General features: G+C 44.5%; 2 protein-coding genes and 1 long non-coding RNA gene across 10 annotated transcripts; 1 reads left to right on the top strand and 2 right to left on the bottom strand.

The window, feature by feature from the left end:
- Positions 1 to 17700: 17700 nt before the first annotated feature.
- Positions 17701 to 32985, bottom strand: LOC123576501. Its single transcript, XR_006701445.1, has 3 exons — positions 32864 to 32985; positions 32584 to 32710; positions 17701 to 17740 (listed from the first exon to the last, which is right to left on the bottom strand). It is a non-coding gene; the product is annotated as an uncharacterized LOC123576501 (long non-coding RNA).
- A 23901-nt stretch (positions 32986 to 56886) lies between these two features.
- On the bottom strand, positions 56887 to 84936 carry URB2 (URB2 ribosome biogenesis homolog). Of its 3 annotated transcripts, XM_045437412.1 has the most exons (11): positions 84821 to 84930; positions 84096 to 84165; positions 82948 to 83092; positions 80795 to 80971; positions 76314 to 79635; positions 71942 to 72102; positions 69963 to 70073; positions 68218 to 68460; positions 64764 to 64851; positions 61340 to 61479; positions 56887 to 57354 (listed from the first exon to the last, which is right to left on the bottom strand). In XM_045437412.1, exons 3-11 carry the CDS (start codon positions 83071 to 83073, stop codon positions 57157 to 57159), a joined length of 4566 nt encoding a protein of 1521 aa, XP_045293368.1. In that variant the 5' UTR covers positions 83074 to 83092; positions 84096 to 84165; positions 84821 to 84930; the 3' UTR covers positions 56887 to 57156. The 3 variants fall into 3 exon arrangements, with proteins under 3 accessions (XP_045293368.1, XP_045293369.1, XP_045293370.1); XM_045437413.1 differs by lacking the exon at positions 84096 to 84165 and having other exon boundaries at positions 84821 to 84936; XM_045437414.1 differs by lacking the exons at positions 56887 to 57354; positions 64764 to 64851.
- Positions 84937 to 85023: 87 nt separating this feature from the next.
- On the top strand, positions 85024 to 118254 carry TAF5L (TATA-box binding protein associated factor 5 like). Of its 6 annotated transcripts, none has more exons than XM_045437415.1 (5): positions 85025 to 85254; positions 95253 to 95397; positions 99517 to 99621; positions 107947 to 108671; positions 116167 to 118254. In XM_045437415.1, the coding sequence occupies exons 2-5, from the start codon at positions 95256 to 95258 to the stop codon at positions 116962 to 116964; spliced, it is 1770 nt and encodes a 589-aa protein (XP_045293371.1). In that variant the 5' UTR covers positions 85025 to 85254; positions 95253 to 95255; the 3' UTR covers positions 116965 to 118254. The 6 variants fall into 6 exon arrangements, with proteins under 6 accessions (XP_045293377.1, XP_045293371.1, XP_045293376.1 ...); XM_045437420.1 differs by having other exon boundaries at positions 85061 to 85254; positions 95142 to 95397; XM_045437418.1 differs by lacking the exon at positions 85025 to 85254 and adding an exon at positions 85476 to 85564.
- The last annotated feature ends 25379 nt before the right edge of the window (positions 118255 to 143633 follow it).

Here is a 143633-nt window from a genome sequence, read left to right on the forward strand (position 1 = left end):
AATTCCTCTTCTGGGTATTTATCCAAAGGAAACGAAACGACTACCTTGAAGAGATAGCTACGCCCCCGTGCACTACAGCGCTATTCGTAACAGCTAAGACCTGCAAACAACCTAAGTGGATAAAGAAAATGTGATTATATATTATGATTTTATATATATGATTTTTTTATAAAAACGTGGTTTTGTATATGTATATACACATATATATGTATACACATAGGTAGGCACCCACACAACCATCATAAAGAATGCAATTCTTGGGGCGCCTGGGTGGCTCAGTCGGTTAAGCGTCCGACTTCAGCTCAGGTCACGATCTCACGGTCCATGAGTTCGAGCCCTGTGTCAGGCTCTGGGCTGATGGCTCAGAGCCTGGAGCCTGCTTCCGATTCTGTGTCTCCCTCTCTCTGTCTCTCCCCCGTTCATGCTCTGTCTCTCTCTGTCCCAAAAATAAATAAACGTTAAAAAAAAAAAATTAAAAAAAAAAAAAAAAGAATGCAATTCTGCCACTTGCAACAACATGGACGGACCTTGAGGGCATTAGGCTAAGTGAAATACATCAGACCAAGAAACGCAGATACTATATGATCCCACTCATACGTGGAATCTAAAAAAAGCTGAACTCACAGAAGCAGAGAGTAGCCTGGGGCTTGCCAGGGACTAGGGGCTGGGGGAAAAGGGGAGAGTCTGGCCAAGGGCACAGACTTCCACTTCGAAGATAAATGGCCTTGGAGAGCTAATGTATGGCCTGGTGACCACATTAACAATGCTAGATTGTATATCTGAATAGATCTTAAGTGTTCCAACCCCCCCCAACACACACACACACAAAGGTCATTATGTGAGATGGCTAAAAAAAAAAAAATAAGAATAACCATTAGAATCTCTGCTTTATTACGTTAACCAGAACCATTTTCTAAACTCTGCTCTACACAGAAAGCTAGCAGTCAGTGAGGTGGTAAATAAACACCCACACTGATCCTGTCTTGTTCACGTAGAGGAGGCAACCGCCCTGTGATGGAGGCCACGGGTCCCCAGGTGCTGCCTCAGCACCCAGGCTGCAGGAGGCTGGCCACGAGCCCCACCTGAGGTCCTCTTTGAGAACTGCCCCTTCTTGAAGACAGTGCCAAGGCACCCAGGTTACACTTTCCCCCTCGGGGACAGCCTCATTGTGTGGGAGTCCAAGGGCCCAGTCCCCTGGCCTCAACGGAGGACAATTCAGAGGACCGCCCCAGCTGCAGAGTCCCGGTGAGACTCATGAGGCCTTTGGTAGGATTCCGTCGCTGTCCAGCTTGCTCCTCTGTTTCCCTTCCTCCCCTCACTGGGGCTGTTCCCCCGGCACGCACCCCCCCCCCGTTACCCTCCCCTCGACCCCCCGCGTGCTGTCTCCACCTCCCAGTCTGTCTCTCGGCAAAGGATCTTAGACAGCTACCCACCCACACCCACACCCACACCCAGCCCTGCCTTAAGCAAAACTTGGTTCAGACATTTTAGAGTGACAGACAACAGGCACCCTTCAGCCCACAGCTTTCAATGAAAGGATGACTAACCACTTTCTATGTTCAGGTTAGGGTGTGTGTGTGTGTGTGTGTGTGTGTGTGTGTGTGTGTTTTAATCCATTCCAGAAGAACCAGAACAAACTGGGTGATGTCCTATATGTAATTGACTATGGGATTAGGTCAGCTTGGCTAATTAAGACTCACTCACTGCCATCTCCTGAGATGAAAGCTACCGTGGGGCTGGCATAGAAAACAATTAGCCCCTGCTAGAGTTCAAACAGCTTCTGTGCGCCCAGAGAGCCCATGTTCCCTTCTGGAGCCCTTAATTAGTGAGTCGACTGCTTTCCCCCATCCCTTATTCTTGTCATAACTTCTTTCACTGGTGGCCTCAATTGTCATTCTGCGCAATTCCCCAACTGACAGCACAAATGCAAATTTGGGGAGAATATCACAGGAAGAGGGCACACTGTGCCCGGGGACGTGAACATCTGTTTCTGTGGAGATGCTCCTTTTGCTCGGGAGCATATCACAGCCTAGCTAATGCGAGGAGCTGTGGTCTTGAAAGACACCAGCAAGAAACCCAGAGGCACTGAAAATCCTCACTAATATAAATGAGTGTGGCTCACATTCGGCAGGGGTAGGAAAACAGTGTGTTTTTAACTGAGAAGAACTGAAGCACTGTAGGTAAAATGAGAGGCCTCCCCTCACAGGTAGGGATGTGTACCCCTCAGATCCTGGTGATGAATGCTAGAGGCTTGTAATTACCCGCCCCAGCAGCTCTTTTGAATTGACCTGGTTATTTGCAAACAAGGTTACACTGGCTGTCGCTTTCATTTGCACTATTGCCAAAAGAGATGCACGGCTTTCTAAGGGTGCCTTTTTTTCCTCTGTGCCTGGGGTCGTGACGTGAGGTTTCTCCAAAGCTGTAATGGAGAACAAAGAGAGAAGTTGGAAGGCTAGTTCAGCTGGAGATTTCTAGGGAGTCTGCAGATATCAGATCAGTCTCGAGGGGAACTAAGTCACGCCAGCCAAGGCCGTGGGAGACCGAGCTGTAAAGTAGACGCCTGATGGACAGCTAGGGAGTGAGAGTGAGGTGGGAGGAAGGAGAGACACATTTGTATGGACTGGAGCATTCAGAGGAAGCTGACACTTCCTCATCGAGCAAGTTATCTGGAATAGTAATTGGGAGATTAAGCAGAGAATCAGAGCAAAGGGAGTTTTGTAGGTTATTTTATCCAGTCTAGGGAAGGCTGTGAAGAACGATCTCAATGCTCCCCTAGAGGTTACTGTTGTAACTATAATTTTAATCTCTTCTAAGTTCAGAGTCCCTTTCTCTCCCCCATTAGACAGTGCTAAACACAAATGCTTTGCTTCTGAGCTCTTCTTTTTTTTTTTTTTATGCTCCATAGAAACTACCACCCTAGAGTTGGCATTTACCATAAAAATGTTGCAATTACTAAGATGACTATTTATCATCTACAGTTGACCTTTGAATAACATGGATTTTGAACTGCATGGGTCCACTTATACATAGATTGTTTTTTCAATGACTATAGGGCAGTACTGTAAACGTATTTTCTCTTCCTTATGACTTTCTCAATAACCTTTTCTTTTCTCTAGCTTACTTTATAATAAGAATATAATATGTAACATATGTAACATACAAAATAAGTGTTAATCAACTGTTTATGTTACCAGTAAGTTCTCCAGTCAACAGTTGGCTCTTAGTAGTTACGTTTTGGGGGAGTCAAAAGTTACATACGGATTTTCAACTGCACAGAGGATTGGTGCCTTGAACCCCTGCATTGTTCAAGGATCAGCTGGAATAACTAATACACTGACTTTGAATGGTGACAATATCTGTCCTTGTTCTTCAGTTATAAGAGTTTACCTGTGTGACGTCTCTCCATGAAACCAAACACACCCAGATTCTTTTTCTAAATTGTACCATTGGGACCCACGTGGTAGTCTTTAAAATTAGAGAGTACTATTAAAATTATCAGAACGCAAGAAGGGACAGCATAGCAAAAACGGATGGTGGAGGAAGGAAGAATGGACAGATCAGTGGATATATGGTTGAGGAAGTGAGCCAAGACTTACACTCGCATGTAAAAGGGATTTGAAAGACAGAATGAAGAGTGAAGAGTGAGGAAATCCTTGGGGTGGCCAACCTGGTAGCTGTAATTACTAAGCCCAAGGCCCCTTACCCCCGAATTCCATCTATTATCACAGTAGATTCCCACACGTTTCTTAGAATGGAGTTTAGACCCATGCACACTTTTGCCCCAAATCCCTATCTTATTTCCTATACTAGAGAACTAGGCTGTGAAAACCCCTGTAGCCTCCCTAGATTAAGAGCCAATTACTGGTTCCACATTTCCTTTCTCCAAGGAAGAGTCCTTGTTTCCACGTGGCTTTCTAAGATGATGGGAAAAGAGGAAGCACTTCTGGACTGGCAAAGTTAAGGACTTCCAAAATCCTGCCCCTTTATAAAACAACTAGAAGAGTGTCAAAGCAACGATAACAACAACAAAACAAAACAAACAAACCCACACGGATCAATGTTTTAAACCTCTGGAAAATAACTAAAGACTTGAAACAATCCAATGACTATTTATTCAAGAAAAACACCTGAATATTAGGAGGAAGAATAAGCTTTGTAGCACTTTAACTTATCCTAATTCCACTATCATCTTCTGAGATCCACAATAATGTCCTTGAACACCAACAGCCTAACAATACAGTAGCTGTGATAAATCAGCAGCCTAACAGTCACTGGAGGGGGCAGAATGGAATTGGAGCACCGTCAAAGCCCTATCCCCAGAGAATTATCACTATGTAAAGAGACTGATGGCTCAAAAGCCCCATTCTCAGGATTTGTCTTTACTTGACCTGACTCAGAGCTCACTCAGTGCAGGCAGCTTTATTCCCAGGGTATTCGTCAAAAACCATCAGCAGCAATTGTTTAATATCTTAGCTGCCTGAGTCAGCATTGACAGTTGGAACTGACAGTAGGCTGACCAAAATACTTAAAAGGAAAAACGGGAGAATGAAATATTTGTAAGGGGCACTGAAGTTTTCTAATATAATACTGGGAATCTAGAAGGCCACACACATATGCAGGGTTATATGCATGCCCAGTAAATATTGGGAGTGCCCTAATTTCTTTCCTCTGGCTAATTTCAGGCTTAGCACAAGCAAGAAGTGAAGACTAAGGAAGAGTTGTAAACTGCTTCATAGTACCATTGATGGCATACCTCAACACACACACACACACACACACACACAGCCACACGGCAAAGTCTGGGAGTCATATTAGATCAAAGCTTTTAAAGAAATCTCTGTCCAATCATTAGCTGACCACTAAGCTAACCAAACACAGACCTCAATGGTTTCACATAACAAAGAATACAGATTTTACAGATTTAGTCTAGAAAAATCAATAAACAAATAGCAATAACAACAAACAGAAACAATAAACGCTGGGAAATAGAAAGAATATTATTTCCAGAGTTACCACATTATATTATTTAATGTCCAGTTTCAAAGAAAAAAAATTATAAGACATGTAGAGAAACAGGCGAGTATGGCTTGTATACAGTTAAAATAAACAATATCTATAAATTTGGACTTACTAGAAAAAGCTTAAATATTGGACTTACTAGAAAAAGATCTTAGAAGAGATATTATTAATATGTTGAAAGAACAAAAGGAAACTATGCCTTAGAATTTTTAAAAATCATGAGAATAATGTCTCACCAAATAGAGATTATTTATAAATAGATAGAAATTATTGTTTAAAGGACCGAAAAGTTCTTGAGTTGAAATGTTCAAAAATTGAAATGAAAATTCACTAGAGAGGTTCAACAGAAGATTTGACCTGGCAGAATAAAGAATCAGTGAACTTGAAGTCAGGCCGATCGAGATCATCTAGTCTGTGGATGAGAAAGATAAAAGAATGAAGAAAAATGAATACAGCCTGTTAGACATCATCAAGCATACTAACATACACATGAGAGAGAAGAGAGAAAAAGAAGAGAAAGAATATTGGAAGAAATAATGGCTAAATACTCAAACTTGATTAAAACAACTAATTGGCATATCTAAAATCTCAAACTCCAAGTAAGAAATATCAAGAGTTTCACACTGAGATACACTACAGTCAAACTGTGAAAAGACAAGATAAAGAGAGAATCTTAAAAGCAGCAACAGAAGCAAGCAACTCATCACATACAAGGGATCTCCAATAAGATTAACATCTGAATTCTCACCAGGAAACATGGAAGCCAGAAGATAGTAGGATGACATATTCAAAGTGCTGAAATAAAAAAGACAATGAAGAATTTCACATCCAGAAAAACTACCCTTTGAAAAACAAAGAAGAAATTTGGCTATTTCCAGAAAATCAAAAACTGGGAGAATTCATCACTAGCAGACTGGCCCTATAAAAAATTCTAAAGGAAATTCTTCAGGATAAAATGAAAGACACTAGACAATAACTTAAATTCACATGAAAAAATAAAGAGCACTAATAATAATAACTACACAGGTAAATATGATAATATGAATGTATTTTGTTTGTAACTGTTTTCTTCTCCTATCTGATTTAAAAGTCAGCAGCACAAAGCAGCAATAATAAAACTGTATTGATGGGCTAACAATGAATAAGGACGTAATTTGTATTACAATAAGAGTACAAAGGAATGGGGGACACAGACCTATACTGGAACAAAGTTTTTGTATATTATTGAAATTGAGCAAATTTTAATCTGAACCATATTGTTTCAAATTAAGATGTTAATTGTAATCCCCAGAACACCACGAAAAAAATAACTAAAAAATAGAAAGAAAGAATAGAAGGAAATAGAAATAACATATTAGAAAATACCTAACTAAAAAGAAGGCAGTAATGAAGGAATATAAAAACAAAAAATACATAAGACATACCAAAAAATATAAAAACAAAAAATACATAAGACATACCAAAAACAAATAACAAAATAGGAGATGTCAATTCTACCTCATCAGTGATTATATTAAAAGCAAATGGACTAAGCACTTCAATCAAAAACAGAGATGATTGTCAGCATGGTTTAACAAGAAGCCAAAACTATGGTCCAACTATATATGCTGTGTGCAAAAGATACACTTTAGATGTAAGACACAATACATTGAAAGGTTGAAACTAAATAGATGGAAAAAGATATACCATACAACTAGTACCCGAAAGAGCACCAGAATGGCTATACAGACGAAATAGTATAAGGCAAAAATTGTTACTAGAAGCAAAGAAGGACATTTTATAACCCTAAGAGGGGCAATGCATCAGGCAAACATAACAATTATGGACTCATATGCACCTAACAAGGAAGCCCAAAATACATAAAGGAAAACTGACAGAACTGGAAGGAGAAATAAACAATTCAACAATAATAGTTGAAGACTTTAATACACTACATGCAGCAATGGGTAGAACAACTTCTAGCAAAAAGTCAACAAAGAAATAGAGGATTAGAGCTACTTCTTCCCTGGTTGGAAGACATTCTAAGTATACCTTATCACCCATGTCTTATGAGAGGGAAGAGAAAAGAGTGGTCCAAAGCAAAAAGGGGATCTGGAGCCTCAAAAGGGAGATATTCCCAAAAGAGCACCTCCCTTTGAAGGAACAAAAGCTTTTACCCTTTTTGTTTCTCCTGGAAAAGTCTCTCTACCCCCAGAAATTTACTCAGTTGCTGGTCCTTGATCCATATCAATACTTTTCATTATGGGGAGGAGAAAGCTGGGTTAGAAGTGAGGATCTTGACTTCCCCTTAAAAACTAGAGAGTACCCTGTCCTCATCTTTCTACACAAGATTGGCTAACTATTATTTAGAGAGATTGGGGCACAAAAGAATGATAACAGCCTCCCAGAACTTGTGCAAATGTTAGGCAGAATCATTTACCTAGACAGACAGGAAATACCTGGAAATGGTCATCAGCCTACCAACTTTAATTTAGAACCTTAGTCTGATATCTATGTTGGAAAAATATATGAAAGAAGGGAGGGTATGCAAAATGTAATTAGACACCAATAGAAGAAAACACTTAATTTAAAATTAATTTAAATTATAATAAATATTTTATTTTTATTAATACAAATGAAATAATTTTCCCTCATTTGAAGAGGATTATTTTTTTCTATCCATAAATACCTGAACAAAAGTTACTGCTTTTTTCTCTCCTCAAATATTGCAAACATTTTGCTATGTCACTGGGCAAAGAATGATGGATTGATTTAAGTTCAACACTCCACTGGGGAATGCATTACTGCATAAATTAAAGCTGAGCTTCTGTTACCTTGTAATTTATTGACCAATTCCTTCAATCAAGTCCACTTAACGGCTTTAATAGATTTCCAATGTAGTTTAATGGCTTTTTGTGTTGCCCTCCTAAAATAGTACTTTTTAGCATTCTTTAAACACCTTTATAATCTTTAATTAGTTAATCTTCATAATATCCAATGAAGTTATGTGAGATTTGTTCCATTTTTACAGAAGACTCAGTGGAGTGATTCCTGTATAAGAAGAGTGCACATCAAAATCATCAAGGTCACTTGTTAAAAGAGAAGGTTTGTGGACTCTACCCCCCAAAAACCTTTTTGTCAATAGGTCTGATGGAGACTTACAACCCTGTACTTTAACCAGTCCTGATGAGGATAGCAGAGAACCACATCTTGGGAAACAATATCTTAATCCACAAATGTCTAGACAGAGAAATCTTTAGTTTTAAAAAATATAGCAGACTATCTACCTTGACTTCCAAGTAATCTTGCTTTCATGTTACATTGTAAAATATCTTCAGGGCTGGATAATGCATAAGACAACTTTTACACACAATAAATCTAGAGGGAAATTAAGTGACACCTCAAGAAAGTGACAACTGAAGGGGTAGGTGAGGAATTAGGGCCAACTTTCACCTTGAAAGCATTTGCTAGACCAGTGAATTTTAGTGTCAGTTTTTATGCTCTGAAAGGACCACAAAACACAAAAGAAAAAGACCAGGGCCTGCCCAGGTGGTAAATTTATTAGGAGACGTCCCCATTATGCTAGGATCCCAAAGGGCTGTAGTCTCAATGCAAGGGTGAATCAGAAGTAAATCTGTCCTCATTCATAGCAGACTATAAAGAAAACTGCTAACTCACATTGGCTGTTGATGAACAAGGGGAAAGAACTACCTAAGGATTTATACCTTCATAATACTTCTCACATAGATGCAGCTCCAAATCATACCACCTGTACAGTTTGAAAAACCTCAAACTAAACATTTTTAAAAACCACGTCCTGGGGTCAATCCAACAAGAGGGTATAACACTTCTAAGTAGTTATACAACGAATATACAAAGCAAATATTAACAGGCCTAGGCAAAGAAAGAAATAGGAATACAATAATAGTAGGGGACTTAATACCCCACTTTCAACAATGGGTAAATCTGACAGAAAATCAACCAAAAACATGGGCCTTAAAATACTTCATTTAACATATGACTTAACAGACACATACATAACATACCATCCAAAATCAACAGAATACACATTTTTCTCAAGCACACACGGAGCATTCTCCAGGACAAAACGAATCTTAATAAATTTAAGAAGATTTAAATCATATCAAGTCTCTTTTCTAATCTCAATGGTGTGAAACTAGAAATCAACTACAAGAAGAAAAAATTGGAAACTGTGCAGATATGTAGAGATTAGACAACATGCTACTGAACAAACAATGAGCCAAAGAAAAATTCAAAAGAGAGATAAGAAAAAATACCTTGAGACTAATGAAAATGGAAACACAACTAAAACTTATTGGATGCAAGTCCAGGACCAGATAGACTCACAGGTGAAGTCTACCAAACATTTAAAGAAAATTAGTATCCATTATCCTCAAACTATTTCAAAAAATAGAAGGGGAAGGAAAGCTTCCAAATACATTCCATGAGGCCAGAATTACCCTGATACCAAAACCAAAGACACCACACACACACACACACACACACAGATTAAAAAGAAGAAGAAAGCTATAGACCAATATCCCCAATGAACACAGATGCAAATATCATCAACAAAATATCAGTAAACCACCTTCAACAATACATTAAAAGGACCATTCACCTGATCAAGTGGGACTGATTCTGGATGCAAAGATGATTCAATAATCGCAAATCAATCAATGTAATAACATCACATTAACAAAACAAAGGGTAAAAAATAATTTTATCTCAGTAGATGCAGAAAAAAGCATTTGACAAAATTCAAGATTCATTCATGATCAAAACTTTCAATAAAGTGAGTTTAGAGAGTATATGCCTCAACCCAATAAAGCCCACATATAAAAAAAAAAAAAAAAAAAAAAAAAACCTCACAGCTAACATCATAGTCAATGGTAAGAAGCTGAAAGCTTTTCCTGTAAGATCAGGAACAAGACAAGAATGTCCACTCTCATCACTTTTATTCAACATAGAACTGGAAGTCCTAGCTACAGAATCAAACACACACATACATGCAAAGGGAAAGAAAGAAAGAAAGAAAGAAAGAAAGAAAGAAAGAAAGAAAGAAAGAAAGAAAGAAAAGACATCCAAATTGGTAAACACAATTTGCAGATGACATGATACTATATATAGAAAATCCTAAAGACTCCCACCAAAAAAACTACTAGAACTGATAAATGAATTCAGTGAAATTTCAGGATACAAAATTAACATACAGAAATCATTTGCTTTTCTATAGACTAATAATGAGGTAGCAGAAAGAGAAATTCAGAAAACAATTTGATTTATAATTGCACCCAAAAGAGTAAGATACCTAGAAGTAAACTTAACTAAGAAGGTGAAAGGCCTGTACTCCGAAAACTGTAAAACACAGATAAAAGAAATTGAAGACAACACAAATGGAAAGCTATTCCATGCTCATGGATTGGAAAAACCAATACTGTTAAAATGTCCATATTACTCAAAGCAGTCTACAGAGTCAAAACAAATCCCAATCAAAATACCAATAGCATTTTTCACAGAACTAGAACGAATAATCCTAAAATTTATATGAGAGAACAAAAGGCCCAAATAGCCAAACCAATATGAGGAAAGAAGAACAAATGGTGATATCATACTCCAAATTTCAAAACATACTACAAAGCTAAAGTCATCAAATTACTATAGTAATTATAACCACTACTTACCATAGTAAATATAACCACAAAAACAGACCTAGAGATCAATGGAACAGAATAGAGAGCTCAGAAATAGGCCCATACATATATGGTCAATTAATCTATAACAAAGGAGGCAAGAGTATACAATGGAGAAAAGACAGTCTCTTCAATAAATGGTGCTAAGAAAATTGGACAGCTACATGCAAAAACATGAAACTAGACCACTTTCTTACACCACACACAAAAATGAAATGGATTAAACACCTCTGGGGTGCCTGGGTGGTCCAGTCGGTTAAGTGTCCAACTCTTGATTTCAGCTCAGGTTTCGTGAGATCAATCTCCGCATTGGGCTCCGTGTGGGGTGTGAAGCCTGCCTGAAATTCTCTCTCTCCCTCTGTCCCTCCCTTGTTAGCTCATGTGTGTGCGCGCACATGCTTGCCCGTTCTCTGTCTCTCAAAAATAAATACATAGAGAGATAAGTAAAATAAAATATAAAATAAAATAAAATAAAATAAAATAAAATAAAATAGATTAAACAACCAGCATGTGAGACCTGAAACCATAAAACTCCTAGAAGAAAACAAAGATAGTCATTTCTTTGACATCAGCTATGGCAACATTTTTCTAGATATGTCTCCTAAGACAAGAGAAACAAAAGTATAATTAAACTGTTGGGATGACACCAAAATAAAAAGATTTTACACAGTGAAGGAACTATTAACAAAACAAAAAGGCAACCCACTGAATGGATAAAGGAACTTGTAAATGGTATAGCCAATAAGCGGTTAATAGCCATATAAAAAACTTACACGGGGCGCCTGGGTGGTGCAGTCGGTTAAGCGTCCGACTTCAGCCAGGTCACGATCTCGCGGTCCGTGAGTTCGAGCCCCGCGTCGGGCTCTGGGCTGATGGCTCAGAGCCTGGAGCCTGCTTCCGATTCTGTGTCTCCCTCTCTCTCTGACCCTCCCCCGTTCATGCTCTGTCTCTCTCTGTCTCAAAAATAAATAAAAACATTAAAAAACTTACACAACTCGGGGCGCCTGGTTGGCTCCATCGATTAAGTGTCCAACTTCGCTCAGGTCATGGTCTCACGATTTGTGGGTTCAAGCCCCGCGTCGGGCTCTGTGCTGACATCTCAGAGCCTGGAGCCTGCTTCGGATTCTGTGTCTCCCTGTCTCTCTGTCCCTCCCCTGCTTACTCTCTGTCTCTCAAAGGTGAATGTTTAAAAAAAAATTAACAAAAAAAACTTACACAACTCAACACCAAAAAACACAAATAATCTGAATAAAAATGAGCACATCATCTGAACAGACATTTTTCCAAAGAAGACATGCAGATGGCAAACAGATACAAGATGCTCAACATCACTAATCATCAGGGAAATGCAAATTAAAAAGCACAATGAGATATCACTTTACACTTGTCAGAATGGCTGGAATCAAAAAGACAAGAAATAGGGGTGCCTCGGTGGCTCAGTCGGTCAAGTGTCTGACTCCTGATTTTCGTTCAGGTCACAATCCCAGGGTCATGGGATTGAGCCCATCGTTGGGCTCTGAGCTGAGAGTGGAACCTCTCCCCTCTTGCTCTCTCTAAAATTAAAAAAAAAATTTTTTTTAAGACAAGAAATAACAAATGTTGGCAAGGATATTGAAAACAGGAATCTTCATATAGTTCCAGTAGGAATGTAAATTGGTGCAGCCACTCTGGAAAATGGTGTGGACGTTCCTCAAAAAGTTAAAAATAGAAATACCATATGATTCAGCAATTCCACTACTGGGGTATTTACCCAAAGAAAACAAAAACATTAATTCAAAAAGATATATGCACCCTATGTTTATTGCAGCAGTATTTACAATAGCCAAGATATGAAAGCAACCCAAGTATGCATCAACAGATGAATGGGTAAAGAAAATGTGGTGGAAAATGGATAAAGAAAATACGTACACACACACACACACACACACACACACACACACACACAGTGGAGTATTACTCGGCCATAGAAAAGGTGAGATGTTGCCATTTGCAACAACATGGATGGTCCTAAGGGATATTATGCTAAGTAAGTTAGAAAAAGATAAATACTATGTGATTTTACTTATATGTGGAATCTACAAAACCAAAATAAGAAAATAAATAAACAAAAAACAGAAGCAGACCCATAAATAAAGAGAAATAAACTGATGGTAACCAGAGGGGAGGGGAATGGGAAAAATGGATGAAAGGGAGTAGGAGATATAGGATTTCAGTTATGGAATGAATAAGCCATGAGAATGAAAGGCACAGCATCGGGACTATAATCAATGGTATTTTAATAGCATCATATGGTAACAGACAGTAGCTACACTTGTGAACATAGCATAACATACAGAGTTTTTGAATCACTATGTTGTACACCTGAAACTAATGTAACATTGTGTATCAACTATACTTCAAAATTTAAAAAAATAAAACTTATGGGATGGATGCAGCAAGAGCAGTTTTAAGAGGAAAGTTCATAGTAATAAATGCCTACACCAAGAACAATCTCAAATGAAGAACCTAACTTTAGACCTCAAGAAACTACTAAAATATCAAGAGTAGTAATAAACAAAAGACTTAAAAAGACAACAGAAAAGATCAATGAAGCTAAGAGCTGGGTTTTTTTTTTTTTTTCAAATTATTTTATTTTATATTCAAACCCAATATTTTTTTTATTTTTTATTTATTTCTTAAATTTATTGTCAAGTTAGCTAACATACAGTGTATACAGTGTGCTCTTGGTTTTGGAGGTAGATTCCTATGATTCATTGGTTACATACAATACCCAGTGAAAAGCTGGTTTTTTAAAAGATAAACAAAATTGACAAACTTTTAGCTTGACTCACCAAGAAAAAAAAAGAGGATTCAAATAAATGAAATAAAGAGTGCATATATCTTTTTGAGTTAATGTTTTTGTTTTCTTTGAGTAAATACCCCAGTAGTGGAATTACTCAATCATATGGTATTTCTATTTTTAACTTTTTGAGGAACCTCCACATGCTTTCCAGAGTGGCTGCACCAATTTACGTTCCTACCAGAAGCACATGAAGATTCCTGTTTTAAATATCCTTGCCAACATTTGTTATTTCTTGTCTTAAAAAAAATTTTTTTTTAATTTTAGAGAGAGCAAGAGGGGGGAGGTTCCACTCTCAGCTCAGAGCCCAACGATGGGCTCAATCCCATGACCCTGGGATTATGACCTGAACGAAAATCAGGAGTCAGACACTTGACCGACTGAGCCACCGAGGGACCCCTATTTCGTGTCTTTTTGATTCCAGCCATTCTGACAAGTGTAAAGTGATATCTCATTGTGCTTTTTAATTTGCATTTCCCTGATGATTAGTGATGTTGAGCATCTTGTATTTGTTTGCCATCTGCATGTCTTCTTTGGAAAAATGAATCACAATACTTAGAATACTAGCAGGGGTTGGAGAAAAGCATAGAATCCCTTTCTGCAGAGATAAAAGAAGCAAAATCCAGTCAGGACAAAATTAAAAATGCTATAACCGACATGCAATCTCAAATGGATGCCATGGAGGCAAGGATGGACAAAGCAAAGCAGTAAATCAGCAATATGGAAGACAAAATTATGGAGAATGATGAAGCAGAAAAAAAGAAGGAAACTAAGGCATAAGAACATGATACGAGAATTAGAGAACTCAGTGACTTATGTAAAAGGAACAACATCTCAATCATAGGAGTCCCAGAAGATGAAGAGAGAGAAAAAGGAGCAGAAGGTTTATGTATGCAAATTACAGCAGAAAACTTTCCTAATCTGGGGAAAGACATAGACATCAAAATCCAAAAAGCACAAAGAACTCCCATTAGATTCAACAACAACAAAAAAGACTATCAACAAGGCATATCATAGTCAAATTCACAAAATACACAGACAAGGAAAGAATTGTGAAAGCGGCAAGGGAACAAAAGTCCTTAACCTATAAGAGAAGACAGATCAGGTTTGCTGCAGAACTATCCACAGAAACTTGGCAGACCAGAAAAGAGTGGCAGAATATATTCAACGTGCTGAATAGGAAAAATATGCAAGCAAGAATTCTTTATCCAGCAAGGCTGTCATTCAAAATATAAAGAAAGATAAAGAGTTTCCCAAACAAAAACTAAAGGAGTTTGTGACCACTAAACCAGCCCTGCAAGAAATCTTAATGGGGACTCTCTGAGGGTAGAAAAGATGAAACAAAACAAAAAAGACCAAAAGCAACAAAGACTAGAAAGGACCAGAGGACACCACCAGGAACTCCAAACTCTATAGGCAACACAATGGTAATAAATTCATATCTGTCAGTACTCACAGAACTCATGTCCCAATCAAAAGACATAGGGTATCAGAATGGATAAGAAAACAAGATCCATCTATATGCTGTTTACAAGAGACCCATTTTAGACCTAAAGACATCCTCAGATTGAAAGTAAGGGGATGGAGAACCATCTATCATGCTAATGGGCACCAAAAGAAAGCTGGAGTAGCCATACTTATATCAGACAAACTAGATTTTAAAATAAAGACTGTAACAAGAGATGAAGAAGGGCATTATATCATAATTATGGGGTCTATCCACCAAGAAGAGCTAAGTTATAAATATTTATGCCCCCAACATAAAACACCCAAATATATAAATCATTCATCACAAACATAACAGAAACTCATTGATAATAATACCATAATAGTAAGGACTTCAACACCCCACTTACAGCAATGGACAGATCATCTAAGCAGAAAATCAACAAGGAAACAGTGGCTTTGAATGACACACTGGACCGGATGGATTTAACAGATATATTCAGAACATTTCATCCTAAAGTAGCAGAACGCACATTCTTCTTGAGGACACATGGAAAATTCTCCAGAATAGATACATGGTGGAACACAAATTAGCCCTCAACAAGTGCAAAAAGATCGAGATCACACCATACATATTTTCAGACCACGGTACTTTGAAACTCAAAATCAATCTCAAGAAAAAAATGGGAAAAACCATGAATATTTGGAGATTAAAGAACATCCTACTAAATGAATGTTAACCAAGAATGAATGAATGGGTTAACCAAGAAATTAAGGAAGAAATCTAAAAGTACATGGAAGCCAATGAAAATGATAATGATAATACTGTATTGTATATTTGAAAGTTGCTAAGAGAATAGATCTTAAAAGTTCTTATAAGAAAAAGAATTTATAACTGTTTTGTGTTGATAGATGTTAGCTAAATTAGACGTACTATTGTGATCATTTTGCAATATATACAAATATCAAACTATTATGTTGTATACTTAAATCAAGTAATATAATGTTAATGTCAAGTAGTGATAATGTAATAACAAATAATATAATGTTATATGTCAATTATATCTTTAAAAAAACAGGTTCTGAGTTAATAGTGCCCCAGGCAACTGACATATACAAACCTTTCCTGGAGAAAACAACTTTCAATGGAGGACCCAAAGAATTTCCACAGGTACAATCTCAACAATCAAGAGCTCACAAAGAAAAATATCATTTAATACCCAGGAAACAAGTCTCCATGAGCTAGAGCCAGAAAAAAAACAACAAAACAACAGAATCAGACCCACCAAGAATTCTAAAATTGGAATTATTAAACATATAAAAGCATATATGTAAAATATTTAAAGAATAAAAATTTTAGGGGCGCCTGGGTGGCGCAGTCGGTTAAGCGTCCGACTTCAGCCAGGTCACGATCTCGCGGTCCGTGAGTTCGAGCCCCGTGTCAGGCTCTGGGCTGATGGCTCGGAGCCTGGAGCCTGCTTCCGATTCTGTGTCTCCCTCTCTCTCTGACCCTCCCCCGTTCACGCTCTGTCTCTCTCTGTCCCAAAAATAAATAAACGTTGAAAAAAAAAAATTAAAAAATAAAATAAAATAAAAATTTTATAGGACCGAGGTTTGGAAAATTAAAAAATACAAGAATTGAAATGTAAAGAATTACGTTGGGTTTAACTGCAGATGAGACATATGAAGAGAGATTTATAGAATGAAAAATAAATCTGAAGGAATTACACAGAATGAGGTGTGAAGAACAAGAACAAGTAAATCTGAAAGATCAAAAGAAAAGATAGTAAAGTCTAACAAATGTCTAGTTGGGATTTCAAAAGAAGAAATAAAGAAACAGAGTCAGAGATAGTATTTAAAGTGAGAGTAGATTAAAATTCTCTAAAACTCATAGGATAAAAAGCTTCACATTCAAGAATCTCAAAGAATCCCAAGCAAAATAAATCGAAAGACACCCGTGGGAGGTACCTGGGTGGCTCAGTCAGTATAGAGACTGACTCTTGGTTTTATCTCAGGTCATGACCTCAGGGTTACGGGATTAAGCCCTGTGTCAGGCTCTGTGCTTAGCATAGAGCCTGTTTTAAGATTCTCTCCCTCTGCCCCTCCCTCCTGCTCACACTGGTTCTCTCTAAAACATTAATGAATTAATTTAATTTTAAAAGATACATCATAGTCAAGTTGCAAAACACCACAGACCAACAGCAAGCAACCTTCTCCTGAATAGGGTTAGTTAGTAACAATTTTAGTTTTTTGGGTGAGAGGTGGTGTGTGGGCTAGTTTGCTGACTCCTGACACAGGCAAAAATAAATTAAACACAACTAGAGAGGAAAGACAGATTACCTATAAAGAAATGACATTTAGTTTGGTATCTGACTTCTCAATAGCAAAAATTAAGACAGTGGAACCAGGTCCTCAACATGTTAACAGAAAAAAACACCAACCTAAAATTCTATCAGTCAAAATAACTTTCATAGATGGAAAGAAGAAAAAAAAGTTATTTCAGTCCAAATAACTTTCATAGATGGAAAGAAGTAAAAAGTCATCTATTAAAAGCAAAAACTGTGGGAATTGCCAGGGCGGCTCAGTAGGTTAAGCGTTCGACTTTGGTTCAGATTGTGATCTCACTGTTCATGAGTTTGAGCCCCGCATCAGGCTCTGTGCTGACAGCTCAGAGACTGGAACCTACTTCGGCTTCTGTGTCTCCCTCTCTCTCTGCCCCTCCTCCACTTGTACTCTCTCTCTCCTTCAAAAAGAAATAAACATTTAAAAAAATTTTTTTTTAAACAAACAAACAAAAACCAAAACTGTGGGCGTCTGGGTAGCTCCGTTGGTTGAGTGTCTTACTCTTGACTTCAGCTCAGGTCATGATCCCAGGGCTGTGGGATCAAGTCCTGCATCCAGCTCCACACTCAGCCCAGAGTTTAAGATTCTCTCTTGAAAAAAAAAAAAAAAAAAAAAGAAAGAAAGAAAAAGAAAAGAAAGAAAATTAATAAACAAAGAAATGCTTCAAAAAAAGATCCTCTCTCTCTCTCCCTCTCTGTCTCTCTTTCTCTCCCCCTGCCCTCTCCTCTGCTTGTGCTCTGTCTGTAAAATAATTTTTTTTAGAAATGAAAGAAAAACAAAAACTGAAATTAGCTGCAAACATACTCTTACTTAAGAAACAAATTCCAAAGGATATATTTCAAGCACCAGGAAAGTGATCCCAGATGAAAGGTCTTAAAAAAAAAAAAAAAGAAAGAAAGAAAGAAATCATGAGAATTAAACTATAAGAAAATGATTGGAAATACGACAAAATTTGTCTTATGGCCCAGAATATAATCTATCTTAATGAAATTTGTTTGGACTATTGAAAAGAATATGAATATGTACTGTGCTCGTCTGGGTGGAGTATTCAATAATTGTCAATTAGGTCAAATCTTTGGTCACTGTATTATCTATTGCTGCATGAAAATTACCCTAAAAGAATTAACATTTATTATTTCACAAAGTTTCTAAAGGAATCTAGAAGTGGCTTAGCTAGGTAGTTCTGGCTCAGTGTCCCTCATGGAGTTGTCTTTCAAGCTGTTGCCCAGAGCTGCAGTCTCTGAAGACTTGCCTGGACCTAAGGATCCATTCCCAAGCTCTGTCACATGACTATTGGCAGGAGGCCATAGTCCCTTAGTTCCAGGCCCTCCATAGGGCTGTTCACATGATGGCTTCCCCCACAGTGAACAATCCAAGAAAGAGAGAACATAGGTGTGCAGGGTAGAAAATATAGTCTTAAATACAGAGAACAAATTGAAGATTGTTGGGGGAGGGGAGAAAGTGGGGGAGAGGGGGAAATGGGTGATGGGCATTGAGGAGGGCACTTGTTGGGATGGGCACCGGGTATTGTATGTAACTGATGAATCATGGGAATCTACTCCCAAAGTCAAGAGCACAATGTATACACTGTATGTTAACTAATTCAACAATAAATTATGGAAAGAGAAAGAAAGAAAGAAAGAAAGAGAGAAAGAAAGAAAGAAAGAAAGAAAGAAAGAAAGAAAGAGAAAGAAAGAAAGGCTGTCTTTAGCAACCTAATCTTAAAAGTGACATGCCATCACCTCTGCTATATGATATAGGGCTCTCAGATCAACACTCGTATAATGTGAAGGGGACCACACATAGGTATGAATACCAGAAGGCGGGACCAGACCCTGCAACTGAGTTGTTCCAGTTTCTATATCCTTACTGATTTTGTTTGGTCTGCTTGTTCTACCGATTACTGAAAGAAGAATGTTGACATTTCCAACTATAATTACGATTATGTCTATTTCTCCTTTTGGTTCTATCATTTTTTGCTTTATGTATTTTGGAGCCATGTTTTTAAGTGCATACACATTTGGGATTGTTACATCTTCTTAAGCTACTGTACCCTTTATCATTATAGGAAGTCCTTCCTTATCACTGGGTTAGAAATTGACTTTGTCTGATACTAATATAACCAGCCTTGATTTCTTTTATATACTCTTCTCATCCATTTACTTTGATCCTATATATGTCTTGACATTTACAATGGGGTCTCCCACATTCCCTGGCTTGTGATTCCCCTCCTCCATTTTCAAAGCAATGGTGGGCAGAGCCTTTCTTGTGCTGCCATTTCGCCACTTCTCTGCAACCAGAAAAGCTTCTCCACTTTTAAGGACTCATGTGATTATATTCGGCCCACCTTGATAATCCAGAATAAATCCCATCTCAAGGCCCTTAATTTGAGGACCTTCATCTCTCCAAAGAGCTTTTTGTGTGACTGATACTCCTACCTTCTGATCTCTCTAAGGTATGGGCAAAAGGTTGTGCAGCCACACCCTCAGTTTACCTGCAGTATTCAACAATGTCAGCTTTATGAAGAAGGCCTTTAAAAAGTTATAATTTTGCAGGTTATCTGGAATTTTCTCCTCAAGGTAAGAGCAGTATCCTTTTGCAGCTTTCTACATTTTAATTAATGGTGGAAACTCTACTTAATATTTAATAATAAAAAAAAAAACCTTTTTTAAAGAAATAGGAAAAAAAAATGAAACTATTGAGTGTGAGGTGAGCCAGAGTAGGTGCTAATCACATAACTGAGAAGTTGGCTACAAGACATACAAGTACATTTTTTTTAAAAAAGATAAGACTCTGGTAGTTTACTTTTGATTCATTTTTTTTTTTTAAAGCTAAATACAAAGATATGATTCCTGGTTGAACCATCACAAAGACTGGCATATTTGGAGAAGGGGCCAAGATGGAGGAACAGCATGGAAGTTTTCTTGCGTCTCTCATCCCTGAAATGCAGCCAGACCAACACGAAACCATCCTGCACACCTAGAAAACTGATTGGAGGATTAACACAACAATCCGCACAACCTGAACCACAGAATTCAGCAGGCACGCGGCGCGGAGAGGTGAACTGGGGGAGAGAGAAGCCGCAGAGGGCAGGGAGCTGTTTTTGCTTGCAGAGAGAGGACAGAGATGCGGGGGTGGCAGGGCTGAGGGGGGGGATGGAGTTCGGGAAAAGAACCCCCCCATAAAAGCAGCTGGAAAGAAAGTGAAAAACTGGAAGCAGCTACGGTCGACACCACAGTCCCTCAGAAGTGAGGGGTTGGAGAGAGGAGCAAACATGGCAGAGAAGTAGGGGGACCCAAAGTTCTCTCCTCTCTCAAACAAAGCAGTGTTGAGTCCAAAGGCCTTTGAACTCCAAGAATCCAGGAGGCAAAGAAATAGAGTCACTTCCAGGGACTCATTGGGACAACCTGATGGGCCATATGTAGGACTTCAGGGAATAGACAGCAGGCCCACGGTGCAGGCGGGACATACCTACACCAAACCACGCCCCTCCATGCTTGGTGGCTGAGTATCGACTAGAGTGCGATTGACACTGAAGAACCAGACAGCCCCTCCTCCAGACCAGTGTTGTTGGATTGCCTGATTTAATTCTCCGACAATTCTTATTATATAGATATATTCTTCCATCCTTCTTATCGCTTCCCTCCTCTAATCTTATTATTCTGGTTGTTGGTTTGTTTGAGCGGACACATTATTTAATCCATTCTGTTGATATATGTTCTACACCTCCTTCTTTATTTTCCTTTCTCTCTCTCTCTGGATTAAGCCAAATAGTTTCTCTGTCTGGTCAATTTTTATTTTTCCCCCACCCCTGTCATTTCTCTCTTTGTATGGGGTAAGGTCTCTGCCACCAGCTTCGCCTCGACCCTGTTGTTTACTTGTAGCTGGTGTTTCTGGTTTTTTTGTTTTGGGGGATTTTTTTTGTTTTTGTGTGTGTTTACATGTTTTTGTTTTCTATTTGTATTTTGTTTGTTTTCCTTTCTGGGGCTACTTCAATGAACAAATCAAAGTACACCTGGTAGAGGGTCCAAAACATCACTAAGAGTAGGGAGATAAAGTACCCAAAGTCACAACAACAGTGAGCAAGTAACATTCTTCAAACAAAAACAAAAACAAAAACAAAAACAAAAACCTCCTGAAGGGCCAGGCCCTGGACAATGTATGACCCTCTTTAATATAGTAATGCTATCATAAGGGGCACATAACAAGCTTTTAAAACACATAAGGGACAGAAAACTAGCCAAAATGACAAAATGGAAGAATTCTCCTCAAAAGAAATTCCAGGAAGAAATGACAGCTAAAGCATTGATCCAAACAGATATAAACAATATAGCTGAACAAGAATTTAGAATAATCATCATAAGATAAATCACTGGGCTTGAAAAAAGCACAGGAGACAGCAGAGAATCTATTGCTGCAGAATTCAAGGAACTAAAAAATAGTCATGATGAATTAAAAAATGCTATAAATGAGGTACAAAATAAATTGGAGGCAGCAACAGGGAAGATTGAAGAGGCAGAGGGGAGATTAAGTGAAATAGAAGATAAAATTATGGAAAAAGATGAAACTGAAAAAAAGAGAAAAAAATTCTGGACCATGGGTGGAGAATTAGAGAACTAAGTGACTCAATGAAGCAGAACAATATCAGTATCATAGGAGTTCCAGAAGAAGAAGAGAGAAAGGGGCCAAAGGTGTACTTGAACAAATCATAACTGAGAACTTCCCCAATCTGGGGAAGGAAACAGACATTGAACTCAGGAGGCACAAAGAACTTCCTTCAGATGTAACAGGAATTTATCTTCTGCATGACATATCATAGTGAAACTGGCAAAATACAAAGATAAAGAGAATTCTGAAAGCAGCTAGGGACAAACGGGCCTTAACCTACAAGGGTAGACACATAAGGGTGGTAACAGACCTAACTACTGAAACTTGGCAGGCCAGAAAGGAATGGCAGGAAATCTTCAATGTGATGAACAGAAAAAATATGCAGCCGAGAATCCTTTATCCAGCAAGCCTGTCATTCAGAATTGACAGAGAGATAAAGGTTTTCCCAAACAAACAAAAACTGAAGGAATTCATTACCACTAAACCAGCCCTACAAGAGATCCTAAGGGGGATCCTGTGAGACAAAACACCAGAGACATCACTACCAGCATGAAACCTACAGATAACATAAGGACTCTAAACCCATGTCTTTCAATAATAACACTGGATGTATATGGACTAAATGCTCCAATCGAGACATAGGGTATCAGAATGGATAAAAAACCAAGACCCATCTATTTACTGTCTACAAGAGACCCATTTTAGACCTGAGGATACCTTCAGATTGAAAATGAGGGGATGGAGAATTATCTATCATGCTACTGGAAGTCAAAAGAAAGCTGGAGTAGCCATACTTATATCAGACAAGCTAGATTTTAAACTAAAGGCTGTAACAAGAGATGAAGAAGGGCATTATATAATATTTACAGGGTCTATCCATCAAGAAGGGCTAAGAATTATAGATGATTATGCACCGAATTAGAAAGCACCCAAATATATAAAACAATTAATCACAAACATAACCAATCTTATTGGTAAGAATACAGTAATTACAGGGGACTTTAATACTCCACTTACAACAATGAATAGATCATCTAGGCAGAAAATCAATAAAGAAATAATGGCCCTGAATGACACACTGGACCAGATGGACTTGACAGATGTATTTAGAACTATCCTAAAGCAGCAGAATACACATTCTTCTCGAGTGCACATGGAACATTCTCCAAGACAGATCACATACTGTGTCACAAAACAGCCCTCAATAAACATAAAAGAATTGAGATCATACCATGCACATTTTCAGATCACAAGGCTATGAAACTTGAAATCAACTGCAGGAAAACGTTTGGAAAACCTCCAAATGCATGGAGGTTAAAGAATATCCTACTAAAGAATGAATGAGTCAATCAGGCAATTAAAGAAGAAATCTAGAAATAGATGGAAACAAATGAAAATGAAAACACAACAATCCAAACCCTTTGGGATGCAGCAAAGGCAGTCCTAAGAGGAAAATACATTGCAATCCAGGCCTATCTCAAGAAGCAAGAAAAATCCCAAATACAAAATCTTACAACACACCTAAAGGAACAAGAAGCAGAACAGCAAAGAAACCCCAAGTCCAGCAGAAGAGAAACAATAAAGATCGGAGCAGAAATAAACAATACAGAATCCAAAACAACAAACAAAGAACAAAAAACAGTAGTACAAATCAATGAAACTAAGAGCTGGGTTTTTGAAAAAAAAAAAAAAAAAATTGATAAACCCCTAGCCAGACTTCTCAAAAAGAGAGATGATCCAAATAGATAAAACCACGAATGAAAATGGATTTATCACAACCAATCCCTCAGAAATACAGGAAATTATCAGAGAATACTATGAAAAATTATATGCCAACAAACCAGACAGCCTGGAAGAAATGGACAAATTCCTAGACACCCACACACTACCAAAACTCAAACGGGAAGAAATAGAAAATTTGAACAGACTCATAACTGGTGAAGAAACTGAATCAGTTAACAAAAATCTCTGAACAAGCAAGAGTCCTGGGCCACATAGCTTCCCGGGGGAATTCTACCAGACATTTAAAGCAGAGATAATACCTATCCTTCTCAAGTTGTTCCAAAAAATAGAAAGGGAAGGATAACTTCTGGACTTATTCTATGAAGCCAGCATTACCTTGATTCCCAAACCAGACAGAGACCCCACAAAAAAGAAGAACTACAGACCAATATAATATCCCTGATGAACACAGATGTAAAAATTCTCAACAAGATACTAGCAAATCGAATTCAACAGCATATAAAAAGAATTATTCACCACGATCAAGTGGGATTCATTCCTGGGCTGCAGGGCTGGTTCGATGTTTGCAAATTAATCAATGTGATTCATCGCATTAATAAAAGAAAGGATAAGAACCATATGATCCTATCAATAGATACAGAAAAAGCATTTGACAAAATACAGCATCCTTTCTTAATAAAAACCCTCAAGAATGTCGGGATAGAAGGAACATACTTAAACATCATAAAAGCCATATATGGAAAGCCCACAGCTAATAGCATCCTCAATGGAGAAAAACTGAGAGCTTTCCCCCTGAGATCAGGAACACGACAGGGATGTCCACTCTCACCGTTGTTGTCTAACATAGTGTTGGAAGTCCTAGCATCAACAATCAGACAACAAAATGAAATAAAAGGCATCAAAATAGGCAAAGAACAAGTCAAACTTTCACTTTTTACAGACGACATGATACTCTACATGGAAAACCTGAAAGACTCCACCAACAGTCTGCTAGAACTGATACATGAATTAAGCAAAGTCGCAGGGTACAAAAATCAATGTACATAAATCAGTTGCATTTTTATACACCAGTAATGAAGCAACAGAAGGAGAAATAATGATGCTGATCCCATTTACAATTGTAACAAGGACCAAAAAATACCTAGGAATAAACCTAACCAAGGATGCAAAAGATCTATATGCTGAAAACTATAGGAAGCTTATGAAGGAAATTGAAGAAGACACAAAGAAATGGAAAAACATCCCATGCTCATGGATTGGAAGAATAAATATTGTTAAAATGTCAATACTACTCAAAGCAATCTACACATTCAATGCAATCCCAATCAAAATTGCACTAGCATTGTTCTCAAAGCTAGAAAAAGGAATCCTAAAATTTGTATGGAATCACAGAAGACCCCAAATAACCAAAGCAATATTGAAGAAGAAAACCATAGCGGGAGGCATCACAATCCCAGACTTTAGCCTCTACTACAAAGCTGTAATCATCAAGACAGTATGGTGTTGGCACAAAAACAGACACATAGACCAATGGAATAGAATAGAGAATCCAGAGTCAGACCCACAAAAGATGGCCAACTCATCTTTAACAAAGCAGGAAAGAGTATCCAATGGAAAAGACAGTCTCTTTAACAAATGGTGCTGGGAGAACTGGACAGCAACATGCAGAAGAATGAAACTAGACCACTTTCTTACACCATACACAAAAATAACTCAAAATGGATGAAAGACCTAAATGTGAGACAGGAAACCATCAAAACCCTAGAGGAGAAAGCAGGCAACAACCTCTTTGACCTCAGCTGCAGCAATTTCTTACTGGACACATCTCCAAAGGCAAGGGAATGAAAAGCAAAAATGAACTACTGGGACCTCATCAAGATAAAAGGCTTCTGCACTGCAAAGGAAACAATCAAAAAACCTAAAGGTAACTGATGGAATGGGAAACAATATTTGCAAATGACATATCAGAGGAAGGGTTAGTGTCCAAAATCTATAAAGAACTTACCAAACTCAACATCTGAAAAACAAATAATCCAGTGACAAAATGGGCAAAAGACATGAATAGACACTTTTCCAAAGAAGACATCCAGATGGCCAACAGACACATGAAAAGATGCTCAACGTCACTCCTCATCAGGGAAATACAAATCAAAACCACACTGAGATAGCACCTCACACCAGTCAGAGTGGCTAAAATGAACAAATCAGGAAACTGTAGATGCTGGCAAGGATGTGGAGAAATGGGAACCCTCTGGCACTCTTGGTGGGAACGCAAACTGGTGCAGCTTCTCTGGAAAACAGTGCGGAGGCTCCTCAAAAAATTAAAAATAGAACTACCCTACGACTCAGCAATTGCACTACTAGGTATTTATCCAAGGGATACAGGTGTGCTGTTTCGAAGGGGCACATGCACCCCAATGTTTATAGCAGCACTTTCAGCAATAGCCAAATTATGGAAGGAGCCTAAATGTCCATCAACTGGTGAGTGGATAAAGATGTGGTTTATACATACGATGGAATACTACTTGGCAATGAGAAAGAATGAAATCCTGCCATTTGCAGCAATGCAGATAGAACTGGAAGGTATTATGCTGAATGAAATAAGTCAGTCAGAGAAAGACAGATATCCTATGTTTTCATTCATTTGTGGATCTTGAGAAACTTAACAGAAGACCACGGAGGAAGGGAAGGGGAAAAAAATAGTTACAAACAGAGAGGGAGGGAGGCACACCACAAGAGACTCTTAAATACAGAGAACAAACTGAGGGTGAATGGGGGGGGTGGGGGAGAGAGAAAATGGGTGATGGGCATGGAGGAGGGCACTTGTTGGGATGAGCACTGGGTGTTGTATGGAAGCCAATTTGACAATAAATTCTATTTTTAAGATAAATAAATAAAGATAAAATAATAAATAAGTTTTGTTTTTAGAAAAATTAACAAAAACAAACAAAAACAAAAAAAATTTTTTAGGAAAAAAAAAAAGACTGGCATATTCGATTCCATCTGGTAAACAAGATAAATGGTCCCTGGAGGGGCCTTAGCGCCACTTACCCTCATTTACCAGAATTAGCACAATACAAGCATGGATGAACATACAACACATCCTTCTTCCTATGGACACCACCTGCACCCCAAGGGTGGGGACAAGGTGACTCCAGCATTTACCACAAAGGACAATACATGTTGACAGCTAGCAAAATCTATCCTAAAGTCTAGGAACCAGAGACGACACCTTCCCTCAATCCTATTTTTTGTCCCTAAAAGGAGACAAAGCATCACATCCTAATCCATTACCAAAAGGGGCAGGTATTCGTTTCTGTCACAGAAATAGGGTTCGAAAGAACCCCAAATGTACTTCCTTGCCCCAAGCAAAGTCAACATAAATTGGTTTGTGGAATACCTAGCAAGACTGGAAGATGTGTTTTCTATACATATAAAAATAGCAAATTTGTTCCTCCTTTGGGCTGTGTCTCTGTGCAAAAAGAACTATTTGTTTTTATGGCATCCTTTTTCTGCTATTTTTCCACATTTTTAATGGAAATAACTAAAATGTATGTAAACTGTAATCAGTTATTACATGACCTCAAGTCATTGCTACGCGGCAGGGACTTTTTTTTTCTTTTAAAACTTCCAAGACCCTGTTGGGTCAAGGCAAGGAACAAAGAAACAGCATCAAAAATTAAAGACGGAGTTTAATCTCTGCCAAGCATACTCCCACAAGTCACCATCAGGGGCCCCAGCTGGCCTGAAACCAGTAAGTGGTTCTCGCTCATTGGTATGGAAATTTCTTATTTCCTCAGCATTTCTGCTCCTGGGGAAGCTATCTAGCACGGGGCTCTCAGAAGTCCCAGGGGACACAGGGTCTTGTGCAGCATGTGTTTACAAAATTGAGGCCAGCCAAGGACGAGGGTGTTTGAGGTCACCTGGGTCCGTGCACAGCATAACTTGGAGGATGTGTCTTCGGTCCCATGGTCGTGCCTGGTTAAGTCTGGCCTTGCGTGGAGTCTCAGAGGAGGAAAAACTTTCAAAGGAGGAAGAAGATACAAAACAAGAACACCTCCTCCCTGTGCCCCCATGATAGGCTTGCCAGCTAGTGCCCAGAGTGTGTTGGTTGAGCTGTTCAACTCCCTACAATAAATGTGTGGTCCAATGCTGTGAAAAGGACATAGCCCATGCAGATGAGGGAAAGTGGGATGCCAGCACTGCCTGCTCCATGCCAGGCACGGTGCCCATGTCTAGATGTGTATGAACTCTAAATCCAACACTATCTAATAAAACTCACACTGTATCCCTATTGGACCAATGCAGAAACCAGCTCCCAGAGGGGAAGTCACTTGTACAGGTAATACAGCTAGTCAGCGGCGAAACAAAGATTCGGCCCCATGAAAGCCCTCCCAACTGCCTCTCTCCTGCAGAAGTACATTTCCACTCTCACCTCCCCGAAGCAGCTCTATCTGACCAGGAGAAAAGCTGCATATAATCCTGTATCAGCCTCCCTGGGCCGGTCAGGTTGTGCCTGGGGTATTTTTTGGGGTCTCCAATGATGCGGTCTTCGTCTGTCCTATTTGAGGCACTCTGTCAAAGCTAGTGTTTCTTCAGAAAATGTCAAATGCTAGCTTTGTCCCGACACTCAGTTAGGAAATGAAGTTGAAACGCTTGGCCCCAAGATCGCTCTGCTTTTAGTGAGAGAGCCCCTCCTGAGACCCAAGGCTCCCGAGTTCTCCAATGAAGCTCCTGAGGGAGCCTTCCACAGCCAGAAGCCTCAAGCTTCGGGCTGCCTTCTGCAGGATGTCAGATGTCAATACCAGATTGAGTAAGAAAAAACTTTCCCTTCGAACTGGAGCTGTTGCGTGAAGTCTCAGCTTGGAAGGTCTTTGCCATAGTAGAGCTGCCTAAGAGCCTTGAGGACAGCCAACACCTGCTAAACCAGAATTCTGCATTCCTTCCTTGGTAGAAGGCAATGGGTGCCTTAGGCACCCACCTCCACAGCAAGGACTAAAAATCAGGTGGCAACTTGAGGAATGCCCCTCCCAGCTTCGCCTACCTGAATCCTATCCTTTCTTCAAGACCTAGGTCAAGGTTTGCCCCTTCCTGATGTCTTTCTTGACTAGCTAGACCTTTTCAGTGATTCCTCCAACCTCCAGCTACATGGCTTGGGGCAAAGCCTCACTTTTGTTTCCTCGTGTCTAGACTGTCAATACCAATGGTACCCCCCAAATCGGCCTTTTGGGAGGGCTAAAGGACATAATTCATGGAAGTGACCTGCACAGAACAGTGTTTGATTCGCCTCCCTTGCACGTATCATTGTTTGCCATTGTATATTCATTTGTGTGGTTGTTTGACTAATACTGTCTTTTCCATTAAAAGACGTGCGTGGTGAAGCCAGAAGCTCTGCTTTGCTCATCTCTGTACGTAACGAGTCCCAGCACACTAGCCCATCACAGATAATTGGTAAATATTTGGTGAAAATGTGAATGTATGAGTGAATAGAAGGCACTTCATAAATGTTTGCTGGATTATAAGAGCACGATGCCCCTGGAAATGTTGCTAATGTTATTTCTTGACTTAGGCGATGGCTGTATCCATAAGGCAATACCCGTGTTTCAAAATGTAGGTTTTATTATTATTCAGATGGGCAAGTCCGGAAGATCAGGAGATACCTTCTATTGAAAAGGTACTTTGTTATGGTCCCCAAGAAGAAGGGACTGGCCATGGGGAAGGGGAGCACACGGTTGACCTTTGAGCACACTGTGCACAGGGCTTTCTGTGATGGAAATCAACCCAGTGAACTTTACCAGATAAGGGAGGAGAGCACCTACAAAGTTGCCAGGAAACATGACTCTTGACCTGAGTTTTGAAGGATGCATAGGAGTTCTTCGGGCACGGGGCTCGTTAGGGTGAAAGTGATCCGTGCAGAGAAAAACATGCACAGAGTGGAAATGCAGGGCAGGCATATGCCTGGAAGACCCCAGTGTGTCTATGAGATATAAGAGATGATAGTAGGGGCCAGGCCGTTCTCTAACAGACTCTAGAAGAGTCCAGAATTCATTTTCAGTGGTCAAATTCCATTATTTAGTATACGCTGGCCATTTGAAATAGCCAAATTCCAAACACAAACACATGAGATTACTTCCCATCACTTGTCCTTTCCAGCGGTCCAATCTTAAAACCAAAAGGCTGGCCTTTGGCTTTGATGGAAACACCCGAAGCGCTCTGTCTCTGTAGGACCGGACGTTCGTCACACCCAACTGTCTCTCCCAAGAGAGACACTGCTCACCAAGAAGCAGGATTCTGCTGGGGACAAAGGGAGGCAGGGGGTGAAGGCTGCCCTGACCCCTTCCCACCGCACATCAACCCTGGCATAACCGCACCAACTCACCATCTGGCAGGGCCACTCCAACAGCTGCAGGCTGTTAGTCCTGGTGACATCTCTGTCCTCCTGGTTCTCATCAGTGTGACTGGCAAAGGGGAAGATGGGCATGTTTCTGTGCTCAGCGCGGCGCTCTGGCTCTTGCTGCCTCTTCCTTCGGCTCTGACTTCAGCCTCCACCTGCCTCCCAGAGTTCTGCCCTCAAAGGAGACAGAACCCCAGAACAGGTTCTCATCCCTGGCCTCCTACCAGCGCCCAAGGACCTTCTGATTCAGAGGGACTCGGTAAGCAGAGCCCCTCTGGGTCCTTAAAGCACCACCGTGATTTGGAGCACAGCCAGAACTAAGATCGACGTTTCCCCCAGTCTCTGTATCATCCTCCAGCCGTCCTGCCAGTGTGGGTCTTTGACAGGACAAATGGGAAAGAAGTTGGCCCTTTCCGGCTCCCTGCAGCCAAATACAGTTCCTCACCTATCTGAGGATAACACACGCTGTGCTTTTTCAAAGAGCTTTCGTATACTTGTCTCATTTCACCTTGTGCATCAAAACCCCACGCTGTGGGTAAAGCCACCGGTGCTACAAGTCAAGAGCCAGTTAAAGGCGGATTTGGAACCGGGCATCTGGTGTCCCTGGCTCCTGGCCTGGTACATTTCATAGACCACCACATAGCCATGTGTCGACTCTTGGTACGGCTGTGCTTTGAATTAATGACTATCTCTTTGTGCGGAAGGCAATCCAATGGCTAATCCAGAGCTTATGTGGAACTGCCCGTAAGTGGCATCGACCAGGGTCTCATCAACCACAGAGACTTCTCCATGTCTGCGGGAAAAGTCAGGGTCACCGCCTCCAGGCCCCGGTCAGGGTGAAATGCCTTCACACCAGCTAGGAAAAGGAATTCACTGAGGGCTGACAGAATCTCCCTCACTCTGAGGGAAAACATCAGCCACTGGGCCTGCGGAGAAACCGATGTGCACCGGATGGAATTGGGAGCAATTTTCACTGAGGGATCAGAAGCCCACAGGAGCTAAGGCAAGCAAAGGGTTCACCGTTTAAGATACAGAGAAACCTGGGGGCACCTGGGTGGCTCAGTCGGTTAAGCTCTGACTTCGGCTCAGGTCATGATCTTGTGGTCCAGTCCGTGAGTTCGAGTCCCACATTGGGCTCTGGGCTGACAGCTCAGAGCCTGGAGCCTGCTCCGGCTTCTGTGTCTCCCTCTCTCTCTGCCCCTCCCCCACTCGGTCTTGCGCACTCCCTCTATCTCAAAGGTAAATAAATATTTTAAAAAAAAATTTTTTTTTTTTTAAGATACAGAGAAACTTAAGAGAACCTAGCTTGACCAAAAAAGTACAGCTGGGCCTCAAGGAAAACAGAAGAATGAACAGCAACATCTCTCTCTCTCTCCTCCTCCTCCTCCTCCTCCCCCTCCTCCCCCCACCCTGTCATCTTTCATCTCAGCCTCTCTCTGTATGCCTGGTCACTTACCTTCTCTACATACTGGTTTCTCTGGTTGCTCAGGGCTCCTACTCCATTATCCTTTCATCCTGTCTATTGCTTTGTCTGACCTGCCTCAGCATGAAGCTTTGGCTCTATCTGTACTTGACCCCTACAGCTACCAAATAAATCCTGTAGTTGGGCATGTCCCAACTCAAGAGCTGGGAGAAAGGATCCAGGGGTTCCGCTAGGCTGGCAAGGCCCATCCCCAATCCACTCATCTGATTCCCGGGGCACTGAGTCCCATGGGATGCCACCAAGACCCCCCCCCCCCCCCTTCAGGAGAGACCGATTTCTTAGGACTGAGCCTAGACAAGCACGCCCACAGGTCTATCTCAGAAAGGCAAGGCCTCATTTCTAGAGGCCACCAAGCTAAAGTCTGCCAAGCAGTGTTGGAACATGGGTCATAACAATAGCGAGTAATACGTTAAAGGCCAGAACACGGAGTCTATTAGATGACATCCTCACTAAGGAAGTGGTTGTCTAGAACAGTGATTATGTAATCGCTTTTAATAAATGAAATTCTGCGAGTAGAGCAAAATGCCACAAAACTTACTAGGAAAAAAAAAAAAAAAAAAAAAAAAAAGCCCCACCAGATTCAATGAGAAGACAGGTCTGCTTCAGGTGAAACTCTAAAACTTGGATAAGCACGAAACATCCTGAACCGGGACTCAGGCGACCCGAGTTTTCATTCAGGCTGTGTTATGAACCTTCCATCTGGCAGTCTGTCCTTCTCTGTCTTGCTAACTCCTAACTGATTTTATTTTCAAGACTCAACCCCAGATAGTCCCTGCTCTGTGCTCCCATGGGGCCCTCCACATAACCCCATGATGGGGTTGTCCTTAAATGGTTGGCTCACCATCTGCCTCTCTCACTAGAAGTAAGTTCCTTTAGCACACAACTGCTATTTGTATCCCCGGTTATATCCCAGCGTTTTCCTGACATACAGCAGGCACTCAATAAATGTTGTTCAACTGAACTGATTTTACAACATGCTTATCTGTGCCGCAAACAAAGGCACGCATACTGCTACCTGGATGAAACCGTTGAGACCTCTTGGGACAGGCGGAGGGTCACCGCTGGATGGACATCGCAGAGGTGGTGAGACAGCGGGTATTCTAGAGCACAGCCAGCCCTTCCTAGGACATGGAGGTCTCCTCCTGTAATACTAGGAAGAAATCGCATATTCCTAAGCTCGAAATCAATGTAGTTCTTTCCAAGGCACATTTGATTACAAAAGGAAAGCCTGCATGTAAAAACAAATAGCAGAGTAATGTCAGAAAAATGACAGATAGGAAGCCCCAAGCTCTCACCCCTTCCACAGAAACATTAAAAAACAAGCAGAAACTGTCAGAACACATTTTATGAGAACTCTGGAAAACAGTCAAAAGTTTACAGCAACCAAGTGAAAGCTGGATCAAGAAAAAGGCACTTCAAAATTCCACACATCTTTTCTGGCTATTCTGGAGGCCCTTCCCCCATCCCTTCCCCCTTGACTGTAGTCTTAAAGTGGCAACAGCCTTAAAGTGGCCTCAGTCTTAAAGCAGCAACGGTCTTAGTGACAACAAGCTTAAAGATGCAGCAGCCTGATTTCCCAGGGTGGGACAATTTTTCTGGGTTTGGGAGGGAGAAGAACACACTTTATTTGCAAATTCTTGTGTAGGTCACATATATGTGAGCCACATGTGTCTTCTTTTTTTTTTTAAATTTTTTAATGTTTATTTATTTCTGAGACAGAGAGAGACAGAGCATGAGTGGGGGAGGGAGAGAGAGAGAGACACACACAGAATCAGAAGCAGGCTCCAGGCTCCGAGCTGTCAGCACAGAGCCTGATGTGGGGCTCACACCCACGAACCATGAGATCATGAACTGAGCTGAAGTCAGACACTCAACTGCTCAACCGACTGAGCCACCCAGGTGCCCCCCCTTTTTCTTAATTTTTTTTAATGTTTATTTCTGAGACAGAGAGAGACAGAGCATGAGTGGGGGGCCACATGTCTCTTCTAACCTGTCTGAAGATTACCTGAACGGCTGATACAAAGTGCTTCTCTCTGCTTGCCTGACTCAGAAATCAGACCGAAAGAGCTCAAAAACATGACAAGCTGAATTAACAACCTTCAGATGCCTGGAAAAAAAAGATTATAGTCCAACATACAATAGACAACATAAGGCAAAGCTGTAGAGAGTTCTTCTAGGAAATTAGGACATTTAAAGCAACCAGGCATCTATACAGACACATGGATTCCTAAAGCAAGATGCAATCTCAGAAAAACCTGAGAAGACTCTAAGCTTTCACCTTGAACTGATCTTTAGGCACGGTGCAGGCCTGACTAAAAGACGAGAACCCAGGCACAGAACCAATTTGCAGAGTCAGAGAGCTCCTGGCTTTTAAAGAATTCTCCGTCAAACCATCAGCTGAATGCAAGCTAAGAAACAGAGACTTCGGTCACCACATGAACACGAAACAGTCTTTGAAATAATACTTTGAGAATGTCACTAATCAAATAGACTAGTCCAGCCTTCAACAACTGAAAAAGCCAGCAAATCCTTGGGAAGGAGAAGAATTTGGTTTCCCAAATCACCACGTAATAACAGCCAAGTGTACAATTTTCAGTGAAAAATCATAAGGGCATGCAAAGAAACATGAAGGTATGGCTCAGCCAAGGTAATAAAATTAATTGAAACAGTCACTGAGGAAGGCCAGAAAACAGATTTACTAGACAAGCATTTTTTTAATGGTCTAAAAGATCAAACTACCAAAGGAAAACATGGACAAAGAATGAAAGAAAATCAAGAATACAATGTATAAGCAGAATGACAACATCAATAAGGATATATAAATTATTATTTTTTTTAATGTTTTTTTTTTTTTAATTTTTTTTTTCAACGTTTATTTATTTTTGGGACAGAGAGAGACAGAGCATGAACGGGGGAGGGGCAGAGAGAGAGGGAGACACAGAATCAGAAACAGGCTCCAGGCTCTGAGCCATCAGCCCAGAGCCCGACGCGGGGCTCGAACTCACGGACCGCAAGATCGTGACCTGGCTGAAGTCGGACGCTTAACCGACTGCGCCACCCAGGCGCCCCTAATGTTTATTTTTGAGAGAGAGAGAGAGAGAGAGAGAGAGAGACAGAGTACAAGCAGGGGAGGGGCAGAGAGAAAGAGAGACTAAGAATCTGAAGCAGGCTCCAGGCTCTGAGCGGTCAGCACAGAGCTTGACGCGGGGCTCGAACCCACGAACTGTGAGATCATGCCCTGAGCCGAAGTCGGACGCTTAACCGACTGAGCCACCCAGGCGCCCCAGGAGATATAAATTATTTTTAAAAACTGAAATTTTAGAGCTGAAAAGGACATTAAACTGAAATGGAAAATTAAATAGAGGGCTCAAAAGCAGATTTGAGCAGACAGAAGAAAGAATCAGCAAACTTGAAAATAGGATAATTGAGGGGCGCCTGGGTGGCGCAGTCGGTTGGGCGTCCGACTTCAGCCAGGTCACGATCTCTCGGATCCGTGAGTTCGAGCCCCGCGTCGGGCTCTGGGCTGATGGCTCAGAGCCTGGAGCCTGTTTCCGATTCTGTGTCTCCCTCTCTCTCTGCCCCTCCCCCGTTCATGCTCTGTCTCTCTCTGTCCCAAAAATAAATAAACGTTGAAAAAAAAATTAAAAAAAAAAGAAAATAGGATAATTGAAATTATCGAGTCTGAGAAGTAGAAAGAAAAAAGAATGAAGAAAAGTGAATAAAGCCTAAGAAACCTTAGGCCTTACACTATCAAGTAGAGCAACATACACGTTATGGGAGTCCCAGGGGGTGAAGAGAGAGAAAGAAATAACAATATTTGAAGAAACAGTTGTTGAAAACTTCCCAAATTCAAGAAAGTCAAACGTTAGTAGGATAAATACCAAAGAGAATATTAAAAGAAAAGAGAGAAGTGACTCTCTCTCAATTTAGCCCATAATCACACTAGAGAGTAATTCAAAGCCATTAGAAAAAATAAAAAGCATTGATAAAGGTAACTACAGAGATAAATATGAGAGACCAATAAATATAAAATCCAGTATTATTGTGCTTTTGGTATGGTTTTTAAACTCTCTTTTCCCTACATGCTTTAATAAGCAAATCTATTAAACAATAGTTATCATTCTATGTTAATGGGCATAACAAATGCAAAAAGATGTAATTTGTGACTTTCGTGATATAAAAGGGAGAGACAGGTGCCTAGGAGCAGGGTATTTGTACATTATTGAAAATAAGTTGGCAGTATTAAAATTAGGTTGTTAAAAGTTTAAGCTATTAATAATAATCCCCATTAATCCAGCGATATCCTGATAACAGAGCCAGATAAAGATATCACAAGAGAAAACTACAGACCAACAAGCTTTACGAATAGTATGCAAAATCCTCAAAATACTAGCAAACCAAATTTAGCAGCATATTTTTTTAATGTTTATTTATTTATTTTGAGAGAGAGAGAGAGAGAGAGAGAGAGAAAGTGAGCAGGGAAGGGCCAGAGAAAGAGAGGGAAAGAGAGAGAGGGAATCCCAAGCAGGCTCCACGCAGTCAGTGCAGAGCCCAACACAGGGCTCGAACTCACATTAAAAAATGGGCAAAACCCTTGAACAGGCATTTCTCCAAAGAACATATACAAATGGATGATAAATACCTAAAAGATATTCAACGTCATATTCATTAGGAAACTGCAAGTCAAAACCACAGTACAACGTCTATTATTAAATTTTACAAATACAATTAGTGTTGACAAAGCTGTGGAGAAAGCGGAACCCTCTTGCACTTCTGATGGGAATGTAACACGATGCAGCTGCTGTGGGACACAGGTTGGCAGTTCTTCAAACAGTTAAACATAGGCTTGCCATGTGGCCCGGCAACTCAACTCATAGGTATGTACTCAAAGAATCAAAAGCAAGTGTTCCAACAGATGCTTCTCCTCCAATATTCACAGCAGCAATATTTACGACAGCCAAAAGTTGGAAACAACCTAAGTGTCCATCAACAGATAAATGGACAGACAAAATGTCGTATACACATGCAATGGAATATTATTCAGCCTTAATGAAAAAAGAAAAGAAGAAAATTCTCAGCCATGCTACAACATGGTTGTACCTTGAAGACATTTTGCTGAGTGAATGAAATCAGACACGAAAGGACAAATACTAAATGATTCCACTTATAGGAGGTAACTAGAGAGGTCAAATTCATAGATAAAAGTATAATAGTGATCACCAGGGGCTTCCAGGAGGGAGTAATAAGGAGTCATCGTCTGATGGGTATAGAATGTGAACTGGGGATGTTGAAAAGGTTTTGGAAGTAGATAGTGATGATAGTTATACAACCCAGTGAATGTACTCAATGTCCCTTATTTACACACCTAAAAATGGTTGAGATGGTAAATTTTATGTTATGCGTATTTTACCACAATATTTAAAAATTAAAATAGTATTAAAGGATCACCCCAGGTGGAAGAGTGGAGGTTGGTGCTTCTTCTCAGGACTATTCAGGGCACAAAAAAGGCATCTGTGAGAGCAGGCTGCTGACTCAGTCTGCAATCAGGGAGCTCTGTGCTTACGTTGCACCCCACGTTTCGGCTGTTGTGAATAATGTTGCCATGAACATTGGTATACAAATATTTGAGGCCTGTCTTCAGTTCTCTTGGGTATATACCTTCCACGCTTGAAGTCAAGTGGGGTGTGTGTTAGGATCTTTCAGGTTATAGCACTCACCAAAACTAACTTAAGACACGTCCATTAATGCCTCAACTATACCCTTACTAAGGGACAATAATTGGCCTACATTAGCTGCCTTCTTCTGGTCTAATAACCTGTAACCAGGGAGACAGGATCACATAGAGAGCTACAAAGAGCCCCCCATGGCTATTGTGTGTACTTGAGGGCAAAACAGACAAACCAAGAGGTATCCACAGTGGTGGGTGGGAGGCACCAGAATATAATTAATAACACAATGTACTAAAGGTTGGTGGGAGCACAGAGCTACAGGACTGTATCAGAGGGACTCTAGAATCTACATAGTAGGGACAGAAAAGAAGACGCCATATTGAAACAGCAGCTACATACAAGGTTGAACTATATTTTTGTTTGTTTTTTATTTTCCAAAGCCAAAACCAAGAAGGACAATCCTAGCAAGGTGGAGATGGGAAACAACAGGACCTGAGGTGGGTCAGAGGGACTTGGAAAGTTTCAATTCGCATAGCTAGTAACAGGCAGATTGAACAAATGTATCCAATCCAAAAGCCTACCCTCTTCCCTTTACTTATCCAAAAGCCTACCCTCTTCCCTTTACTTATCACTGTAATTCTTTGGGTAGAAAAATATTTTGCTAGTCTGAGCAAGTGTGAAAAAGAAAAGCTCATGTAGTTACGATTTTGTTTGTTTGCTGATATATTGCCTTGTTTTTATTAAGTTTCTGAGAGGCATATAACAATACATTGTTTTCAAAAATAACTAATTAAACATTGACCATGTGGCAAGTACGTGCTAAAGCTTTTACCTATACTGTTATATTTGATCTGCAGTAACCTTTTACAGTAGGAAGTATTATTATCTCCATTTTTTGGATGCAAAAAAACTGGGATTTGAAAAGTCTTTAAGTAATTGCACAATGTGATACAGCTAATAATTCAAGTAAGCTAGAATTCAAGTCAACTATGAGCCCACAAGCTCTCAACTGTTATGCTAAATAGTTGAGAAGTCAAGGTTAAGGGAAACCATGAATAAGAAATTACATCCTGATGGGGTGCCTGGGTGGCTCAGTCGGTTGAGCGTCCGGCTTCAGCTCAGGTCATGATGTCACAGTTTGTGGGTTCGAGCCCCGCATTGGGCTCTGTGCTGACGGCTCGGAGCCTGGAGCCTGCTTCGAATTCTGTGTCTCCCTCTCTCTCTGCTCCTCCCCCACTCATGTTCTCTCTCTCTCTCCTTCAAAAATAAATAAAAACACTAAAAAAAAATTAAAAAAAAATTACATCCTGATTATCCCCTAGAATTATATTCCATAGTGTCCTGATTAGAAGCCAGGAATAAGTCAAAGATATTAAAGATTCCTAGTAGACAAATAAAAAAGGGAAGAATACTAATTTTAAGAGTCACAATATCCTTAAGCTAAATTTAGGATAGCCCCAATTTTTCTGATACTGGGAGAATTTTACCCATGAGTCATCAAAAAGAGAACACAGTGTGATATCATAGATAATGTCCTGACGACATCTTTATAGTTAAGACTATGATGAGTTTTAGAACTCATACACTTGCAACTCACACACTTAATTGTAGTCAGCATAAAACCAAAGAACATGTGAGTTTAGGAAGTTTTTGATAAGGCCAAACTAATGGGGTCCAGTTCACAGCTCCCTGAAGAATTAGTTAGGACCAGTGTGTGTGTGTGTGTGTGTGTGTGTGTGTGTGTGTGTGTGTGTACATGGGTTCCTCCAGGGACTCCTCCACACATATTTGAATAAGAATTATACAGGGAGCGCTAGTTGGGATTTCTGCGATGAATCGGGAGTGGAGTCTATGTTGCTAATTAAAAGCAGAGCCCCAGAGAGGGATGTGGGCTAAAATTATGGCAGTAAGAAACATTTACCTGGATGGACGGTCACCCTACCTACATGGAATAATTTGGGTTTGATCAATAGTATCTCATAAAAAATGTTAAAAAGCAAAATTCGGTGGAAATTATTTTAAGAACGATATGTGAAATGCAAATTTACATGCCAATGCTACTTTGTGTTCCCTCGAGTGTTTTGAAAATAAACACGGTGATTCTTACTGTTTAAACGGCAAGTAGGAGAAAACATTTTAATAATCTAATAAACAACAACCAGTTCCTACCATCAGAACACAGACAGAAGTTAGTAAGGCAGCTCCCCGTTGACGCCAGTTTGATCACTCGATACAAATCTGTTGTTTGAAAGATTGTCCTCTCTTCTTTAAAGTGGAAATAAAGTGCCTTATAAATGAAGTTTTTATTAGGTATTGAAAGAAAGCAATGACAATTTTATAAAGAGCTTCGAATGAGGTGAAATTGGTAAGCAAGGAATATTGGTGGCACATACATCAAAATACATGAAGACGCCAAATAAAATATTACTTGGAATGTCAGCCAGGTTAAAATAGAGAACGAAATATTCAGATGTGTCTATTTAAGCTAGGAATAGGATGGACAGTCAACTGTCCTACTGCTACAAAGAATTCAATTTGGCTCATTAAAAATCCAGTATCCTTGGATTGCAGCATAAAAGCTGAACTGTTGAGTCCATTTGAGAATCATCTGTGATAGTTTTTGCTCGTGACAAGATTTTCATGAGACGGTTTGAAATTAATGGTGGCTCAAACCAAGGACTCGGCCAAAAAGGAATGTTTTCCGTGTACATCTTAATGAGAGAAGAAACCAGGATGATACAATTAGTGAAAATTAGTTCTTTATAGAACTAATTAGAGACACCAGAGAAAGTTCCCCAAGGGGAAATGGGGACCTATCCCAACGTGTTACAAACCATTTTTAGTGCCGTGATAGAAAATGGTACATCAACCCACTGCCTCGCAGCAAGATAAGCTCCATGAGGGCAGACTGGTCTGTTTGTACTCCCAGCACCCACAACAAACAGCATGGCACCTAAATGCTGCTCAAGAGGTATCTGTTAAGAGAATGAATGCTTTTGAGCGAGTGAATGTCATTTACATGCAGAAGTAAATGCCTGCCAAACCTTGGGAATAAGGTTACCCTCTGGGAATTAAACTAATAATAAGATACACTAAAGATCGGGGGCGCCCGGGTGGTTCAGTCAGTTGAGCCTCCCACTGCGGCTCAGGTCATGATCTCGCGATTCGTGAGTTCAAGCCCCACATCAGGCTCTCTGCTTGCTGTCAGGGCAGACTCCACTTCAGACCCTCTGTCCCTCTCTCTCTGCCCCTCCCCTGCTTGCGCGCACTCAAAAATAAGTAAAACAATTTTTTTAAAAAAGATATACTGAAAGTCCATAGCTATCTGTAAAAAAAATCCAAAAGATTGCCTAGATAGGGGAGAAGGGGATTTGGGACTTCTAGGTGTAATTAAGCTATGTGGGATAGTATCAGGAGTCATGATATAAACATAATTTCAACTCAGAAAATAGAAGACTAATTTTTTATATGCTGCTGGGAAAAAAAAAAAAACTATAGAACTGAATGGGATCTGGGAAATAACAGATCAGAGATGAAGAATTTTTAATTTTTCTGTTGAATCACTGTATTGTACACCTGAAACTAATACCTTAATTATGTTGGAATTAAAAAACAATACAATAAAGAAAAATAAATAAACAACCACGTTTTACAAGTATATTTGATGACAAAACAGTCACCATCTAATGGTAAATAAAATTTGAGATTACAGATGGTATTTGCTTAATTAAGTTAAATTAAACCTACACATACCTTGAAGGAAAAAAAAATCTCAAATTATGAAAGTGATAATGTCTAAATACTAAAGAAAAAAAGGGGGGGGCACCTGGGTGGCTCAGTTGATTAAGAGTCCGACTTCAGCTCAGGCCATGATCTCGGAGTTCACGAGTTCGAGCCCCGCACCAGGTTCTGTGCTGACAGCTCAGAGCCTGGAACCTGCTTCAGATTTGTGTCTCCCTCTCTCTCTGCCCCTCCCCTGCTCACATTCTGTCTGTCTCTCTCTCAGAAATAAACATTAAAATTTTTTTTTAATAATAATTTTAATTTTTCCGAATCCCTTCCTAGCCAGAAAGTAGGCTCCACGAGGGAAGAGATTATTTTTCTGTTGAGATGGATGGGTCGGCGGGTAGGTAGACCAAGGGAGAGACCATCCTTTCACTCATTTCTTCACGCGTGGACAAATTTGTCCCTGTTAATCCAGCCACGATCCGGGAGAAAGAGTTACTGACTCTGTCCAACAGAGGGCTTCTCACGTGCATCTCGACCACATTGTGGCTCTGCTCCACGGAGCTGCTCCAGGAACAGTCAGGGTGCTAGTCGGGTTAGAGGAAGCTATGCTGCAGGGAAACAACCCGGAAATCTCAGTGGCCGCGCAGCTGCCACGGGCCTGGCTGTTCCCCAGGGAAGCTACTTCAGGCAGTTGTACGAGGATCCGGATTGAACCCATCTTTTGGTCAAGCACCAGGCCAAGGCAAGGCCCAAGGCCTGGCGGGTCAGCTGGTAAAGCAACAAAGAGCTCTTTGTCGCTTCTGACAGTTTGCTGCTTGCATGGACAGTGAGGAAGCAGAGCCAAAGCCCGCCCGCACCCCACCCCACCCCGCCCCCGAGGTCCTCACCACACAACCTGAAAAAATGGACCTGTGGCAGAAGAGGCCAGGTCACGGCAACACCAAGCCGTGGGACACCCCGTGGCTGCGGAGTTAACCGGAGAGGGCAGAAGCCATCACAGATGTGTCGGGATCATTTGTAAGGTATTCTCTGGGTACCCGTAATCTGGCTACAGTAGAAGTTAAAATATTGCTGTTTGTGAAGGATCGTTTGCAATTTGCAGATCATATCCCCCCCTCTCGTGTTTGACACGATTCTGAGCGAAGCACAAGGCACAGAGTGGCAGCCACCACATCCGGGTAGATGAGCAGAGCTTTGGTGGACCCGTGAGCTCCATCAGACGAGTAGGCCACAGCAGGGGCAGGGGGGTGGACGGGGGGAGGGGGGATAAACGCCGTAAGAGCTTGGGGGCTTCCTTAATAGATCGAATCTGGTAGTCACTGTCGGTGGCTCGCATCCGTGGTCAACCTCTCTCAGCTTTGGTGATCAGGACGTTATGAGCGAGACCCGAGAACCTGGCGAATGCCGGGTTCACGGGTACGGCGGGGTTTCCAGAACTGCTAAGTGAGCGCATGTTACCAGGACATAGGGATCCTGTTATTGGCCTGCCCCATACAGCTAGTCACGCGGCACCCCCTTAGCGTTTCTATCACGGGTATGTCTCACGACAACAGGTTCGCCTGACAATATGCGGTCTCGTGGCTTTCATGTGCCTGTTCACACCAGAATGACTGCCTGAGGACTAAAAGGTGCAGCCATGTCCATACAGCTATGCATTTGAGATAGAAGGTACTACTGAGGTCACCAGGAATCACAGAAACTCTTAGGGCAAATACGCACAGAAATCCCCAAGTGCCTTTTCCCTAGCACTCAAAAATAAGATCACCAGTATTTGGGTGGTTTTTTTTTTTTTTTTTTAAATGTTTATTTATTTTTGAGAGGTTGGGGAAAGGCAGAGAAAGAGAATCTAAAACAGGCTTTGCACCGTCGGCACAGAGGCCGATGCGGGGCTTAAGCTCACGAACCTTGAGATCATGACCTGAGCTGAAAGCAAGAGTCGGGCGCTTAACCGACTGAGCAGCTCAGTCGCCCCGAGACCACCACTATTCCCGATTTAACATCTCTGATTTGTAATTCATGTTTCAGGGGAGAAAAGGGGGACAGATCTCCTGCCAATAGCTACAATGGAAATAAAATAATAAAACTTTACAAAAAACAACAAGTCAGAAATACATGGTAAATATAATCAAAGGTACACCGTGCCCTGCCTATCAGTTTTCTTAAGTGATCTTTTCATGTTTGGTGGAGATTACAGACATAGCTATTCTCACAAATGTGTGATGTGGATGGAGAAAAGCCCAGAGGTGGGATAAAATTCATCTCTATCAGTTGGTGTTTAGATCTTTCTGAAATGAAATAGAGCAGAAACAATTTCAAAGCTCCCAGAAAGTGAGTTGTTTCGAAGAAGTAGCAAATAAAAATCGAACACTTGCAAAACCTCCAGGGAAACATCTGTAGCATCATAAGCTCCCAGCCACCTCGGAGGATATTTTGATTCCAGTAGGATTGTGTCCACTTCAGGAAACCAAAGAGGCTTTCTTTTTCTGTATTAAAATATCCTTCATTGGGGCGCCTGGGTCCCTCAGTCGGTTAAGCATCCAAGTTCGGCCCAGGTCATGATCTCGCCGTTCATGAGTTCGAGCCCCGGGTCAGGCTCTGTGCTGACAGCTCGGAGCCTGGAGCCTGCTTCGGATCCTGCGTCTCTCTCTCTCTCTCCGCCCCTCCCCACTCGTGCTGTCATTCTCAAAAATAAACGTTAAAAAAAAAAAAATTAAAAATAAATAAATAATAAAATATCCTTCATTGCTTAGAGCAAGGGATATAAACTAAAGTCTAATGACTCAAGGGCAAAGACCACGAAAAGAACAATGGTTAAGAAGGTCAAGACTTTTTAGGGTCACCTGGGGGACTCAGTCGGTAAAGCATCCGACTTCGGCTCAGGTCAGGATCTCACAGTTCGTGAGCCTGGAGCCTGCTTCAGATTCTGTGTCTCCCTCTCTCTCTGCCCCTCTCCTGCTCACATTCCGTCTCTCTGTCTCTCAGAAATGAAGAAACGTTAAAAACAAAATAAAAAAAAAGTCAAGACTTTTCTTAAATTTTACTATGTGTTTGATTCTTGCTGGTGCTCTTATAAACCCCGACTTCTATCAAGAGTGGCTTCAGTCTCCACAATGAAAGCCCACCAAACCCCACCTCCGTGTAACATGATCTCTCAACATAAATGTCCTTCTCCTCTGTCACTCTGTCCCAAGGGAAGGGGATGAGCTTGTCTGATCACCCAGAGTTCCCCATCCTTGACATCGTAAAACATCAGCATCCCCATTTCCAATGGAAATCTCAAGAACCAGATCTAATAATAAGCCCCTACTAGATATTTGAATTGTCTTCATCAAAATACAGCGTCTAGTCCTTGCTTATCTTTAATAACAATAGCTTGTAAAAATGCCCCTTATGACTTACCTGGCAATGAGACTGGGGAGATGTTGGGTCGTTTTTGTCGTAGGATCTAATCCAGATCAAGGATTGCTTTTTCTATCTCAGCAGTCTAAAACAACCCCCTTGTCTTTTTCTTTCTCTCATGACACGGGCTTTCTGAAGAGTTTTAGAGAATGCCCCCAAGACGCACGTCTCCGTTCCCTGACCTGAAAGTCAGGTCTAGAGCAACGCTGTCCACTAGAAACACGATGCATGCCATGTATGTAATTAAAAAATTTTAGTAGCCATAGTTTAAAAACTTTAAAACAGCTGAAGTTAATTTTTATATTATTTTACTCACTGTATCTAAAATCTTATCATTTCAACACTTGATCAGTATTTTAAAAGTTACTCATGATGGGGTGCCTGGGTGCCTCAGTCGGTTAAGCGTCCGACTTCGGCTCAGGTCACGATCTCGCGGTCCGTGAGTTCGAGCCCTGTATTGGGCTCTGTGCTGACGGCTGAGAGCCTGGAGCCTGTTTCGGATTCTGTGTCTCCCTCTCTCTCTCTGACCCTCCCCCGTTCATGCTCTGTCTCTCTCTCTGTCTCAAAAATAAATAAACGTTAAAAAAAAAACTAAAAAAAAAAAGTTACTCATGAAATATTTTACATTGTTTCTTCATAATAAGTCTTCTAAATGTGGAACATATTTTATGCGTAGAACACATCTCAGTGGGTCCTTGTCACAGCTCGAGTGCTCAGGAGCACACACGGCTAGCTGATGGCTACCATATTGGAGAGGAGGTCTAGAAGCCTGATTACAGGCAAAAATTTTGGTGGCAGTATCTCTTGCGTGATGCTATGTAAGCAGACCATTGCTAATGATACTCTGCTTTTTGTTAACGTGGCCGGATCGCTCTATGATAGAGACACCTTTCTCCTTCTTTGTACTAAGTAATCCCTGAGGTGCTACTTTGGTTTCATACAAATATTCTTCTTGGGATGACTGGAAAATTTGAATATAGACTGGACGTTAGATGTTTTCAGGAATGGAACATCATGAGGTCGGCAACTTATTTTCACGCTGTCTTAGCAAAACTTTTATGTAGGTGTATGCACAGCTATAGACAAGTTGGTATGTTTAAAAAGAGATAAAGTAGTCATGTCAAATGTTTACAATTTTTATTTTATTTTTTATTTATTTATTTAAAAAAAATTTTTTTTCAACGTTTATTTATTTTTGGGACAGAGAGAGACAGAGCATGAACGGGGGAGGGGCGGAGAGAGAGGGAGACACAGAATCGGAAACAGGCTCCAGGCTCTGAGCCATCAGCCCAGAGCCTGACGCGGGGCTCGAACTCACGGACCGTGAGATCGTGACCTGGCCGAAGTCGGACGCTTAACCGACTGCGCCACCCAGGCGCCCCTGTTTACAATTTTTAAAAATCTAGGTACAGAGTATATGGGTATCTATTGTGCTATATTTCCAATCTTTCTATAATTTTGAAATTCTTTACGCTAAAAGCTGAGGGCAACATTTTTTAGTAAATAATAGCGCCTATTTTTTTCCAGGTTCTGTACAAAAAAGTGCTAAAAGTCTTTCACACATTATCACATTTAATCCCCGAACCAACCAATCGAGGTAGGTGCTCTTATTACCCCACTTTTCCTGACAGAGAAAACAAGGAACAGAGAAGTTAGGTGCTTTGCACTACGTCACACAGAGCGTCGAATGGAAATGCCACGACTGCATCAAGTGACTTGGAATCCCAGTTCTGAATCACAAAGGCATACTGTGTCCTCAGCATTCAAAAGAAGGAATTCTAGTTCAGGAAAGTCCTTTTTTCTAGGTCTTTCCAAGCTCAATCTTTCTCCTAAACACCCAGAAGCAGCGGGATGTGAACTCAGAGAAACTATAATCTCGATTCGGGATCCTGACGGCGAGGTCACGGGAGTGAGGGTGCGGACCTACTCCCGGGACCAGGGCTCCTGGGTCTTCTCACTTACAGAACAAGCCCCTGGTCAGTCTGATGCCTCCAGTAACTACCATGATTTTCTCCAGGTACCCACAGGCAAAGGGCCAGCACCAGTGCATTTCAAATACTACTGGCAAGGTTGGGTTTCCACGCACTCCTCTTTCCTTGGTTATAGAATAACGAGGATGGTAACTCTAAGCTACTATTTACTGAACGCTTGCTACGTGCCAGACCCTGTTCCGACTGCTCTTCACGCAGGGCCTGACCAAACTCTCCCCACAACTCTGGGAGGCACATTCTAGAAGGAACATGAGGCACAACAGTTGTGGGTACTAAGTACAGCTTGGATAACATAATTCCAGAGCACATAGTGCGTGGCAAGGTGGGAGGTGGCCTCCCCGGGGCTTGTCCCACTGGAACGGACGTGAGGGCAGGCCTGGCCTTGGAGGCAGCCACTGTGCCACATTGCCCTCCGGGGAAGGGAGGGGAAGCCTGGCAGGGGAGAGCATTCACACCCAGTGAACTCCTTCTGCGTGCCGGTGTTGGGTGAAGCCCTTGAAAATCCACTATCCTGTTTAAGGTCCACGACCATTCCAGGGGTTAGATAATAACTATCTCCATTGCACAGATGAGAAAACAGAACTCGGGAAATTAAGTCACTTCCCCAGAGCCTCACAATTAAGAAAGGCTCCCTGCCATATAGCAAAAGTTATTAAAAAAAAAAAAAAAAAAAGTTTGCTAAATGAAAGCACACGTAGTTTCATAAGTTAAAAAATAAAAATACACAGACTGTCGTACGTGCCATAAGCTAGATGTCACCGTTTGTCGAAAGGAAAACCGTGACCCAGAGCCTGCGGGTCCCCCGTCACACCACAGGCTGCCCTGACCCTGGCCGTGCTGGGGGTGCCTGGCTGAAGCAGGGAGTGAGCTGAGGGAAGCACCTGGAAGGAAAAAGAATGAACCTAGGGCCAAGTCCTCACATCGGAGCATGAGAAATCCAGGGCAAAACCAGCTGCCAAGCGTCGGGAACAAAACTCAGGGGCAGGTGAATAGGAAAGGGGGCCCCACGAGCAGGGACTGCTCCAGAGGGGGTATCTGAGCTGTACTTCAAGGCTGGGTCACAGGGTCAAGTGGCATGGGTGGACCCCTGGTCACTTTGGAAAAGCAGGTGAGCAGAACTCCCCCCGGAGCTAAGGGAATAAGGTACCTGCTCTGGGTGGACACAGGATCCTGGTACGAAGCTCTGCAAACAGAGGTCGGGTCAGAGTCCAGCCCTGACCTGCTCCCTCAGCCAGGAGATTCTGGGCAACGTGCAAACTGAACAACTGTACATACCGACCCAGAAATTTGTCAGGTTAGACATAGATTCTGGATCAGACCCGTCTCGGTCCCACCGCAGAGCTCTGTGTAGATTTCCAACGCTGGGAATTTTGAATTCTTGCAGACACAGCCCAGCCTCCCATCCCACTGCCTCCCTCGATGGATGTCTCCTCCTCATCCCCTGCTTGATGCCCAAACAATGCAGGTGCCGTCCTATTAGCTCTCTCTCCTCTGCTTCCCAGTCAGTGCCCCTCAGCCCCTCTCCCTGAGTCCAGACATAAGACCATACACGTTCTCTCAGTCTGCTTTCTGGGGAGCCCAGGCAAGAGAATAAATGAAAGCCACAGACCCACTCCTCAAAAAAGAACATGGCCTTGAAGAGAAAGGTAGAAAGGGTACCTGGGTGGCTCATCCAGTTAGGCATCCAAGTCTTGATTTCCGCTCAGGTCAGGATCTCACGGTTCGTGGGTTCGAGCCCCGTGTTGGGCTCTGCGCTGACAGCACAGAGCCTGCTTGGGATTCTCTCTCTCTCTCTGGCCCTCCCCTGCTCTCTCTCTCTCTCTCAAAATAAATAAACAAACTTTAAGAAATAAAATAAAGAGAAAGCTAAAGGTTACGCATTCCACGTAGAAGCACATTTTCTTTTTCTTATCCTTGGACACACCAGGACATCCAGGACCTCTGACTCCAGGAAAACTCAAGTTGGTCATGAAGAAAAGAGCTCAACCTAGCACACAGCAGCCTCAAAATATCCACCGGAAGCTAAAACCCAAGGAGAACGAAGCACCTGTCAAAAATTCCCAAAGAACTGGTTTTCGAGGTGGGAGAGTGTCTCTCTCCCCAACCACTCTAGCTCTTGACCAGCAGCCCAGTCTCAGCTTATCTAGTCTTTTCCCCAAATGCCCTCTGTATTTTAGCAAGAAGGGTCCAAATTTTTCAGGAAGATAAAAAGTTCTTAACAAAACCTTCCACGGTCCAGAAGCCCACGGGCAGGAAGAGCTACTCACCCAGATTGCTGCAGGCATCTGTCCCTGGAAGGCAGCCAACTGAATCATCTCACTTGCCCCTCCCCCCCAACCCCACCCCTGCACAAGGAAGGAAAAGGCCACCGGGGCTTAGGGGGGGGATTTCTGTAAGTCACCTCCAGCCCGGGTATCCTGAAAGGAGAAGCGTCTGCCCTTCTGGAGACTTTGAAAGGAACCTTTGCAGTTCTCCCTCCTCTCCTCTAGGGAGGAAAGGCCACATGTCTGCATCTGCAATGGATATGCATTTAAGGGGCTGGAGAAAACCATTAGCAATTGCGGAACGCGCAGCTAATGCAACAGTCTTTGGACACGCATGCTAACCATTTTGACAAGCTGTCCGCTGAGAACCGAGAGTGCCATCCAAATGCCACCTAGGGAATCCTAAGAGGCAAGGAGGCCGTTAGGTCTGTGTGGTGCCCCCGCTCCATGCGAAGGCACGGGGGACAGGGGAATGGCTGCTTTCAGTGCACTCCGGCTGGCTCTCTTCGGGGCCCTCATTGCAAAGGGAGCCACCGGTCCCCGCATTTCCAGCACCGCACGCCCGCGCGAGCAGCAGGACGCGTTGCCAGGAGCTTCCTCAGAATATCAAATCTGGCGGAACCTTCTTCCACCTGCTCTCAAATCTGAGTGACGGCCGAAACGAGATGCTGGCAAACAGGTTCCAAAAACCTCAGCCTCTGGGGCTTAAAGCAGCCCTCTTGACACGTGCTGGATCAGGGACGATGCATCTGGGAAATTGTGATGACGGGGAAACTAAAACACAAGAACCGAACACCATGCTAGCATCGCATTCCCCAGATTTTGCTAAAATGTAAGCCGCGGGCGGTACGTGGAATGAGGACCCAGCTAGGAAGGTTCCCTGCAGTAAACAGCGGCCTCTGCAGATCCAGGCCGCGACGCTGCACCCGGGGGAAGGAAAACCTCATTGGCCGCTTCACTTGTTCTTTCAAATATTCTACAGAGACGCGTTCGCTGACATTTAGGAGGCAGGAGAGTGGAGCACGGGTTTTCGAACTGCTCTGCTGAAAGCCCGGCATTCCCAGGGGGCTCCCTGTAACAAACATGAATTGAACACCTACTACATACCAGGCACTGTTCTGGGTGCTGAGACACAGCAAATGAACAGCACAAACATCCCCGTTCGTGTGGCTCTTAACTTTTGATGGGAGAGAGGGCACCAGATGAATTTAATAGGTAAAAGACACCGTAAATTGGAAAGCAACAGCGATAATAATTAGCAGTAGTAGTAATAATAGGAAGAAGTCACCAACCAGGGAAAGCGGATAGGATGGTCAAAGGAGGGAGGCTGGGACTTCCGTTGGGTTTCTAGGGGAGGCTTCAGAGAGAAAGAGGCTTTCAAGTAAAGCTCTGAAAGAGAGACCTGCTAGTCCAGCCGAGCTAGGGAGGGAGGACACGGGAAGGCAGAGCCGGGGATGTTCGGGGCCACGGGGGCGGAGGTGGTAAGGGAGGGGAGGGGAGGGGAGGCCGATCAGAGACAGAGGACAAGGGAGGGAAGAGAGCGAGCTCTGCCAGGTGGCCCAGTGCTTCAAACTATGGCAGCCCTATTTTCATCTGTTCAAAAATACTCACGTTCTACATCCATTTTTGTTTGGGGAAAATCATTCACTGCTAAAGAGAGCCGGGGCCAGGGGGTAGGGTTGAAAACAACCCCCCTGTGGTATAAAAAGGCTGGATTCAATTCTCAGGCCGGTCACTCGTGACCTGAGTTTTCTGGAGCTCTCACTTCTCCTTGTGCGTGCACCCGGCAGAGGGAGACTCAAAGAGCAACTGGTGTAGGGTTTGGAACCTACCAGAGCCCAGTGGAGGGTTTCCCTGTCCCTACTCTGGTTTGGGCTGTGCTTGAGGCAAGTGCGGACACTGGGACCCGCCTTCAAGGAACGCACCAGCCAGTGGGCAAGGTGCAATGGCGCACAGGAAAACATGGAGGGAGGCAGCATCGGGCCGTGGCCTAGCTAGAGTTTTCATCTCCAGAAGCCATTATTTTCACCTACAGGGATCAGGAGAGGGCAACCCGGGCATGAGGCCTGCGAGTAAAGGGCGCATTGTAACACAGGATATGAATCAGGGAGGACACTGCGGGTGGAGGGGACAGAACACATGAGGTTCAAGTTTAACAAGCAGGATGTGTGTGAGGGATGGCAGAGAGACCACTTTGGGGAAGGTCCTTCCTTGACAGCTGGGAAGGCTGTGGAGGGACTGCAGTCTGACCACAGAGAGCCCCCAGTGCTGGGATAAAGGGGATGTTTTTAGAAAAGAAAGGGTCCTTGAAGGTTTTTAAGCAAGACAGAGCGATTTAGAAAAATACATGGGATTGATGAGCGGAGGCAGGAAGACAAAGGAGGACACACAGGGGCCGGTACATCAACACAGATGCAGGGAACGACCGCTCAAGCCGGAAGAGTTAGACAAGAATCTGGAGACGGAGCGGGACAAATCCACTCTCTCCTCTCAGGCAGTCAACTCAAGAAGCAAGACAGGGTGATTCAGTGTAGACATTAGGCGATTTGAGAGGGTCTTGCACAGAGCCAAGTGGTGACGTCAGAGGAACGGAAGGGATTGGGGTGGGAGGAGAAGGTTGAGAGAGAATTGCCAAGGTCTGATCCTGGATCCTGGGCGAGGGAGACACCAGCATTTCAGGGTGGGACTGAGAAAAAGGAGCCAGTGAAGGTAGGAAAGCATTGGAGATACGCAAGTCCCTAGAGACAGAAGAGTAGGAGAAGCCAATGGCGGGCCCAACAAACCAAAGGGACCTCGAGACGAACAAGGTCAAAGATCAACCCAACAGCCATGATGCTGGGTAGTTAAAATTGACCCCAGGCCCTCAGAGGGCAGTTTCAATGGGGAGGATTATCAAGATCAAGGGTGGCAAGGTATGAATAACAAATGTAGGCTATTCCTTGTTCTTGGCTGGCAGTCAAGGGAAGGAACTGCCAGCGATTTGGGAGGATAACAGGAATAATCAAATTTTTTAGATCAAGGATGTTCTGTGTCTGTAAACAGAAAGTGACAGACATCCAAGAGGCAGAAAGGATATGGTTAGAAGATTGGAAAAGAGACTGTTTGGCTCATTTCCTCTGTGACAAACAGCTCAAAGAGGACTTAGAAAGAATACCAGCACAGTGAGCCCACAGAACACCGGGAACAGAATGCTGTGGGCATTCACGTTCACGCACGCAAGGCCCATCACCCCAGTCTTCAAAGTGGCCACGGTTGGGAAATGTGAGCATGGCCATGTCCTCCAGCAGGACACCGGTACATCCCTGCTCATTTATTGGTGTGGCTTCCCTCAGGACTCTTCCTCTGGGGGTGTATCGCCAGTGGGGCATCTGGCCAGGCATTCCCGGGAGGATCTTCCATGGTCCTATTTTTCTGAATGTGTCTCTCACCCCATCCACACACCAGGTGAGCCTGGTCCCACTGCGTGTGGTGTGGCTGGTGCTGAGTCACGTCCCTCAGGCCCCCTTTGAAATGAAAACCCTGCCTCATCACATCGGTTGTGTCTGTTACAGAGCCTGTTCCAAACCTCCTTCTCTCATCTGTAACATTTATGTTACACAATCAACCGGAACTTTGTACTAAAACCATTACAATAATCCAATCACCACTAAATCATAATATCTCACAGATGCTTCTCCCTCTGATTAAAAACAAGGAGGGGGGCGCAGGGCGTCTGGGTGGCTCAGTCAGTTGAGCATCCGACTTTGGCTCAGGTCATGATCTCTCAGTCCTCGAGTTCGGGCCCCACATCGGGCTCTATGCTAATAGCTTAAAGCCTGGAGCCTGCTTCAGATTTTCTCTCTCTCTCTGTCTCTGCCTCTCCTCCACTCATGCTCTCTCTCTCTCAAAAAGAAATAAACATTAAAAAAAAAAATGCTTTCCTCTAAAAAAAAAAAAATCTTTTCCTTCAAACAGGTGGACGCAGCTGAGGAGAGAGGAGATTTTATGGCGAATCATCACCAGGATTCTATTACCTTCTCTAGCCCCAGAGCTTGCCCCCTTGGAGCGGAGGAAGCAGTGGGATAACCAGGGACATCTCTGGAGCTTGACAAAGTCACAACAGCCAAAGGAGGGAGCCGCCAGATGCAGGAATGGGAATATGGGCATGGTGACACAGTGGCCACAGGGAAGAAGCTGGGTGGGGTGACAACAGGGCAGACAGGCTGAGACCAGGTGGTACAGAGGGGGAGGACACACTGGTCCTTGGAGTGAGGGGAGCCTTGGGGAGACGGATGCTGAAGGAGAGCAGAAGCGGAGGCGCCCGGAAATGTGAGGGCCAGAGTGTCGGAAGGGCGTTCCGCGTGGATGCTGGGGCTACAGAGGAAGCCAGGAGGAAACAAGAGGGGAAACCGAGTGCGGTGGAAAGGGCTGGGAGCTGCAGGCGTAGCCACGGTCAGCTGGCCAGAGAGCCCGGGGACAGATGCTGCTGAGGGCTGATGCAGAACAGTGTCTGCAACAACCCTGGGGACAAGACATTCCTGCGGCCCCCTGGCCCAGGGGAACACACATCACACCCATGAAGAGTGACAATAATCACCTACAGGCTGAGCAGGAGAGGAAGAGCCGTTAAAGGAATAGAGAAGCTTGAGCCCCTCAGAAAGGGAAGAGGAACGCACAAGAAAAAGTGAGAGTGTTGAGAAGACAGAAGACACAACGGGGAACAACGACTCAAGCCCTGACTCAGCTGCTGCCTCGGCGGTGGATCTTACGAGACTCAAAGCACAGGGATGTGAGCTCCTCAGACGCGGGAGACGGGGCTGTAGCCTGGCACCTTGGCAATAGGTCAGTCACCTCTGTGAACTGTTTGGAAGACTCACCCCAGATCCCTTCCAGGTACACACACACCCTCCTTGACGTGTCTTTTCTTCTTAAGCCTTCACACCCTTCCATGGCATCGGGCAGTTTCCACAAAGGAGCAGCAGAGAGTGTGGGGCAAGCAAGGAGGGGAGATGATGTGGAAGGTCCACATTTCAGGAAGCCGGAGAGGAAGACAGGCTGTGAAGACCTACCCACTGTGGGGCCTGGGTAGTGGTCAAGGTCAAGGCTGGGAATGGGGCAGCTGGCGGTCTGTGTCTCCTTTTGGGCCGCTTGAGGTGCTACCATCCACGGCGGCTCCTGCGAAGTCACCTCCCAGGCAGAGCCCCCCACATCAAGCCTTCTCCCTTCCAACTCCCCCCACGTCTGCCCCTCCCCTCGGGGGCCTTGTCTCTGCCCAAACATCTGACAAGAGAATTCAGAGCAGGCCTCCTTAAAGGCCCCTGCCCTTCAACTGGTTGGCCCCTCATCTCAGGCAGGTATCAGCTGAAACGTCACCTCCAGGATGGCCTCCTCCTGCCAGCCCCTGCGCTCCTTTCCTTTGCTTCCCATCCCTGTGACCACCCCCTGGAAGGATCACGGTTACGTGACTGCTGGCTCCGTGTCGCCGTTCCAGCAGTCCCCGAGCGATGACTGTGAGGAAGGGGGACAGCGTTTCTCAGGAACAGGCATCCTGCCGAGGCAGCATGTTGGAACCGTGCGGGAAGGCCGCAGGGTCCAGCCTTCTTTTCCTCATTCCCTTTCCTGCAAGGCAGTGAGCGCTTCGTATACAGGCGTCTCCAGGCTTGGTTCAAAGCAGCACACGGCCCGGAGTTGCGGCCCGCAGTGCCACCGTGAGGACGCCGGAGGAACTGCTCCGCCTTGGCCCGCACTCTGCGAACATTCCCAGCATAGGAGGAAAACAATTACTGCTCATCTCCGGCCTCTGTGAACAGCTGGCAGAAAAAAATAATAGGTACAACTTCGTGAGGGAATTCTGAATCCAGCGACCCTCCTATCTGAGCACGTGACCAAAACGGTAAAAGCAAGAACATGGTTTTAATTCCAGCTTCATTTACAGCCTGTGTCCTTGAAAGGTCACCTGCTTGCGCCAACACATCATCTCCAGGTGTGAACAAGAAATCACGTCACCAACCTCTCTTAGAGTTAGAGGTTCCTGCAGGGAACTGGGCACGGAAACAAAATTTCATCAATAGAGAGCATTAAGCAAAAAGATGCCAAGCCACCTGAATCCACTACTGGTTACCAGAGCTTAGAAGCCTCTACACACACTGTCTAGACAGAGGGAAGGAAGTGGATAAAGCATGCAGCATACAAAGCAGAACCATCTCCCCAACTCAGTCAGCCAACGCAAGAAACAAAAAATCAAATCTGGGGCAGGAAAAGTGAGCTGTTTCTCACAGGTAGCCCAAAAACTCCACTTTATAATGTCTGTTCCAATCATATGTGCTAGAAAAAGTAGGGTAAAAGAAGCCTTTTGTTTAGGGATGACCTTCAAATAATTTAAGTCTGTATTTCAGGAGAATTCCAATAGAAATTCCACGAAGATAGTAAGAAAAAAAAAGCAAATATCCCAATTGAGAAACAGGCTAATATTACATAAGAAACATAATTACATAAACATGGTCTATATAAAAAATAAAAACGGTAAATATGAAAAATGTATAAGCTCTTGGTAGCTAAAGAAATTGAAGAGAAAATAACGTATCTCTATCAAGGAAGCATAAAACCAAGAAAATCAATTACATTAAACTTGATTCACTAGTAAGAAAATAAATTAGTACGCTTTCTGGAAGGCAGTTTGGTAATATTTATATAAATCTTTAAAAGCGAATAGGATTCAAAAAAAATTTTTTTAATGTCTATTTGTTTTTGAGAGACAGAGCATGAGTGGGGTAGGGGCAGAGAGACAGGGAGACACAGAATCTGAAGCAGGCTTCAGGCTCCAAGCTGTCAGCACAGAGCCCAACGCGGGGCTCGAGCCTACGAACCAAAAGATCATGACCTGAGCTAAGTCGAACACTTAATCGACTGAGCTACCCAGGTGCCCATGAATAGGATTTTTGTTTGTTTGTTTGTTTGGGTTTTTATTTATTTATTTTTTTTTTAATTTTTTTTTTTTCAACGTTTATTTATTTTTGGGACAGAGAGAGACAGAGCATGAACGGGGGAGGGGCAGAGAGAGAGGGAGACACAGAATCGGAAACAGGCTCCAGGCTCTGAGCCATCAGCCCAGAGCCCGACGCGGGGCTCGAACTCACGGACCGCGAGATCGTGACCTGGCTGAAGTCGGACGCTTAACCGACTGCGCCACCCAGGCGCCCCTGTTTGTTTGTTTTTGAGGCACCTGGGTGTCTCAGTTGGTTAAGCATCCGACTTCAGCTCAGGTCATGATTTTAGGGTTCGTGAGTTCAAGCCCTGCATTGGGCTCTCTGTCAGTGCAGAGCCTGCTTTGGATCCTCTGTCTTCCTTCTCTCTCTGCCCCTCCCCTGCTCATTCTTTCTCTCAAAAATAAACAAACATTAAAAAAAAATTTTTAAAAACTAAATAAAACAAAGCAAAAACAAAAACAAAACTGGATAGGACGTTTTGACCAACAATACAACTATGGGAGATCATCTTACGGAAGTAACGAGAAGTAACGACAGAAGGAAAGAGTTAGCTGCAAGCACCATCTGTAAAAGGAAGTTTAGAAAGATCCTGACGTCTAACCAGGGAAGATTTATTAAGTTAAACAACTGTATCTACTCAATGGACTACTATGTAGCCATGAAAAAGTGTGTCAAATGTCTTCATAGACCCAAAGATGTTACTGCAATAGGGAAAAAGTGAGGTAACTAAAACAAAACAAAATTGTATTTAAGATCTAATTTGGCAACTATATATTTACTTACACGAACATCTAGATAGACGCACAGGGATGAAAATAAGGTACTCATGAGGACACGTACTGTCTGTGTAGCCGATACTAGGAGTGTTCTAAATTTTTTTTTCTTTTCTGAGGTAGCCACAATAAAATATATTGCTTAAGTACCTTAAGAAGACGGTTAAGAGTATTTCTTAGACTGAACAGAAAAAGAAAATTCTAGAAGAAACTTCAGAGAGCGGAAGCAGGAAGAGCAGGCGGAAGAAGGGAGCCCTGGAGAGGTCCATGCACGTGACACAGGCTGACCACCCCCACTCGGAGCAGGTGCCTCCACTAACGCCGGGTCTCGAAGCTCTGACATTCCCCGGCTCCATCAGAAGGTACACATACTCCGAGGGAAGGTAGATCAAGGGACAGTTCAAGAATACTTCCCAAGTTACCTGAAGAACATAAAAGGCGATGATATTTACCTGGGACTTAATTACGCAGCCATGTACCTACATAGTGTCCAGTGGGGAGAACAGACATCAACCCCCTAGAACCACATTTGGAACATCCACAATGACCATTTTTTATTAAATTCGCCTTATTCCAGGGTCAATTATCAGGATTCCACAGCAATACATACTGCATAAAAAGGCACGTTAAAAAAATATTCAGTTTGCAAAACATGGCTGTATAGTGTGTATTACACAAACCCACATTATCTCAACATTACAAATTAGGACGTCTGAAGTCTTTCATTCTCCAGCTCTTTCAGAGCAGAGGGCCAAAGCCGCCGCACAGGAACACTGGCAGCACTTCTGGAACACAGCTTCAGGCGGCGTATCTTCTCTCGCCTTCGTGTTTCGCCTTGTGGTACTTCGCATAATCGTTGTACAGCTCCTTAAAGATGTCTCTCACTCCCGGCTGCAGTGAGACCCGCAGGAACTGGACGTCTGGCTCAATGCAGAGGTCCAGGATCAGGTAAATGCCCTCCTGCAGGAGATCTTTCACCGCCGGATACAAGGTGACCTGGAAAAGGAGGACACGCCCCTCCGTCAGAGCAAACACACAGAGAACAAGCCCTCGGACAGCCCTACCCTAGCAGCAATTTCCACTTCGGCCCCCAACGTGGGGGCAACATTTTGCACATAAGTATTCGTATCTTAAAAAAAGTTTGTATTTTAGGGAAATAAAAGCCAACTCAAGTGACAAAAACCTGGAATAAAACATCACAGAATCACAGAGGTAGCTTTGCTATTCAGTAAATGATGCCTACCTACATATCTACCAGGGGCATATAAAAACTGGAATCCTTAAATTTAAAATCTTGTAAGAGCCACATGCACATTGTGCCACATTCTTCAACCTGACCAATCACACTGGAAGCGACGCTAACGATGGGATAACGGCAGCGATGTTCACTACGTGACTGACTCTCACTCCCACCCCCGGCACACACAGCAGGGCAGCCGGGGGGCAGGGGGGCAAGGGGTAGGGGGCAGGCTCCAAAGCGCTGCAAACAGATCAGTGATAGGCCTAAGTCAGTAATTAGACCACATCATATCCAAATAAATCAGATGTGATTTATGATTACACCTAATGCATCTTTTTATTTCTACCAACAATAGCTCAATGGGACCTAAATTTCTAACATCCCCAGAATGGTCAGATCAGTCCTTGAGCCTAGAAAGAAAGGCCTTTCTTCCCTGAACTTCTGGGTTAACTAAAATCTGGGGCACAGCAGGAACGCTGGGCAGTTGGCTCCACCTTGGCTACGTCGGATGTTGCACACAAACCCTCAGATCAGAGGTCCAGACTAACGTCTAGACAAACAGGCCAAGGGACCAGACTCTACTCGCGTCTGCCACACCCACTCAGGTTTCAGCTGAACCTGGTGCTCAACAGTCTGAATACCCCAGGAGCTGTAACCAAAACGAACAGGAAGGTTCTGGCAGACAGGTCTGGGATTTGGCAGATTCTTTAGAAATGTCTTGATGGCCTAAAAGAGTTAAACTGCAAACACGTCGCTTCTGGTGAGGATACACCACATTAACTGGAAGTCTGAGTCACCAAAGCCACCAGCTGGGACGCAATCTGTGGGGCGCCTGGGTGGCTCAGTTAATTAAAAGTGTCCGACTTTGGCTCAGGTCACAGTCTCACGATCTGTGGGTTCAAGCCCCGCATCAGGCTCTGTGCTGACGGCTCAGAGCCTGGAGCCTGCTTCAGATGCTTCCTCCCTCTCTGTCCTTCCCCGACTCGCGCTCTCTCTCTCAAAAATGAATAAACATTAAAAAAAAATTTAATAAAAAAAATTTAAAGATGCAATTTGTTTCTGTCACTAAGATGGTGACAAAAGTTACGGTCATTTTCACACAATCGCTCAAAAACTTTCTGACAGATGATCGTCTTAAGTCTTACTGTTTACAGATGGTAAGAACATTCAAGGACCGGGGCACCTGGGTGGCTCAGTCGGTTAAGCGTCCAACTTCAGCTCAGGTCATGATCTCTTGGTTCCTGGGTTTGAGCCCCACATCAGGCTCTGTGCTGACAGCTCGGAGCCTGGAGCCTGCTTCAGATTCTGTGTCTCCCTCTCTCTCTGCCCCTCCCCTGCTCACACTCTCAAAACTAAATAAACGTTAAAAAAAAACAAAAAACCACTCAAGGACTGAAGGTGGAGCTGTGATTTGACTGGAAGGTATTAGGGAACGAAGGAAAAAACAAAACGAAACAAGCAAAAAACAAGTCCCGAATCGTACCGGCTGGCTGTGGACCCCTGTAAGTTCACCGCTCATTAATTCATCTACTCATCACTCACTAAACAAATAATTCTATCTCCAAAGGCAAAGAAAGTGAAATAACTGTCCCAGTGGCAGAACTGAGACCTGAACTCCGGCAGTCAGAGGCCAGGTCCTGTGAGTTCCACCGCCTCCTCGCATGGGGACTCAATAGTCAAAGGACAGCACGGGGCACACAGCTCTGCTGGGTCACAGGAAGGCCAGCAGCATCCAGCCGACACAATCACCTCGCATCTTTGTGTTTCAAACAGCTCATTTATAAAACAAGGCGGGAAAAGTCAGTTTCTACTCCACCAGGATCACGGACCTATGAATGCGCGGGTCTCTAAATCGCATAAAAGGACCTTATGCAGGATGGGCAGTACAAGCTATTTACTCTAGGCTATCAAAACAGACAGCTGTAAATTTGATCTATGGATAAAAGAGAAAAGTGGCCGTGATTTCCCTGGCACATCCCCACTGTGACACGTTACTGCACGGAGGGTACAAGATCTGTAGGAACCGCTCAGGACACGCCCTCACCAGGTCACCTGCCCTAACCACTGTCAGGTCTTCACCCATAACCTCTCCTCATTTAGCTGTACCTGCTATCTAGCATTTAATTAAGCTTACCAATGTCTTTCTGGTCTGGAAAAGATTTACAGTGTTCAGTAGAAGCCTCCGATACATATGGAATATTTTCTTCATTACTTGAATTAAAAGCTAAATGAAAGATAAGACGTAGACTCTTGCCAATGAATTCTAGGATGCTACAGCCTTAGAGAATTCCCAAGGCCTTGGGCTTTCCAGATTAAAAATAAAAAAGTAACTGATAAGCATAAATTAGACATGAGTAATGAGGCCAGGAAATCAGAGACTTCTCATAAAGTAAATCTCAGAATAATAATTAGTGACTTAAGGGTTCAAATTATCACCTCCCTTCTTGGCCCTTAGTTACACGATATTACTAGCTCTCATTTTATTCTTCACTGAAACAGAAAATAATGCCAGCTTTTCTTTCTGCAAAAGCTTACATATTAATGACTTGGGTATTTGGGAAATATAGAAGATTCTATAAAAATGCTAAGTAATTCCAAGGAAACCAAACCCGAAGCCCATCTCTCACTCAAAGGCTGACTTGAAGGGGTCTTTCCAGGTTGTCACCGCTCCTTCCCTGCCTGGGGGGGACCCTGTGCACACCCACGGGGCCGGGCTGCACCCTGCAGGGTCCGCCCCACCCACACCCCATCTCCAACCCAAGTGCCCACACACATGACAAGCATCTCCACCCACCGAGAGTAAGGCTAGTGTGTTTGAAAATTATTTTTATAATTAGACTTGCCCTGAAAAGGGGTCGAGATGAAAACGGATACAACACCAGATTTTCTGAGAAAGCTCATTCAACCCCATCTCCCTCGAGAAATCTCTAACGTGACAAGTTTACCAATGGTTTTAACGTTACTCTTACAAGATTTACAAAGGGGGGCTATACTATAGAAAGCAATACAAACAATACAGATGTACATCTACACCTGCAAAAGTAGACAGATATACACGCAAACACACTGGACTTCAAGCCTCTGACGTTCCATTTAAATACAGTTAGATACGAAGTCCTGTAGTGAACTTTACCACGTGGGTCACACAGGGCCTCGTGGAATTTTGAAAATAACACACTGACGTTCCAAAGTGAGATCACTGCTGAACAATGAATGAACCATCCACAATATTGAGTCAAAAAGTCAGATGAAATAGGACAAAAGTATTTCTGTTTGACGTAGTTGAATGCATCTGCCGCTGTCTCTACCCTGAGTGTCCGAGAGCAGCTGATTCACATGCATGATGCACTCCAAGAGAACTCCTACTGCTGGGGGTCCCGAGACCCCTCTTCCTGATCACCATTAAGCCTGACCCTATGCGAGCTCCTGTTCTTAAACCTGGAAGGCATTTCACCTTGCTTACTCCACAGACTAACCAAAACAGGCCCCGCGGCTTGTGTCGAAGCGAGAGGGGAGAACTGACGGTCCCTGGGCGCCTTCTGTGTACCAGACACCGCCAGCCCTCTGACCATCACCTCACTTGGTGGTCCCGGGCACCCTGCAGGGGTGCTGCTGCGCCCGGAACACAGGCAGGAATGGTTTGGGACCGTCAGGCCAAAACGTCGCTTGCCACTGTGGTTGAGGAGCCCTTCTACAAAGGACTACAAACGAAAGCACCGGGTAAGAGTGAGCTCGGTTTACCTTCTGCACCTCCATGACATACTGGGCCACCATAAAGGGGGAGAACACCGTGAACTCTTCGGCCCGCGACGCAATGTGGCTGTACATCCTTGCCACCAGGCGGGCACACTCTAGGACCACCGACAGGCCATCTGTGCTTCCTGTGGAAGGAGAGTGTTTCCAAACCGGATTAGTCCAAAACACGGGCGTTTTGACCCTTCTAATGTTAAACATTTAACACAGCTGAAAATTATTCAAGTCTTCCCTTTTTTCCAAGACTCTTTAATTGGCTTATTTTGCAGACAGAATGAGGGAGACAATATATCCAAATATTTATATTATAAAGAACACATAACATAGTCAAGAGTATGTGGGTTTGTTTTTTAAGAAGCGTAGAACAATCAAGATTTTTTGAATGAAATCTGACTGCTATTGTATTTAAAAAGGAGATGGGGGTCTATAAGTAAAGTTTAAATTGAAAAATTATCTTTAAAAAACACTGTTTTGACATCATACGATTTTAAAGATCAGATGGCTTAATTAATTATGCCTTTGCCTGCTTATGTTTCAGAAATTGTGTAGGCAGATAGATATAAGACTCAGCTATCATTACTAGAGATCTTCCTATCATCCCTGATTTACTTTCGATTTCCTAGTTCTTTCCACCCTATGGTGCCAGGACCCCCAGGCCTTAAACTGCTCTCAAGCGTTCTAACAGCCTACCATGTCCCCAAGGCCCTGGTCACACCCGCTCTCCCAGGCCTTCACAAAAGAGCCAGGTGGGGAACCCCAACACATGCCAGAACGCCTTCCCCAACTTCCATTCAACAAGAAATATACCCATTTTTATAAAACTCTAGAAGCTGCGAACAAATCTACAGCGACAAGCAGATCAGTGGTTGGTAGGGGCAGAGGCCAGAGCAGGAATAGTCTACAAGAGGACTGTTCTGGGGACGATGCAAAGACTCTGTATTTTGATTGTGCTTACCTATCAAAACTCATTCAGGACACCTGGGTGGCTTGGTCGGTTCAGTGTCTGACTCTGGATTTTGGCTCAGGTCATGATCTCACAGTTCGTGGGATCGAGCCCCGTGTCAAGCCCACTTGGGATGCTCTCTCTCCCTCTCTCTGCCCCTGCTCCACTTGTGTGCACTCTCTCTCTCAAAACAAAACCTCATTCATTTGTATACTTTAAACAGATGCAGCTTGTTACACATATTTTACGACTCAATAAACTTGAGTTTTAGAATGCACAGTGCCTTTTTTAAAACCTTGTTTATATGTACAAACATCTTGAGTTTTTTCTAGATACAATGTAACTTTATGAAATTATGTAAATTTCTTCAAGTTTGAGAGACAGAGAGGGGGAGAGAATGCATGAGGGCATGCACGCATACACGCATAGTGGGGGAGGGAGGGCAGAGAGGGAGAATCTCAAGCAGGCTCCACGCTGTCAGCACAGAGCCCAGTGCGGGGCTTGATCCCATGGCTGTGAGATCATGACCTGAGCCGAAATCAAGAGTTGGACCCTTAACCGCCTGAACCGCACAGGTACCCCCAAGTTACGTAAATTTCTAACATTCACTGGACACTTCAACACAAACGTACTTTAATGAAGCACTTGAATATCTACTACGTACCGTTTCTTCCCTGTTTTCCCACGGCTCAGTACACATCCAGTTCACATGAATACCTGGCGTGAATCATTTCAGCCACAGATTTCACCCATGGTTATCGCAAAGAGTGCATTGGATGCCAACAAGAACAGAGTACGTAGTTAAAATTCTACTTGGCTAATCTGTGAGCACATCCGAGAACCGGGTCTTGGGAGATGGGAGGTCACTGAGCCGCACCAGCCCAGACATGGCAGAGCCACGCGCATGACCATGTCCCACGCCCCTCAGAACATAGGACAAAGGACACATTTTCAACCACACGCGGGGCACGCCCGAGGCAGTGTGTGCCCAGGGCTCTGCTCCCTCAGTGCTCAGCCGGGGGTGGAACAGGGCCTTCCCGACACTGCCATTTCCCATCTCCTGTGCAGGCAGATGTCACTAGTAAAACAGGGGTTCTTCCTGCTGTGCTCAATCATGACTTCGGGGGCCCTGACACAGCGCCGCAGTTAGCCACCACCAACGGACCAAGGCTAGCACGGGAGACGGAACCTGTTTCCCAATCCTGCTCCTAAACACTCTCACAGTATCACACTGACACCAACATTACGTGGCCCCGCACCAGGCTGGGGGAAAGCACAACACCTCGTTATGCCACCGACTTATCTCAAAACCAGGCAGAATAACCTCGGGAATCACATGCCAGCAGCCCTCTTCTCTCTTCTCAACAGTTATCTACGAGTCTGAACCCACGAACCCATTCAAGTGACTCACACTGGAGGGGAAGGAGCGGAGTACCACTCATTTGTTCCTAGTCCGTCTACAACCGCGGCCCCAGGGTCTTCCCTGACACCCTGAGTTAGAGAGCCCTCTTTTGTGGTTCCAGAGCATTCCACCAGGTACCCACTCCTTGTGCTTAGCAGCACCTCGAACGCGAGGAGGCTGTTCCACGCTATGCAAATTTGAAATAGCGCAATACAGACTGCCTCAATTTATATGCAAATTTTTTAATAATGAGAATCTCCCCCAAATTAGAAAGTTAGCAAGAACCAACAACCTTCAAGGCTGACGACAAGCTGTACACGTCATTTGTGCTGTCACCGTGTGGCAGTTCGCTTCAGCGGCTAACAAACACAGCCCTGCCACGACAAGCTGAAACGGTGACCTGCCCGACCTCATCCCTCTAACAAAATGGAGCAGCTCTGTAAATGCCTGTTCTTTTTCAGCTTCCCCATCAAACTGGGGACTCCTCCAGGGCAAGAATGGGATTGTACTCACTTTACATCCCCCTGGCCGCAAACACTTCTTGAATCTAGATCCTTTTCTTTTTCCCAGAAAAAGAACTATTTCAATTAAATCACAAATGCACTCACTGCTTTGGACACAGCAATAAATAAATAAATAAATAAATAAATAAGTAAGTAAGTAAATAAAAGTGACAGCTTGAAATTTTAAAACACTATTTGAGGTCTTCATCTAGTGATCTGAATGTTTCTTATTTAAACTCAACTGGGTGAGGGGCACCTGGGGGGCTCAGTCAACAGTTAAGTGTCTGACTTCGGCTCAGGTCATGACCTCATGGTTCGTGAGTTCAAGACCCGCACTGGGCTCTGTGCCGACAGTTCAGAGCCTGGAGCCCGCTTTGGATTCTGTGTCTCCCTCTCTCTCTGCCCCTCCCCGACTCACACTCTGTCTCTCTCAAAGATAAGACATTTAAAAAAAAGTTTTAACTCAACCTGGTGGTTTTACTTTCAATAACATAGGAAACCAGAGACACCACAAGATAAACACATTTGAAATCATGTATGTGATACTGTTACTTTGACATTTACCTTTGTCTTTCTGCCTCCCTTCGTGCATAACTGAAAACACCAATCTATTAAAACAGTTCAAGAAAGAAGGGATGGCTTTCAGCATTACCTGGAATAATAGACAAAAGAATATAAACACATGTAAGTAACTGTTTATTTCAAGTTCTACTTTAAAGGTGCTCATATTTATTTCCTTTTTTGTTTCTTGAAACAGAGCACACAACTGAGTGAGGGGACAGGAAGAAGGGACAGAGGGAGGGAGAGAGGGATGGAGAGAGAGAGGGAGGGATGGAGAGAGAGAGAGAGGGAGGGAGGGAGAGAGGGAGGGAGAGAAGGAGGGAGGGAGGGAGGGAGGGAGGGAGGGAGAGAGGGAGGGAGGGAGGGAGGGAGAGAGAGTGCAGAGCCCAAAGCAGGGCTCGAGCTCACCCAAAGCAGGACTGGCACTCATGAACCGTGAGATCATGACCTGAGCCGAAGTAGGATGCTTAACCAACTGTGCCACTCAGGTGCCCCTGATTTATCTCCTTGTTACCCGTGTCTATCAGGATGCTCAAAAGAGTGTGGCTACCTCTTTTTTGCTTGCTTTCGGGGGAAACTGCTCACCCACCTTACTTGACTCTTTAGCATTTGTTTTAATGGTTTGGGTAGGGCTTCTATGCCTCAAAACTTTAGGAGTCTAATGGGGTGATCACCGTTTAGAATTTGCTCAATCTGTGTCTGTTATCATAAACTGTTACTAATGCATTCTGGAAATGGGTAAAATAAATAACAGAAGAAACAAAAGAAACAACATATTCAAATATAACTGCACTAGAAGGAGATGGCATAAAACAAATCCATTTAAAATAAGGATCAAGGGGCGCCTGGGTGGCTCAGTCGGTTGGGCGTCCAACTTCAGCTCAGGTCACGATCTCGCGGTTCATGAGTTCGAGCCCCGCGTCAGGCTCTGGGCTGATGGCTCAGAGCCTGGAGCCTGTTTCCGATTCTGTGTCTCCCTCTCTCTCTGCCCCTCCCCCATTCATGCTCTGTCTCTCTCTGTCCCAAAAATAAATAAACGTTAAAAAAAAAAAAAATCATTTAAAAAATAAATAAATAAATAAATAAATAAATAAATAAATAAAATAAGGATCAAAACTTCTCATTTTTTAGTGATGAAGAGGTCTGGCTAGAAAGTTATCTTGAAAAATGATACAAAAATTTGGATTTTTTTTTCTTTTTTTTGAGGGTAGGGGGTAGAGGGCAGAGAGAATCTTAAGCAGGCACAGAGCCAGCTCAGGCCTCGATCTCACAACCATGAGATCATGATGAGCTGAAATCAAGAGTTGGATGCTGTGGATGGAACTAGAGGGTATTATGCTAAGCAAAATAAGTCAGAGAAAGATAAATGCCATACGACTTCACTCAAATGAGGACTTTAAGACACAGAACAGATGAACACAAGGGAAGAGAAGCAAAAATAATATAAAAACAGGGAGGGGGACAAAACAGAAGAGACTCATAAATATGAAGAACAAACTGAGGGTTACTGGAGGGGTTGTGGGAGGAGGGATGGGCTAAATGGGTAAAGGGCACTAAGGAATCTACTCCTGAAATCATTGTTGCACTATATGCTAACTAATTTGGATGTAAGTTTAAAAAAAATAAAATTAAAAAAAGAAAGAGTTGGGTGCTTAACCAACTGAGCTACCCAGGAGCCCCTATATTCAACCACTTTTAGATCGTGATCAAAACAACACGCTATCCCATAAAGCGACCATACGCTGCATGAGACTACTTAAATGAAGTAAAATAAAAATTCATTTCCTAGTCATACAGCTCCTAGGCCACATTTCAAGTGGTCAGGACACGCGTGGCCCCTGACTGCTGTGAACAATGCAGATAGAGACCATGCCCCACAGTGCTTCAAAGATCTACGGGACATCACTGCTCTTTTCTCCGAATTCTTAGAATGAGCAAGAGTGAATCAAGTGTTGGGATTTTTTTTCTTTGGTATTAATTTATCCAACCAAATTCTTGACAGCATAACATCCCGTTCTTTACATCAAATTACTGACGTCACAGCATGCTCAGAAAGAACTCGTTTTTGCACAAGTATTCCAGAGCTTCATCAAATTTCCCAAGGACCCCTCATAATCCTCTATCATACTGATTAAAAGCACACGGAGCCAGAGCCAGACTGAGTTCACACCCCGGCTTAATATGGCACCAGCTGCTGACCGGTCTGCTGGGCACTCTGGCTGAGGTGGCCTCATGCTATCCCCTTGAGATTCACCTATGCAGACTCTAGCCTGGTGCTTTTGTCAACTCAACCATGCACACGGCCGACAGTGTGGTCACGCACCATGTGGGCCCGTCCCCCACCCTAACCCAAAGGCAGTGAGTGAGAGCTACTATTATTGGTCACATCACTCTCGATAGCGACACACCGTTATCCCTGTCAATTTTCTCCTTTCATTAAATGGTCTAATTCCGCTACGTGATCATTTGTTAATGGTTCCGTGGGAGGTTCCCACAGCTTTCTAATATTGCTTTTCATCAACTGCGTGGAATCCTACATCTTTTGTGAGATCAGCAATTCCAGCTTATAACTGATTTGTACTATGTGCATGTCATACGGTCACATAAAGAAAAATCTAACCATCAGCAGAGAGATCTAAAACAAAATGCTCACAAGACAGCCAGGGACAAAGGCAATTGTTCAGTGGGGAAGGGCTGGAGTAAGGCCCAACGTCACGAGTGCTTAGTCTACCAGAGAACTTTTTTTAAAAAACTACATTGCTGTCAGGTCTCTAACTCGAGGACATGAAAACACTTAAAAATATTTGCCTGTGTCTGTGTCTATGTGTATCCCATGTATTAGCACTGGTGCACTGGGAAAAACACAGGCCAAAGCATCAATAATCCTGTAGCTAAGATTTAGACTCAGCTGGGTGGCTTTGGCCAAATCCCTTAGCAGCTCCCAGCCTCAGTTCCTTTACCAATAGAACGAACTCCCACCTACTTTACACGCTTGCTGTAAGGGTGAAGTGAGACACAGAGCAAATGTTCAGTACAGGTCGGCTGAACTGCAATCTTTTCTATGGGACATTTAGTTTAATTTCAAAGATGGTATACTATAAAACTGGAACTCCGGATGCCTCACTCCCTACACCCATCTGAGTCACAAACCTGTAAAGACACCTAAGCAAGTGAGTGACATTTAGATATGCGACCTGCAAAAAGAGAATCATTCGTAACGAGCTTCCTCAAATAGCTAGTACACAAACGCCGTTCCAAGCGTCAGACCCAACAAAGATGAAACTCAAACAGCCTGGTGTGAAGATCCAACATTTTTGTGCCTGAGAAACCACTGTGTCCCTGGAAAGTACCGGAACCCAGAAGTTTGCTTAGCAGGTCACCATTTTTATCGTCCTCCCGCAGTAGGGCTCTCTCTTGCTGCTTTTCTGCCACCTGGCACCCTGCCCCACCTCCTCACCTTCGGGTGACACTGCAGGATGGAAAAGAGCACGTTGTGCGTCCTCAGGAAGATGCTCCCATACTCAGGGGGCTTCAGGTGGTCCAAGGGCACGGCGAGCAGGATGCCGAAGGCCAGGCTGACGTGGTGCGGGTTGCTGATGGTCCCCTCCCCCCGTCGCAGCAAGGCTGCGAGCACGTCCAAAATGGACTCCACCACCGCCAGGGGCACAGTCTGCTCCCGACAAGCCTCTCGGTTTTGCAGCTACAGAAAAAGACGGAAGAAAGGAGAGAAAATGAAGGTGATTCTCTACAGAGAAAATACAACAAGTGAAGAAGACGGAGGTAAGAACTAAAGCGACAGCGGTAAGAATGTCCAAAATGAACTGATGTGGTCAGAGGCACCCTTCTGAGGAGACCAGGAGCCCAGTGTTCCATCTCCAACGGCGACCCACGCTGGGACTCTTTGTTGGACTCATCGACCACAAAGAGAAGTAATTCCTTATAAGGACTGACTCCTCCAATTTCTCAGAACAAGGAAACTTCACACCAGATACACCTAATAATATTTTCCCAAAAAGGTCAATCGTTCTACGTATCTATATAAAGTTTCTTCGTTACGTGTCCTAAAAATCAGCTCCAGATGTTTGATTATTGTTCTAGAGAATAACGAGAATGGACTCAAAATGATGAGGGGCAACTCAAGGTCTGACCTACGTAAGCTGGGAGAGCTCACCAGTGACCCTCTTCCTCACGCTGCCATGTGTCACCAGCAGCCCTGCTGGGGCCTCTCACAGCGCCCATCTGTCTGGGGACACCGGCTGTGCTGACTTCACGCCGTTAGATTTACAAGCGTGCATATTAATGCAGCCCTACTGTGCACAGCACCAACACTGACCGCGCACCGCACGAGCCCCTCTTCCCTCCAGCCGTCACTCTCCCTCCTGGTCCCCACTACACGCACTGGGGAAAGATGAGGGTCACCCACCAAATGCAGATTCCCAGGAAAACGAAGAAGCAACAGACCAGAACCCAGAGCATTAAGTCCACTCCTTAGATCCTTCTGCGCTGAGAATGTGCTAACCCAAGCCAATTCTCTCAGGTAGCACAAGAGGCTTACAGCGGGTGATGATGTTGAAACAGATACGGCTCTTTTGCAAGAACACTGACTGGAGACTCTAGAGGGCAGAAACACTGGGACAGTCCCAGTCGAGACGAGGGTTTTGTGCTGGTCAAACAAAGTCATGGGACTGCCCCACGTGTCCAGCAGGTGCCAAAATCTAACAATCGGGCGCGACTATGACAATAATCTATCTGCAACACTACTATCCCATTCTATAAAGCCGCTTTCCTCTCACTGTATCACACACTGTAAATGTACACACACCCTGCAAATGAATGAATGCACTAAACTGACCCCAGAATTTGTGGGGACAAAAGAAAGCCCCAGAATTCCTTCTCATCTCATCTACTTTAAACAGGCTTCCACAGGAGCCCCATCTGATCGCCACGTGCCTTCCTGTGCCGCCCGCCGAATGCCGCCCGAGGCTCCCCGACACGCCTGCACACCGCCACTGCACCCCATCTGCAGGGGCCACACAACAGCGCGGACGGCACGGGCACGGACAGAAAAGCGCTCTGCCGGCAGCCGTCTTCAGGGCGCGGCGCCCAAAAACACACTCTGCAGAAAGCGAGACGGCAGAAGCCAAAACGTGGCCTACAGGAACAGGGGTGAAGAGTCGGAGGGCACGACCCAGGGGGACTCACGGTCAGAGCCGTGACTATCTGGGGGCTCGCACACCAGAACAGACTCGCTTTCTCTCCGCCGAGTGGGCAGCTCAGGAGCAACTTGATCAGGGTGATGGCTGACAAAGTGGCCTGAGGGGGGAAAAAAAACACAAAGTTAGCAGAAACGGCCAGCTCTCTCCTAACAAGTCTATCTTGGGAAGAAGCCGGGTCACGGGCGTTGAAGAGATACAGCAGGGCCCGTTAGCACCCCGGTGTCACGGGCATGGACCAGACCTGGTTTAAGGCTAAATCCTGAGAGGGAGGCCCTTTCCACCCTCAAGCAATCAGGAAATAAAGAAGATGAGCCCAACTGTGGCAAAGTAGAGGCCTCTGCAGTAGCATCTCACTAAACCAAGCAGGCAAAGGCACCAAGAGAGTAAAATAAACAAGGCCACAGATCGGTGCAGCAACCTAATTACACAGACCTCGTCTTGTCCAGATGTTGTGGAAAGAGGCAGCGAGCCGTAAGTCACCTGTACAAGAATCGTATGTGCTCCTGGGGAAAAGGAGGAGCCAGGGGAAAACACGGACACAGTGAAACCATTAGATTACAGGTGATGGTTTTAAACCAGGAGAAGGAACTCTGTGGGAGAGGAACTCACTTTAGCGAGTGCCTGTGTCCACAAACGCCTGACCCTAGGCTGGCATTTTACACCATCGATTTCAGCCTCATGCCAGCCCTTCCTCCCCTAACCCCGCGGCCCCACAAACCCACACAATTCTGGCCTCTGCCCTTTGCTCTCCCTCTCCCTCTCTCAAGCCCTGACCAGCCACGCCCCTACACACTGCCTCACCCCGAGGTAGCCCCGCCCCCTGCCCCCGCTCATCTTCTCTATTTCCTGATTGCTTGAGGATGGAAAGGGCCTCACCCTCTCTCCCACCCACCTGAACCCACCAAGGGCCTGCACACTGGCACCTCCCTCGCTGTCCACCTTCTCACACCCACACAACCTCTGCCCTGCTGCGCACACAACACCCTCCTCCCTGTCTCCATAGCAACGTCCCCCCCAGCCAAATCCTCTCTGGCCCTGAATGCTCAGCCTCCAGTCTTGCCTCCTCTGTAAACCAGCCTCTGACTGAGACTGACCCTTCTCAACGCTGGGGCCCAATCATGCTGCACATGCACACGATGGAAACTTCCAGAGGGGCAAGTGCCAAGGCCACATAGCAGTGGCCCTGGTCCAGCCTGGGCCTCTTGCTCATGTACGAGAGATGTGAGCTCTCCCGCTGCCCCTCTGTGGCCTCAATTACCCTCTCCAGCTCTCTTCCCATCCAAATCAAAACCGAAGCCAGTGTGCTGATTACAACCACAAGTCAAGAAGCCACTCATGAGGCAGAGAAAGCTCAGAACCAGAAGGCATGGCCTGCACGGCTGGCTCTGTGGCATTCTTCCTCCTGTGCGAGCAGGGACAGCTGACCAGTCCAGTGCACACGGCTGCTTGGCAGAAATTCCAGCACGTAAGCTCCATGCAGAGGCTCTCCAAAATATGTGATGTCAAATGCAAATGCAGGGCTCCATTAGCAACCACCAAATACACGAAGTGCAAAGGACTGCAGGGCAGCTTGCCGATCAGAGCGATTCTCAAACGGGATCGGGCCCATGTGACCGAATCAGTTTTTAAACAGTATGACGGGAGATGTCTTAAGCAAAGAACGAGCAGAATTTAGCTTTTTTATATGCCAAAATTACGAGGATGCTACGTTTAATATTTCATATGATAGCACACAGAGTTGTACTTTGAAAAAGTTCCTTCCCCTTTGAAAAATAAGGCCCCTTACACTAAAGCCCCAGGCCTCTCCGCAGGCCACGGTTCCCTCCATTAACCCCCTGGCCCAGTCTCTACCAGGTAGATTTTGCGTGTTCATTTCCAGGGGTGATACCACAACTCGAATAAATTTTCCCCTTCGAGCGGATTATCATTTATGCCCCTGACATACAAGGGAGAACGGGTACCCACCTTCACATCTCCCTTCCACACGTTACTGACGTCTAATCCTTGGAGAACATACTGCATCACCATCCTCAAGTCCTCTGTCGTCCCAACTTCTAACATTTGGGTCAACAAGGCTCCCAAATGAGGCTCCAAATCCTGAATTATCTGACCCGAAACTGCAGGATCTGTGCGGAAAAGAAACCCAAACGGCTAAGATGTGACGGGAAAGGGGCACGTGAAATACACCAGAGTAACCACATGAGGGAACAGAGTCCCAGCCGGTGAAAGTCACCATTTGAGGGGTGTGGAAATACTCGTGGGGCGTGTGGCAAGGCGTGACAGCGCTCTCCCGCACACGGCTGACCTGTGCAGAGCACACACAGCGCGGGGGGGAGAGGACGACAGCGGTTAGCAGTGCTTCACGCCGGACTCTGCACGTGGGTGACTGCTACTTTCTCTACGTGCTTTTCGACGTTCCTTGTAGGGGCAAACCTCAGAGATACGACAGGATTGGCTCCAGATCACCGCCAGGAAGCAAGGGTCGCAATCAAGTGAATCCAATGAATTTTCTGGTTTCGCGGCACAGATAAAAATTATGTTTGCACTATGCTGTCGTCTATTTGGTGGACAACAGCATTATGTCCAAAATGCGATGCACATACCTTCATTTAAAAATACTTTTTCCATGAGGCACCCGTGTGGCTCAGTCGCTTAGGCGTCTCACTTGGGCCCAGGTCATGATCTCACGGTTCATGGGTTTGAGCCCCGCATCGGGCTCTGTGGTGACAGCTCAGAGCCTGGGGCCTGTTTCAGATTCTGTGTCACCCTCTCTCTGCCCCTCCCCCATTTGCACTCTGTCTCTCTCTCTCTCAAAATTAAATACGCATAAAAAATATGTATTAAAATAAATAGATAAAAATATTTTTGGGGCGCCTGGGTGGCTCAGTTGGTTGAGCATCTGGCTTCGGCTCAGGTCATGATCTCAGGGTTCCTGAGTTCAGGCCCCGTGTTGGGCTCTGTGCTAACAGCTCTGAGTCTGGAGCCTGCTTCAGATTCTGTGTTTCCCTCTCTCTCTGCCCATCCCCCACTCATGTTTTGTCTCTCTGTCTCTCAAAAAGTAAATAAATGTTAAAAAAAAATTTTTAAAAACATACTTTTTTGCTAAAAAATGCTAACCACCATCTGAGCTTTCAGTGAGTCATAATCACTGATCACAGATCATCATAACAAATGTAACAACAAAATAAGTTCGAAATATTGCAAGATTTACCAAAATGTGACAGCCATGAAGTGAGCAAATGCTGTTGGAAAAACGGTGCCAACAGACTTGCTCAAGCAAGGTTGCCACAAACCTGCACACTATGAAAAATGGGAGTATCTGTGAAGTTCAATTAAGAAAACTGCAATGAGGGAGGGCGCCTGGGTGGCTCAGTAGGTTGGGCATCCAACTTCAGCTCAGGTCATGATCTTGCAGCTCCTGAGTTCAAGCCCCACATTGGGCTCTGTGCTGGCAGCTTAGAGCCTGTAGCCTGCTTCAGTTTGTCTCTCTTTCTCTCTGTCCCTCCACCGCTTATGATCTCTCTCTCTCTCTCTCAATATGAATAAACATTAAAAAAATTTTTTTTTTAAGAAAAGAAAAGTGCAATGACGGGGCGGGGGTGGGGGGCGCCTGGGGGGCTTAGTCGGTTAAGTGTCCGACTTCGGCTCAGGTCATGATCTCTCCATCTGTGAGTTCGAGCCCTGCATCAGGATCTGTGCTGCTGAGAGCTCAGAGCCTGGAGCCTGCTTCAGCTTCTGTGTCTCCCTCTCTCTCTCTGCCTCTCCCCCACTCATGCTCTGTGTGTTTGTGTGTCTCTCTCTCAAAAATAAATAAATGTTAAAAAAAAAAAAAAAGTGCCATGAAACAAGGTGTTCCCATATTCTTTTACAAAATCAGTAGGGACACAGGAGCGGCATGGCACTTTTAGAGACATGAAAAGAACTCCAAACTTCCGGGTCTGCCTGTCGCAATCATCAGGCTGCTTCCCACTTAACGTGGGAAGGCCTTCTGATGTCGCCAGGGCGGACTGGTCCCCCAGGTCAGGGCATTCAAGGCCCTCTATAATCTGAACCCAGCCTACCTTCCCAGCCACATTTCAGCTCACAGACTATTCCACATTGCCAGAATACTTTCCCAGTCTTCGCTCACTACATAAGTATCAGGGGTGGAGGAGACCACAGGCTTTGATGGATAAAGACCTCAGCCCCAGCGTCCAACAAGGTGTAAGATCCTGGACCCCTGAGCTCTCCGAACCTCCATTCCCTCACCAGTGAAATGGGCAGAACCGCACCAACTCCTGTGGTTGGCAAATGAAGGAAAGAGCAGCGCGGGGCATCTGCCGTGCGGAGGGCTCGGCATCAGCACCCCCACCGTCCCCGCCTACCCCACCTACTCTTCGAAGGCCACTGCTTTCTGACGGTTTGCCCGCACACGCTCTAACCCACGGTCCCCAGGTCCGGGGTCCCGGAGAACGCTGCACTGTTCTGCGATCTGTGTGAACACCGGCTTACTTGATTACGCAGGTCAAAATCAACACTTCAGGGGCACGGGGGTGGCGCAGTCGGTTAATCGTTCGACTTTTGGTTTCAGTTCCAGTCATGATCTCACAGTTCGTGAAATCGAGCCCCGCAGAGGGCCCTGCGCCGACCGGTGGAGAGTCTGCTTGGGATTCTCTGTCTGCCCCTCCCTTGTGTGCACCCGCATTCTCTCTCTCAAAACAAATAAACTTAAAAAAAAAAAAAAATCAACACCGCATTCATCTCCAGAGTAGGACGTGGTTCCACGTGTGTATGGAGCATTTGTAAAAGCGACAGTTTCTCATAACTGAATTGAGGCAGCCCTCAGTAGGCACTCCTTCCAGACCTCTCACTCCAGTCCCTCTTCCAGACAAAGTCTAGCAGCTCAAGGAGAGGAGGCCCGGACCCAACAGCAACGCCTGAGCCTGCGGTCTGAGGGACAGTGGGGCAGGCGGCCTCGGTCCCCCGATTGCCACAACAGAGGCTCTGTCCCTGGGCTTCTAACCCTCAAGTCCAGGGACACACAGTCAGGACCTTGAGTCTCCCTCAGGTCGAGAGGGTTGGAGGGAAAGAGACACACACGATATTCTGTATAACAAAGGGGAAGAGGGGCCAGAGCTTCAGGCCACCCACTGCCATTTCTTGGATCACTCATTTAGGACACTGTAACCAGTGTTCGTCAAAGACTAAAATTCTAGCCTCCCCTAAGGTGAACACCGTTCCCTGAAAGAATCGCTGACAGAATAAGATAGAACATGTGACACCAAAGCCTTTTCAGTCAATCCACAATCAAGGCAGGGACAGAGAGGCTATTGAAAGGGGAGACAACGGCAGTGTTATTCTGGCCTCAACACTCCGGTTCTGGCACTGGTCCGGGCGGCTCCGCTTCCTACAAGGTCCTACTAAACGCTTTTGTGTCTGATCACGCCTGCAGCCCCAGCTGCGGCTCCCTCCCGCCTGTCACAGCTTTTCCCCCGGGACACAGAAGTCGGCATGCCTTCTGGGGGCTACGCCCGGCCAACACGCTCCCCAGTCTCACCTCTAAGGACTACCCTAACTAACCCCGACCCTCGGTAACAAAACCAAAAGAAAAGCAACCCACGGCAACCTGAAACAGAGACAAAGGTGGCCCTTCGACCTCGGGGACAGCAGCTATCAAATGCTTCTGCACACAGCCATTACGAGGTCTGTGGTCTTGACCGGCTGGCCCAGGAGGATGACATCAAACTAAAAGACCGTGAAGACAGCTGAGCTCCCGCCCAATTAGCACCCGCAGCCCGATGATGGCCAGGCATCACACTGAGACCCAGGGGTGGAAGTTCACTGAACTGCCTCGAGGAATTTTATGAGATTCCCTATAAACTATTTGCGGTTTTTTCTTTGACTTGGCTTAACGTCGCCTTCAGTTACTGAAGACGGCGGTGGAGATTGGACACGGGAAAGCCTACCAAGAAGAATGAAATTTATATGTTAACCAGCAGGGCCAGGACAGATAAAAGGCAAAAAAGATAAAGAGTAACAGATTTCAAAACTATAAACCAGAACAATGCCCCAAATAAGTAAAAAACTAAGATGTCAAACAACATACCTAGAAGGCCGCAATCTGTGTCGAAACCAGAACCATGAGCTTTCTACGGACAGAGAATGCAAACACTGGACATGAGTTCCTGGGAGCGGGGCAGCGGGGGGATTTTCTCACTGCCCACGGCATGTACCTTCCACAGTGAACAGCTGCTCCACGGGAGTGTGGGGTGGGGAGGGGCACTCACCTTGCTGGTGGCTTACCAGCTTTTACCAAAAGCTCTATGGTGCAGAATTAGCTCAAGAGAAAATACCTTACCCGCCAGAACTTTCGTCACAGAATGAAACACGGAGGCAAAAACAGAATCCTTCTTGGGATGGAGTTCTGGGGCCAAAAAGAACAGAGTTAAAAACCGCATGGCCGCCTGGAAAGACTGCTGGTCTCCTGCAAGGGCCGCTAACCCTGACAGCAGTTGAGAGTAAACGTTCTGGTAGAAGGCGGCATGGGAGGTCAGCATCTCGCCAGTCATTTGGGAACCCTGGGCCCCGTGTCTGGAGCGCTGGCCCACATCCGCCTCCAAGAGCGTGCTGACCGACGAGATGAAGGTGGAGGGAAGGCGCTGGCCCCGGGCCCCGCGTGCCCAGCACAGTTGCAGCACGGCTCCTGTCTGGACAATGGCCTTCTGCAGCAGCTCAGGCAGCGCTTCTGAGGCCTCATGGTGCTGCCTCCGCTCTTTGACCAAAGGCCCCAGGACTTGGCACAACTTGGTTAGAGACACCAGAAGGAGCTGCTGGCCCAGAGGATTCTGGTTTTCCACCTGCTTGCCTGACGGTGCTTCGGTGGACAGTTTGCAGAGGAATGCAATGATTTTCCCAAAATTGAGCACCAGGCTGAGCTTCACCTGGATAAGCATCTGCAGTAGCTGTTCCAAGAATGTCCCTGTCAGTTGGAGGAATTCCAACCAGGAGGGGTCATCCGCAGCCACAGAAAATCTACTACTGGCTCTGAACGAGGAGGTCAGCATGATCTCGAAAATCTCACTAGCGTACATGGTCTTGAGGACTGAGCGGGCACCTTTCCCTCTCTGCAGGTGGCCAAGAAGCCGGTAGCAAGTCTTCAAAAACCTGAGGGTCAGTGAGGAAGGGCAGGAGCTCCCCAGCCTGGTGACGGCCACGGACAGTAACAGAAGAAAGTAATGCACGTGATAGGGAGTCGAGAGGCTGTCCAGTTGCAGAGCAGAAATAACTTCCAACAATCCCAGGATGCTCTCTAATTGTTCTCCCTCCAGCTGAATGGGGAAGCCACTCTTGACCAAGGACAGTAAGTTTTGGGCAGTTTCTCCTTTTGGTTCTACACCTTCGGGTCCAACTTTTGCAAATCTGTTTTCCCAAAGAGCCACACCCGTGTGCTCCTTTTCAAAGAGCCAGGGCAGCTGCTGACTGAGAAGACTCGGGTCACCCTGGGCCCCAGAACACAGGATGCCCGCACAGCCTTCGGACAGGCGCATTAAGAAAGCAGAATGGAGGGGCTGCATTTCCGGAAAGAGAGGGCTGTGAAGGACGGCACTGGATATTCTTTCAAGTGTGAGGTCTGCCTCTTCTTCTGCTGAGACCTCCTGGGCTTTGCTCGTCGGTAAAGTTCTCAGCAGCACACTGGCCAGGGATCCCACATCATCCGGGCAAAGATAGGATATTAGAATTGTGAGATTCGACACGATCAAGTGCCAGTGAGCTACAGGGTACGTGAGCGCACTCACTGTCCCCACCTGGCCATCCCAGGAGGCGGTCGTCCCCCGATTCAAGCTTTCTCTGCCAGACCCAAGAATGTAGGCAGCATCACGCCTCAGAGTGCAGAGAGCTTCCTCAGACCGGAAACTAGTTTGCATTAAAGTCCTTTTCATTTTCTGCAGGTAGAGCTGTTCTAAGCAATACCTGCTGAGAGAGTCAAACCGAGCCACAAACTTTTCTATCTTCTTCCAGTGGTGCGTTTCTACACCGGGGAGCAACGAGGGGAGGTTTGCGGTCTCCACAGCAATGTCCATAAGAGCCCCGGACACAGAGCGATACTGGCTGCAGTTCATGCTGAGCATGGTGTCAACCTGGGCCCAAGTGTAAGAGAGCAGGAGTGCAGAGTCACTGACCTTCTGCAGCCAGAGCTCAAGCTCCGGGCCCGGGGGGTCCAGGAGAAGGTCCAGCAGGGGCTTCACGAGCTCCCGGAGCATCCTCTCCATGGTGCGCTGCATCCGCCTGATGACGGGCAGAGGCGTGCTGCCGTCCAGGCTCCTCATGTTGAACATGATGCAGTGCAGCAGTGAGCTCAGGGACAGCGACTTCAAGGCCATGTCGGCATCGCCCCGCAAATAAGGCAAGACCAAAGACTGGAACTTCTCCAGCACGAGCGACCACGTGTCCAAGATCTGACTCGGAGGCAACTCCAGGAGGCACTCGCAGAGCACCCGGGAGGGGCCCGCGGCCAGCACGGGCTGCCTCAGGGCCTCGGCGGCCGGGCGGCAGATCACCCCCAAAACCTCCTCAAACAGCCGTGGCACTTGTCGGAGCTTCGCGTAAGTCTGGAAGAGGGTGTGAAGAAGCGCCTCCTGTGCTTTTTTCGTTCGAGAGTCTGTCACTTCTGCGTCAATCCAAGCTGAAGCCAACAGGTCGTCGAGGTCCGGCTCCAAAACCAGATGGTTCAGAGACGTCAAAGCCTTGAGGCAGCGGAACCAGGCCGGCACGGACGCGTGTGAATGGTTTATCAGCAGCTCAGCCAAACGGCGGTAAAAGCGGAACTGAGCCTCTCCGTGCCGGATCCTGTCGGCGGCGATGTTGTAGATACCGCTGTGGGCCACCGAGGTCAGCAGCTGTTCCACAACCAGCAGTTCTGAGGTCCAATCCGATGCGGCCAGGGCGGCCAGGTGCTCCTCCTGCAGCTGTGCGATCCTCAAGCAGCCGAACAGCCTGGGGAGGACCTGGAAGCAGAGAAGCTGATTCCCCTCCCTGAAGTAAGAGTCCAGAAAGAGCTTATACAGCAAGGCCACTGAGTTGGCTACCACGGCAGCATGCAGTGACGGTTCACAGTAGCCCGTCTCCACCAGCCTGGCGATCACAGTGTCCGTAGGAGCGAGAACATTCTTCAGGGCCCCTATCTTCGCGTCACCTTGCTGCTGGTCCAAGAGCTCCTCTTTGTAGGACGAGAGCAACTCAGGCTGAAAGGCCCCACCTCGAAGCACGGCCTCAATCTGACTCTTCACATCCCGGCTCAGCGCCTGCCGCAGCTGGCCCTGGCCGGCCTGTGTCCACGGGCCCCCCGAGAGTAAGTGCCTCAGGACCAGGCAGGGCTGGAGCAAGTGCCCAGTCACCTCGCCAAAGGCACGTCGTGGGTTGACTTGCTGCTGCTGGATCAACAGGTAGTGACCAAGCGCCAGGTGAATGACTTCGAATAACTGGGCGACCTTGGCTCCTTCTGGCTGCCTACAGGCCAACCAGCACAGCTGGCTTAGCAACGCCACTAACAGCTCCTGTCTAGCCGTGTAGATGACGGCGAGGGCGGGTGTCGAGAGGATGCCCTGGCAACAGCTCAGCACGGCACACATACTTCTTTGGGATTCCAAAGGAGAGAAGTCAGCTATCCTCTCGTTTATGATCTGAGCGTTAAAAAAGCAAGAAAACTCATTACTACACCCACCCACACACAAGAAGAATACAACTGAATCAGTGAACTCACTCTTTGTCCTTATCTTGAGGAGGAGGAAATCCCCAGATCACCGTATCTAAATCAACTTGACATTCGCTTACTGCGCCAAAGGACAGCAGAGTACCTGTTTTAAGTCCTTCACACAGCCATCTCCTACCAATATAAATTCAGAAAAGGGGTCAGTGCCTTTGTAATTCTGCTGTCCCTTCTAAAGAGCTTGTTTTTCATAAGACTTGAACTCCAAAGATTACTTTTCCTTATATCCTGAGCTTGAAATTCAGCTTAGAAGTTATACGTGGACGGACAGTGGCTTTGGGCTATGATCCTATGGTCCAAAATACGTTTTTACAATTACACTTTATATTAAAAAAAAAAAAAAAAAAAAAAAGCAAAAGGTACTCTTAAAAGAGAAAAGCAGAGGGATGCCTGGCTCAGTTGGTTAAGCTTAGGTCATAATCTCACGGTTTTTGAGTTCAAGCCCCGCGTCGGGCTCTTTGCTGACAGCTCGGAGCCTGGAGCCTGCTTCAGATTCTGTGTCTCCCTCTCTTTCTGCCCCTCCCGTGCTCGCACTCTCTCTCTCTCTCTCAAAAATAAACATAAAAAAAAAGTTAAAAAAAATAAAAAAAAAAAAAAAAGGTCATCAGGGCCCCTGGGTGGTTCAGCGGGTTGAGTGTCTGACTCTTGATTTCGGCTCACGTCACAATCCCAGGGTCGTGGAATCAAGCCCAACGTCAGGTTCTGTGCTGAGTGTGGAGCCTGCTTAAGATTCATCCCCCTCCCCCTCCCGCCACCACCATCACTCTCCCCCGCTTGCTTGCTCACTCTTTAAAATTAATTAAGAAAAGGTAATCAACCACCACCCTGAAACAGTTCTAAGCTTCCCTTTAACATTAAATAACACAAAGTGCTTAGCACAGTGTAGAGCATACAAAACGCATTCGATAAGTATATTATTAAAATTCTAGTAGTATTATTTCCTTCTCTTTCTCTACCTTGATACTTCCTACATCTTGAATAATTAACCCCAAAATAAATGAGCCTACAGCATTAACAGAAATCAAGAGATGCACGTTAACACACACAAGATAACACGGGAAACAGATAATCACCTTGACTAGGGAAATCTGAAGGTTAATTGTCTTTCCATTCTTGAGGAGATTCTGCAGTTTTCTGCTGTGTAGAATATTATCTATATAGATCCAAAGCCTTTCAACAATGTCTTCCTTCAGTTCAAGTTTTTTCTTATAAAATGCAACCAATGACTGTCTTGCCCAATCAAGTAATACCTGAATTTGGAAGAAATATGCTCTGAAAATATATATTTTCTTACCAAGAAAGAAAGATGCTGAACATTTATAAGGATGTTCCATGTATAACCAAATCCAATTGCCCGAGAAAAAGCTGTCTTTTAAAACCTACCTTTAGTATCGAGGGCACCTTTTTGGGATGAGCACTGGGTGTTGTATGGAAACCAATTTGACAATAAATTTCATATATTGAAAAAAAAATAAAAATAAAAAAATAAAATAAAACCTACCTTTAGTAATATTATTTTATATATAATAGAATGTCCCAGTAACTTAAGATGCTTATTATTATAAAATCGATAAAAAGAAAAACTAAGGGCACCTGGGTGGCTCAGTTGCTTGAGCGTCCAACTCTAGATTTCAGCCCAGGTCATGATCCCAGGGTCGGGCTCCATGCTGAGAAGGGAGCCTGCTTGGGATTCTCTCTCTCTCTCCCCTTCTGCCCCTCTCCCCTGCTTGCTCACTCTCTCTCAAAAAAAAAAAAAAAAAAAAAAATAAGTAAGTAAATAAATAAACAAAATAATAAAAACAGAAAACTAATTTTGCCTTCATTTGAGGCCAATAAAAAGTTTCAAGTGAAACTCTAAACGGTTTCTTCTAACTCTTCTCGAGTTATGCTAAATTTCAAAAGTTAGAAGCACAACAATTGCTCAGAATGGCCGCTCAAAATGAATCACACCCAGAAGCAAAAACAGAGTCAAAAGGCAGAGGTTTGTATCCTGGCTTTCCCACGTTACCTGTAAAACCTCTAGGCCTATTTACCTCATCCAGAAGACGGAGACGGTCTTCTGAGAAATAATGCACGGGTGCTTTATACAGGGGGGGTGGTCAGACATGCATAGTTTCCATTACTGTAACACGTTCATCAAAGGGGTGAGGTCTCAGGTCATGACAGGAGAAATGTTGTAACAGTATGAACAGTGACAGATGCTAAAAGGGAAAATAGTTCTCAGCCTAAGACTACGGAGACCTTGATCCAACCGCCACTGCTACTTCCGCCTTCGGCTCACCCTGGGTAGCACCTGCCAGGTGACTATCAAGCGGCTAAGATGATTCTCAGGTGCAGCCAAATTTAGAACCCACCAGATGTGAGACCGCTCTACATCCTGGACCTCATCATCATCTTAACAGATGTAACCCATCTTTGATGCATTTTGTGCTGTCTTCTTTAATACTAGCACATGGGTGTGTGTTAACACGGTTTCATGAGTTCAACATCCTGGTGTCTCTAGTATATTAACGGGATTTTGTTTGTTTGTTTTTTGCCAAATAAGCTTGAAAAATGTTAACAAGACATGCCTTTCTTGGTTCCTAATCTACTTCTAGAATGGCTTACTACAGATACTAAAGCTTCTCTACTTCCCACCGGATCAAATTCCAAAGCTGTTTAACAAATCACCAAAAAGCAGTTGCTTATGGAGCATTACCTTGGATTCACAAACAAATGCAGCTACCTACAGACTCGGATCCTAATTTTTGTAACCCAGTTCCCAATTCGTTCACTGATGCATACAGTTGATTTGAAATATGAGAGGCGTTTCTTTTTTTTTTTTTTAATATGAAATTTATTGTCAAACTGGTTTCCATACAACACCCAGTGCTCATCCCCACAGGTGCCCTCCTCAATGCCCATCACCCACTTTCCCCGCCCTCCCACCCCCCATCAACCCTCAGTTGATTCTCAGTTTTTAAGAGTCTCTTATGGTTTGGCTCTTTCCCTCTCTAAGAGGAGTTTCTAAACACACACAAAATACTGACTTTGTAACAGAAAATCTTTGTTAATGAAATATTTGACTCATTCATTTTTTTTACTGATGCTACTTTTAACCTCTAACCACGTTTTATTTTCCGACCTTTTTTCTTTTTAAATTTTAATTAAATTTCAACACATAATTTATATAAGTGACTGTTCTTTTTAGTAGTAAACAAAAAAGTAAATTTCACATTAAACTTACTTGCTCTTTATTTGGAAGAACGCACTGGTGGGAAATCCAAGCAAAATGAGCTAGTTTTAGTTTATCTTCCCAAGAAGTTGTCTTGCTTTTGAGCTTAAAGGAAATGCCAGAATAAATAGCAGCCATTGCTACACTTTATCTAAAATTTAAAATGGAAAAAAAAAATATTATATTAAGGCCAAACTTAATAGGCACCAAAAAAGAACATCATGTATCTTATTATCTACATAATACATATCCCTTGAAAAAAAATTTTAAGGAACTAAAATACATCAACAGAGTTATTGGGCATGAATCTATACATAAAATGCTTTAGCCCATGAGTTTTCTGGGGGAAATCGACAAAAGCAGGCATAAAAAGAATTACACTCACATATGTACCAGTATTCCTGCTGTGATCAAACATCATATCCTCCGATGTGAACGTGCAGGAATACAACTGGGCAAAACCCAAAGTATTCAAATTATTTGTGAAAGGAGATCCACGTGAGGTTTTAGACTGAAAATGTCTGCATAAATCACCTGCAACTATGTATCATCTATATGACTATCATCTATGTGACAAGCTCCACTAGTTTAGAGAGAGCAATAAGCAATCTTTGGAGAAAATATTTCACCAAGTAGAAAAGAAATATAGTATAAAACCAGTCCCAACAGACGTACTGTTATTTCAGCTGCAACAGTAACTTTCCACTGTAACTTTATTCTGTTTATATACATGTAAGCTTATAGACAGGCTCTGCTTCCAAAGACTCGATACAGTTACACAATTGAAACTATAAAAATGAGATATAAGAAAATTATAAAGGAAAGCAAGCATACTGACCAGCTATAATTCCATAAGACTGAAGTAAATATAGCTTTGAGTTTCCCAAACGTCATTTAAAAAAAAAAAAGGCGGAAACCTATCACATTAAGTCATATTCATTATACACAAGAAAACAAGTTCCTCAAAAGTGAACCATTTTCCTACTCGGTACTGAAATTAAAATACTGTAAGTAAAATCAAAATAGGACAATACCAAAAAAAAAAAAAAAAATCGCAGTTTCCTGATTCTGACATACTACCAAAGGGAAAGAATTTGCTATGCCAAGGGCTGGATCACTTGCATTTCTTCAATCTACGGAGCCTGAAATCCTAGATCTACCTTCAGAATTATACAAGGAATGAGCGACCACCACGGTAAGGACACTAATATCAGCACAGCATCCTTCCCTCTATTAGAGAACAGAAGAGTCAAGGGCTGTCAGCTTTCCCATTTTGTCAAGAGGTCCACACGTGCCCATTCAAAGAAGAACTTACTTGTAACTTCAGTGTGTCAGAAAGCCAACGTACCAGCTACAAAGTACTTAAAAAGTGTTGGCAGAATTGGTTACAAAGACCCTCTCGGAGGCTACCAACTTTCCGCTCCCGGTGCCATCCGGCGGCCTACGCGAGGGGGCGTGAAGACCACCAGGCCGAACGCGAAACCGTGTTAGTACCCACGCAAAGGGAGCTTAAGTGTGGCCACACTCGGAACCCCGCGGCGGATCATGAAAGCCAGCAACGAGAACCAGAGAGCAGCGAGGAGCGACGTAAGGGGCTGCCGAAGGAGCGAGCCCAGGCGGCTCTCCGCAGCGCTCGCTGTCCGCGGCGCGGGGACGGACCCGGGGCGGAGGACCCTCCCCGCTCAAGGAGCCCACCTCGAGGCCAACCCCGGATAGGGACGGCGGGCCGGGGCGTAGCGCCCGCCCCGCGGGGGAGGCTCACCTCGGGGCCGGCCCTCGGTGAGGGGCACACCTGGAGGACGCCCCCAGGGAAGCTCACCTCCCGCCCCGCCCCGAGCAGGGCGGCGGCGCGGCCGGAGGGCAGTCCCCAGGTTAAGGAGCTCACCTGGCGGCCAGCCCCGCTTAGGGACGGCGGGCCGGGGCGCAGCACGGTGGAGGCGGCCGCAGGTCCGGACTCCCGGACTGGCCCACCACGTGGGACCGGCCCCCGCGCTCCTTCCGCCCGACGCCGGCGGCGCGGCGGGGCGGGGCGGCGCGCACGCCAGGCATCGCCAGCAGAGCGCCGAGGCGCCTCGCCCATTGGTGGAGACGGTTGCGCGTTGGAGGCCCGAGCGGCCCAGCCCGCGGCCCGCTCCGTGTCAGTCAGTCATGGAGCGGCCGCCCATAGCCGCCGCCGCGGGGGCGGCAGGGCGCGGGGCGCGGGGGCCCGGCTGAGCCGGCCGTCGGAGCGAGACCCTGCGGCAGAGACGACGGAGGCGGAAGCAACCCGATCCCGGAGGCGGCGGCGGCGGGAGGAGCCGGAGCCGCCTGGGATGTTCAGTGAGTGCGGGGCGCGCGGGCGGGGAGGGCCGGGGGAGGGGGTCGCGAGCCGAGCGCGCGCGCGGGCGGGCGGGGGCCGGGAGGGAGGGCGCGCGGGCGGCGGCGCGGCGGCGCGCGGCGAGGCCTAGGCGGGGCGCGCGCCCGCAGCTCCCGCCGGCGGGGCGGTGGGGGCGGGGCGGGCGGGCGGGGCCGGCTGTGCGCGGGCGCGGCGGCCGCGCCTCCGCCCTCGGCCTGCGAGTCCCAGGCGGCCGCGGGCGGCGTGGCCTGCAGTCGGCAGCTACACCTGGAGGGCTCCGCGTTCCTGCTCGGGGTGGGTCCCGCCGGGGCGGCTGCCGGGCACCCGCCGGGAAGGGGTCCTGAGCGCTGGGCAGCCGGGGCAGGAGCACAGGTCCGCATCTCCTTTTCATTTAAGGAAAAAGGAAATGCCTTTTGGCCGAACTCACGATTAAACTTCGCACATGGTGCTTGCGGGTGGCCGGGTGTGAAATCGACCTCTGCGTGTGACAGGGGGGCGATCTCGAGTTAGACTAGTTGCTGCTGGAGGATACCGACCTGCAAGGCTGCCTTTGAGGTTGCTTAACTCATGACAGCAAGAGGTTTGTGCGCTTAGGCGGTACTCGCGAAGCTCCAGCCAGGGCTTTTTGAAAATGTATCAGGGGAGGCGTCGGTCCGAAGTCAGTTGATGGTTAGCAATAGTGGGTGTCATTTTAGACTTAGCGGAAGTGGAGGACTTGAAAGCTTCATGCAGTTCTCCCATCAGTTGTGAAAGTGTCGTTATACTGCGGATCTCGCAGCTTGTATGGTTCTGGGATCAGAAGGTAAGTCTGCCAATCCCATGCGGCGTTCGTCTTCAATTACCTAAACTCTGACCTTGCAGATTGAAATCTTGGAATGGGGACTCCCGCGAACAAGCCGTTGGGTGCCATGTCCGGAGGAGCAGTGAGGGTGGAGTTTGTCTGCTCTTTAGGTGATACAAGTGCGTGACCTACCTGAGTTGTGGGGCGGGAGGACACGGCGGCCGTTCCCCATGCTCACAGCCCTGCTTGAAAGTGAGAGTAGGAAAGGGAGTTTGTGCCACATCTTTAAACTTCCGAGAAACTTCAAGTAGTGGATGGCGCTTGACGACCCTGTAGACCTAAGGTTGAAACCATGTAACCTCTTTGAGCCTTAGCTTCCTCTTCTGTAAAACGACGTGAGGACTGATAACTTAAAACTAGGTTTCTTAAAGGGTGCCCCCCCCCCAAAAAAAAGGAATAAGGAATGTGAAAATGCCTGACATATAGAAAGCACTAAGTAGTAGCTATTGTCATTTCCTTTGGGGGAGAATACCTTTTAGATTCCTTGTGGGCCTAAATTCTTCATGTAAAATGTGAAGCCTGCTCACTTTGATTTGCTTTGCCAATTACAAATCCTTCTTGCCTCTGAAAATGCAGTGTTAAACTAGGAAGCCAGTGGGTGGGCTTGCCTTGAGTGTTTTTTCTTCATCATCAGACAATAAACCAGGTTCTTGTGTCTTGGAATGATTTTGTTGCTCCTGCCTATAAATGTGAGGTTTACATGTGCTTCTGTCCCTGTGAAGCTAGGCGAAGGCCTCACTTAACCGCTCAGTAACTGGTTTGGGGGGTTTTGTTCTTACAAACAAATGTCCTTCGTAACACCTGTGAAGGACATCCCAGGAGAAAGGGAAGGGGTTCTGGTTTGGATGATTGGTCTTAGCTGGAAGGGAGCCCTAGCGGTCCTCTGTTAAACCAACATCACCCAGTGGATGCTACTGGAAGTCTTTTCCAGCCTCTTTGCGTGTGAGGGGCAGCTTCCCAGGTAGCAGTTGTTCTGACCATTCTCTCAACGAGCAACTGGGAAGCCTTCACTGTTGTCAAGAAGCCTCTGCTTTCATGCGGAACCTTCTTGGGCAGCAGGACATTGTAAAGGGTCAGGGCCCAGACCCTGAAGCCAGGTGACCTGAGTTTCCATCCTGGCACTGTGAAACCCTAGGGTAGTGTCTAACTTCTCTGGGCCTCAGCTTTCCTATCCAAGGAATGTTACCTAGTTTCCGGGGCTGTTGAAGCGTACAGGAGATGATCTACGTGTGGCCCTTAAAATAGTGTCTTGCCAGTGGCATAGGCTCAATAAGTATTAGGTGTTAGCAGCGGTAGTGTAGGAACCAGTGTGGTGAGCAGTGAAACAGGTTGGTCCTGGGTTTGGCAGTGGACCGGGCTGAGCTGAGCTGTGTGGAGGAGTAGGCCTTAACCAGGTCGGAGTGCCAGTGCAGCGGGGGGTGCCTCCCGTCAATGGAGGAGTCTTGGCCAGAGCCCCTGACATGAGCAAGCGGGGTTGGTACCCACCAGTTAGGTAAACAAAGGTGGATCAGAGTAACCTAGAGATGACACGATGAAGGTTGATGATTTTTTTTTTTTTTTTTTTTTTTTTTTATCCTCCACGCTGGTGGACGCAGTAGAAAGGTTTTAAGCTGAGCACAGTTGCCATCAGATTAGCTTTTTGGAAAGATTGTGCCTGCAGTAGCATGGGGTTGGATTAAAAGTAGGGAAGGCCCATCCATCCACTTGTCCTGGCAGCTTTTTGTCTGCCTGTGACTCAAAAAGGAAAATGACTGCCTAGCAGACAGGCATTTCTTTCCAAATCTGGAAGCTTAGAGAGCATTCGCAAAAGGCACGAAGAAACCTTTAGATCATCCCAGGCAGCCTTACCTCTTAAAAGTTGTTTTCAAGGATATACTGGACATACCTGATTACGAGGCCAGGCTCCCCGCAAACATCTGTCTGTAAAGAGGGTGTCACCACGTGTTCAAGTCTTTCCTATTTATTACAGGGCACTCTCAGTTACTCTGTTTTTGAACAACAGGACGCTGTTTGGGAAATACATAGTGCACTACAAAACCTCAGTTGCTGCTAATTTGGTATGTTTATACAGTGAATCAGTACAGTCAGTGATGACTGAAACATGTTCCGCCCTCCTGAATACGTATTGATGGCTTCGGTTGGTTGAGATTTCCAAGGAGAGCATCGCGTGTGTGGATTCAAAAAGCATTCTTTCGCAGCTGATTTGGCAAACGTGAAGGTGATGTGCTCTAGAAAACGGAATTCAGTCGTTCAGAGGGGCTTAAGTGACCACAGAGACACTGATATGTGGAAGACGAAAGTGAAATAGAATAAAATTGTTTCATGAATTAACCTATTGCCTTTTATAATGTATTTTTATTTTATTTTTTTTTAATTTTTTTTTCAACGTTTATTTATTTTTTGGGACAGAGAGAGACAGAGCATGAACGGGGGAGGGGCAGAGAGAGAGGGAGACACAGAATCGGAAACAGGCTCCAGGCTCTGAGCCATCAGCCCAGAGCCCGACGCGGGGCTCGAACTCACGGACCGCGAGATCGTGACCTGGCTGAAGTCGGACGCCCAACCGACTGCGCCACCCAGGCACCCCTATAATGTATTTTTAAATACACGCAGGTTAATAAGTTAAAGATTACAAGCAGACATTTGAGTGTTTCATCTACAGCCCTCAAAGGTTTTATTTAAATTAATCTTCACAATTTCTTCTTAATTTTCTCATTGCAAGGGTATCATTGTCTTAGGTTTGAGCTTAACCTCCTATTTGGCCATTTCACAGAAATTGTTGATCTTTTTCTCTAAAACAGATTCCCTTTTCTCATTTTTTAACTTTTAGAAGGTTTAAAGAACATTGTGTACCGGCAGCGTTCAGAAAATATCATGGAGAACTTCCATTCATAATTCTTTGTTGAGCACTCAAATAAGCTCCTCTCCTGGTAAAATGTATTGAAATGTATCTTAGTCACCTTGCAGTGTTTGGTTATAATAAAAGGTAGTTGTGTCTTACTAGCAAAATACAGCTGACCTTTGAACAACACAGGTTTAACTGTGCAGTCCACTTATACACACATTTTTTTTTCCCATAAAGATAGTACAGTACTAGAAATATTTTCCTTATGGTTGTCATCACATTTTCTTTTCTCTGGCCTACTTTATTGTGAGAATACAGTATGTAATTCTCATACGAAATACGTGCTAATCGACTGTATTTGTTATTGGTAAGGTTTTCAGTCTACAGGATATTAGCAGTGAAGTTTTGGGAGAGGCAGAAGTTATATGCAAATTTTTGAGTGGGGGCTGGGCAGGGTCAGTTATGTTGTTCAAGGGTCAACTGTACTAACTTTTGGATATTTGGTAATTTAGTAATCAGAAGTGTTTTGCCCAACTTTGTGAATCAGCGTTTTTAGATGCTGATACATGAGTTTCACAAACTAACACCATGCTCTAGAACCGTGTTGTCCACTACAGTTAACATCGGCCACGTGTGGTTACTTAAATTTAATTAAAATAAAAGTTCAGTACTAGTCAGTTTAATTGCTCATTAGCCCTTTGTGACTGGTGGCTACCGTACTGAACAGTGCAGACTTAGAGCATTTTTATTATTGCAGAAAGTCCTGTACTGCTCTAGAATGAAAAATGGATATCATTCCACTTGAGACACATAAATGTCTTAATGTCATTAAATTGTTCCTGACGTATTCCCCCTATTCTCTGGGAGTAAACCATCCTTTTTTTTTTTTTTTTTTTCTTGTCTACAATAGTGTTTGCGAACAGAGCACGTATGAAAGTTTTCGTTCTGAAGTCGTAGTAAATGTAGATACCCATTCTTGTTCTGTACTCTTCCGTGTTAGTGAAGTTTTGATAGAAATAGTTTTTCTGTGCCGTAAAACACTTTTAAAGCAGGAGGCAAATATTTGTGGCTCATAAAAACTCAGAAAAATCACGAACCTACAGTAAACTGTCACGAATTCCAACAAACAGAAGCAAGACAGCACTCACTCTATTCTTCGTGTAAGTTTCAAAGGTAAGAAAAGCTCCACCCTCCCTCCGGGAAGTCTCCCGTCTGTCTGGGCGAGCTAAGGAACAGTGATGGCAGGATTGGACAACCTGCACTGGGGCAGAGGGATAGCAGTTTTAAACCTGGGAGTAGCATAATCAGATCTGTCTTCTACTCTGGCTGCATTCTAGAGGGTGGTTTGAGGTAGGGCCAGAGGTGGGGGGGGATATTGGAACATTCCAGTTGAGAAGGGATTTGTGCTGTCACATTGCAGTGGATGGGGTAGCAGCAGTGGCTGCAAGAAAGAATTCTATATACAGTAGGAGCTGGTGGCCTGTTAGAAATGAGAGGGAGAAGAAAAATCTCAAGACGATGGCTGGGTTTTTTGCTTCAGTGGTAGATGATGGCATCACCAAGCTGGCTAGGAGCAGTAGGAGAAGGAAGAGGGTTTGAAGGAAGACAGTAAATTTGAGCACGTTGAACTTAGATGTTTGCAGCATCTAGGTAGAGATGTCCCTCAGACTGGAGCTCAGGAAGGTGGTCCGACTAGAGACGGTGTGAGTCTTGTCTGAGTAGAGTCATGATGTAGGGAATGTGAAGAATGAGAAGCAGACCAAGAATGGGGGAGGGGGAGCGACCAAGGGAGAGGGAGCTTCAAGGGAGGAGGCGCGTTCAGCAGCCAAGAGACCTTGTGGGGTAGTGTGGAAAGGGACTGTTTGATTTGGCAAGAGTTGAGGAATCTCAAGTCTTAGTAAATAGCCTGCTGAGGTGGGAAGCAGGGTCAGTTGGTTGGATAAGGAGGCTGGTGCCGTTTTGGAATGGCTGGGTGAGAAACTAGGGAAAGAAACTAGTTGGTGAGAAAAAACATCTGGAACATCGTAGAGGTCCCAGCTGATGTTGGAGAAAAGCAATTCCTAGGGGCACCTGTCCACCTAGTTGTGTGAGTTCTGCTCCCCATCCCCCTCCCCCCCCCCCCAGCCCCAAAGAACCTCCAGGTGCTGCATTGCATCCTGAGCCCTCAGCACTGAGCCTTATCTTCGTGCCGTCTGTTTCTTGGGGCACCATAAGAAAGAGCACAGCTTCTCGTTCAAGTATATTCGTGTCAGTCTGGGAGCACAGATCGAATATGAAAGGCCATCGTAATGTTAACATTATATGAGGTATTAACTAAAACTGAGTGTAATGTGGCTCACTTGTCATCTGTGCTTTATATTTTCACAAAGGTAATTGAATACACTTTACCATGATGATTAATGCAAAAGCTAGCTTTCTAAATCCTCCTTCGAATGACCTTTTGATAGATACTGCATCTATAGTACTGCAAGTAAAGAAAAAAGAACTAATATATCTGAGTACCCAGTAGGCACTTTACATGCCATTTAACAAAAAATGCACAATCATTTTTACCTGTTTGAAGCCTAAATGTATAATTGGACTACTTTTGCTTCAAAGCACGCTCACACACACCCCTAGCCACCTGCCAGTGGGCTCATTTAGGGAGCTGATTGGAGAATGGTGGTGGTGAGTTTTCCTGGATTTATTTTGATGTTTTTTGTTTTTTAATTTTTATTTTTGAGACAGAGACAGCATGAGCAGGGGAGGGGCACAGAGAGGGGGAGACACAGAATCTGAAGTGGGCTCCAGGCTCTGAGCTGGGAGCACAGAGCCCGACGTGGGGCTCGAACTCATGGAGCGTGAGATCATGACCTGAACTGAAGTCAGACGCTCAACCGGCTGAGCCACCCAGGCGCCCCTGCCTGGGTTTATTTTGAACTCACTCAAAGCTGCCACCTTACCCAGGAGGTGCTGTGCAAGCAGTAGTCTGTTGGCCTTTCATGGAATTGTGAGTCCTTCGCCCACCTAGCCCTTGACTTGGTGGGCTGGGGGTGTCTCTCCTAGCACCCCTCACCAACATGTATGTTTGAACATAAGTGGATGGGGTTAGGTTGCAGTCTGTAACCCATAAGAAATTTACTTGGCTGCAGCCCCATCTTCTTAAGAGTGTGCCTGGGTTCCAGGTGTCTTTGCCTCTCCCTATTTCTGAAGTTAAATATCAAGAGTGTGGCTGTGGTTTTTCCTGGGCTGTTGCTACTTCGAGACAGGAAGATGGTCACGTCTTGATTCTATGTAGCAACTTTGTTAAAGTATTAGTTAAACAGTATGCAACTATTGATATACGAGAAATAGATACATATTGTGTCAGAATCCCCATTTTAATTTCTAGAAATACAAATATGGTGTGAAAAGAAAGGTATGCAGTCATCTGTTTTTGCCTTTAAAAGTTAAGATATTATGTAAAACGGAATGTTGTGGGAAATCTTGAAGTTTTAACAAAGATGGAATTGTATCCAAATTTACTTTAAATTTAAAAGATTGTGTAATTCTGGGAATAGCTAAGCAAGTAACTTGAAATTGCAGTGTTCGTCTCATGTCTGAGTCTCTCAAAAGACAGGTCTATTTTAAGGAGTTCTCTCTCTCTCTCTCTCTCTCTCTCGTGTCCATGTATGGGTATTGGTATTACGGAAATCAGTAGGGGGAGGGGAACTGGTTTCTCCACAGAACTCTTCATTATTTATCTATTTCATCTGAAATATGTGTGCATTGGAATCAAATTCAGTTAAGTCGATTGGATCATGTCTCTGGTATTTCTGTTGAGTGCAGTTGTAAAAGAGAGTCAATGCCAGCATTCTTGCTGTTAAGGTCCTTGGCCCTACAGTTGGCTCACCGCCCACCCTCAGGAAAGGTCCCTTGTCATACATAGTGGTTTGGGTTCAGAGAAACTGCCATTTGGGGCAGCTAATTGAGACAGATTCGTTAGAATCGAGTTTCTAGCAATTCCCAAATATGGCCATTTTTTTTTTTTTTTTTTTTTTTTTGCTATTGTTCATTCTCCTATTTGCTCTTCCATACCTTTCATATTTTGTCCCCTCCTCCTCAGATGTGCATAAGCCTGGCCCCTCTGTGAGGACACGTGTCATTGCAGGGTCTGTTCTCTCTGTCGGTTTTTCTCTTCCACATGCACGGTTTCTTCCCATTAGAGAGGTGATCTCTTACTCCCACCTTGTTTGGAGCACTAAGGGACACCCATTGATATAAGCATGCATTCCCGTGGTGACAAGAGATTGGCAGTAGGAAATCTGAAAATGTTAGTCTCGGCTAAAACACAAGGAATCGGGCTGCTTTCGAAGAGTCTGGGGACTCTGAGCTCTTGAAGTTAGGTTGAAAGCAGCTTTAGCAAGCATCCTGGGGCATGGGGGCGTGGCACAGGTTGGGAAATTGGGAGCTGGTTGGATTTGACTAGTCCTGACTTTGGGCCAGCCTGGGAAAGGGCAGCATCGTCACAGTCTCTGTGTGCATTTCATTGTTTTTCTCTAAATATAACATCAAATCAGAATCTCCAGGGCTGAAATTATTTACACACACAGTCACAAGAGGTTCTAGGTATGGCCAGGTTAGAGAACCAGAGAGAATCGCTGACACAGTCAAAATGATACAGTAATACCTATTAGTAATCTCCAAAAAACAATTATCTACCTTCATTGATGGACAGATGAATGCTTAGAGCAGTGTTCCTGGTTGACATTCCTTTGCCCTTCCTTTTTAGCGAGTGATATTGTACTGTCTTTGGTAATCCAAAACTGAAATGCATGGGGGATATAATTTTTCTATAAATGGAGTTAAACATATTTATAGTTTCTACATATTTATGATGTCCTAACATTTATATTTTTGTATAGATGTATATGTTTTAGTGCGTGTATCCCCAGCCTTCCCTGTTTGGTCTGTTGTCTGACTTTTCCGGAATTGAAAAGCAGACCTTCGGAGTTTATTTTAAAAGGGCCACCACAAATCAGTTCGGAAAGAAAGAAATATCTTTGCAAATGACTTTAGAACAGTTTGTTGCTACGGTATCTGTGTAAATGTTTGGTTATTCACCACACATTATACACTAAAATTGCAGACAGATAAAATTAGATGCAAATAAAATATTTTGAAATGTTTAAAGGGGAAAAAAAAAAAAAGGCAGATTTCTGGAACGGGAAGAATTTCAAATCCTAAAAGATAACGGAGGAAATCGCAAAGAAGGCCAGTGCATGTCATTGAAACAAAAAAACTCAAACACACCCAAATGAGTTACCCAAAGCGGATCTTCCACAGAAAACATTGGGAGCCCTTGGTTTAGAGAAGATCGTGGTGATAGGGACAGTCCCACGTGTGTGGCTAATGTTACATGCGCTCCATTTTTACGTGACCGAAGGGAGCATGCAGAACTCATCGGGGTCATTGGCCACATGGACTACAGTGCCGTGTACTCCTGGCAAAGTAGCATCTGAGACCATGGCACGTCCCGTTACTCGTTATAATCAATGTAGTAGTCAAGGGAAATAGTCCTTTGGAGGGGAACCCTCAAATTGGCTTGAATTATCGAGTCATTTACCCCTCTTTGGTGCACTTCATTTCCTTTCCTTTCTTGTATGAATCCGTGAGACGTTTCCGCGTATACATACTCTCTCACCATGTTGGTGCTTTTCTGTGCCCGAGGCTATAAAGAGTAAGAGAGGTCAATAATGTGATTACAACGAAAACACATTACTCAGATCTTGGACGTGGTGCTGCCAGCCTTCTCCTGTTTGGGAAAACACAGCCATCCTTTCCTCCCTATTAATTTCTCACTTCCTCAACATCTATTCATCCAGTTTCTGAATTTCTCAGATCTTCGATTTTGCACTGCCTCCAGCCCGCTTTATTCGCTGGTTCACTGCCAACTAACACCTCTCTCCCCGAGTAGGCAGGAGAAATAAAAGACTCTGGGATTGACCTGCCCCCCTGTTAGCAACCCTGATGAAAAAGCTCCACCAGAAAGAGTGAAATCATAGTATAAAATGAAGTTTGGGGGGGGGTGGGAATCCATGGGGTGTTATCCTCAGTGACATTCCTGTTGTCCGTAATTGAAGGTGACCGTATGACTATCGAGAAAATGGACAAAATGGAGAGTGCCCCAGGTTAGTAATGAAGGAACTTTGTTTTGTCTCAACTAGGTCACTTGCTTAGCCACGTGGCTAGTCTGTCTCCTTATTTTACCCATGTGATGTCCTCGTTGGGTTGGACGATCTCGCAAATGCCTCAGTGTTCTGTGGTTCCCTCTGAAGGTCATGAAACGAGTGCGTACCGAGCAGATTCAGATGGCAGTGTCCTGCTACCTCAAACGCCGGCAGTATGTGGACTCCGACGGTCCCCTAAAGCAAGGACTGCGGCTGTCACAGACTGCTGAGGAGATGGCAGCCAACCTCACAGGTACCCGCGGGCCCGCTCTGGGGGTGGGCCGGAGCGTCCGTGACAGGTCACACTTCTCCGGAGGCCTCGGTGGGCACCGCCAGATGATGGTGCTGGCCTTCAGAGATGCTATCTATCCTTCAAAGCCGCTCCTAGAAGCCTCATGTCGTAATCCATCCCGCCTCGGAATTCTAAGTGGTTTTGTCTGTATCTGATGTTACGTGCGACCTGTCCTTCTGTGAACTCCTATGCCACAGGACCCGGAGGGCCAGGGTTTCTGTCCCCTTCCTGCACTCATCCCTCTGCTGTAGCCCGGAGCCTGGCCCACGGGAGTCAGGTTTGCTGGGTGAACGAATACTTTGGGACCAGTGGTTGGAAAGATTGGCATCCTAGATATGCTCCTGAGGTTCTAAGTTTGGGTGTTGTTTCTTGTTTTGAAATCAGATGCTTTTTCGGGGGGGGAAAAAAAAGTGTCTTAAATCTGTCCAGAATAACAAACACTTATTACTTAGCTATGCTGTCAGTTTGGTTTTTATGTAATAGAATTTTCTTCTATCGGATTCATGTACTAGAGATTTGGGGGGAAAAAACGAATGGCTGCAGTGTTTTTAGGGTGACTGTGCCCTTTAACGGCTGCAGGTGGAGTTCGACGTTGCAGTGACTTCTCCAGCACAGCCCTGATTCCTCTTATCTGCTCAGACTGGACTCTTCTCTTTTTTATTCTTGCATTTCGTTCTGCTCTTCTGAGTATCTGCCTCCACCTCCTCCTTCCCTTAGTGGTTTCAGCCTCCATACTGGTAGCAGCAGCTCCCTCTGCCTCCCTGTATTACCTCCAAAATCATGAAGCCAGACCCTGCGTGCTCTTAGGGTATGTTGCCATTGCTGTAGAGGAAGAATGACGGGACAGTAAAAACCTGAGGGTGTCCTCAAAGGGGTGGTTCCTGACTCCCCCCTGAGACCGTAGAAGTAGCCCAGTCAGGCATGTGCCTTCCTGTTCCTCAGCATCAAATCCACTCCGTTCTTCCTTTCTTTCGGACTGGGTTACCCTCGACAAGAACGGAGCCAGATGACAGACGTGGAATAAATTACTAAATGCCTTATTATTTCTAGCAGGATGGCCAGTTTATAGCGCCAGAGTAATTCCTTGTAAACTTGCCATCATAGCCCTTGGTGTGCATTAATCATCTCCGGCTGCCCTGTGTTCATTAGAACCTGGGAACAGGAATTCTCTGCAGTTGTTGGTAGAAGATAGAAGCAACAGCTATTACACAGACTTCCAGAACATGACTCTTAGTTGCCTTAGTTAAGACATAATGGCTTCCTCGGAAGGTCTCTGTTGTCCCTGGAAAACCACCAGGAAATGTGAGAAACATGAAATGTGATCATCCTAAGATTTTGTCCGAGGTCTTTCTGTCAGTTGAGCAATCTGAATAATATTATGTCTTCATTCAGCAGACCACCTATTGAATATCTGCTATTTCCAGGTGCTGAAAAGTCCTAGAGATAACTAAGGTTTGATCCTAGCTCCTAAAGAGCTTAACATTGTAGCCAGGAAATGAGGCAGATAAATCACTGATGATAGGAGGGTATGATGTAGTAAGTTCCGCAAAGGGGGAATGCCTCAGGTTCTGTAGGGACAAAGACGATGGTCGTCTCAATTAGCCTAGCAGGTCAAGGATTGCTTCCCAAACGTCTCATGGTTGGGGCACCCGAGCGGCTCAGTTAAGCATCTGACTCTCGATTTCAGCTCAGGTCATGGTCTCACCATCATGAGATCAAGCCCCGCATCAGGCTCCACACCAGACATGGAGCCTACTTAAGATTCTTTCTCCCTCTTCCTCTGCCCCTCCCCCACTCACATATGTGCACTCACGCTCGCTCTCTCTCTCTCTCTCTCTCCCCCCCCTTAAAAATTAATTAATTAAAAAGGTCTCGTGGTTCCCAGCATACAGTCAGGGGTTAGTAAATAGAAGGGGTGAGCTAGGTTTCAAAAGAACCATGAGGAGCTCACCAGGGACCAGTGGAAGGAGGGTATCTAAATTCTCAAATGCGAATTATGGAAAGATCACTTTGGTGGCTGTGGTGTTTGGGGAAGGCCCAGAGTAGAACCAGGGAAACCACTTACAAGGCCACAGAATAATCCAGTGAAAAGCGAGGACGACCTGAGTTAAGGACGCGGTAACAGTGGAGAGGAGAGGAAAGATTTGAGGAAACTATAGGACTTGGTGACTGGTTGACTCAAGTGGGGAGCCTCAGGGAGGACAGAAAGGAGTCCCCTTCTTCCCTGTGCAGCACAGTCTCCTGCTTTAGGCTGTCGCTCTGAGTTCCAGTGGGGCACACTGACTTCTCATCCGTACCCCCTCCCTGTACATTTTATGTTGTGGCTGCTTCAGACCCGCTGCATTAGATTCCGCCCCTACATTATATTCCATCTTCTGAAATCTGTTAATGTTTCAGCCAGATTATTAACGATGGCTCCCACAGCCCCCAGCCACCTTTCCCCAGTGTCTCCCTCCTCCCACAGAAAGGGTGAGGGAATGTCGTTTTTCTTCTTAGGAAGCATAAATTCATAGCATGGAGACTAAGGTCATGTCTACGTACTGAATATTAAGACTCCAGCCTTCTTGGGGCGCCTGGATGGCTCAGTTGGTTTTAAGCATCCGACTTTGGCTCAGGGCATGATGTCGTGGTTCATGGGTTCGAGCCCCGCATCGGGCTCTGTGCTGACAGCTCAGAGCCTGGAGCCTGCTTCCGCTTCTGTGTCCCTCACTCTCTGCCCCTCCCCCACTCATGCTCCGTTTCTCTCTCTCTCTCAAAAATAAACAAACATTAAAAAAAAAAAAAAAAAAGAATTTAAGACTCCAGCCTTCTTGCCCACATTCTGTTGCCCAGAATACTAGTAGCCAGTCACATATCCTTCAGGAAGGTGATTACAGATTCTTCCCTGGTGAATCTGACCTGCCCAAGACAGAAGACCTACAAAGACATTGACATTGGCAAATAGCACATCCAAGTCATGCTGGGTGATAAGCATACGAAGTTTCTGTCAGCTCTATAGGGCCTCACTTTCAGCCATGAAAGAACCTACCATACCCTCTGTGAAAAGGAGATGTGGAAAGAAACCGTGAGAAGCAATTTGGATGAAGCAGACAGCTGAGAGAAGAAAACTTCAAAAATACCTTCAATGATCGCCTCGAAACAAGAAGAGAATGCTATTTTTCAAAAACAAAGAACATTCAGAGAACAGCAAGAAATTTGATACATTTAACTACAGGGTAGTAAAAATGAAAAATCAGTAGGAAGGCGGAAAGTTGAGGAAGCGAGATCTAACCTTGAAATCGTAGGGTTTCCAGGGGTGCATAGCTGGCTCAGTTGGTACAGCGTGTGACTCTTGATCTCGGGGTCGTTCGTTTGAGCCCCACGTTGGGCCTGGTGCTTACTTAAAAGGAGGGGGGGTGGAAGAAGAAAGAAATAGTAGGGGTCCCAGAAAGAAAACGGAATCACACAATTTCTCAGAACCAAGAGACGTGAGGGGCCACCTGGATGGCTCAGTCGGTTAAGTGTCTGACTTTGGCTCAGATCATAATCTCACAGTTCAAGCCCCGCATCGGGCTCTCTGCTGTTAGCACAGATCCTGCTTCAGATCCTCTGTCCCTCTCCTCTCTCTGCCCCACCCCCGCTTGCTCTCTTTCTTTCAAAAATAAATAAACATTAAAAAAAAAGAAAAAAGAACCAGGAGACATGAATTTTAATTGAAAGGGCCCACTAAGTGTTCATCACGATGGTTGAAAATAGACCCACACCAAGGTACCTCCTTGTGGGATGTCAGAACATGGGGTCAGATGCTTTCAGCTAGGTCTCTCATGAATTTATGGACCTGTCCTCTCACTCACCTTTCTCTGTGCTTTATACCTTTTCATTCCTCCACTGTCATTCTATTTTGGGTATCAGGAAGGAGAGGAGATACATAGGTGTCATCACTTGGTCATATTTAACCAGAAGTCCCAGCATACTTTGAAAACGTACTGAAATGCCCATTGCTACTGATGCGTACTCAACACCCTCGTCCATCCATCCTGCCACATATTGGATTAATAATTGTGTTTCCCATCTCCATCTCGTGTATCTTTTCCGCCTTAGTCCAATCCGAATCCGGTTGTGCCAACATCGTGTCCGCAGCCCCTTGCCAGGCAGAGCCCCAGCAATATGAAGTACAGTTTGGACGACTACGGAATTTTCTCACTGGTAAGTACTCAGCACTAGGAGCTACTTCTTATCAAGAAAGAATCATGCACATTTCCCTCAGAACCTAGTATATTCCAGGTATGGTGTACATAGTAGAGATTCCAAGGTGGTTTCGCACAGCCCTTGTACTCAGTATTACAATCTATTGGAATTCGTAAGAGACTTAAATCGCAAGGTTAAAGTGTGCAAGAACCAGGGCTCCAGATGTTTTGTTCACCGTTTTATCTGTGGCTGTCAGCAGAGTGACTAGAACTTGGGTTGAAACAGCAAAAGCTCAATCAGCCGTGTAGAGAAACATACTTAAATGTAGAGAATTTGAAATGTACATTGAAATTGCTGTTACTAATATAGCACATCTCAGGATGAGCTTTTCCCCTTATTTCCCCTTATTTCCCCTTATTTCCCCAAGGCTGTTGTTCTCATGAATCAGCAAGATAAAAAATTAGAAGTAATTTAGACCATTCATGGGTGGTGTAATGACCACTAGAATGCAAAATCAGTAGATACGAGTTCCAATCAGTTCTGTTAACTCCCTGTATGACTTTTTAAATTAATCACTTAAAAAAAAAAAAATGGAGTTGCTTGGCCTCTCTGGGGCTCTGGTTTCCTTGTATTTGAAATAGTAAAGGCGATTCAAGGGGCCCCTGGGTGGCTCGGTCGGTTAAGCGTCCAACTTCGACTCAGGTCATGATCTCACAGTTCGTGGGTTCGAGCCCTGCACCAGGCTCTGTGCTGACAGCTCAGAGCCTGGAGCCTGCTTCGGACTCTGTGTCTCCCTCTCTCTCTGCTCCTCCCCGACTCATGCTGTCTGTCTGTCTGTCTGTCTCTCTCTCTCTCTCTCTCTCTCTCTCAAAAATAAATAAACATTAAAAAAAATTTTTTTTTTAAGAAAAAGTGATTCAAAGGTATAACCAAGTGTTCTCATCCATCCAGTCCTAAGATGACTGATTATACTTTTAATGTTGGAAAGATTATTGCAGTGAGGGAGACCAGCTTGATTCAGGTTATTAACCAAACTTTCTTGAGTACTTTCTTCCTACATGATACCTTGAAGTACAAGAAATACAAAACTCTCTGCCCTCAAAGGATTGAGAGTAACTGGCAGGTAAAATGGTTAATAGTAAATGTAGTTAAAACTCTTTGAGGTTGTTTTCTTTTTTTTTATTTGAAAAATCCTCAATAATAATCTTTAATGGTAAAGATGCATATAATGCAATCAGTTATAAACCAAAATAATACATCTAGTTTTATTTCACTTAGGGTTGTCCTGATTTTACTTGACCTTTAATAGTTTGTATTTTAAAGGAGAGATTCCATATTTCCTGTGTCCTGTGGTTGGGGAAAATGACCAAAATGTTACAGGGAATAAACGTTACGAAATAAAACCTTAGAGCGGGTTATCTTATCAGCCTCAGAGTTGTTGATTGATGGAATTCAGAAGTATAGTCTTTTAAATGGTAACAAAAATGAAAAAGTCATGAAACTTAAAGGTTTAGTAAAAAGAGTCTATTATGTTTAAACTGAAAAGAAAGAAATTCCATTAATATCCTCATATCATATGAATGTTAAATATCTCAGAACAGCAATCAGCTGCTCTCTGTCTCCAGTAAGGATTAAAAAAAAAAAAAAAAACAAAATTGAATTTATAAGGATTTCATTCAGAGGTAAGCAAGAACTCGGAGATAATTTAATCATTGGCATTCGCTTTGGAGGCTTAAAGTAGTATTTCAAAATTTTTAATTCAGTCTTTAGAAAGACGTTTTACTCTGTTTTTAAAATAGGGCTCTATTTCTCTCTCCACGGTAGATTTGTCTCTCTGTGCTATTGGTGGGAAAGCTGGTTTGGAAGGGAATGCCTAACTCTTCTCAGCCTTTCTCTTTGATCCATTCAGCCGATATTTATGTTAAGCAGTGGTATTGCAATAGAGAGTATTGATGTGGAGCCCACCGTCTAATGAGGGAGACAGACAAAAGCATAAAGCCCCAATGTATCATCATTACAGTAGTGATGCCTTCCCTGTACTCACCCCGTGAGATGACTCTTGTCATAGATACGACTTATTTCCATTATGCATGACACTCGTGACTGTAGTGATACTGTATAGATTTTTGCTTACTTTTTTTTTTTTTTTTAATTTTTTTTTCAACGTTTATTTATTTTTGGGACAGAGAGAGACAGAGCATGAACGGGGGAGGGGCAGAGAGAGAGGGAGACACAGAATCGGAAACAGGCTCCAGGCTCTGAGCCATCAGCCCAGAGCCCGACGCGGGGCTCGAACTCACGGACCGCGAGATCGTGACCTGGCTGAAGTCGGACGCTTAACCGACTGCGCCACCCAGGCGCCCCTTGCTTACGTTTTTAAATCAATGAAGCATAGATATGGCAGGCTCATTGGAATAATTTTATGATACAGAACTGTGGTTACTTCTTGCAATGGAGAATGATTAATACATTTAATTGCTCACTGATGTGATTTACCCTGGTGCAAAGTTTTCTGCTTCAGTTTATTTCTTTGGGCTCTTGATGTTATTCTTAAATATTTGCGGGGCGCCTGGGTGGCTCAGTCGGTTGAGTGTCCGACTTTGGCTCAGGTCATGATCTCACAGTTCGTGAGTTTGAGCCCCGCGTCAGGCTCTGTGCTGACAGCTAGTTCAGAGCCTGGAGCCTGCTTCAGATCCTGTGTCTCCCTCTCTCTCTGCTCCTCCCCTGCTTACATGCTGTCTCTCTCTCAAAAATAAAGATTAAAAAAATATATATATATACCTGCTCAAACTCTTAACATGGAGTAAATGTTGACTCCTTGTATTTGAGGATGCTGGTTTTTTCCTAATACGTGGTATCTTCTTTATTCTCATCTCATAATTTCCTTCAGCCAGAACTTTACATTGCAGTAAATTGTAATCTACTAACCCTCTCCTTTGTCTTGTTTCAAAACTGAGGAAGTTGTCTGTTATTTTACCTATAATTCCTGAATCCACTGGGCACAGGTTATGTGGAGGGGGTGAATATATGTTTTGTCGTGTGTTTTTACAGACTGCTTTTCCTGAGACATTTTTGCATACCCTCAGGCCTCTGAAGAGTAGTCAACCAAGTCAAATCAGCAAGTGTTTCCTGAGCACCGAAATAAAGTGTAAGATATAGTAATGAATCTAAGTAAGAAGCAATCCTAACCACAGAAGTCTAAAACTAAAAGTTTTTAAATAAAGTTCAAATATAGTGGAAGAATTTTCACAAGCCAGCGTGAAATCAGTGTTGAATTTTGTACGTCTAGGAATCGCATTCTGAAAGAAAGGTGAACGTTGGTTGGGGTAGTCGAGAAGGCCTTCCTGAGTAGGGGGTAGAATTTAAGTTAGCATTTGGAAGGTGGGTTGGATTTCAGTAAACAGTGGAAGAGGAGGAGGAGAAGGAGGAGGAGGATCCGGGGTGTGGGGAAAAGATAGGAACAAGAGAATACAGATGGCACTTTTCCCCTCTAGGAGCAGGGAGAAAACGAGCTTGGTTGAGAACAGGGCTTTCCGATTGCAGGGAAAGCCAGACACCCTGGAGCCAGGCTGAGGAGAGACCTGACCACTGGGCCTGGAAGCGTGAGCCTCTTCCTGTCTCCTGGCGGAGACAACCAACAGGAGTGTTAGTCTAAAGGCAGTTGGTGACGGGGTTTGCAAGTGGGATGGCACAGAGGCCAGCCTGAAGTCCTCTGCAGTACTTGGCTTGCGAAGGGAGGTGAGTAAGGACCAGAACTCAGCGGAGGTGTGAAAAGGGAAAACAGGGTCTGGATCTCATAATTAAATTTCCAAGGTAGTCTCTCCAAGGCTCAAGATCAAAGGAGGATGACTCGACCTCTGTGACAAACCAGGGCTTAAGCTACATTGGGCAGAAATAAGTCAGGTTGTGCCTTGTACATCATGATGATCGTGGCCTCCCATGGTATAGACTGCAGTAGGAAACCGAGGCTAGTATTTAAGAGAAGATACAGACTTGTGATAAAGAACTCAGCATCAGCTTCACGGAGGTACAAATTCCAGTTTTAAGAGATGATAAATCTCGAAGACTGTAGGAAAATAAGAGCCTCTCAGGCTGGAGCACCCGGAGTGTTTTTTCCTCCGTAAGTTATCTCTGGGCGAGAGATTCTGGGAGCTCACCTACTGCTGTGGGCCCTTTTCTTCAGGAGGCACGGTAGGAAGAGCAGAGGCTTTGGAACCATTCGGTCCAGGTGTGAATCTGGGGCCAGCCGTGACCCTTAGACACAATGACGGATGTCAGGTGCCTGGGTCACAGGAAACACACACTCCGTGTTCACTCCTGAAAGTGAAATGAGCATTTGAGGAACACGAGGGAGAAGCGAAGCCCAGGAGGGAGGGAGGTGAGAAGTCAAGCTGGGCAGTGTGGTGTTTCAGAGTAGAGGCCGGGGTGCCACGTAGTGGGGTCAGACCACACAGAGACGGGCAGGAGGACAGGGACTGACAAGCTCGGTTTTCACTTAACCTCGTGTCCTTTTCGCTGCTGATTGCTGCAAACTCCATGAAAAGCTTCCTCTTCTTTCCCACCAGAGGAATGTGGCTCCAAGTAGGCATTTGTTACGTAGCCGGCGGGTAGACGGATGGGAGGAAAGAAAATCGCGCTTTTCGGAGGATATGCTCCTTCTGAGATTAGAAAAAATCTATTTTAAGTGGGTCCCCTTCGAGCAGAATCCAAAGTGCGTGTTATGATGGCAAGGAAACAAGATTGATCATGTGGGTCTCACCTTGTTCCACATAATGAGTATGTTGATCAAAATGTTATTTTATACCTGACCGGTTCTCTTCAGACAAGAGAGAACAGCTAAGCAATTTTGAAACTGAGCTGAAACAGCAGTGAATTTCAGTCAGTTTTGAAGCAGTGCAGCCCTGTTTCTTGCTGGCTAGGTTCTTTCTATAAGCTTATCAAACTAAAATGCCTCTCATTTTGAAAAGGAAGCCTGAAACTAAGATTTTAAGGAATTGCAAACAATTCTTCATCCCCATCGTATATTGGAAGTCCAATTGATAAGGATTGAGCTGTTTTGGTTTTGGTTTTTTCATTAGTATTTTGGGGAAAAAAATTTTCCAGAGCTCTTCTAAAGAACTACAGCATTTAGGGGCACCTGGGTGGCTTAGTTGGTTAAGTGTCTGGCTTCGGCTCAGGTCAAGATCCACAGTTTGTGTGTTCGAGCCCCGCGTCGGGCTCTGTGCTGACAGCTCGGAGCCTGGAGCCTGCTTTGGATTCTGTGTCTCCTGCGCTCTCTGCCCCTCCCCCGCTCGCGCTCGCTTGCTCTCTCGAAAGTAAATAGACCTACAAGAATTTAAAAAAAATTACAGCTTCTAAAGAAAAAATTTTCGGGAGCTCTTCTAAAGAATTACAGCATTTACAGAAGAAGCATTTAAAGAATTGGGGTGCCTGGGTGGCTCAGTCGGTTAGGCATCCGACTTCAGCTCAGGTCATGATATCACAGTTCGTGAGTTCAAGGCCCCACACCGAGCTCTGTGCTGACAGCTCAGAGCCTGGAGCCTGCTTCGGATTGTGTGTGTGTCTCTCTCTCTCTCTGCTCCTCCCCCGCTCCTGCTCTGTCTCTTCCAGTGTCTCAAAAATGAATAAACATTAAAAAAAAAAAAAAAAAAAGAATTAAAGACCAAAGTCCGTATCTGGACCCTCCATAGAAATACAACTGATAGGGTATATGTGCAGAGAGATACGTTTCAAGGAGTCAGTGCATGCAGTTCTGGAGGCTAGCAAGTCCAAAATCCACAGAACCGGCAGGCAGGCTGGATACCCTGGGAAGCATTGCAGTTCAAATACAAAGATTTCCCTCTTCTCCTGGCAGACTTCCCTCTTCCGGGGAGATCAGTCTTTGTTCTTATAAGGCCTTCAATTGATTGGACGAGGCTCACCCACATTATGGAGGATAATCTGCTTTACTCAGAGTCTACTGACTTAAACGTTAGTCGCGTCTAAAAAACAAAATACCTTCACAGAACCATCCAGAATAATGTTTAACTAAGTATCTGGGCATTATGACCGAGCCAAGTTGACACGAAATTCACCACCACAAGTCCACCCCTGTCAACTTGGCACCCGTACCCATCTCCTGAAAGCGTACTCTCCAAATAAAGATTACTAACAAGGTCATTATTCCACCTAACATGATACAGCTCTCCTGAGGACAATGAAAAATGCACTAATCCTTCCCCCAGAAGAAAAAACAAAGTCCTTAGGTGATTTACTCTTTTCCTTGATATCCTGAAACTTAAATACTATGGCATAAAGTTAACAATACTTAAATACTCTGAGACAGAATCAGAGTAACTTGTGTACAGGATAAGGGAATAAGAGAGGAAAGAAAACAAAGATATTTGCCTATAGGTAGATATACACACACACACACATATTCACAACAAAATAGGGAGGGTTACATAAATAATCTTCATTTCTGTAACTGGTCACATATTTCATTCTTGGTGGGTAACTACCTTCTTCTACCCGTTCTGTATTTTCTTTCCCTTCGGCGAACCCCTCAGCTGGTCCTGGGTCTTTACCGGATGGGATGACCCATACCTTCATTTCTGAAGAGCCTTGGGCCATTACTGGACCTGCCTCGATTAGAGTTTTGTAGTTTTCCGTTACCCTTAACCAAGGGACAGAATGAGACCAAGAGATGCCCTAAGGGATCTCCTGTAGTCCAGACATACCCTTCCTTTCCTCCACTGTGGAGTGACCGTCCAGTGTCCCCTTGGTAGTCAGGATCAGCCGGCCCAGCCAGCACTGCAACTCCCTTCTTTGCCTGCTGGAGACGGGAGGAGCCCAGAGCGGCCTGGTGACAGTCGCAATTTCAGTTCATTTTCTAAACATGTCTTGCAGTAGGGACGCCTTTATTCTAAACTGTACGTATTGTACAATTAATTCACCTGTGATAAAGTGAAGTAGGGTGTTGGGTAGAGATACCATGCTGGTATCATTTGTCATCAAATTAGGGAGGCAAGATTCTCCGATGTTCCTGATTTTGAGCCATGAATGGATTCTTTTTCACGGAGGGGAAAAAAAGATGCTAGCAGAAGCAGCAAATGCTGACTTAAAGCATTTGGGTACTTGTTTGTTTATGTGCCAACATTACACTAGATATAAAACCCTTATGGCTGCCGTATTTCCGAATGAAACCGAAACTCACAAATCAAGTGCAAGCAAAACCACAAAAGCATTAAAGTTCACATTAACAGCAAGTGAATATATCGGACGGATTTTGCCGGAACTAACTTGCCGCTCCAGGTGGAGTTGGGGACGGTGCCGCTGGCTGTGACACAGGCTAGTCTGCACTCAGCTTCCCAGAGGCCCTTGCACCCCGCGTAAGGTCCTGCCACCCCCACCGGCCTCTGGCTGAACGACCTTTGTGCCTTCAATGGCTCACTCTGCCCTCACTGAACGTAGGTGTCAGATACACCTCAGGGCTTTTCTCGTTTGCCTGTGACATTTAAAGCCGGACACTTTTTGAACATCCTTTGTCACATAGCTTCCTGATGTTAAAGTCTCCAGTTAGTAAATGGTTTAGCCTTAATGACATGAAAATGTCTCATCTGTAAATTACCACTGCAAAAGAGAAGTTTTATTTTGTAGTCAACATAATCAAAACGATTACGCTGGCAGATATGGGACAACAAGGGATGGATGTTGTCATCTTAGTGTTAGGGCATGCCAGCCTGGGTAGGGAGGCACGGTAATGAACTCACAAAAATAAGTACTCCCTGATATCACTTTAGGTGATGGCTGCCAGAAATAATCGCAAAATTAAATCGAGCACTAAAATCGTATGTCAGTACTTGCTTAATGGCCATCCAGACCATTCTGAATACACTTGTGTTCGGGTTTTTTTGCTTTTTGTTTTTTTAATCATCATCGAGTTAAAAAGTGTCTGTGAAGAACTCACAGTCTCCCAAGAATATATCTAAGGACCCTCAGAGGTCTGCGCTCCCCAGTTTGAGAAACAGATATTGAAGGGAAAGCACTGAACCTCGAAGACCTGGGCACAAGCCCCTGAAGTGTCGTGAGGACTTAGGCAAGTCACTCAACCTCTCTGGGCATCAAAGTCCTGATTTGTGGCCGACCTCAGACCCAGTTTTGCTGGACTTCAGAGTCCCTGCTCTTCCTTCTTCAGTCAAAAGGCTTTGAATTTCCACAATTCCACGTTGGGCTTCTATGTCAATCGATAGTCCTGACCAGAAAGTGTTCTGTGATGGTGGGCTCCCCGGGAGAGTCCCATTATTCCTTGAAATTACACTGATGATAAAGCCCTCGTTTTTTGTTTTTTGTTTTTCATTGTAGATTCTGATTCCCAGCATAGCCACGAAGTGATGCCTCTCCTCTATCCTCTCTTTGTCTACCTCCATCTCAACCTGGTCCAGAACAGTCCTAAGAGCACAGTGGAAAGTTTTTACAGCCGCTTCCATGGGATGTTTCTGCAGAACGCTAGCCAGAAGGATGTCATCGAGCAGCTACAGACCACTCAAACCATCCAGGACATCCTGTCTAACTTCAAGCTTCGAGCATTCCTAGATAACAAGTACGTGGTCCGTCTCCAGGAAGACAGCTACAACTACCTTATCCGCTACCTCCAAAGTGACAACAACACCGCCCTGTGCAAAGTCCTCACCTTGCATATCCATCTTGACGTGCAGCCTGCCAAGAGAACAGATTACCAGCTCTACGCCAGCGGCGGCTCCTCCCGGAGCGAGGGCAACGGCTTAGAGCCCGCCGACATGCCCGCCCCTATCCTGCAGAACGAGGCTGCCCTGGAGGTCTTGCAGGAGAGCATTAAGCGCGTCAAGGACGGCCCTCCCTCCCTCACTACCATCTGTTTCTATGCCTTCTATAACACAGAGCAGCTGTTGAACACTGCGGAAATCTCCCCAGACAGCAAGCTGCTTGCTGCGGGGTTTGACAACTCCTGTATCAAACTGTGGAGTTTACGATCCAGGAAGTTAAAGTCAGAACCCCATCAAGTAGACGTGTCCCGCATCCACTTGGCTTGTGACATTCTGGAGGAGGAGGTATGAGTATCAGTTTTCTTGCCTACACCTGCCTTACTAATTTGCTTAGAGTTCTTACCAAACATGACAGATCTTATGGAGAATGGACTTCGTTATTTCCTTCACCGTATAGCCGCAGCCAGACTAATGCCCATGTAACCTGTAGCCATTGAATTCCTGCTCATGCCTAACCTTGGAAGACATGAAAACTATTCTTAACAACATTAACTGAACATCATTAATGATCGATCAGTGTTTGTTACTGTCTGAATGTGGATAACATTGCTAAGCCTAATTAAAGACCTTTAGCTAATATTGAGATTTACAGTAAGTGTGGGTGTGGGTGTGGGTGTGTGTGGTGGTGACAGCGGTGGCAGCCAGGGTGTACATTTGTGCAAACATAAACATTTAGAAGTAGGATTGCTGGGTCAGAGGGTCTGCACTTTAAATTATGATAAATATTCTCATTTTCCGGTCACATCAACAGTAAATGAGAACTCTGGTCTCCCTTCACCCTCACCAACACTGGGTGTTACTGGCCTTCCTGAGGCCAGTGCACGTCCTCTGGCTTCATGTCCCCCGGGACGTTCCCAAACCCCATTTTGAAAAGTACACAGGAAGTGTAGTTGACATTTCACCCATCAGTCGGGGTAATGATCTTGTTCGGTTTGTTTAGGGATGGTTACCGAAAAGGCAGGCCGAGTGGCCCGAGTTTCAAGTCCCTGAGAGTTACTGTCTTAGAAAACATGTGGGCAAAGAGAGAAATTTCATAGAGTTCGCCTTCTCTGAAAGTGGCCCCACAACAGCTGGGGGCAAGAATATTTTCGTCATCTCACCACTGAAATTCAGGGAGCTGTGGCTCAAGTTAGTTTCGATGGAAAATTCTTTGCATGGGGTTGAAAAATTAAGGAGTTTAGAAAAGTTCAACTTAATTTCCATAGGTGATAAGGGTATCAAGAATATTGGATGCACAAAATAAGCCCTTTTTTCCAATTCTTGTTTTCTTAGTCAACTTCCAGTTAGTATGATCTTTGAATTTTTGTTTCTTGTGACTGAGATGATACAGAGGAGTTTGTGGTGATGAGTAAAAGGTTTAAATTCCAATACACACCCTTTGATTTCTAGAATCTTACAGTACCCTCCAAAATATCTTTTTAACTTTATTTATTTATTTATTTTGAGAGAGAGAGAGAGCACGAGTGAGGGAGGGTCAGAGAGAGAGAGAGGAAGAATCCCAAGCAGGCTGTACATTGTCAGAGCAGAGCCCAGTGTGGGGCTCGATCCCCCAACCATGAGATCATGACCTGAACTGAAACCAAGAGTCAGACACTCAACCAACTGAGCCACCAAGGCACCCCCGAGATATTTTTTATTGCTCACGTATTTGAATTTTTAGATTTCTTTTCCCAGGAGACGATTCTAGCCTGTTGAGCGTTCTTCACATACAACTGAAGGATGCTGCCTTCATTGAGTTACAGCCTTCTGTAAATACAAGGAGAGAAATTATTCGTGCTGACCTTATCAGCTTGATGATATTGTTTGGAGATTATTCTAGGCATTACAAGTTAACATAAAGGAAGATAGCAAAGAGAAAGATAAATACGAAGAAGGAAAGAACATCAGGTTCAAAAAATGTTTTAAGATTCTACCTTGGCTACCACTGAGAATTAGCCTTGTGACCTATTCTGTAGAGATTTCCAGGCTTTGGAAGGCGTGCGTTTGAAGACCCAGGAGCGAAGAATAACATGATGCATTCCAGGAAGTGATAGAAATTAAATGTAGCTACCGTTGGGAGTGGTAAGACAGGAAGCAGTATGGCGCCACAGGCTGCGTGAGGGATTATGGTGGCCTGAGCAAGGGGAGTGGCGGCAGGAAGGGAGCACAGTGGACAGGTTAGATGAGAGCTCCAGCATTGGATTCAGTGGAGGGGCTGGAGGGAAAGGAAGAGTCGAGGAGGACATCTGTGTCTCAGACTTGACCACCTGGGTGGATGGTGGGACATGCTATTCAACTCAGAAGAAGTGATGTCAGGGGAGTGCTTGTTTCGTTTAGGTATCTTCCTGATTTATTCGCCATTATCCACATGGAAAGTACCATAGATTCTGCTCCAGTATGAAGGCACTGCTTTCCTTGTGAACAAACTTTCTTTTACCTTTAGAACTAAAGTTGAGATCGTCCCATTAGGTTGTGAGGGGTTTCCTGTTTGGGATTTCTACCCACCCACCCCCGCCCCCCCCACCCATTTTGTCATAGCAGTTTAGGGAAGTTTTTGTTGTTACGGTGGGGAGGGGGGTTGTTTTTGGTTTTTTGGTTTCTAACGAGGAACATTTGGGGGGAAAGCAAGGTATAAATCAGTTCTGATAGTTTTTAATGTTTCTTCAATGAGAACTTGGACTTCTTGTAGAATTCACAATTAAAATGGAAACTCTTAAAAAAAATTTGTAATGTTTATTTTTGAGAGAGAGGGAGAGAGACAGAGTGCAAGGGGGGGAGGGGCAGAGAGAGAGAGAGAGAGGGAGACATGGGATACGAAGCAGGCTCCAAGCTCTGAGTTGTCAGCCCAGAGCCCGACATCGGGCTCAAACTCACGAACCACAAGATCATGACCTGAGCCGAAGTCAGATGCTTACCCGACTGAGCCACCCAGGCACCCCTAAAATAGAAACTCTTTTTTTTTTTTTTTCACATTGATTTATTTTTGAGAGAGTGAGACAGTGCATGAGTGGGGGAGGGGCAGAGAGAGAAGGAGATACAGAATCCGAAGCAGGCTCCAGGCTCTGAGCTGTCAGCACAGAGCCTGACACGGGGCTCGAACCCACAAACCGTGAGATCATGACCTGAGCTGAAGTCGGACCCTCAACTGACTGAGCCACCCAGGTGCCCCTAAAATAGAAACTCTGAATGCAAAGATCACAAACTCACATGCTTGTAGAGGCCAAGCAGGTAAAAGTAAATGGTAAAGCTACCTGGATCAAAGAGCTGGTAGGAAGTACGAAAGGACACGAAAACCCAATCAAAACTCCACTTTGCAACCTCTGCCTTAATCTTTGTGAAGCAACAGCCGTTGCACAAATTAGTGGATAAAATGTTTTAATAGTAGGTATTTAAAATATTGATCACACCCAGCAATTCCATTTCCAGATATATGCCCAAGAGAATTGAAAAGACATGTCCACACAAAAATTTGTACATGTTCAAAAAAAAAATTTGTACATGTTCAAAAAATTGTACATGTTCATAATATCATTATTCATAATTGCCCCAAAGTGTGAACAGCCCAAATGTCAATCAGCAGATTAATAGATACACAAAATGTGGTATATCTGTGTGATGGAATACTATTCAGCCATAAAAAGTTATAAAGATACATATGAGACCTGCTGTAATGTAGATGAGCCTCGTAAATAAACATTTTGCTACGTAAAAGAAGCCAGCCACAAAGGACCACATACTATAGGATTTCATTATAGGAAATATCCAGAATAGGCATATCCGTAGGAACAAAGTAGATTGTTTCCCCAGGCCAGAGTCTGGGGACAGGGAACTGGGCAGCGATTGCTTATGGGGAAAGGGGTTCTTTTTTGAGGTGATGAAAATGTTCTGTACTAGGTAAGTGGTCATAGTTGCACAATTCTGTGAGTATACTAAAAGCCATCGAGTTATGCTGTAAAAAAAAATTTTTTTTAATGCTTATTTTTTGAGACAGAGAGAGACAGAGCGTTAGCAGGGGAGGGACAGGGAGAGAGGGAGACACAGAATCCGAAGTGGGCTCCAGGCTCTGAGCCGTCAGCACAGAGCCCAACGTGGGGCTCAAACCCATGAACCACAAGATGACGACCTGAGCTGAAATGGGACACTTCACCAACTGAGCCACCCAGGTGGCCCGAGTTACACTTTTTAAAGAGAGTGAATTTTAGAGTATGTGAATTCTGTCTCAGTTTTAAAAAATCAGAAAACAAAAGCTCCAATGAGGGCATAAAATGTTCTCTATTAAGTCAAGTAAAACTTGATTTACGGCACTGCCCCGATATCTTCAACTTGGAAGATATTCTGGATTAACCTTTGAAAAGCTGTTAACTGGCACGGCAGTGCCCTTCTTCCCAAAGGTAGCAGCGCCCGCCCCCCCCCCCCCAACCCCCGCCTCCTGTCTGAGACACTCCATCCTCTAAGTTAGCAATGAGGTCCAGCGTTTACCCTTGTTGATTGGTAACTATGTCTTTTTTAATATTCGAGCAACATGGCCAAACCACAGATACCAGATCAAGGATTTTCTCTGTGTTTCAGGTATGTGTACATGATCACCCTCATCCCTGCCAGCCTCCCACCCTCCTAGCAGCCCTGCACTACAGCATCAGTTCACGCACTGTCTAACGAGCCTTGCCCCAGTCCAGCAGTCTTTCAGTCTGAAAAGGAAAGCAGTCAGTGTTGTGCATGACACTCAGTTCTGTGATTTGTGTATACAATGGTCGTTTAGGTCTTTGCCGGCCTGTAAGAGTGTAACGTGAGCCTCGTTTGTACTTTTTAATTTTCTAGTAGCCACATGAAAAAAAGTAAAAGGGAAGAGTCAAATTAATAATGTATCTTATTTAATCCAGTGTGGCTAAAGTATTATCATTTCAACATGTAAGCAATATTAAAAAAATTATTACCGAAATCTGTTATATTCTCCTTTTTTGTCCTAAGTCTTGGAAATCTGGTGTGTTTTACGCTTACAGCAACGTGTTCAGCTCCACGAGCCGATAGCCGCCTTCTCTCGCTCCCAAGTCTTAACCAACTCCCAAGCCCGCCATATTTAATCTCTTCCAGTTCCATTGGCACCTGATGATGGGAGAACAGCCCAAGGCCAAATCTCAGACCCCAAAGAGGACCCTTGAGCTAAGAAAGTCTGGAGTGTGAGCTGAGGCACATCGAACCTCCTAGTCCAGGAGCAGACACCCATAAGAAGTCCGAGATTTGTAGGGCCTCCATGACCTAAAGCAGGGTTTAGCAAACTATGGCACAGGGGTACAAAACACAATATTCGAAGACCTTTTTATACTTCCTTTTCTTATTTTTAAATTTCTTACGCGTGTTTTATAATGCACACGGTGTCATCCAGTATTACACGAATACACTTTACAAATTAAAAATTCCTGTTTGGGACCAATGCGCATTTGCTGTCGGTTCAGCCGATTGTAGGGAGTTTGGGGTTTTGTCCTGTTGGCACGAAAGGAAGGAGAGGGAGAATTGGGCTGGGCGTGTGTGAATCAGCTGCTTGTTCAGAGTTTCAGCTTGACTATGCTGAGGCCCTTGTGGGACTGGGTTGAGCCACAGAAGAAAATGTGGCTGGGTTATTTTAAGCTGTGGTCCTGGCATAGGGCTGACAGTGATAGCCAGCAGGAATGCTCTGGTTTCCCCATCTCTTGGTCTATACAGTCAACCGGGCACTTTTCCGTGTGCTCGGGACAGTCGTCAAGACCCCTGGAAGTGCCAGCTTGATTTTAGGGTCCCCACCTAGGAGGCGAAGACCCACTTCTCTAACCTCTTGCTCCAAATGAAGACCACTTAAGCCTCAGAGATGGTTAACGTGCCCTGTGGATTACCTTCAAAGGGTCTCTGTGTAATTCATCCGGGGTCATTTTTTGCTCCCACAGTTTTTATATAAACTTTCTGGTGTACAGCAATGAGTCATTCTTGAAATTTTAAAGTGTTGTTGTAACCTCTTTTGAAAGGAAAATTACTAATATTCTTGGTAACGCTCGGTAGAACGTTGGGCTCCCGAATGCTTATGTATTTTTAATGTTAAGTGTCTGGAATAGCCGTTTTGAATATTCACGGACGTCAGTATTTATTTTCTCTTACCTTTTCCTCAAATATGTACACATTGAAGGCATTTGTCTTATTTTGATTTTCATCGTGTTCAAATGGAAATGAGAAAGATGCCCTTTTCCTGTACCAGAACCTAAGGCTCGTAGACCTTTTTATTTCCAAGGCAGCAAAGCCGGTTGGTTCAAAAATCTTATTACTCCCCATTCACCTGGGGTTTAATTAAAACCCGTGTTAATTTATGAATTCCTGGACAGAGAGCTGTAGTGCTAAGTAAGGTGCTTGTCTACAAGAGAATGAAGGGAACCAGGATTTTGAACGGAGATAGTGTCCTTGGGGGGAAGAGGGTGAGGAAGGGGACTTCCCTCAGTACTATGAGCGGCTATCTTCTTTTCTGTCCCCACACACAGGAATGTATTTCCAAGAATCCCATGAGTCTCTTGGCTTTGTTTAAAGCTGTTCTAAACCCATGCTTTGTTTGGGAAAATGTTTGAGACCCTCCAGAAAGTCTCAGTTTAACATTTCATCTTAGGGTGGCGCCTGGGTGGCTCAGTCAGTTAAGCATCTGACTTCAGCTCAGGTCATGATCTCATGGTTCGTGAGTTCAAGCCCCGCGTCGGGCTCTGTGCTGACAGCTCAGCTCGGAGCCTGGAGCCTGCTTCAGATTCTGTGTATCCCTCTCTCTCTGCCCATCTCTCCTCTCTCTCTTTCTGTCTCTCTCTTTCTCTCAAAAATAAATACACATCAAAAAAAAAAAAAAAAAATCCCATCTAGGGACACCTGGGTGGCTCAATTAGTTGAGGATCTGACTCTTGATTTCAGCTCAGGTCATGATCCCAGGGTTGTGGGATCCAGCCCCGAGTTGGGCTCCGTGCTCAGCATGGATTTCTCCCTCTCTCTCTCTCTCTCTCTCTCTCTCTCTCTCTCTCTCTCTCTCTCTCTCAAAAAAAAAAAAAAAAAAGAAGAAGAAGAAGAAGAAGAAGAACAAAAAAACCCTTCATCTTTATTTCTTTTTGGACACCAGCAGTTTATGGTTTATGCCTGGTCGCAAGGTGTGAGCGTCATTTATCGGTAACTGCACCTTTCTGGTTTACTATTCGTTCTGATGTGTCTAGGCTTTATTGTGACAGCCCCTACGGTGGTTTTGTATTAATTTCGATTCAAGACCACATCTGCCTTCGTCATTGACCCCAGTCATGGGAATGCCAGGAATTTTCTTAGTAGGGTAGAAACAGGGAGCGATGTGGTTTATAAAGCAGCTAAAACTGACCGATGAAGACCTGCCCACAGAAGAAAAGAACCTAAGAACATAATGCGAATTCAGAAGTAAATCTTTCCAAATGATGCCCATCCGAATTAACGGTGGAAATTACCATTGACTTGTCTTTTGATCAGCTTTTGAAATCTCTTCTCCCCAGCCTAACGGAAAGGTCTGCAGTATTATAATAATAGCCTCGCATCTGTATACTTTTAATATAGTCTTAGCTGCAGGACGAATGTCAGGAAGCCAATTTGTAAGCTGTAGGAGACTTTTTATGCAGTTATGCAGTCATGCGATGTTTTCCTGGGCTCACCCTTAAGCGCGAGGCCGCTGACACTGGGCAGATGCTCTGTTTTTGCTGGACTCTTTGGTTTTCATGGCAGACCACTAAACGTTTTTTTTCTTGTGTGTCTCTTTGCCATCCCCCCCCCCCACCCTCACTGTTCCCAGGATGATGAGGATGATAATGCGGGCACAGAGATGAAGATACTACGGGGACACTGTGGACCAGTATACAGCACAAGGTTCCTCGCAGACAGCTCAGGGTTGCTCTCTTGTTCTGAAGACATGTCCATTAGGTACTGGGACCTCGGGAGTTTCACCAACACTGTGTTATACCAAGGACATGCCTACCCTGTGTGGGACCTGGACATTAGCCCATATAGCCTGTACTTTGCCAGCGGGTCCCATGACCGCACCGCGAGGCTGTGGTCATTTGATCGGACGTACCCGCTGAGGATATATGCCGGGCACCTGGCTGATGTGGACTGTGTCAAATTCCACCCTAATTCGAACTACTTAGCCACAGGCTCGACCGACAAGACTGTCCGGCTGTGGAGTGCCCAACAGGGGAACTCAGTGAGGCTCTTCACCGGCCACCGCGGCCCCGTGCTCTCTCTCGCCTTTTCTCCCAACGGTAAGTACTTGGCATCGGCCGGCGAGGACCAGCGGCTGAAGCTGTGGGACTTGGCCTCTGGGACCCTTTATAAAGAACTGAGGGGCCACACGGACAACATCACCAGCCTCACCTTCAGTCCGGACAGTAGTCTGATCGCCTCTGCGTCCATGGACAACTCGGTGCGCGTCTGGGACATTAGGAACACGTACTGCAGCGCCCCTGCCGACGGCTCCTCTGGCGAACTCGTGGGCGTGTACACCGGGCCGATGAGCAATGTACTGAGCGTGCAGTTCATGGCCTGCAACCTTCTTCTAGTGACTGGAATCACACAAGAAAATCAGGAACATTAATTTCTTTCTTCCTTTTTTTTTTTTTTTTTTTTTTTTTTTAATCTTTGTGGTAACGGACTGGGGCAGTAGTGGAAAGGCTCCAGGTTGCAAGTCTTAGGACGAATTGAGATTGAATCACTGACTGACTGTGAAAGACTCCCCGCTTCCCCCCCCCCCCCACCTTCTCCCGTGCAGACGTCCCGAGCGCGTCACCCCTTCCCTCCCTCCGTCCCCCCCCGAGGGTCGAAGGACTGGGGGCGGGAGAGGTGCTGTCATTGGACATGAGATGGAGAATCAAGAGGCTCTGGAGGTCGGATTGCAAGTTCTCACAAAGATCCCCCCGCGTCCTCGCCCGGGCACCTTCCGGTGTGTGTCTCGCTTTCCCCGCGTGTAAACCCGAGATGCTGCTTCCCTCGCCGCCGCCACTGCCACCGCCGGGTGCTGCGTTGGGCCCGAGGATGGCCGCAGGGCGCGCTCAGGACAGTGCCCCAGGGTCACGTGTTCTCGGTCGCCTGGGTGGAAGGGGGCTTTACTGGGGTAGGAATGAGGGGGTGGGAACTAGGGACGGGGCGGGGATAATCCTGGCAAAAAGTCTTTCCTTTTCCGTGATTACAGAGAACCAGGATTTTTTTTATTATTATAATTATAATTATTATTATTATTGAGAAGAGGAAACCTAGCACTGGCAGAGGGGCTTTCTCTGCTCTCATCTTTCAGGTTTTACTCCTGGCACTGGCTGTGATACTTGGAATCTTGAGGTTCAGGGAATTCAGAGAATTTGGTAGCACAGTGTTTTGGGAGAAAGGGAAAATTTCTGGGGTGACGGACTGATCACTCCGGCTGACATGTTTCTCGAAGCGGGCGGTGGGGGGGGGGTGGGGGGGGGTGGGGGGTGCGTGTGAGCAAGTCCTGGGCTCTGGTGGTGATGGTGGGAGAGAGTCTCCTCGCGGCTGCCCTTCTGTGAACCGTTCTCTCCCCTCGAAAGGACAGATTGCGGCAAAGAGATGAAAATAAATCGAAGCGACAAGGCAAAAGATAGAATTAGAAAATGTTAAATTTCCAAACGCCCACCTCTTCAGAGGCGTGGCTCTCTCAGCATCCTTTTCTCCTGCGATCGGTGGCTCCCACCTGCGCTGCAACAGCGGTTTAACGAACAGTTTGCGGAACAAATCGTTGAGTACGCCCGCACGCATAGCCAACTGTGCTTTGAGGATAAAGCAAGTTCGAATTCGTGGAAAAAGGATTAAATATTTCTGTTTTCTGAAAAGAGTTATTTTGTATTTTGTTTTCTATTAAAATGTATTTAGTTTCCAAAAAAAAAAAAAACAAAGTGTCGTATCTCATTGAAACTGTGAGGACAGATGGGCGTGCAGCCTGTCCCGGGGTGGCGCGCAGCCCGCCTCTCCCGGGGATGGCAGCCAGGGATGTAGGCCAGGCCAGCCCTGATGCAGGTTCTGCCCCTGTGTCCTGTGCAGCTTACTGTGAATCGTGATTCCTCTTCCCATTCACAGGAATTATTGGTCGCATTTAAGACTGATCAAATTTCTGGGGCTCCTGGGTGGCTCAGTCAGTTAAGCATCCAACATCAGCTCAGGTCATGATCTCGTGGTCTGTGAGTTCGAGCCCCGCGTTGGGCTCTGTGCTGATGGCTCAGAACCTGGAACCTGCTTCACGTTCTGTGTCTCCCTCTCTGTCTACCCCTCCTCCACTCACACTCTGTCTCTCTCTGTCTCTCCAAAAAAAAAAAAAAAGACTGATCAAATTTCTGGGGCACCCGGGTGGCTCAGTCAGTTAAGCATCCGACATCAGCTCAGGTCATGATCTCGTGGTTTGTGACTTTGAGCCCTGCGTCGGGCTCTGTGCTGATGGCTCAGAGCCTGGAACCTGCTTCACGTTCTGTGTCTCCCTCTCTGTCTACCCCTCCTCCACTCACACTCTGTCTCTCTCTGTCTCTCCAAAAAAAAAAAAAAAAAAAAAAGACTGATCAAATTTCTAAGGGGCATAAGAGCTGTGTTGTTTCATTAATTTAAACCATTTATTGAACAATTCTGGATAAAGGTCTTGTGCAAAAATTTAAATGATGTGAGAATTTTTTAAATGTACTGGTGAAACATCAAAAGCTCTCAGGAAACCAAATAGGAAGATTCTAGCATTATGTGTGAAAATTCTGTTTTTACTTGAGCCTAAGATGCTAATAATAATAGGAAATGTTTCTTAATCATAAAAAATCTGTATATTTGAGATACCGTAAGAAGGATCCTATGGCAACTTAGCCAGCGTCACCTTCCACATCGTCTGTGGAAGAGCCTAGATAGAATTCAGATGTATTCTTATATGTAAGAAGTGAACTCTCAAGTTAGATTGTATGCTATATTGCTAGAAACAGTAGTCCCTAAATTGAGCTGAATCATTCTCCAGAAGTGAAAATACCACTGATTAGGGATGATTTGGAAAGGGTTTGTGTTTGTTTTTGAATGCAATATTTCTTTGATTAAGTACAAAAAATGTATTAGGTTGGTCAGTCTTAAAATTACCGATCATGTATATGCTTTGTAATTTCAGTTGAAGCTCTTAATGATCCGTATGTTTGGCCTCTTTTTGCTGTTTTGAACTAACTTTAATGTGGAGTAATTTAACTTAATAGAACCCTCCTCACAACGTCCCCCAGATTCTTAGAAATATCATATGTGTGATTATGGCCACGAGGGTGCATGTGAACATAGTTCTACTCTTAACGTTGCTCTCCTGTGTTGTTTTATTTTCTCTTCAGAGCAGTTTTGTTCGGCGGACAGGACCGGTGATATCACCACTTGGCACATGAAATACCTAAAGCCCAGAGAAGCTATATTATCTACACCCAACAGGGAATGATCACATGTCTTGGATGTTTTACAGAGAGGAGCTCTATTTAGTGTCCTCAAGGTCTAGCTGGAGGATATAGCCTTGAAGATAGAAAAACCTTTAAAAAAAAAAAAAAAACCTTCAGGAAGGAAATATGCATATTAAATATATATGTATGTATATGCAGTGCTTACTATCTCTCAGAAATCATTCTGTGATCTCCATAACAACTCTGGGAGCTAAGTGCCATTTTTATCCACATTTTACATTGAGGATTTTGAGGCCCTGTTGGGTTAAGTCACTTGCCAGAGAGTCACGCAGCTAGTAACCAGAATTTGAACCTGGGCAGTCTGGCTCCAAAGTGCATGTTCTTCCCCACACTCTTGTCTTCCTTCGTTCCCGCATTGCCAGGTAAAGAGTGACCTGAGGTTACTAGAAATTAAATATTCTTGCCAATAGTTGTTAGACTCATGCTTCCCTTTGCCAGAGAAATCAGCAGCAAGCAGATCGAACTGACACTAACTACAAACAAAAAATATGTACAAGTTTCTAAAAGAAACTTGAGAATCTTCAATTATTTTGAGCCACGATGATAAATCTCTGTAATGTGCGTCAGGTAGGGGAAAAAACAGCTTGAGATTTCTTAGACTGAGAGGCTCAGAAAACCTGACTGTAATTTCAATTTAGCAGTAGACAGGCCAAAAGAAAGAGAAAGTTAAGATAAAGGAAAGTAATAAATTGAGATGAAACGGGAAACAATTTGAAGTTTATATATGTGTGTGTGTGTGTGTGTGTGTGTGTGTGTGTGTATCCTTAGCTTCTAAGTATAGCTGTGATTAGTTTTTCACTTGTTTTTATTCAGATATTAAAAATGTCATGGATGTATAAAAAAAATCCATTGAGTATGTAGGCTTCTAAGTTTGCTACTGCCCAGATTGATATTTAAGTATATGGATTAAAAGATTAGTCTGTGGGCGCCTGGGTGGCTCAGTTGGTTGAGTATCTGGCGTTTGATCTCGGCTCAGGTCAAGATCTCACAGTTCATGGGATGGAGCCTTGAGTCACATTCCATGCTGACAGCAGAGAGCCTGCTTGGGATTCTCTCTCCCCATCTCTGCTCCTCCCCTGCTCATGTGCATGTTTTCTCTCTCATAATAAATAAACGTTAAAAAGAAAAAAAGATTAGTCTATACTTCAACTTGTCTTTCGGTTGCATGTTTTAGAAAAGTGTCCATTATATCTATGCCTGGCCCACAGCAAGGATTCATGTTATCGAGCCCCACATGGCAGCCAATTAATTCTGAAACTGCTTTATGGTAAACAGAAAATCTTCACTATAGAATTTGAGGAATGCAAATGTTCCTTGTCAGTTTGGCCCATCGAAGGACAACTTAAGATACTTTCCCGTGATTGGCTGAAATTTCTATACGAAAGATTTTTATGTTAAATATGTCAATGTCTGTTATGATCAGATAATGTGTTAGTGGGCAAAAATGCAGCAGTAAGCAAACTGATATAGACCCTGACTTGAGTTTATAGTTTAAAGGGGGAAGCGAATATTGATCATACAATACCATAAATAAATATATAATTTCAAGCGGTAGGGAGTGCTATACTGGGTGCAATGAAAGAATATGCCCCAGGAATCGAATTTACACTAAGCATTCAAGGAAGGCCTCCCTGAAGAAGTAACAATGAAGCTGAGACCTGGAGGGGAAGCAGGAGTTAGCCAGGCAGAGCTCAGGAAAGAATGGTCCAGACCCCCAACTGGGGCAGAACCTGGTACACTCAAAGAAGTCCACTGGAGCTGAGGCAAGGTGAGTAAGGAGCACAACGGCTCGACATGAGTTTGGATAATTGGCAGGGTTTTGGGGCGCTGTCAGGGGTTGGCTTTTATCCTAGGTGGGATGGAAACCGTTGAACGGTGTACCTCAGCCAAATGACGAAGTCCAAGTTGCACCTTAACGTCACTGCCAGCAAGAGGACATAGACACATATGCAGTGGACTTGCACTGCAGGGCAGCTGAATGATGGAAGCCAGCGACCGTGTGCCAGGCAGCCCTACGTGGCGTGACCTGTGGGGCAACGAACCGAAAGCAGCCTCTAACCAACAGCCTGTGAGGACCCGAATCCTGCCAACTCCCACACAAATGAGCTCCGATGCAGATGCTGCCCCGTTCGAGCCTTCAGATAAGACTGCAGCCTCCTGATCGACCTTGAGACAGAGACATCCAGGTAAGTCTGCCTGGTTTCCCAACTCACAGAAACCGTGAGATATTAAGCCACTAAGGTTTGGGGTGATTACTTCTGTAGAGTCGATAACTGACCTATCAGTCCCACTCCATAGTCCGTTCTTTTAACTGCTACGCTGTAGAAAATGAGATCGTTACTGATTAAAAAAAAAAAATCACTGGCAGGTGTAAGGAGCATGGATTGAGGGTATGAGAGTGAGCGAGGAGGCCAGTTAAGATCATTGCAGATGTCCAGAGAAGAGATGGGGGTGGCATGGGCTAGAGTAGCTACGGGGGAAATGGGGAAACGTGGACGAATCGAGTGAATGTTACAGAGGTGGATTGACTAGACTTTATTGGGTTGTATGGGGGGAAGAGACAGAAATAGATGACCCACACGCTTCTGGCACGAGCAGTTGGGTGGGTAGAGTTGCCATTTATTGTGATGAAAATCCTAGAGGAAGAGGAAGTTTGGGGCAAAAGGTCAAGAGGACGGTTTTGTACCTCTAAAGTTTGAGGTGTGTACGAGAAAACCAAGGGACGATGCCGGATAGGCATTCAGATAGAGACACGTGGGGCTTAGAGCAGAGGTCTGGCCCTGACGTGCTAGTTTGGGACTTCTGTTCATTAGAGGACTTTCTGCCACGGGCAGAAATCTGACTCCAAGTGGTTTAAGAATAAGGCATTGTGTTGGTTCCCATAACAAAGTGTACAGGTCAGATGGGTTTCGCGTGCAACTCACTAAGGGCCCCGCCTGTGTGCTGCGACTCCTCTGTGTTCTCCTCCGCGGTTGGCTTGTTCACAGCCTGGCTTTTCCCATGGTTGTGAGAGGGCCGCCAACAACAACGAAGGCCAGGCTCATCCTCAGTCATGTCAAGTGGGGATGTGAGCTCACTTTCCATTCCTCGCTTTTTTTTTTTTTTTTTAATTTTTTTTTTCAACGTTTATTTATTTTTGGGACAGAGAGAGACAGAGCATGAACGGGGGAGGGGCAGAGAGAGAGGGAGACACAGAATCGGAAACAGGCTCCAGGCTCTGAGCCATCAGCCCAGAGCCCGACGCGGGGCTTGAACTCACGGACCGCGAGATCGTGACCTGAGCTGAAGTCGGACGCTTAACCGACTGCGCCACCCAGGCGCCCCCATTCCTCGCTTTTAAGAGCAAGGAAAATGTATCCGGAAGCTCCAGCAAACCTCTCCGATTTGCAGTAGGCCTGCTAATCATGGAACCTGTCCCTGGTGAGAGCAAGAGTCATTAGCATGTAGTTGGAATTTGAAAGCTCCAGAACAGATGTGATTACCAAGGTTAAGGGCATAGAGTAAGAAGAGATGAGCGCCTACAACTACGTCTTGACGTTCCCCAACATGTACAGTTTCAGAAAGGAGCAGCAGCCAACAAAGGAAGGAAAATAGGAGAGGGCCCTGTCTCAGGAACCAAGAGAAGAGAATACTTCACGATGGAAGCAGAGGTGGCCTGGCTGGCTCCGTTGGTGGAGCATATGACTCACTCTTGATCTTGGGGTTGTAAGTTGGGTGTAGAGATCACTTAAAAATGAAATCTTTAGGGGCACCTGGGTGGCTCAGTCGGCTAAGCGTCCAACTTCAGCTCAGGTCATGATTTCACGGTTCATGGGTTCGGGCCCCACGTCGGGCTCTGTGCTGACAGCTCAGAGCCTGGAGCCTGCTTCGGACTCTGTGTCTCCCCCTCTCTCTCTGCCCCTCCCCTGCTCATGATCTGTTTCTCTCTCTGTCTCTCTGTCTCTGTCTCTCTCCAAAATAAACAAACATTAAAAAATTTTTATGAAATCTTTAAAAAGAGATAGGGTAGTCAGCTGTCCTGATGCTACTGAGAACTTGAATAAGGATTAGAGAATATCCGTTAGCTTCAGCAGATGGCAGGTGGCTCACAATCTGGGCCCTAGCAGTTTTAGTTGAATAACGGAAAAGGAAAGGACGTTGAAATGGATTGAAAAGTGGAAAGGTAAGAGACACACACAAATATGGATACTTCATTTGTGACAGGTGACATATACAGCAATGGAGGAAGAACTTGGCTGTTACTAAAGGGCAAAGACAACTGGCAGTCCATTAGGGGGGAAATTAAATTGGACACCTCCTCTCCACACACAAAACCAGTTCCAGATGCGTTACAGAACGCCCTCATGACCTTGGGGTAGGAAGACATTTCTAAAGAAACCAAGAGCCCTCACCAAAAAAAGGAAAAGTTTGATTAAATCCAAACATCCATTCATCAAAAGAACCATGGAAGAACTAATGGGCAGGCCGTGAATGTGGGAAGATACTTGTAACACACGAGGGACAGAAAGGAGAGGCTAGAGCAACATCGTACAGTGGGATGGGCTGTGCAACGAAATGTTCTCTAGTTCCGTCCTGTCCTACAGAATACTGTGTGAGGAGGGAAAGTTTCCGTAGTCTCTCCCATCCTGCAGAAAGTGCTTTGAGGAAAGAGACTCTACAGTTCTCAGCTGTCCGATAAAGTAGCTTCTAGCCACAGGTAGCCTGGAACATTTGAAATATGGATAGTGCAACTGAGGAACTGATTTTTTTTTTTGAATCAGTGTGTATTTAAATGACCACAGGAGACTAGTAGCTAATTTATCAGGTTACAGAATTCTAAAATATATGAAGAACTACAAATCAGAGAAAAAGCCTATATTCAATGGCAGGGAGAGGCAAAAGTCTTCAAGGGAAGGAGGCACTTCATCAGGAATCCAAATGGCCAATAAACAAATTCAAAATCACTCAAGGGGCTTCTGGGTGGCAGAGTCAGTGAAGCGTCCAACTCGTTTCAGCTCAGGTCATGTCACTGGTCGTGAGTTCGAGCCCCACGTTGGGCTCTGCACTGACAGCTTGGAGCCTGCTTGGGATTCTCTGCCTCTCCCTCTCTCTGCCCTTCTCTCTCTCTCTCTCTCTCTCTCTCTCAAAATAAGTAAATGAACTTTTAAAAAAAGCGTGTTTAAAAATTACTCAACCTTGTGTTACTCAGGGAAATGCAAATGTAAAACAATGAGATACTGTTAAACACCCATCAGACTAAGACTAGCAACAATGTAAAAGCCTAACAGTGCCAAGTGTTGGTGCATCTGACCCGCCTACACTGGTGAGAATGTAAATTTGTAACCTACTTGAGAAGCCATATGGTACTGTGCAACTAAGCTGAAGAGAGGTGAACTCTGTTATTCCCAGCATTCCTTTCAGCCGCCAGGATACATATATGAAAATGTCCATGGCAACATTGTCTATCATTTCCCAAAGCTGGAAACAAACTAAATGCCCATGAATAGAAGGGATAAATACCTTATTGCATAGTCATGCAACGACAACCTTGACTCTAAGAAAACACTAGAGCTAGGGGGCGCCTGGGTGGCTCAGTCGGTTAAGCATCCGACTGCGGCTCAGGTCATGATCTCAGGGTCCGTGAGTTCGAGCCCCGCTTCGGGCTCTGTGCCGACAGCTCGGAGCCCGGAGCCTGCTTCGGATTCTGTGTCTCCCTTTCTCTAACCCTCCCCCGTTCATGCTCTGTCTCTCTCTGTCTCAAAAATAAATAAACATTTAAAAACAATTTAAAGGAAACACTAGAGCTATAAGCAACAACGAGGATGTAGCTTACAGTGCTGACTGAAGGGAAAGACACATCATTCCTATAGAATGATTGCATTTACATAGGCCTGAAATCAGACCAAGCTAACTGTATAAATGTTAGTTATGTGTTCAAAGATGACAGAGCTGTAAAGGGGGAAGGGTCCTGATCAGGAGGAGGCGCTGGAGGGCCAGGAATGTTCTACTTCTTGACTTAGGTGGTGGTTACCCCGGCGTGCGCTTGAGAACTCTTCGTTATGTGGTACAAAGAAGTTTTATTTCATTATAATTAAAACGTTTCTGAAAGAGTAAAAAGGAGATGAGAAAGTGGAGTGCGGGGTGCAGATAGCGTGAGACACTTGAGAAGGGGCAGAGAGTGAGACCTGTTAGTTTGCCCGTTTGCTTTGGTTCGGTCTCTAATGGAAGTTCCTCAAGCAGGGGCTTTCAAATGTTGAGGCCTCAACAGACAGTAAAAATGTATTTTGGGGCGCCTGAGTGGCCAAGTCGGTTGAGCATGCAACTCTGGATTTCGGCTCAGGTCATGATCCCAGGGTTGTGGGATCAAGCCCCTCGTCAGTCTCCTTGCTGAGCATGGGGGCTGCTTAAGACTCTCTCTCTCTCTCTGTCTCCCTCTGCCCCTCTCCCCGCTTGCGCTCTTTCTAAAATAAAAATAAACCTGCTTCAGGTGAACACGAACCCCGTTTTGGGTGAGCTAGTGCCCCTCTTTGGATAAAAAATGAGCCCTGGGTGAGACCCACTTCTCTCTCTCTCTCTCTCTCTCTCTCTCTCTCTCTCTCCTCCCTCCCCTCCCTCCTTCCCCCCTTCTCTCCCTCTCTCCCTCTCTCTGCCCCTCATGGGATTCTTTCTCTGCCCCTCACTCACTTGTACCCCCTCTCTCTAAATAAATAAATAAATAAAATATCATATATACAATATATATACAATATACATTATTTACATATGTAATAATGCATATATGTACATATATATGTATATATAGAGACATATATACATATATACATACATATATACATATATAATAATATAATGACATAATAATATATCACCTACATATATGATATATATTTATTTATTAAATAAATATATATTTTATTTTATACTGTGACCTAGTATGCACATATACTGGGTTTTATTAAATTAAGACTCCATTGACTATAGGAGGCAGCATTCTTTTATACACCATTTATTTTCACTGCCATCAAATGTTGAACAATGCTTTCTTGTCACTTAGAAGTTTTATGTCTATTTAAAACGTTGTGTTCATTTAAAAACTTTGAGACTTGCATAGTTCCTCTCCCTTGAGTGAAATGCGTCGCGATTGTGTTCTAGAAACTTGAGCTTTGGTTCAACTTTTTGAGTCAGCCATCAGGATTGAAGTTTTCCCTTCTGTGCCCCTAAATAAATGTTGGATAAGGCATCCTAGAAGAGGGCAGTCACCCTTGTTGTCCCCAGGATTTCCTTCCAAGCTATTCTGCAAGGTTTGATGTTGGCCCCTTCTTTATCTTAGGTGTTAACAGAAGGCCAGAAAACACCCAGGCTTCGCATCCCTTCCTTAAACTGTCCTTAAATAGTCTGCCGATGGAAATAATGGGCGGTCGCGGTGAGACGAGACCGTCCTGACACCGGGACCGACTTCATGCGTCGCAAGTGCCACCTGGCCAAGAGCAGCTATAGTGTCATCCGGCTGTAAGTCCCGTCCTCTCTTGATTCCAGAAATGTTCAAAAAAAAATTGTCTTAATTAAATCTTAGACTCAACAGAGTGTAGTGTGTAACAACTTCCTATGTGTGTTGTACTGTGATATATAATTGTTAGTATTGGTCACAACCTACTGGTTAATTTCATGGCCCACTAACGAGGCCGGTACATAGAAACCGGACAGCACTACCCGGGGCCCCTCTGAATGCTGGGGAGGGGAGCCCAGATTGGGGGTGGTGGAGGCAAGGGGTGTTGCCGATGGAGATGAGTAGGTAGGAGGGCTGGGATCAGAAGTCCTGGCTCCAGGCCCTTCCCCAGTGCTTACAAGCAGGAGGAAAGAAAGGAAAAGGAGGAAGAGGAGGGAGGTTATAAATAAAAGAATGAGCTTATGAACCAATATGATTTTTTTGGTTCACTCGGGTTTGTATTTTTGCATTAGGTTTTGTCCACAACACTCAGCTTTGACAGAGATATGATAACCAGAGCAAGCTGCTTAGCCTCTTTGACCTTGAGATGGATTTTGAAAACATGAAGAAGGAAAAACAAACAAACAAAAAACCCGGAGAGTTCAGTGAATGCTGGCTATTTTGTCTGGGCACAATCCCGGCAGCTAGACTTGATCTTCCCCTAGCCCAGCGGTGCTGCTCAGTCTAGCTTCCTGGAGAGGCAGTAGGATGTACAGCTTACTCCCTCCAGCAGTGTAGACACCGAATTCAGATGCTACGAAATGCACATACCTGTCAGAAAGCAATCTGGGCTTTTATTGGGGGAGGGGGGGAGGGGAGAGGGTATTTTAATTGGCTTGCTTAGTTTGAGCTGGTGCAAAGGAGGGAGCCCAGGGTTTATCTGCAGAATGTGGAACACTGTGGCCTGAAGAGGTGAAGGGTGCTGTTGACTCCCAGCTGCAGTGAGGTATGCCATGGGCATGGGTAAGTTACTTGGCTTCTCGGAGCTTGTTTCCATCCTTGAATGTGGAAAAAAAAGAATTCAATTGGTATTTAAGATAGTTAAAATTTCATAATCAAATGGTGTCATGATATAAACTTAGTAATACTAACCGAAAAATCTAATTTGGTAAAATATCTGTTACCAAAAATATGGAAAAGCCAACCAGTTTGCCTAGGGAAATCAAAGATAAAATCAAAAGGTAACAAGGGTTGATGAAACTCGATCATGATGATTGCACAACTCTGAATACACTAAAAACCATTGATCTGTGCACTCTAAATGGGTACATTGTATGGTGGGTGAATTAAATCTCAATTGTTACCAAAATTTTTTTTTCAAAAGATACGATGTATATCCAAATGATGTAACTGGCCTATAATTGGCACTCAAACGTTTACTAAATGAATCAGTAAGTGAATACGTAGCAAATGATAGCTACACAATCATGGGAGAAAACATGGCTCCTTTGGCCCCTGACAAGACTTCAACACAACTGCCTACGGGATTTTTTAGGCTCACGTCTTCACTGGAGCAGAGTCACAAATATCAACGCAAGGCTTCAAGTTTGAAATGTTGAATTGTTCTAGTTTCTTTTGCTATTTCTAAAACACAAGATTTGTGCTTCCTAAAAGTGTCTCTAAAATTGATTTGAAATGTATTTCTTGGCTCAGCTAATATCCCTAGGTTTATCAATGAGAATAAAACCACAGGTAAGTATACCAAAAGCAAGTTTTACTTCAGAAGAATAAAATAAAGTGATTTGCGGTGATATCAAGCTAGAATTCAGTGTCCAGAAATGCACCATATTCTGCTGTGCAGTTAATCTACCTCCTAATCATAGTCTTTGTTAAGGGCTAGTCCTAGAAAACAGAGAAATTGACAAACCCACCTCTTAAAGGACAGAAAACTAGTATTTCCATAATTAGAGACATCTCTCTTTAATTGTAAACTCTTTTTTAATCCCCCCCAAAAGAATCCGATCCCTAGATTTCAGTGCTACTAAGAATCTGTCACCCCCAACATTTTGCTCACTCTTTGGAGAGCCTTCTCCCATCTTAGCTTATCTCATCTTTCTCTGTTAGCCAGTTTTCCCACATTGGTTATTATTATTTTTTTTTTTTTAATGTTTGTTGATTTTTGAGAGAGAGAGAGAGAGAGAGAGAGAGAGAGAGAGAGAGACGGAGTGGGGGGGGGGGGTGCAGAGAGTGAGGGAGACATAGAATCCAAAGCAGGCTCCAGGCTCCCAGCTGTCAGCACAGAGCCAGATGTGGGGCTCGAACTCACAAACCGTGAGATCATGACCTGAGCTGAAGTCGGACGCTTAACCGACTGAGCCACCCAGGCACCCCTTCTCCCACGTGGGTTCCAAGCCTTGTCTCTTTTCTAGACTTGCTAAGAGTTCCCCAACTATGACCGTCACTTTGACTCTGACTCGAGACTTGTATGACCAGTCAGATCCCACCACCTGAGCACACAGCAGGGCCAGGATCAGGCATGTGGCTCACAGCCGGGGCTCTGAAGACATCTCGTCCTCAGCACTCTGCCTCACAGCACAGCGCCCTGTGCGTCCTGACAGTGAGGACAGAGCTGCTCGGGCTTCCTCCCAGCCACAGTCAGAGCACACAGAGGGCCTGCCGACTGCCGCTGGGGAGTCCTGAAATGGCCTTCTATCTGTGCCCATCTGAGCTGCGGTCCGAAAGCGTGCCACGACGAGGCCACCTGGGAGTCTCCCATCAACTGCAGCAGACAGCTTACTGTCCGCATCCCTCGTCTCCCTCTGCTGGGCGCTGAGCGATATTTACATGAATTAGAGGCAGGCCATGAGTTAATTTCCCCTCTCCTTCGCTCTATTTTTGGACTTGTCTCTCAGGGCTTCTTGTTCTGATGACATCGTTCTTACAGCCAGTGGTTCGTACATTCGTTCTGAAGGTCCCATCGATCTTCCCTCACTCCCCCATTCTCTGACATTCTTTGTGAATAATGAAGAACGTGAAAAGTGAATCCCTTGAGAAGCAGGAAGTAGCTTCTCCCTCTCTCGGCCAGCTGTTTCTTTTCTGTGGGACCCCCCCCCCCCAGTGTAGCAGCAGGATTCAGAGACTCTTTGGGGGCAGTGTTCTTCTTTTGGTCTCTGGGACATTTGGAGGTGGGGAGGGGAAGGGGGGGCGGCTAGAAGCCTAATAGAATAATAATAGAGGATAATAAGCACAGGTGTCACTTACAGAATATATACCGTGTGCCAGGCATGGTGCTAGATGCCAGAAACTCCGTGAGAAACTAGATAGAGATGCTCCTTCATTTTTCAGTTAACAGGGAGGCCTTGCTCATGGTGGGTGCTCAGACATCATTGATCTGAAATGTTTGCCTGTAGGCTGAACATCAGCATTGCCGCTTAAGATCTGCCCAGCTTCTTGTAAGTGTGCACAGCCCCTCAAGAAGTTCCTGAGAACAGTAATGCCATGGATCTAGCCTATGAGCAAATGACAATAACCTAAATTACTTCTCCCCGGTCAGGTGGGGTGACGCAGCATGGCGCCCCGTCCACTGATGCGATATTCTGCAAGTTCAAAGAAGGTGATGTTAAGTGTGGCCCAGGAATTTTAAGATCATATACAATATTTCATGACACTGAGCCCTACTTCAACCGTGCCCTCTAAGCAGTCGTAGGTAGAAGCTGTCAGGACTGTTGGATGTAGGGTGAAGATTTTACACTTCCGGGTTTGTTCAACTGGTTACCTCCAGTTTTCAGGTAACAGAGAGGCCAGGCTTCGTATAAGTGCTCAGACACAGGAAATGTTTGCCTCTAAGTTGAATACTAACAATGTGTGCTGAGCCTGCCTGGTAATGTTTTGTTTTGTTCTTGGTGAGTGTGCCCAATATGTCAGGAAATTCCTATGCACATTAATGCCCTAAATCTAGCCTATTAAGGAAAAATCCTTCCTTTTTTAAGTTCAATTTATTAAAACAGTGCTCAAGAGGTGCCTGGGTGGCTCAGTCGGTTAAGCGTCCAACATCAGCTCAGGTCTTGATCTCACAGTTCATGGGTTTGAGCCCCGCGTCGGGCTCTGTGCTGACAGCTCAGAGCTGGAGCCTGTTTCCGATTCTGTGTCGCCCTCTCTCTCTGCTCCTCTCCCACTCACACTCTGTCTCTGTCTCTGTCTCTGTCTCTGTCTCTCTCTCTCAAAAATAAATACTAAGAAAAAAAGTTTTTTAAATAAAACAATGCTCAAAATCCAGAGTGGTTTGGTTAAGCATCCAACTCCTGATCTCAGCTCAGGTCTCACGTTGTGAGTTCAAGCCCCACATTGAGCTGGGCATGAAGCCTACTCAAAAAAAAATATTTTTTTAATAAAAAAAAAAAAAAAACCTCAAAATCCAGTTTTATGGCAAATTTCAACACTTTGTCTAAAACTTAAGGCTATTTTTACTGTGTTATACATTACCTGATCTGATGATTTGGTCTCAAACAAAGCCAGAAAATTGGCAGGGCAAAATGTCTTCCTTAATCATTCTTTTATTGCTTTAAGACCACGTATTTTTATATTGGAGGTCTATATCATGGTTTTCTACCACTTTACGTGCCTGGCCCAACACATGGGAAGGTAGCCGACCTTTCTAGGTATATAACCGTATGCAATGCTGACATCGTGCCGGATAAGCTTAAGCAGGTGCACTGCTCGATGTTCTGCCCATAGGGAAGATTTCCCCTGTCTACTTCCAATGTTGTCCCTGAGTGTTGCTACAATGTGCACTGGATGAGCAAGAGATTGCTAGTGTGCTGGAGGCTGTTTAAGCCACGTGATCCCAACAGGGATCTAAGCTACTGCAGGCATCAGTGGTAGAGAAGATACAGTAAGAAACTGATGGCAAGCTCCAGAGGGAGACTCACAATGCAGGCTCAGGGTCTGGAACGAGGCTGTCCAATCTGCTACTTAAAAAAAATCGTTCCTGGGGCACCTGGGTGGCTCAAGTCAGTTGGGTGTCTGACACCTTCAGGTCATGGTATCATGGTTCGTGAATTCGAACCGGGCTCTGCACTGACAGTGTGGAGCGTGCTTTGGATTCTCTCTCTCCTCCCTCTGCCCCTCCCCTGCACACACACACACACACACACACACACACACACACACACTCTCTCTCTCTAAAAATAAATAAGTAAAACATTAAAAAAAAAAATAGTTCCTGATGTGCTACAGGGCTCTGGAAAAGATCAGATGTTTGACCATGGACACCAAGTGGCCATGCGTTCAGAACTGCCTATCATAACCTGGCTTCCGTCAGACTCATTAACTCACGGGATCAGGTGAGCCCAGAGACAATCCATCATACGATGGAAATGGTACATCCAAATCGAGCCCAAACAGGACAAGGGAGTATAAGTAAACCACATGAGCCAGTAGCCAGACCCCTGCCACTCACCACGGTTACACCGGTACCCCTCCCTCAATTTACATGAATAGCCATTGAGGTAGAGGGTCCCCTATGATCAGGTGAAACGGGAGAAAATATCCAAAACTTGATTTATGACGGTTGCCTCAGTGAGTAAGTTCAAGCCAAAAATGGCAGCCACACTGTAGCCACACTCAGGGGTGACCTTGAAAGTAGACAGGGGAAATCTTCCCGATGGGCAGAACATCGAGCAGTGCACCTGCTTATGTGTGGTGTGTGGAAGGAAGAAAAGCACAAGATGAAAATACACATGGGCTTATAGGTGGTGTTGAATGACCTGGCTGATCGTGTCAGGAACCTGGAAGCCCACGACGAGGAGGTCTTGGATGGAGGAATGTGGACGGCCATGAGGGAGTGGACACAAGGTGAAGATCTCTGAAGTACATGCTAGGCTCAGCAAAAGTATCCACCTCGGAAGAAGGGCCATTCAACTACACAGACAAAATGACTCGGCCTGTTGACGTTAACCAGGCTAATCAGCCACCCCAGAGCAGAGTGGCATAGTGCCAGAGACGGATGCCCAATGTGGGCCCAACTGCATGGATTGTCATTTACCAAGGCTGTTCTAGCTACCATTGCTTCTAAACGCCCAACCTACCAGTGATTGAAACCATCTCTGATCCCCCAATATGGCACTATTTTTGATGCAATCAACCACCCACTTGGGAAGTTTCCAGCATTGGGCCTATTCTTTTTATTTTTTTAAGTTTTTTTTTTTTAAATGTTTGTTTATTTTTGACGGAGAGAGAGAGAGACAGAGCATGAGTGGGGGAGGGGCAGAGAGAGAGGGAGACACAGAATCCAAAGCAGGTTCCAGGCTCTGAGCTGTCAGCACAGAGCCCGAGGCGGGGCTTGAACCCATGAGCTATGAGATCATGACCTGAGCCGCAGTCGGACACTCAACCGACTGAGCCACCCAGGTGCCCCAGCATTGGGCCTTTTCTATCCCGGAAGGGTCCACAGTTTGTCCTCACAAGAGTAAACACTTAATTCCAGCCATGATGGCCTTTTCTGCCCACAGAGGCTCAGCCGGCACCACAACCAGGGAATGAGGAAATACCTGATCCATGGAGCATCCAACTAGGAGGCCCACTTCACCAAACCCATCCCAGAGCAGGCACAACAGGGCACCAGAAGGCCTGCTCTGGCATTGCTGCTAAGTCAGTATGGAAACAAGGATGCTGTCTTCCAGGTCATATGCGCTGAATCTGAGGTCTCTGTACTGTGTTATATCCGACAGAAAGAATGCAAGGGTTGGGGCGCCTGGGTGGCGCAGTCGGTTAAGCGTCCGACTTCAGCCAGGTCACGATCTCGCGGTCCGTGAGTTCGAGCCCCGCGTCGGGCTCTGGGCTGATGGCTCAGAGCCTGGAGCCTGTTTCCGATTCTGTGTCTCCCTCTCTCTCTGCCCCTCCCCCGTTCATGCTCTGTCTCTCTCTGTCCCCCCAAAAATAAATAAACGTTGAAAAAAAAATTAAAAAAAAAAAAAAAAAAGAATACAAGGGTCAAAGAACCAAAGGACAGAAGTGAGAGTGGCCCCCTTATCACCTCTTTGACCCAGGAGGGATCTTTGTGCTTCCCATCTCTCCTCCTCTGTGCTCTTTGGGGGTTGAGGGACACAGTTCAACCCATGCACCTCCCAATAGCCTGCTGTACTCAGCGTCTGCTTCTCAGAGGCCCCAAGTGACACAGAAGGTAAAAAGGTGGGTGAATTGGCCACCCAATTCAGTTTACACAGAGGATTAAGCTAGTCGTCTAGAGGAATCCATTGTCTGATTTCATTGTTTATTATTTCCTTACAGCCCAGAGCCTTTGAAGCATTTTACTACATAGATATCTCTGTCAGATAGAAAAGATAATCCCAGAGGTTAGAAGGAAGGAGATTTGGTGCCAAACTAGAGCTGTCTGTTACCTGAGAAAAGTGCTGACTTTTCTTCCAGGAACAAGGAAATTTACTTTTTCTCAGCAGACTTTATAAGTGTTGTGGGAGACTATTGCAAAATCGAAACAGATCCATAGATACAGAGAACAAACGGATGGTTGCCAGAGGGAATGGGGTGGGCACAAATGAGTGAAGGGGAGTGGGATGTACAGGCTTCCAGTGAAGGAATGTATAAGTCACAGGGATAAAAGGTACAGCATAGGGAATACAGTCAATAGTACTGTGACAGCATTGTATGGTGACAGATGGTCGCTACACTTGTGGTGAGCACAGCAGAATGTATAGACTTGTCGCATCACCACGTTATACACCTGAGACTAAGGTGGTGTGTGTGTCAACTATATTTCAGTGGGATGGATGGATGGATGGATGGATGGATGGGTGGATGGACAGATAGATGATAGATAGATAGAATTTTTGGCATGTTAAAATACTGCTTGTTTGACATACCAGTTATATGCACATTAACATATTAACTGAAGACATCCAGTGGGAAAGAAACCTGTTTAGCTTCAGTTTAACTTGCTCCTAAGAAAAATGATCCAAAATTTGGAAACAGGCAAAAGGGATCACTGGGTATCCTTTCAGTGTCCCACTCAAAGTTGGGAGCAAGCTTGCTGGAAGAGCCTTTGTTTGACTTGCTACTCACCTTTGATTAGGATATTTGCAACTCGGAAGGAGATTAACTTGAAGACAATTGATGGTACAGCAAACAATATTTGTCTTATCAGAGTAAAGATAACCTCCAAAAATACCACGTATTGCCTTGTGGGAAATTAACCATGTTAACATAGTAATCTTATTCTACATTTTTTTTTAAATTTTTTAACGTTTATTTATTTTTGAGACAGAGACAGAGCATGAACAGGGGAGGGGCAGAGAGAGGGAGACACAGAATCTGAAACAGGCTCCAGGCTCTGAGCTGTCAGCACAGAGCCCGACGTGGGGCTCGAACTCACGGACCGCGAGATCATGACCTGAGCCAAAGTTGGCCGCTCAACCGACTGAGCCACCCAGGCACCCCTTATTCTACATTTTTTTAAAAAACTCTTTTCCTTGTTCTTCAATACTTCTGGAACTAGGTTTACCATCCTGCTATTCCCTCATCAACAATGTAGTTAATAGATCTCTGACACATTTTGATTCTATATTTGTAAGAGGTAGTCACGCTTCATAAGTTATTGGAAATTGTACTTTAACAACTGTTTCCAAAAGTTACTTAGTTGCAGGAACACCACTGGTTTTTGTTGCTGTTGTTGTTTTCTAATCTCTTGCTGCCCATCCCTAGTGTTTTCTTTAGGCTAACTTCCTAAAAGTGAAACACTAAAAGGAAGTGTATTTTTCTTTTTCTTTTTTTTTTTTTGGCGGGGGGGAGGGGGGAATTATTGCCAAATAGTCCTCCAAAAGATTGTACAATTAAGAATACCACTGGGGCGCCTGGGTGGCTCAGTCGGTTAAGAGTCCGACTTTGGCTCAGGTCGTGATCTCACGGTCCGTGAGTTCGAGCCCCGCGTCAGGCTCTCTGCTGACAGCTCGGAGCCTGGAGCCTGCTTCGGATTCTGTCTCCCTCTCTCTCTGCCCCTCCCCTGCTCATGCTCTGTCTCTGTCTCAAAAATAAACAAAACGTTAAAAAAATTAAAAAAAAAAAAAAAGAATACCACTAACAGGTGTATGAGTGTGCTGTGCCTTACATTCTCCACAATAGTGGGCACCATATTTTTAAATATATTGATCCATTTAATTCATTGGTTAATATAATTTGTTAATTTAATAGATTAGAATCTCATGGTTCTGATTAGCACTTAATTATTAATAAGGTCAATACTTGTTCATATTTTTTGGCCCTGTTTTTCTAGGTGTGTGTTTATTTTTCCTAGGAATTTTAGTTCTATGGAAAAGATTTTTGGTATTTTTATCGAGATTGTGTTAAATTTAGAAACTGACCAGAGAATTTATGATACTGAGATGTTTTACCTAAGAATACTGGATATATTTCCATCTGTTTTAATCTTTCAGAAGTGTTTTAAAGTATCCTCCTATAAACTTTGAACATGTATTTTCTATATTATATAATTGTTGCGTATCTGAAGGCTTTTAATTTTTGTATGTGGATATTATATTTTGCTATCATAATGAAACTCTGTTGTTTCGGTTAGCTTTATCATTGATTCTCTGAGACTTTCTAGGGATACTATCATATCTTCTGCAATAGAGATCGTTTTACTTCTGTTACCAATTCTCCTAACAGATTTCTTTTCAGAGTTTGCATTGACTAAAACCTCTAGTAGAAAGTGAAATCATGTAGATAGCGGGCATGCTTTCTGGTACCTGATCTTAACAGAAATGCCCCTCGTGATTCCTCTTTAAGAAAGATGTTGGGGGGTACCTGGGTGGCTCAGTCGGTTAGGTGTCTGACTCTTGACTTCAGGTCAAGTCACAAGATCGGGTCACAATCTCATGGTTCGTGAGTTTGATCCCTACACCCAGACTCTGCGCTGGCAGCACGCAGCCTGCTTGGGATTCTTTCTCTCTCTCCCTCTTTGTCTGCCCCTCCCCTGCTTGTGCAACATGTGCGTTCTCTCTAAATAATTAAACAAACTTTAAAAAAAAAAAAAAAAGAAAGAAAGAAAATACAATGTGTCCTTCTTCACAGTCAGTGCTTTTTATGGCTTGAATTCTACTTTGTCTGCCATCAAGATCACAGAACTTGCTTTTTTGTTTGTTTCCATTTTTCTGTCCCCTTTTTTTTCACCTTTCTTTTATATACAGACTACAGTTGATCTTGCTTTATTAGACACATTGGAAACCTTTCTGTTTCATAGATCAACCTTACCCATTCACATTTATTTATCCATCTTGCGTTAAAATTGCTTTGTATACGTATAATTAGTTGAAATGCTTCTCTTCATGTGTTTTCTTTGCTGTTTTATTTTTATTTTTATTATTTTTTTAATGTTTACTCATCTTTGAGAGAGAGAGAAAGACAGACAGAGTGTGAGTGGCTAAGGGGCAGAGAGAGAGAGGGAGACACAGAATCTGAAGCAGGCTCCAGACTCCGAGCTGTCAGCACAGAGCCCGATGCGGGGCTCAAACCCACAAACCGTGAGACATGATCTGAGCTGACGACTGAGCCTCCCAGGCACCCCGCTGTTCTATGTTTTAATTTTCTTTTTTTACTTAAAATGTTTTCATGCTTGTTTATTTATTTTGAAAGAGAGAGAGCAGGGGAGGAGCAGAGAGAGAGAGTGAGAGAGAGAGAGAGTGAGAGAGAGAGAGACAGACAGAGACTCAATCAGGCTCCAAGCTGTCAGTGCAGAGTCAGACACAAGGTTTATCTCATGAAACATGAGATCATGACCTGAGCCGAAATCAAGAGTCAGATGCTTAACTGACTGAGCCACCCAGGTGCCCTTAAATTTTCTTTTGATATTTAGGAAACTTTGTAATTTTATACTAATGCTTAGTTTTGGAATTCTCTCCTTTATGTTCTTGTTTTTATTTTATTATTATTTTTTAATTTACATGCGAGTGAGTTGGCATATAATGCAATCATGATTTCAGGAGTAGAATCTAGTGTTTCATCCCCTGCATATAACACCCAGTGCTCATCCCGAACAGTGCCCTCCTCCATGCCCCTTATCCAATCAGCCCATTCCCCCATCCCAGAGCCCCCCAGCAACCCCCCGTCTGTTCTCTGTATTTAAGAGTTTCTTATGTTTTGTACCCTCCCTGTTCTTATATGATTTTTGCTTCCCTTCATTTATGTTCATCTATTTTGTATCTTCAATTACACATATGAGTGAAGTCATATGATATTTGCCTTTCTCCGACTAATTTCGCTTAGCAGAATACCCTCCAGTTCCATCCATGGAATTCTCTCTTTCCTGATGCCAGTCCCCTTTTACTTTCTGAGTTGTCCATTTGTATTCATATCCACCGTTCCCATCCGTTGTCTAGACAATGAGTTTGTTTTGCTTTTTCTTTCTCTCTTCCTTCCCCTCCTATTTTAGTTGCTTAAGTTTTTACTTAGTACATATCACATTTATATATTACTATTTTATTCTCATTCCCAACTTTGTTTTGGCCTTAAATTTAATTTTTATTACATGCTCATCATCAGCTCGTTTGCTAACAATCTCTGAATCATCTCTCAGTTGAAGGTCACCCTCTCATAGACTCCTCAAGAAGGATTCATAAGTTCCATATTTCCCAAGCTTTTCCATGTTCAAAACAATTTTCCTATACTCTTGATACTCAAGTATATTTGCAGATACAGTCAAGGATCTAGGGATGAGACTATCCTGGGTTTGGCATAGGCCCTAGGTCCAATGACCTTCCCTTATAGAGGAAAGAAGGTGAAATTTAAAACACAGAGGAACCTAAGGGAATGCCATGTGAAGACAAAGATAAAGACTGGAGTTACACAGCCCCCAAGGCAAGGGATGCCAGTTTTGTCAGAAGCCACCAACAGTTCAAGGCCAGCCATGGGACAGATGATCCCTCAGAGCCACCAGAAACACCAATGCTGCCATCACCTTGAGTTCAGATTTCTGGCCTCCAGAACTCTGAAAGAATAGATGTCCATTTGTTTTAAGCCACCGAATTCCTGGTAATTCATTATGATAGCCCTACGAAGCGAACATAGACAGCTTGGCTGGTTATAAAATCTCTAGTTCATGCTTTCTTCCGTCGAGTTTCCTTTCTTTCTTTTAAAAACGCTGCTCCATAGCTGCCTACTTGGCGTATTACTTTTGAAGAGTCTGGAGGCTGAAAAGCTGTCTCATTCTCTTGCCCTTACAAGTCATTGGATCCTTTTGCCCGGAAGCTTTGAAAACATGTTTTTATTTGTAACGTTTAACCGTTTTGCTATCCTATGTCTGAGAATTGATTGTTCAGTGTCCATTTTCTCCAGTGGCTGTGGGCTTTTTAAACAGTAGACTCAGATTATTTTTATTTTTGGAATGTGTTCTTAGATTATAGGTTGTAATGTTAGCTCTGGTCTATTGTTTTGATTTGCTTCTCCATTATAAGGATCTTGGACCTTCTTCACCTATCATCTCAGCTATTTGTTCCCTTTTCTTTTGATTGTTTTGCTGCTTCTTTCCAATGCTGCTCTTTAGATTTTTTTATTTAAAACATTTTTCCTTGGGTACTTAACCATTTAGTCAATTCTTTTTTTTTTTTTTAATTAAAAAAAATTTTTTTAAGTTTTATTTATTTTAAGAGACAGGATGAAAAGGGGAGACGCAGACAGAGGAAGAGAGAGAATCCCAAGCAGGATCTGTGCTGTCAGTGGGGAGCCTGATGTGGGGCTCAAACTCATGAACCATGAGTTCGTGACCTGAGCCAAAACCAAGAATTGGACGCTTAACCGACTGAGCCACCCAGGCGCCCCCTTCATAAAATTTATTTTTTAATATTTATTTTTGAGAGCCGCCTGGATGGCTCAGTCAGTGAAGCATCTGAGTGCAGCTCAGGTCATGATCTTGTGGTTCATGAGTTCGAGCCCCACGTCAGGCTCTGTGCTGACAGCTCAGAGTCTAGAGCCTGCTTCAGATTCTGTGTCTCCCTCTCTCTTTCTCTGTCCTTCCCCCACTGGCGCGCTCTCTCAAAAATAAATAAACATTAAAAATACTTAAAAGTAAATAAATAATAAATATTTAAGACAGCTCCAGGGAGGGGCAGAGAGGGGGGATGGGGAAGAGGATCCAAAGTGGGCTCTGTGCTGACAGAGAGCCCAACACAGGCCTTGAACTCACAAAATGTGAGATAACGACCTGAACTGAAGTCAGACGCCTAACCAACTGAACCACCCAGGTGCCCCAGAATCTGGCTCATTTTTTAGTTCTTTTCTTTTGGTCACTGGTTTGGCCCACAAGAACTTTCTCCCCACCCCGCTGCCCCGCTCCATATTTTCATCTTTAAATTCTCCTTCGCTCTCATGACCTTAGGCCAATTTGAGACCCTTACATCACCCTCTTCTCTTGTTTTCACAGTTTTTTAGGAGTCCTCCTGCCCCACGTATGTTCAAAGCCTTGTGACAGACCTGGACAGATAGCTCTGGTAGAAACTGGTGTTGATTTTTCTATGTAATGGCAATATGAGGTCTGTAATTACATTATAGGTAAGAGATTTGTGTGTCTTTATTTGTTCTTTTTGTTACTCCATAGAGTTTTGGGGAGCAGGTATGAGAAGCTTTATATTTAATCGGCTTCAATTACCAGACGTTTCCCCTGGCTGCTTTATTTTTTTTTATATCCTAGATTCACTTCAGCAAGTTTAGAAATTGCTTTTCGTGGGTTTAGTTGGAATTATGTTAGATCTATAAATTAACGTGAGAAAACCAACTTGGCTGCTAGGCATGTGCTTTGGAAACTGATTGCCAGAATTCAACTCCTGCTCTGCCCTCTACTATTTGTGTGATTTGGGGCAAAATGCCTCACCTCTGGGGACCACAGCTTCCTCATTTGTTTAAAAACAAAAGAAAACAAAACAAGGGATGCCTGGGTGGCTCAGTCGGTTAAGCATCCGACTCCTGATTTCGGCTCAGGTCAGGATCTCATGGATCATGAGCTCGAGCCCCGTGTTGGGCTCTGCATTGCAGGGAGCCTGCTTGGGATTCTCTCTTCCTCTCTCTCATCCCCTTTCCCTTAAACTAAATAAGCAAACATTAAAAAAAAAAAAAAAAGACCCACCCCCTAAAAATGTAGTGCGATTATGTGTATAAATTGCTTAACATAGAACCTGGTACATATCGAGTAGTATTCAGTCTACATATCCAGGAAAATATTGCATTTCTTCATTTTATTTAAGTCTTATTTCTACCTAAGCACAGCTTTATTATTGCCTTCACATTTGTCTTGTACATTCTTTTTAATTTCTTAGGTGTTTTACCTTTTTATTGCAATTATGAATGCCATTTTTCGGCAGTGAATTCTCTACCTTCACACCCAGGAAAACCTATTTTTTGCCAATGTTGGGTTCAACTGTCTTGTAGAATTCTCTTATCGCTTCATTATATTTTCAGTTGACTCTCTTTGATTTTTTTAAGTAAAGAAGGATATAATTTGCCTGTAATGACAATTTCATCTTTCTCTTGTCCATAACTACACCTCGCTTATTTTTGTCTCTTGCATTGGGTAGGACCTCCAGCACCACGTTTCACAATAGCGGTGATAACTGGCATCTATGCTTTATTTCTGGTTTAGATAAGATGGTCTCTGTTGGTTCACTAGTAAGTATGATGTTACCTAATGGCTTGATCGAGATGCTTTTTCTCAGGGCACTGATTGTGCAATGTGGCAGTTCTATTCTTATCATGTTAGTTTAGTAATAATGTGTTTTTTCTAAGTCTTTTAATATTCTGTCGGATATGATTTGCTGTGGTTTTATTAAGGATTTATATGTTGATATTTTCCTGTGTTTTGCTTTTGGTGGTGATCTTTGTTAGTTGTAAATATTAAGGCTAATGAATTTCATAAAATGAATTAAGAAGTCTATCTTTTTCTTATGCTTCGGAATAGTTTATATACCAGGGGAACCATTTATTCTTGAAAAATTTGAAAGAAGCCCTCGACACAAGTATTTGTAAAACTAAGCAAAAATAAAAAATAAAAATAAATAGCCCTGAACACAAGAGTTTGTAAAGATAAGAAAAATAAATTTTAAAGTTTTCCTCTTTTTTCTACATAGGAGGCTATCTTTTATTGTTTTCTTAATTTTTTAATAAATACTTTTAGCATATTTTTTAAAAAGCTTTGAATGTGTTTTTTTTTTGTTTGTTTGTTTGTTTGTTTTTTGAGAGAGAGAGAGAGAGAGAGCATGAGCAGGGGAGGGGCAGAGAGAGAGGAGACACAGAATACAAAGCAGGCTCGAGGCTCTGACCTGTCAGCACAGAGCCTGATTCAGGACTCAAAACCACAGACCGTGAGATCATGACCTGAGCCAAAGCTGGATGCTTATGCGACTGAGCCACCCAGGTGCCCCCGCATATTTTTTAATAGATGTTGGAAAATCCAAAAAGACACATACCCTAATACCCTGGCCATTCACTTCTCCATAGAGAAAACCACTGTTCCTTGTGTATCCTTGCAAAGATACTCTGTTAATACATGAGTGTGTGTGTGAGTATATATATTTTTATTTTTTACTCAAATAGAGCATACTATACATGCAGCTCTGCACCTTGTTTTTTTCATTGTATGTCTTATGGTATGGTTCCAAATTGGTATATGTAGAGTTGCCTCATCCTTTCTAAAGATTGCATGGCCTTCCACTGCCTGGATGTACCCCAATTTATTTAACTGATGCCTAATGCTAGACTATAGTTTCCAGGCTTTTTAAAAAAATTTTTTTTAATGTTTATTTTTTTGAGAGAGAGAGAGGGAGAAGATAGGGGAGAGGGAGAGAGAGAGAGGGAGACACAGAATCTGAAGCAGGCTCCAGGCTCTGAGCTGTCAACACAGAGCCCGATGTGGGGCTTGAACCCATGAGCTATAAGATCACGACCTGAGTTGAAGTCGGAAGCTTAACCCACTGAGCCACCCAGGCGCCCCCCCCTTCTTTAAATTACTTTTCTAGTCTTTTGCTATTATAAACAATACTGCAATGAATCTTTGTATAAATTTATCATTCCATACATGTGAGAGTGTATATATAATTTAAATTCCTAGAAGTGACACACCCATTGGAATGGCTAAAATCCCAAACAGTGATAACACCAAATTCTGGCAAGGATGTGGAGGAACAGAAGCTCTCATTCATTGCTGATGGGGATGTGAAACAGTGCAGCCACTTTGGAAGACAGTTTGGCAGTTTCTTACAACACCGAACGTACAATCCAGCGATCTCTCTCCTTTGTGTTTACCAAGAAGAGGTAAAAACTTTTGTTCCTATAAAAACCTGCATGTGGATGTTTATAGCATCTTTCTTCATAATTGCCCAAACTTGGAAGGAACCAAGACTTCCT

Source organism: Leopardus geoffroyi, chromosome D2 (assembly GCF_018350155.1).
Source record: "Leopardus geoffroyi isolate Oge1 chromosome D2, O.geoffroyi_Oge1_pat1.0, whole genome shotgun sequence".
Classification (NCBI taxonomy): Eukaryota; Metazoa; Chordata; class Mammalia; order Carnivora; family Felidae; genus Leopardus; species Leopardus geoffroyi.

Excerpts from the sequence above, each read along its gene's own strand:
- URB2 (XM_045437413.1), bottom strand. The coding sequence starts at position 83,073 with ATGGCTGCTATTTATTCTGGCATTTCCTTTAAGCTCAAAAGCAAGACA. Across the intron at positions 70,074-71,941 it reads TGTGGAAGGGAGATGTGAAG|GCCACTTTGTCAGCCATCAC; the intron begins GTGGGTACCCGT and ends TTCCCCCCTCAG. Across the intron at positions 68,461-69,962 it reads AGATAGTCACGGCTCTGACC|CTGCAAAACCGAGAGGCTTG; the intron begins GTGAGTCCCCCT and ends CTTTTTCTGTAG.
- TAF5L (XM_045437415.1), top strand. The coding sequence starts at position 95,256 with ATGAAACGAGTGCGTACCGAGCAGATTCAGATGGCAGTGTCCTGCTAC. Across the intron at positions 99,622-107,946 it reads ACTACGGAATTTTCTCACTG|ATTCTGATTCCCAGCATAGC; the intron begins GTAAGTACTCAG and ends TTTTCATTGTAG. Across the intron at positions 108,672-116,166 it reads GTGACATTCTGGAGGAGGAG|GATGATGAGGATGATAATGC; the intron begins GTATGAGTATCA and ends CACTGTTCCCAG.